General features: G+C 35.1%; 4 protein-coding genes and 1 pseudogene across 4 annotated transcripts in view; all 5 read left to right on the top strand.

Annotated features, from left to right (window-relative positions):
• Positions 1-9,382: 9,382 nt before the first annotated feature.
• Positions 9,383-9,901, top strand: LOC132543583 (calmodulin-like). The gene is made up of 2 exons (XM_060207096.1): positions 9,383-9,593; positions 9,774-9,901. Exons 1-2 carry the CDS (start codon positions 9,383-9,385, stop codon positions 9,899-9,901), a joined length of 339 nt encoding a protein of 112 aa, XP_060063079.1.
• Positions 9,902-13,219: 3,318 nt separating this feature from the next.
• LOC132543582 (calmodulin-like) lies at positions 13,220-25,825 on the top strand (annotated as a pseudogene).
• A 1,890-nt stretch (positions 25,826-27,715) lies between these two features.
• LOC132543580 (uncharacterized) lies at positions 27,716-34,302 on the top strand. Its single transcript, XM_060207095.1, has 5 exons — positions 27,716-27,724; positions 29,304-29,340; positions 31,014-31,154; positions 32,100-32,345; positions 34,271-34,302. Exons 1-5 carry the CDS (start codon positions 27,716-27,718, stop codon positions 34,300-34,302), a joined length of 465 nt encoding a protein of 154 aa, XP_060063078.1.
• A 3,492-nt stretch (positions 34,303-37,794) lies between these two features.
• LOC132543579 (uncharacterized) lies at positions 37,795-113,484 on the top strand. The gene is made up of 16 exons (XM_060207094.1): positions 37,795-37,906; positions 57,381-57,408; positions 61,410-61,553; positions 61,763-62,002; positions 63,331-63,348; positions 78,355-78,486; positions 81,242-81,504; positions 84,054-84,099; positions 85,017-85,196; positions 85,621-85,863; positions 92,725-92,868; positions 93,761-94,003; positions 101,673-101,816; positions 102,121-102,309; positions 112,572-112,718; positions 113,192-113,484. Exons 1-16 carry the CDS (start codon positions 37,904-37,906, stop codon positions 113,482-113,484), a joined length of 2,457 nt encoding a protein of 818 aa, XP_060063077.1. The 5' UTR covers positions 37,795-37,903.
• A 13,897-nt stretch (positions 113,485-127,381) lies between these two features.
• The window catches only part of LOC132543492 (uncharacterized), a 172,206-nt gene continuing 165,111 nt past the window's right edge, over positions 127,382-134,476 (top strand). Inside the window, exons 1-2 of the mRNA XM_060206998.1 lie at positions 127,382-127,466; positions 128,363-128,605. Coding sequence (XP_060062981.1) covers positions 127,397-127,466; positions 128,363-128,605 — 313 coding nt within the window. The 5' untranslated portion in view covers positions 127,382-127,396. The remainder of the gene's footprint in view (positions 127,467-128,362; positions 128,606-134,476) is intronic.

Below are 134,476 nucleotides of genomic sequence, written 5' to 3'. Positions count from 1 at the left end.
CAGGTTTATGAGAAAGCGAACACTTGTTGTTTAGGTGGTGGGTTGTGTGTGATATGGACTAACTTGTCGGCTACAAACACGTTCATTTTAATGACACCATGGTAAGTAATGTAATATTTTACGTTTATAATCTATCGCAGTCTGTCCTTCAGCAAACCAGAAAAATAATTTGTAACTACCAATAATAATTCAAATCGAACCTATTAGTAAAATATTGAAGTTTATATTATTTTTCCACTGATCATTCCAAGGGTTTTATGCGTAAAAGCCAAAATTTATTTGTAAATGAAATCACTTTTATCATTAAATGTACATGTATGTTAAAATTTTGAGTAAATTGCATTTGTTGGCGAGCAAGATATTTTTATGGTGTCGGGATAGTATCCTGGTCCAGAACGTTATCTAAATAAAGTAACAGTGACCGCATATACATAGACTTGTGCCCTGAACGTATACTTCATCTTCTCAAGTTAATTTAAATGCAAAACCGAACATCAGTAACATATTTCGCGAGTTAAATCTTTCAATGTGCATATTTTTTTTATCAATATCGGCCATTTTAGTGTACCTTGAGTTAATCAGTTAGTAAACATGTTTGTTTCATAAATGTGATTCTATTCTTTAAAAAATCAGAACATTGTGATTGGAAGATATTTGGGAGCTTATACCATGAAGCTAGATAGAATTTGATTTTAAAACATTCACATATTATTTCAAAGGCAATGCATATCTAATTATTTAGACTTGAGCTCTTTATGTATTGAAACCATAGTACATAACAAAATAATGATGTTTATAATCATATATATTTGTAAGGTGGTGTGTATAAATGTATTCGTGTGTCAGATAATATCAAGGAATATATACTGTGAAAAAAATACATCTAATGAAATCAATTTCAATTTTCTTGTTTGATTTCCAGGACTCAATATTAGTTGGTCTCGATGACAGTGGTAAGTACGTTGTAACATTAATACCACAAATATTACTATGGTTGTCTACATCAAATCATTCATTAAATGCGAAAGCTAAATACCCATCCATACCCGCTGCTTTTTCGATAAGGTCAATATGTTTAAAATGTACTGCAATTGGTAGTTCAGGTTTATTGCAAATCACTTGCGGCCTTTTTCACCAATACATATAACATTAATACATAACATTGTTCATAAATGATGTGGCCATTTAATTTTTTTTTAATTTTAAATGTCTATTGTTTAAATAAACTTAATTATCAGACCAAAGTTGATTGACATCTCTCTGTTCTGACTTCGGCTTACACAATGTTGATTTTTCATACTTGTGTTCATAAGGACATGTCATTTTGTCTTCACTGCACGCATGCCATTGACTAAACAACATGTTAAGTGATGGATAATTTTTTTTTTGCTTTTTTTTTAACCTTCTTGTCAATCTCTACGATAAATAATGACAAAATACCAACATGTCAACATAATCGTAATCCAAACTCAAATTCAGTAAAACTAGGGCAACATGTTAACAAAATGGAGACTACTGGGAAGGAACAGAGAGAAGAAGACCAGGCGTTCTGAAACAGTAATCGTCTTCTGCTTCGTCGTAAACAACCACCATGTAATTATTGATCAATCTAACTAAGCAATGTCAGGTTCTCATATGAGAACAAGGTATACAACAACAGAACCAACAGGCAAACTAACAAGCACCAAACAAGTATAGTTTCACATAACTCGCATGATGTAAATTTGTTTACACAACTTATCAAAACAGCGAGGAAATTTTAAAATGTTTTGTACAGATCGCTGGGTATTCATTTGGCTTGTCTGTATTTGTGACATTGACCGTATAAAAAACTTTCTTACATATTGTCCAAAGAGTTTTTTATCAAAAGTTGTTACATTAGCATCTAGGATTAAAAAACAAAACCGAAACAAACTGATATACTCGCTGGATATGTGAATTTACATATTAAACGTAAATGGACTGGAATATTATAGATTAAAAAGTTCATTCATTCGTTGCTCTGACCAGGACTTAATTTATAAAGATGAAAGATTCAAAATTTATCATAACAAATGATTACGTTTATAATATGGCTGGTGCTAATTCCCTTTGGCCTCAGTGAATTTTGTTTAGACCAAAATCCTAAATCAGCAATGAAAAGTAATTATTGAAGACTAATTATAGCGAATACCAATATAAAATACGTCATGAAACATGTATGACACCTACATTCACATTGTATGAGAAGATAAACTATTATACAGGTATAATGTATGACAGGGTAAGCAGAAAAAAACCCAATAATCGATAATTATCGTAATGGCCATTGATCGTCAGTTAATTATTGTTCAGATGTAGTGTACTGGCTGTGAAGGAAATGAACGTATTATTTAGAATTCAATGTATAATTTAAATAAGTAATGTTCGATATTGTTATATAACACGACAACCTCGCACTAATTCAATAGATTGATATTAAATATTAATCTGTGTATTGATTAATTTTGAATTTCAACAGCAAGGTTATGTCAAGCAAGGCATACCTTTGTCACATAGATTCACATTAAAACTTCATTACGATGGAGATTGAAATATTATTTCCTGACATGTATGCGTCTGTAGGTGGAACAATGATGAGTTTTTGTTTCAATAATCCATAGAAGTTGATCATTTTTATTTGAAGTGGATATTGCGAATGGAAATCCATTACGTCAGTACAGCATTATAAAAGGTAAAAGGGAGTACGTTGTCAACGCAAAGCAAGAACTACCACTACTACTAAATAAACGATGTTATAAAGCAGCAAGAATGTGTACGAAACTGTAGTTCAGTCAAAACAATGTAAACAATTACAGGAATTTTAAAAGGAAAGTATCGGTTTGGACATTGTTTTTCAATGTCATCTACATTATTTTACCACAATTTCTCGTATCAATATAGATATATCCGTCATTAAATCAAGTGATACAGACAGAAAGAAGGGCTTTTGATCTGTCTACACCAAACTATGGTGATGTGATCATGTGATACAGACAGAAAAAAGGCTTTTGATCTGTCTACACCACACAGTGGTGATGTGATCATGTGATACAGACAGAAAAAAGGCTTTTGATCTGTCTACACCAAACTATGGTGATGTGATCATGTGATACAGACAGAAAGAAAGGCTTTTGATCTGTCTACACCACACAGTGGTGATGTGATCATGTGATACAGACAGAAAAAAGGCTTTTGATCTGTCTACACCAAACTATGGTGATGTGATCATGTGATACAGACAGAAAAAAGGCTTTTGATCTGTCTACACCACACAGTGGTGATGTGATCATGTGATACAGACAGAAAAAAGGCTTTTGATCTGTCTAAACCAAACTATGGTGATGTGATCATGTGATACAGACAGAAAAAAAGGCTTTTGATCTGTCTACACCAAACTATGGTGATGTGATCATGTGATACAGACAGAAAAAAAGGCTTTTGATCTGTCTACACCAAACTATGGTGATGTGATCATGTGATACAGACAGAAAAAAGGCTTTTGATCTGTCTACACCAAACTATGGTGATGTGATCATGTGATACAGACAGAAAAAAAGGCTTTTGATCTGTCTACACCACACAGTGGTGATGTGATCATGTGATACAGACAGAAAAAAAAGGCTTTTGATCTGTCTACACCAAACTATGGTGATGTGATCATGTGATACAGACAGAAAAAAAGGCTTTTGATCTGTCTACACCAAACTATGGTGATGTGATCAAGTGATACAGACAGAAAAAAGGCTTTTGATCTGTCTACACCACACTGTTGTGTTGTGATCATGTGCTACAGAAAGGCTTTTGATCTGTCTACACCACACTGTTATGTTGTGATCATGTGATACAGACAGAAAGAAAGGCTTTTGATCTGTCTACACTACACAGTGGTGATGTGATCATGTGATACAGAAAGGCTTTTGATCTGTCTACACCACACTGTTATGTTGTGATCATGTGATACAGAAAGGCTTTTGATCTGTCTACACCACACTGTTATGTTGTGATCATGTGATACAGAAAGGCTTTTGATCTGTCTACACCACACTGTTATGTTGTGATCATGTGATACAGACAGAAAGAAAGGCTTTTGATCTGTCTACACCACACAGTGGTGATGTGATGTCTACAGAAAAAAAGGCTTTTGATCTGTCTACCAAACTATGGTGATGTTTTGATCATGTGATATCATGTGATACAGACAGAAAGAAAGGCTTTTGATCTGTCTACACCACACTGTTATGTTGTGATCATGTGATACAGACAGAAAGAAAGGCTTTTGATCTGTCTACACCACACTGTTATGTTGTGATCATGTGATACAGACAGAAAGAAAGGCTTTTGATCTGTCTACACTACACAGTGGTGATGTGATCATGTGATACAGACAGAAAAAAGGCTTTTGATCTGTCTAAACCAAACTATGGTGATGTGATCATGTGATACAGATACAGAAGAAAAAAGGCTTTTGATCTGTCTACACCAAACTATGGTGATGTGATCATGTGATACAGACAGAAAAAAAGGCTTTTGATCTGTCTACACCACACAGTGGTGATGTGATCATGTGATACAGACAGAAAAAAGGCTTTTGATCTGTCTACACCACACTGTTATGTTGTGATCATGTGATACAGAAAGGCTTTTGATCTGTCTACACCACACTGTGGTGTTATGATCATGTGATACAGACAGAAAAAAAAGGCTTTTGATCTGTGTACACCACACAGTGGTGATGTGATCATGTGATACAGACAGAAAAAAGGCTTTTGATCTGTCTACACCACACTGTGGTGTTATGATCATGTGATACAGACAGAAAAAAAAGGCTTTTGATCTGTCTACACCACACAGTGGTGATGTGATCATGTGATACAGACAGAAAAAAGGCTTTTGATCTGTCTAAACCAAACTATGGTGATGTGATCAAGTGATACAGACAGAAAAAAGGCTTTTGATCTGTCTAAACCAAACTATGGTGATGTGATCATGTGATACAGACAGAAAAAAAGGCTTTTGATCTGTCTACACCACACTGTGGTGATGTGATCATGTGATACAGACAGAAAAAAAGGCTTTTGATCTGTCTACACCAAACTATGGTGATGTGATCATGTGATACAGACAGAAAAAAGGCTTTTGATCTGTCTACACCACACTGTGGTGTTGTGATCAAGTGATACAGACAGAAAGAAAGACTTTTGATCTGTCTACACCAAACTATGGTGATGTGATCAAGTGATACAGACAGAAAAAGGCTTTTGATCTGTCTACACCACACAGTGGTGATGTGATCATGTGATACAGAAAGGCTTTTGATCTGTCTACACTACACAGTGGTGATGTGATCATGTGATACAGACAGAAAAAAAGGCTTTTGATCTGTCTACACCACACAGTGGTGATGTGATCATGTGATACAGACAGAAAAAAAGGCTTTTGATCTGTCTACACCACACAGTGGTGATGTGATCATGTGATACAGACAGAAAAAAAGGCTTTTGATCTGTCTACACCACACTGTGGTGATGTGATCATGTGATACAGACAGAAAGAAAGGCTTTTGATCTGTCTATACCACACTGTTGTGTTGTGATCATGTGATACAGAAAGGCTTTTGATCTGTCTACACCACACTGTTATGTTGTGATCATGTGGTGTGATCATGTGATACAGATACAGAAAAAAAAGGCTTTTGATCTGTCTACACCACACAGTGGTGATGTGATCATGTGATACAGACAGAAAAAAGGCTTTTGATCTGTCTACACCACACAGTGGTGATGTGATCATGTGATACAGACAGAAAAAAGGCTTTTGATCTGTCTACACCACATAGTTGTGATGTGATCATGTGATACATACAGAAAAAAAGGCTTTTGATCTGTCTACACCAAACTATGGTGATGTGATCATGTGATACAGACAGAAAAAAGGCTTTTGATCTGTCTACACCAAACTATGGTGATGTGATCATGTGATACAGACAGAAAAAAAGGCTTTTGATCTGTCTACGACAAACTATGGTGATGTGATCAAGTGACACAGACAGAAAAAAGAAACTATTGTGATGTGATCAAGTGATACAGACAGAAAAAAAGGCTTTTGATCTGTATACACCAACTCTATGGTGATTATGTGATCATGACGTTGTGAGTTTACTGTAAAATCATTCATTTTCATCGTGGTATTATTTTGCTTCACTATTTCTCCTCAATATTTGAACTCAGTCATGGCGTGCTTTTGTTTTTTACTTGGCTATTCTTATCTTAAATCCCGAGATTGCTGAAAGTTGTATTACGATTTATATAAATTTGATCAAACTGATTTATACAAATCGTTATGTTAAGTGGCAGTACATTCAATTAAGACACAGCCGTCGACATAAATTTTAACTCGGTAAAGTAAAATCAGAGAAACTATCTACGTTGCATAAACTACTATTGTTTTCCTACATTTTTAAAAACAAATTGTTAAATGTGGCCTTCAGGAAAAAAATCGTCAGGGGGTCTATATTTTTAGAATGGAAAGTGGGGTGAAATTTTCTGTGCATGAAGTTTACAATGTACGGAACACCAATAAAGTTTTACCTGGTATTCAGGTTTTTATCTCTTATTACAAAGGTTAGTAGACAAGGCAATGTAACGATAAAAATGTCATTACCATGATACGGTCTAGATTGTTCGGGATATAGCATATATGGTTCATCTGACACCAAAAAGAGTAAAGCATTTTACGTAACTCCATACTATCATGTTGTAGTAGAAATGTATTTCCAGTTATCTCCCTTTGTAAGAGATACATGGAATTGGTCAAGACAAAACCTGGTTTGGATATAGGAAGATATTCTCCAGCTAAGAACTGTAACAAAATAACTTTTGTGTTGTATATCTCCAGGGTGGAATACATTAAGAATAAACAAATTTACCGGTTACTTGTAATGAACATGATATAGTTGATATGTTTGATCAGTATCGCACCAGTTTACGCAATAACGAGATAGATTTTTTCAATCCATGGTAATGAATTAAAGACTACTTTTAAAGTGACTAACGCGGTGAATGTTACATGCAGTGTGTGTATGTGACTTTAAAAAAATGCCGATCGTCAAATATCTATATATTACATTGAGATTCCACACATCCATGTTTGAAAAATGTAACCGCGAGTTCTCGTCCCAGATGATCGTTCAAGTTTGCTCCTTGTAATACATGATATGTATGTACACAGTAACAAATGTAACCAGTGATGTTTGATCATCCTATCCATATACTACACTATTTATCATTGTAATTAATGTTTTGTACAGAATTTGAACACAAATTTAGAGTTAGATACAGTGTAGCAAAACGATGAATTGAACCGCATCACACAGCTGTTTCGTCCTTCTAGGACTCATCAGTGATGCTACATCACACAGCTGTTTTGTCCTTCTAGGACTCCTCAGTGATCCCAAGGGCTTAAATTGGAAGCGAAGGGGCGTCTGAGGTAAAGCTAAGATCTATCTACGGGAGGTGAAGTTGTCACCTGATGCAATAACGTAATACGAACCTAAATCGGCCTTCTGTTTACGCAGATGAAAAACAACATAGATATATTTTTCCAACATAGAGATCCAATAAGTAATCATCAATGTTGGTTACCAAGGTGATCATCAATGTTGGTTACTAAGAAATCATCAATTTTGGTTACCTAGGTGAGCTCCATGTTGGTTACTAAGAAATCATCAATGTTGGTTACCTAGGTTATCATCCATGTTGGTTACCTAAGTGATCATCAATGTTGGTTACCTAGGTGATCATCAATGTTGGTAACCAAATGATCATCAATGTTGGTAACCTAAGTGATTATCAATTTTGGTTACCAAAGTGATCATCAAGGTAGGTTACCTAGGTGATCATCCATGTTGGTTACAAAATGATCAACAATGATGGTTACCTAGGTGACCATCCATGTTGGTTACTAAGAAATCATCAATTTTGGTTACCTAGGTGAGCTCCATGTTGGTTACTAAGAAATCATCAATGTTGGTTACCTAGGTTATCATCCATGTTGGTTACCTAAGTGATCATCAATGTTGGTTACCTAGGTGATCATCAATGTTGGTAACCAAATGATGAAAAACAACATAGATATATTTTTCCAACATAGAGATCCAATAAGTAATCATCAATGTTGGTTACCAAGGTGATCATCAATGTTGGTTACTAAGAAATCATCAATTTTGGTTACCTAGGTGAGCTCCATGTTGGTTACTAAGAAATCATCAATGTTGGTTACCTAGGTTATCATCCATGTTGGTTACCTAAGTGATCATCAATGTTGGTTACCTAGGTGATCATCAATGTTGGTAACCAAATGATCATCAATGTTGGTAACCTAAGTGATTATCAATTTTGGTTACCAAAGTGATCATCAAGGTTGGTTACCTAGGTGATCATCCATGTTGGTTACAAAATGATCATCAATGATGGTTACCTAGGTGACCATCCATGTTGGTTACTAAGAAATTATCAATGTTGGTTACCTAGCTGATCATCCATGTTGGTTACTAAGAAATCATCATTTTTGGTTAGCTAGGTGATCATCCATGTTGGTTACCTAGGTGATCATCCATGTTGGTTACCTAAGTGATCTTCCATGTTGGTTACCTAGGTGATCATCAATGTTGGTTACCTAGGTGATTATCAATGTTGGTTACCTGAGTGATCATCCATGTTGGTTACAAAATGATCATCAATGTTAGTTAACTAGGTGATTATCAATGTTGGTTACCTAAGTGATCATCCATGTTGGTTACAAAATAATCATCCATGTTGGTTACCTAAGTGATCATCCATGTTGGTTACCTAAGTGATCATCCATATTGGTTACCTAGGTGATCATCCATGTTGGTTACAAAATAATCATTAATGTTAACTAGGTGAGCTTCAGTGTTGATTACCTAGGTGAGCTTCAGTGTTGATTACCTAGGTGACCATCAATGTTAGTTACCTCTTTGATCATCAATGTTGGTTCCTTAAGTTGAGTAGATCATCCATGTTGTTTACCTAGGTGATCATTCATAATGGTTACAAAATAATCATCAATGTTGGTTACTTAAGTGATTCTTAATTTTGGTTACCTAGGTGATCATCAAGGATGGTTACTTAAGTAATTATCAATATTGTTACCTGTTTATTTATTTCGGGGTTCCCAACACTTCTTTAGTCTGAAGTTGTGGTTCAGAATGATGCCATATGTATTTGATAAATGGAGATGTAACATTTAGTTTTAATAATTTCAGGAATCTTGGCATCATGATCAATATTTATCATTTTATTCTAACACAGGTAACGGTTATATTGACGTTGAGGAGTTTAAGATGGTTATAGCCAAGAGGTTATCAGACGAAGATACAGAAGAGGACATCAGAGAAGCGTTCAGTGTATTCGACAAGGATGGCAATGGTTACATAACACACAAGGACCTCCAGACTGTTCTCACAAAACTTGGGCTCGATATGGCAGTCGATGAGATCGAGGACATGATAACAGAGGCTGACAATGACGGTAACGGCAAAGTCAGCATAGAAGGTATGTCCACCAAACACAAGGCCCCACTTGTATAAAACATCTCAACTTGAGATTTCCTCAAGTCGAGATTTTCCTCAGCTGATATCTCCCTAAAAACGACTTGTATAAAATTTTCTCAAAGAACAGGAGGAAGTCATCGGCTAGTATGTCCTGAAATTCCTTGCGGAATTTTTATACAAGATCTTTTCAAGGAGATTTTAGCTGAGGAAAATCTCGACTTGAGGAAATCTCAAGTTGAGATGGCGCCTGGTGTTTACGCAGTAGTGTACTTCATGTTGTTTTTGGTGTATGTCCATTCCTGGAACTGACATTCCATACCTATCTTTGGACTTATTGTAATACAGACTGGATAGAGGTGTCATTGACTGTGAATATGTTTTTAAGCAATACTGTTTTAGTGTCAAGTAAAGGAAAGGATCGTTAAAGTTATTTTTCTTGGCTAAAGAAGAAACCATTAAGTATAGAGATTTTTTATACTTTGTAACACGACTTATAAAAACCTGATTATATTTTCATTTGTTGCAGAATTTGTTGAAATTATGCAACGACCGTAAGATGCATCCGAATGAAACATTTACTAAATCTACCATCACTGAAGTCTACACAGGAAGGATTGTAAAAGAGCCGCACGCGTTTCTTTTAGAATTATACAGCTTTGCTACCTTTTATGTGTCAAAGTCTTGTATTTGGATACTCTTTGGACATGTCTTCTAATTTTACGATAGCGAAACAGTTTATAAACAGTAAAATAGATTAATACATGTTAAGTTCATGTATCACCACCAAAATCGAGTATTTGATCTAGTTAATTTTCTTGAAAAGTTTAATTTGTATGTACAACTTGCTTGATGCAAAAACTTAATGTATATTACGATGTGGAATATATCGGCAGTATTACTTATTCATTTATGTATTTATTTATTCTTTTTTCTATTTCGTGTTATTTATCTATTTTATTTTTTGCGGGGTTATTGTCTAGATCATTTGCTCTGCTGATATACTAGACTATTTGTTTTAGTCTAAATGATCACTGTTTCTAGTACCCTAGATTATTTTGGGTTTTCCTTGCCTAGATCATCTGTATTTCCGATACCCGGTAATATTTGGGGTTTTGACATGACCTAGAACATCTGTATTTCCGATACCCGGTAATATTTGGGGTTTTGACATGACCCAGATCATCTGTATTTCCGATACCCTGTAATATTTGGGGTTTTGACATGACCCAGATCATCTGTATTTCCGATACCCTGTAATATTTGGGGTTTTGACATGAACCAGATCATCTGTATTTTCGATACCCGGTAATATTTGGGGTTTTTACATGACCCAGATCATCTGTATTTCCGATACCCGGTAATATTTGGGGTTTTGACATGACCCAGGTCATCTGTATTTCCGATACCCTGTAATATTTGGGGTTTTGACATGACCCAGATCATCTGTATTTTCGATACCCGGTAATATTTGGGGTTTTAACATGACCCAGAACATCTGTATTTCCGATACCCGGTAATATTTGGGGTTTTGACATGAACCAGATCATCTGTATTTTCGATACCCGGTAATATTTGGAGTTTTAACATGACGCAGAACATCTGTATTTGTTATACCCTATGTTATATCTCCAAACTGCTTGCCACAAACAATAAGAATGATCTATTATCGGGCGTGTGATGACTAGCTTTGGTACGTAATATGTATATAAGGTAATCTTATTGAACTAAGATAATAGAATAATCTGGGTAATGATATATAACTGGACAAGTTGAATGTGTTATTCAAAATAACACGCAGCTATGGCACAGAGGGAATGTGTTATATAATGCATCATGTAATTTACGGAACATAGATTTGAGTTATGATATGTGTGTTATTTATTTATGTTATGCTATGTTCCTTGTTTGTATGGAATAAAAAGAGTGTGTTATGGTTCATATCATGTAGTGGATGTGTCGTGTATTGCATTGATAACTTGTAGTTATTGTGATAAAGGATGTGCTTCTGATATGTATTATACAACTTGTAGGTGTGATAGTGAGGAGAGAAAATGTGATATATGTAGTTATATGTAGTTATCGAACCAAAAGAATGCATACAAATAAACATAAAGCATTAAGTACATAAACATGTCACTGACCAGCAAGAACCTCGAAGAATATGTAACACACATATTCCACGTGTAATGTTGTTTACTGTGAACAAGAGAATCCCTAGGGAACCTTGGAACTGTGTCGAAAACAAAGATTATGTAATGATAAGAACAATGTGTTTATTAATGTGTTTATTCAACAGTTAAATATGTTATATTATATAGCAATGTGATATTACACAGAAGAATGGGTTATTTTATATAACAATGTGATATTAAACAGAAAAATGGGTTATCTTACATAAAAATGGGTTATTACACAGAAGAATGGGTTATGTTATATAGCAATGTGATATCACACAGAAGAATGTGTTATGTTATATAACAACGTGTTATCTTAAAGAATCAATGTGATGTTATTCCTTTTATGGATTCGATAGGGAAAATGTTTCAGACAATGGAAGTATTTTGTAATATGTCGGTACCTATCCTAAAATGTTTGATGTTGTTGGAATAAATTGATGTTCATCATTCACTTCCGATAATTTCAAATTTTATTGAAAATGTTGTCTTTCTTGTATCCTTATTAATAATAAAATTATTTTGTCGAGTTCCCGTTCAACTGTTTTACAAAATGACACAGAGTCAACTATAAACGCCGAGGGTCAAATATAATTTACTATAGTATGTATGAGGAAACTTAGGTTTCCTCCAAACATCAAACTATAGACTTGAAAGTGGTCATTAATGGGCAAGTAAAGTAACAATAGATGTGCCTTTGGATGGATAAGAATAAGACAGAACGCTCAGTAACAAATGATTAGTAATCAGAGGTGTTTTTTATACGAATGATGTAAACGGAATAGGACAAAATGTTTGTAATTAGTTTGCATTAAGGGTATTAGAATTGTCTACACCAAAGACTGTGAAACAGACAACTTTCTTTGCGTAATCCTATCACAATACAAAAAAACGCTTTAAACTCTCACATAAATGAAATACTGCTAAACCAATATATATACTAATCTGACCACAACAAACATACACACAGGAAATATGAACGGAAAGAAATTAAAATGACTCCATTTTGACAAGGGTATATCTGCCTTCATTAACGAACAGTGGGTTGAACATTACAAATCAAACACATACAAATTACCTTTATTGGCGCTTATTAAACAGTCAGGTGAGTGAGATCTGACCTCGTGGGTGTATTTAAAGACACATCGGGTGTAACTGGACCTCCTTGTCGTGTTAGCTGTGTTTCGAGTTGTATTTGATTGTGCAGGCAATGTTGACCCAGGACATTACCTATCAAAGAACTTCATGCTTGTTCAATAGAAGAGTTCAGAAACCATTGTTACTACCATACACTTTAGATGGTAATCTTTCAATAAATATTCGGGATACCGCACGCCTTAAGCCTTTTGTATATAGTGTTGGTGGCTATTATGAACGGAATACTGTCAGGGACATTTGCCTAAGAGTATTTTGAAATAGGAAACTCACAAACACGAAAGGAAAATAACATATAATGACATTTGACTATGGTAAGTGTATTTGAAATAACTACAAATAAGACCAATAATAACCCTATTCCACTCTGTTAAAAACGTCACACAGTCCATGTACAGACTTAGCTTACTGAAGATATGGGACATACACCAAAGTAAATTTCTAATGGCACAAAAAGGGAATTTTCTGTGGCAGTCAAAACGAGTAAGATTTATGCTAATTAACAAATATTTCAATTATTTTTTTTATTTTGTAAACCGTGTAAATGACTTTCATTTATTTAACGAAATCTAGCTTCCTTGTTTGTATGTAAGTAAACAGGAAAGTGAGAGTATTGAGTACATTTCTGTTTCACTTAATCATCAGGCAATTTTATTATTGCTATTTTATTTATTTTTTATCTTTTTAATTTCAATTTGAGTGTATTTATCTCTCTTTTAGGATGAGTTAAATGAAGAACAGGTTGCTGGTAAGTGCTATCATTACATTTACACTTTCAGAGTTATTTGTTTTTTATGGACTAAGTACTAGGTACAACGCCAACAAAAATATCTGCACTGCAGATTTAACGTCCACCAGTGGGAGAATAATCGATTTGTTTCGCATCCGTGTGGAATATTCATACAAACACTATTTTTTAGTACTCACAACTGTGTCCAAGTCATCGTGTTGGATATTCAATGCACCTCCTCATTATGCTTTCGAGTGAAATATGTAGTGTTTAATTGTCCATTAAATATGCATCAACATGTTATTAAACATATCACATACACTTAGTAGTAAGAGAACTATAAGGAAACTGGAACAATTGAAAGTACTGTATATGTTTTGTTTTTTTTTTTTTTTTTGGGGGGGGGGGTCGGGGGGGGCGGAGCGGGGGGGGGGGGTGGGGTGGGGGGAGGGGGGAGTTGTGGGGCGGGGGAGGGGGTATATATATCAACCTATATCGCTTTCCTTGTATACAAAAAAAAGAGAATAACCAGTCCGATGAGCTGAACATAAAACGTGAAATGTAAAACCGATATATTATCTTCTAGGATAGCTTGTCAGCGGGCGCCACTTCTAGTGTAGGAAATACCAAAACGTCCTGAATACTTTCTCTTCTATTTATAAATTCGAACCAGTCATTTTAATATCCCATAGGTTCCTGGTTGTCCCAATAATATTTTTGTTTTGTGTATATTTACATGTATATATGATTTCCTAACTTCCATTAAAAGAGCTTGAAGCTGCATTCAGCATCTTCGATACTGACAATGATGGCTGTATCACCACTGATGAGCTTGCCACAGTGATGAGGAGTATGGGAGGCGTAACTACGGAGGAGGAGCTACAGGAAATGATCCAAGAGGCAGACGCCGACGGTAAGAATTGTTCAAAACGATACAGAAACAGACGCCGACGGTAAGAATTGTTCAAAACGATACAGAAACAGACGCCGACGGTAAGAACTGTTCAAAACGATACAGAAACAGACGCCGACGGTAAGAACTGTTCAAAACAATACAGAAACAGACGCCGATGGTAAGAAGTGTTCAAAAACGATACCAGGACAGACGCCGACGGTAAGAACTGTTCAAAACAATACAGAAACAGACGCCGACGGTAAGAAGTGTTCAAAAACGATACCAGGACAGACGCCGACGGTAAGAATTGTTCAAAACGATACAGAAACAGACGCCGACGGTAAGAACTGTTCAAAACAATACAGAAACAGACGCCGATGGTAAGAAGTGTTCAAAAACGATACCAGGACAGACGCCGACGGTAAGAACTGTTCAAAACAATACAGAAACAGACGCCGACGGTAAGAAGTGTTCAAAAACGATACAGGGACAGACGCCGATGGTAAGAACTGTTCAAAACGATACAGGGACAGACGCCGACGGTAAGAACTGTTCAAAACAATACAGGGACAGACGCCGACGGTAAGAACTGTTCAAAACGATACAGGGACAGACGCCGACGGTAAGAACTGTTCAAAACAATACAGGGACAGACGCCGACGGTAAGAAGTGTTCAAAACGGTACAAAAACAGACGCCGACGGTAAGAACTGTTCAAAACGATACCGAAACAGACGCCGACGGTAAGAACTGTTCAAAACAGAACAGAAACAGAAGCTGACGGTAAGAAGTGTTCAAAACAATACCGAAACAGACGCCGACGGTAAGAACTGTTCAAAACAATACAGAAACAGACGCCGACGGTAAGAAGTGTTCAAAACGATACAGAAACAGACGCCAACGGTAAGAAGTGTTCAAAACAATACCGAAACAGACGCCGACGGTAAGAAGTGTTCAAAACGATACCGAAACAGACGCCGACGGTAAGAACAGTTCAAAACAATACCGAAACAGACGCCGACGGTAAGAAGTGTTCATAACGATACAGGGACAGACGCCAACGGTAAGAAGTGTTCAAAACAATACCGAAACAGACGCCGACGGTAAGAAGTGTTCAAAACGATACCGAAACAGACGCCGACGGTAAGAAGTGTTCAAAACGATACCGAAACAGACGCCGACGGTAAGAAGTGTTCATAACGATACAGGGACAGACGCCGACGGTATGAAGTGTTCATAACGATACAGAAAGAGACGCCGACGGTAAGAACTGTTTAAAACAATACCGAAACAGACGCCGACGGTAAGAAGTGTTCAAAACAATATCGAAACAGACGCCGACGGTAAGACCTACTAAAATAATATCGGAGGCAGACCCCGACGATAAAGAATAATCAAAATAAAACAGGAGCAGACATCAACGGTAAGAACTGCCTTAAAAAATTGCGCAAGCGATAGGTGACATAAGCCAATGGCCAGAATTTCAATTAGAAATTAACCAAGTGCAGATGGTAAGAATGACAAGTGTTAGGTAACGACTACAGAAAGCAAAGTATGAGACAAACGGTGACCTACATGACACAGGATATGATCGGCTAAGAAGATACAGATGGTAAGATATTTAAAAAGTGTATGCTAATGGTTAGAAAGGATTAATCATTGTTGTTCTTGTTTACATGATACATGGTAATCACAATAAAGTCATGCACCATCATTGCCTCGGTATAAAGCATATATATGTCTGTGATAAAGGAGATTTTTTTATGAACACTTAAGGCTGATTGAAATCAATAAGTTTAACAGATAAAATCTTCTATCGGTTATAGAAGTTCATAAATCAATATTTCTTTTTTAAATCTTCATATTTCAATTTGGTTTACATCTTACTGAATTCTATTACGTCGGTACGTTCCTGTTTATCATCTCTTTTTTCAAAGACATTCAAGTTCATGGTACCTTTTAATATAAATTTAGACTTATATACTGTAGAGGCAAATAATGAATAAAATTGCATCATACAGCTGTTTCGGTCTTCTAGGACTCGTCATTAATAACAAGGGTCTAAATTTTGAGACCTGAGATATTTTTTCATCCTTTTTTGTTTCTTATAATTTCAGAAGAAAGTCTAATACATGTGTGTATTTTGAATCATGCCCCTTTTCGAATGAATAAAATCGTGCTATGCAGGCTAGGGTATGCAGAAAAGGGAGAATCAGTTAATCATGACAAGAATGAAAACAGATAACAGACACCATCAGGAACATATCTTCCTTTTAGGTAGTGGCGATATCGATTTAGAAGAATTCCTTGCGTTAATGGCTAAGAAAATGAAGGATACTGACTCCGAAGAGGACCTGAAGCAGGCGTTTAAAGTGTTCGACAAGGATAACAACGGCCATATCAGTCAGATCGAGCTCCGAACTGTGATGACTAACCTTGGAGAGAAGATGGACGATGATGAGGTCGATGAAATGATAAGAGAGGCGGACCTTGATGGGGATGGAAAAATCAACTACTCGGGTAATATATACTGTACTTTTATTGATTCTGAAGATGATTTTAATGACATTTAACATGGCAGTGTATTTTGATTTCAAATAAACAATATATCTCAACATGTATCTTAATATGTTAACAAGAATCAAAATGTAAATAAATAGATAAATGATAAAGAAATAAAATAAATAAAAAATAAGGAAAGGAAGAAAAATAACTTTTTCAAAATTATGAAAAAAATACCGCTAAAAATGTAATCTTTACCTCGACGAATGGACACATGTTGGTTGTATATTAATGTAAATAATATTGGTCTTTACGTGACGAATTAATGACTATAATCTAATAAACCATTGATAAATTATGATATTTCCTACAATACACGTACTTCGATACACATTACAAAGCAATGAAAGTTTTAATAAAATTATATAAATTTTTTATTTACATATATATATATATATATATACCTACTTTCATACCAGCTTCTTGTTGGTTCATGTGACATTTAAAACGTATAGGTTTATGTCCTCTGTAACACCACCAAAAATATTGTGTAATTTCACATTAACAGTCACAACCGATCTCGATCTCTCTCACACACACACACCTACACACACACCTACACACACACCTTCACATACACACACTCACATACACCTACACATACACACACACCTACACACACACACACCTACACATACACACCTATTCATACACCTATACATACACACATACACACCTACACACACACCTACACATGCACACATACATACACACACACCTACACACACATACACACACTCACATACACACACACGTATACACACTCACCTACACACACACCTATACATGCACACATACATACACACACACCTACACACACATACACACACCACCACATACACACACCACCACATAGACAATGTTCCTATGGTGTATCTATCCATATCAATGATGTTAAAACTGTATTATTACACCTACACTACACAACTAAGTATTTATACATGATTTATTTATGTCTACTTATATGTCGCTTATCTAAACGCCTACGTCGGCTCATTTTGAATACCGTACCTTTTGTACCAACTTAACAAGAGCTAAGTATGTTTTTATCATACATGTGTGAAATGTACATTCGTCCCTCACCTTTTTTCCTAACAGAATTTGTCGCCATGATGACGAGATCATGAAGAGCTATCGATGGGATTCGACATCATCTGAACCTAGATATTATAGCTTGGATACGGATGAGGATCTTCCACTTTAAATTGTAACAATATGTAACAATTTGAATTATAAGCCGTGAATTTATAATCACCAAAGGGATATTTTCGTGGATGGGGTGGGGTGGTGATGGATGAGGTTGGGTGGGGTGGTAATGGATGGGGTGTGTGGGATGGATAGGATGGGACGGGGTGGGATGGTGATGGGTGTAAGGGGTTTAACGACAAATGTGTATATTTTCTGCTTAATAAATCATTGATATATATACAATGTATTTTCGTGTTTTTCTCTTAAATATTCCCGATGACAAGTGTTCCTACCGTTGTCTTAATTTGCATATGTTATATGATGATGAAGTTTCTGTTCAGACGACCATGCAGGTTGCGCCATATGCACAAGGTCAATGATTCACTGATTTGGTGCGTTGCCACGTGCTCAATCAATAGCAATGGTTACATATTTGTTTCACAAATACACAGAGGATAAAAATAGACTTGAGTAGACAGGTGGCATAAAAACAACAAATAAAAATACCAACACGTCAACAGAATTATAATTCAAATTTAAATTCAAGAAACCTAGGACAAAATATGAACATAACAAGATTTACATGAAGACTCAAGAAAAAGAAACAAGAAGAATGAGACCTAAAGTACGGTAGCTGGGAAAGGACATCGTAAGTTACAGGATAATATTTTTTTATCTCGATCGATCGACTTATTAACTCGATTAATCGACTGAATTATCTCGATCGATCGACTTATTAACTCGATTAATCGACTGAATTATCTCGATCGATCGACTTAATAACTCGATTGATCGACTTAATTATCTCGATCGATCGAGATAAACAATTATTTTCATGTAACTTACGATGTCCTTTCCCAGCTACCGTACTAAAGAGTAAATACATATCAGTATTTATCCGAAATATGAACATAAGAAGATTTACATGAAGACTAAAAAAATGGACAAAAAGAATGAGACCTAAAGAATAAATACATAAAAGTATATTATTTATCCGAAATATGAAGAGAAGACCTAGATCACCTGTCATATCCACAGAACTACAATAAAGGCACAATTTGCTTATCAATGATAATATATTATGAAACATATTTTGTGACAAATAAAAGCAAATATGAAATATAATGAGGACGCTGTTCTGTGAAAGATTGGATTACTGGTTGACAAGATAAGAGCTTCCTACAGACTTCCACATAGCGATTGTTGCTAATTGTGTCAGTCTATAGGGTGACTTATCAAACATTTTGCGAAGGCCACACAGGTTAACAGCACTTTTCATACAAGTTCAAAATTAGATATAGAAGTACAAAACAATAGATTAGCTTGGATCATACTGCTGTTTCGTCCTAGGATTCCTCTATTTCGCAATGGGCCTTAATTTTGAAATGTAAGAGGCGATAGAGGAAAATCGAAAGTGATCGAATTAATACAGTCGAATCTCGTTATCTCGAAGTTGACTGGGTGAATAAATTCCATTTAAGTAATGTTTAGTGTAAAGTTTGGCAGAGACCAAAGAAATCGGGTTAAAAGAGTTCGAAATAATGAAGTTCGACTGTAATCTAATGATTTCAGAATACGTAGTACAAACATGTCTTTCGATACCACGTCACTGATTTACACGAAAAGCGTGATGATTCTGGATTTCCTTTCGTAGCATGAATTTTCCATTTTTTGATAGCAACAACCTTGCTTCCTCGATCTCATCTAAACAGGTTGTAGTTGGCTCAGGGCTCGTTCAACTTATCATAATTTCTTTAATGACATCAGGATTTCTTAAAAAATGTCATTATCATCATTTGCCGAAAGTTTTTTATGCGATTTTGAAATCGAAGAAGGAAGGGCAAAGTATCAAGGTATGAATAACATAGATTGGCACAATTGAAATGTACGAGGATAGTTAGAACATGAAGTGGTTCGAATCTGAATTTATATTTTACTTACGGAACACTTGGTCTTAATCGTCTTGTACTTTTCAAGAGTCCCCTTGTAAGTCTTTGTTTTGTTTACATTATGCCCTAGTATTATTGAAATTGAGGTTGTCCATTTTATTCCATCGTAATTACAAGGAATGTTTTGACCATAATACTGCCGTATTGACAATATGATGATATGTCCCCTTATTGATAAGGTGTTTCCCTGATAATATATTATTGGTACAAACAAGATGTAGCATTGTACTGACATAATATTCCCCATAACTACTGACACGATGTTCTGCCTTACCGACTGTATGTTCCCTGTATTGACAAGATAGTTATAATAATATAATATTATATGTACCGACAAAATTTCCCTACAGACAAACAAAAATTCCCACGTACCAACACGTTTTTCCCATTGCTGAAATTGTATTCTCCCGTAACAATTAAATATCCCTCGTACCAACAAGTCATTCCTTCGTACAGACAAAATATTCAACGTACCAACAAGTTATCCCCACGTACAGACAAAATATTCCACGTACCAACAAGTTATCCCCACGTACAGACAAAATATTCCCACATACAAATAGATATTTCCACGTACAAAAAAGTTATCCCACGTACAGACAAAATATTCAACGTACCAACAAGTTATCCCCACGTACAGACAAAATATTCCACTTACCAACACGTTATCCCCACGAACAGACAAAATATTCCACGTACCAACAAGTTATCCCCACGTACAGACAAAACATTCAACGTACCAACAAGTTATCCCCACGTACAGACAAAATATTCAACGTACCAACAAGTTATCCCCACGTACAGACAAAATATTCCACTTACCAACACGTTATCCCCACGTACAGACAAAATATTCCACGTACCAACAAGTTATCCCCACGTACAGACAAATTATTCCCGCATACAAATAGATATTTCCACGTGCAAAAAAGTTATCCCACGTACAGACAAAATATTCCACGTACCAACACGTTATCCCCACGTACAGACAAAATATTCCACGTACCAACAACTTATCCCCACGTACAGACAAAATATTCCCACATACAAATAGATATTTTCACGTGCAAAAAAGTTATCCCCACGTACAGACAAAATATTCCACGTACCAACAAGTTATCCCCACGTACAGGCAAAAAATGATAAATAATATTCCACGTACCAACACGTTATCCCCACGTACAGACAAACTATTCCACGTACCAACAAGTTATCCCCACGTACAGGCAAAATATTCAACTTACCAACAACTTATCCCCACGTACAGACAAAATATTCCACGTACCAACACGTTATCCCCACGTACAGACAAAATATTCCACGTACAAGAAGATAGTCCCCGTAAAGACAAGATGTCACGTATACAAAACATGTCCCCTCCTTCGTCATTCATCACGACTATATATATTTTGCGTTTCGACAATATTATCCTTTCCATCAGGATTTTTTTTTATTTATTGTGTTACTTATGTCTCAGAAGATTACGAAACATTCAACATATGAACATAACATTTGTAAAAAAAAAACAGCAAAGCGTAGATATCAAATGGTTTGTGAAAGGCAAGCGTCCTTCAAATCGATGCCATGTCCTTGAACTACCCACATTTGATACTAAGGAATTCGAGGTCAACTTTAACACACGAATGACAAGTAAACGTGAATGATTGAACAGAACATTTATATTTGTGAGGGTAAAAGATAGAAAAACACTTACTCGCGTGCAGAACACTTTGTCAATCAAAGAAACATAACAGATTGTCTTTCAAACTGTATTTAATGGAACCGCATTCCATCGGCGTGCATTGTGTATTGTTATGTTCACAACATTGCGAAAGTATTACCGACCTATTGTTTTCATCTGGCACAAACAGCTGGCCTTTCAGTAGGAAAATAATTGCTTTGTGCCCACCTGACAAAGACTGAACTACTTTCCAAATAATGAGTTATCTACCCATGAATGGGTTCTTTTTGTCAGTCTGTCTTGTCATTTGATGCGTCATACACGTGTGTTACAGTGTCTCAGATTTGAAAGACCTACTCACTATTTCTAAACACAGGGATCATATTTAGGCTTTCACAGCTTTCTATGGGGCTATCATTTATCATTGTCTTACTGGTAGAGAAAGTCTATTACAACAGAGACTTGCCGTTACAATACACTATATAGAACACCTTAGGGAGAATGAAACAAAGAATGCGGCGAAACGGACACCGGCATTGAAATATTTGCAATTTATTTTTTTAAATCATGACGTGTTTTGCTTTCGTGTTTACGATTTGTTTTCTTGGAGACCAGGGCAGGTGGAAGAGACCTTTGTCTGAATTAACAAATATCTAAGGTCTAGATACAGAGTAACATGGTAAGTGTTTTACTGGTAAAGATAAATTGAATCACAATGTATGACATTTTATATTACCTTACCTATCTATGCCGTTTTCTGTAGCTGTTATGTTAATGCCTAGTTATGATTTAAGACTCAATGATGTCTTGTTATATCTTTGGGTATATATATGCTTTATAACGTTGTTAGATACGTTTATGCTTTATTATGTTTATCAGACATATTTATGCCTTGCTGTGTTATCAGACTTAATTAGGTTTTATAATTTAACGGATAGATTTATGGTTTTCTATGTTATCAAACTCAATTATACCTTATTATGAATAAGACATATATTATTTACTATGTTAACTGACGTATTGTTGCCTTACTATGTAATCAGACATATTTAATCCTTTTATCAGGTATATCTTTGCCTGGCTATGATATTGGTTATGTCTATTCCTTGTGATGATATCAGCTAAATGTATGCTTTGCTTTGTACTTTAATTGGTGTATTATGTCGTGCCATATTATCAGACTTGATTATGACTTACTATGTTTCAGATATTTATGTCTTTATATGCTATCGGTTATATTTATGCTTTTCTATATTATCTATGTTTATGCCTTGTTATTTTATCAGGTATATTATATCTTGTAAATAAATGGAGATATTATGCCTCGCTAAAGCATTTGACTAGATACATTGCAATGTTATCAGACATTTTTATGCCTTGCTGTGCTATCAGACACATCCATTCTTTGTATCGTATCGGATATGTGTATGTCTCTCCATGTTATCAGACACATCAATGTCTTACTTTTTATCAGACATAAATATGGCTGCCTTGTTATGTTACCTGATATATTTGACGTTTTGCTTTTTATCAGACTTATTCCTTACTTTATTATTTGATATACTTATGTCCTACCATGATACCTGTCAAATTTATGCCTTAATATGTTATTTAATACTTATATGTCGTTGTATGTTACCATCATACATATCTATTGCTGGTACTGTGGTACACTTCACTAGCCTGTAAAAGTGGAGTAGATTCAGTACACAGGCAAAATATTTCTGGGGAACTCTACATCTGAATTGCTTTTATTACTATCTATGTACAGGATATATCCTATACCGTTGTTTTACTTTTTTCGTTCTTGTAAATTTTTAAGTATATATAATCTATTACAGGATGTAACAGCATCACTGACAGAAGTACAAATCGCCGGTAAGTTTTTAACTGTGTAACTAATGATATCTAACACCTTCCGTGGTAGTTGATTATATATCTCTTTTTAATGTCCATTTTTCCTTGGCAAATAACGAAAACTCTTTGCCTTAAACCTCGTTATAAGGCCATCTCATTCAGAATAGAAATGGAAACAGATTGCCTCACAGAGTAGCAAACAAAATCCCTTATATTTACAATCTACGAAATCTGCCTGACAAAATAAGCATCGTCAAATTGTAATGTTTTTAAGGTTTTTAAATTTATCACGAAAATGCTTTACTTTTTTCTTTTTCTTTAACTGTTACCCCTATCAGCATTCGTCAAAACAATTATTAACTTTTTTTTCATCTTTTTTTCAGAACTGAAGGAAATTTTCAGTTTTTACGACAAAAACTGTGATGGCTATGTGGATCTGGAAGAACTTGGACCAATGATGAGGTCTATGGGACTTAATCCGTCGGAGAAGGAAATACTCACCTACACGGATCAGTTTTGCGAAAGTTCGTAAAATAGTGAAGGAGTCTTTAAAATCGATCTGTATTGCATCGCATATGTTTTTATCATTTTAAGAATTATCAGCGCCTGTTTGATATCAGGGAGATCATTGCATTTCTATCTGTTATTGTCTCTCCTTCTCTCTGTCCTTTTAAATCATCCTATTTAACTTTATACAGTACCGCAATGCTGGTATGATTAATAGTGAGAATGACTCATCAGCATTACTATATATCCACAATTCACATAGAAGCCGTTTGCACTGGTACTTTTCACTTCTTTTTCTTGGCTTGGGGTTCTGTTAACACAATGTATATCCATAGATAAAATAATCTTTAGTTTTCTGCACATCATTCCATTACCATTATGATATCTTAGCTGAAGTCTTTGCTATGATGTGAATCAGGGAGATGTCATTCTCGAAATATCGGCGAATATTTACAGACTCTTCAACATCATCCGCTTATCTTGATCTTTTCCCTACAACGAAACCCGCATGAACAGCCTTGCAACAAACTGTATGATACGCGTGATGATTTCAAATTCCCTATTGTGAATATTCCATTTCTGGATAGCAACATTCCTGCATCCCCAGCCTATGGTGTTTACATGTCGAAGTTGATTCGACAGTCACGGGTCTGCTCCTGTTATCATGATTTTTATACAAGATGTCGTCAACAAACAGACAAACCCATAACACAGGGTTTTAAATGATGCAAGTTGATGAATAGTATTGGAAAGTTTACGTACGTTATGAAGTTTGGTGTGTTGGATTCTCGTTAGTTTGCCTGTCCGTTTATATTGTTGTATACTCTTGTTCTCGTTTGAGAACTTAACATTGCTTACTTGGATTGATCAGATATACGGGTAACGTTGACGAAGCAAAAGACGGCTTACTCTTCCCGAACACTTTGTCTTATTCTCCTCTTATTGCAGGAGTCTTCACGTATAAATCTTTCTTTTGTTCATATCTAAACTACTGTTATTGAACATGAGTTTGTATTATGATGATGTAGACATAATGGTATTTTAGTGTTGTTATTAGATCCCATATTAAAAGTTGCTCCACAGACAATAATAAACAATTTATTCTAAGATTAGACGTATCTTATTGCTTAGGCTTATTTCGGCTTTAAAATTGATTCAACGTTATTATAACTTTTACATATTTTTACCGTGTTGCCTTTGAAGAGGATTGTCTTGTAACAAATTTCTTCTGACCGACAAAAACTGACAAAAACTAATATCTCTTTTCTAGGACATGATAAGAATCTCGATTTCCGGGATGCCTTGGAGGTTGTTGTAGACGTGCTGGCATACCCACAGGAGACAGAGGAGAGTCTACGAGAGGCATTTCGAGTACTGGACAGGGATGGCACTGGATATGTCAGCTGTGCCGAACTTACACAAATGATGACGTCACGAGGAGAGAGACTATCCGATGATGATGTTAAGGAAATGATGCTTGAGGCCGATGATGGAGATGGTCACATCAAATATGAAGGTATTTATGCATTCCTTTGAAAATCATGCAAACTGTATCTATAAATTATAGATGTACGGCGGCCAACTAGGGCCAGGACAAATAATTAATTATTATTATTATTATTTTATTTTTATTTTTTTTGTAAATCTAATATAAAGTCAGTCTTCCTAATTATTTTTGTTGTTGCCCTAGTATGCTTCCGTTCTACACAAAACCTTTCCAAATATTGATCACGACCTACCAACTTTCCCATGACAAAGTTTTTTACCGACCAATGTCACTCTCGGTGTTTAAAATTCAATTATTTAAATAAAACGTATTTCTGACTCAGAATTGGTGAAGCTTGGGCAAAACTCTGAACAAAAATATGTTTGAAATGGAGACTCTTAAAAAATTTATAATAAGACCATACACTCCAGAAGGGTAAACTGCCTTTTTCATCGATGATACATCACCAACTTGGGATTGACCAAGAACTACTTAACAAATGTCTGTAATATCTAATGTTGTTGTGGCTTCATCTATTACAACCCTGTAGGATTTGATTGAACATGTACAAAACGATTAAGAGTAAGTATAGATCCCGTTACATTACAACCATTCTAATATCATTCTATCCCGAAGATATTCTACCACTCATCAGCGATGCTCAGAAGGCTAACACTACATGTGTCTGCCAATCACTGTAGCGCCAAACAGTAATTGCTTTGACAAGACCGTTGTATCACTGAACGAACAAGGGTTAAGAAAGATATTCTATAGAACTGTGCTCACTTTTACCGATAACCGTTCTCATTTTCAGACTTTACCAGACTGATACTCGGGAAGAGCTGAGATGTGTTATCTGTATGTGACGGAGTGATGTTCGGACGATATATAAACACTGTTTCTAATAATATGGTAATGACGGACGGGAATTGTCCATATCGTTCTAAAGCGCTCGAACTCCCAAGCGATATCACTGTCGAGGACGCGTATGAAACCAGACCCGGATATCCTGACTGTGCTATTGTGGACACTATCGATACATCATAAAGTCCCCCTTTACCTAATTGATTTGTTCTGCGATCCACCAGGCTCAGAGGGAGCGTGTTACAGTATATTGTGGCTTTGTCTCGTATCAACGTGGCTCGTCCTTCAAACAACAGTGCGTCTCCTAGCTGCGCTGGAATCTTCCAAGTACGGCAGATTTTATTATAGATTTTCCAATGTTACGTGTTTTTTATGTTTTCTTTTAGAATAAACTCTGTTTTCTCTGGAATACAAATGACAATAAAAAGTGAAATTTTATCTAGACTTTGAGTTTAAAGTGTTTTTCCAAGTTAGAATATTAAATAACAATAAAAATATTCTATTTTGAAAACTTTCATATAGCTTCAGACATGAAACCTCTTCTGTACAAGATATTCTGGTTTTTATTCCAGGGACGTTATATGTGCATCAGTGTCGAGATATACGGACATACATACGATTTTATCAATATCTTGACTAGAACTACCGACCATTAATTCAGGTAGTATCTGGTAAACTACATACATTTTGTGACTTTGTGAATTATAACATCTGTCAAACCAATCAGTCTACACTGTATATGTGTTTGAATATAAACAAAGGGTAATATCGGATACTCATTAAATGACGTATCTAATGCTCCCCAAAAACTTTCTGGGGAGTATATAGTACCTGCCTTGTCCGTTCGGCCGTCCTTTCGTGTCCTGATAAATAAGTCTGCCTAAAAACGTGTTCGGAACATAATTTGCCCCAAATCAAGCAAGGATCTTGAAACTAGGCATATGCATTTGTCATACTATTGGGATATGTAGTGTATCAAATTCAGGGCCCCCACTCCTTAATTACAGACATATTGTCCTATGTTTTTGTGTCATAAGCATAGGATTTGCCAGCATTGGAAGTAGGATCATAGAAACATGGCGTATGTACTGGTCATTATAAGATAATGTGCTGTATAAAAAAATCAGTCCATGCGACAAATTATTGTCTAATAAGGTGGTTTTCGGCGAAAATTCATCATTTTCACAGATAATAGTTATCGTTGTATTAATCTACAGCTATTTAGAATAATAACAATAATTATGATGAAACAGGGAGGTCCTTTGAGTTTTCTATATAAGCTATAGTACATATATTACTTCATTGATTATATATATATATATATATATATATATATATATATATATAATAAAAGACTGGGCACGGAGAATTCATCACATTTTCACTATATATATATATTCCTGTTATTCATATCACTTCGGAGACATTTGTCTGTGGGGTTTATTTATGTCACTTCTGATCGTGTGTTTTACCTCCGACAAAATATTTAATCAGGCACAACGCCTTCCACTATAGGAGACACAAATTCCCAAAACCCAGGAAAAATCGATACGTCGCATTGCTTACCGAAAGAAATTCCGCGCGGATTTGTCACCGCCTAAATCATGTTGTCACAACATGTTGTAATCGTACACATAATTCTTTAACCTTTTAGCGCATTCCATGTATCTGGCTAAATTAAGTGTATTATGTTAATAAACTTCATTAAAACAAAGTTCTAATCTTGCAATAATATTTTTGTCATTATTTTTGTCCTTTAAACTGAAAATGAACGTAGAAAGCACAATTACATTTTTTTTTCTTTTGAAGGAATTTGAATGTCACAGGTGATATGAAATTGTGTTGTCGAAGCATTCAAGTTATTTTAATAACGTCCCGTTAAGCTAAACATGCTTTTAAACTAAGGTTCATGATTTTAAGAACATCCGATATATTGCTTTAATTATGTCTTTTGTGTGATTATACACATAAGCTGACATCTTTCATCCTTACCCGGTATCATTAAACGGTAAGGTTCTTTGTTACACAAACACACGCAATATGTTAGTATAGGTTTCATCCTCAACCAGTCGACCGTCGATACGTCTAAATACATTTTTACAACTGTTGCCTATGTCTTGTTAGTTTCAGTTATTGTTAATGCAATATATTCTTTGTTGAATGATTTGAAAATATATTTAACAACTCAAAAATAAGAAAATATATCGGTCTACAGAAAATTATTGTTTATTTCCATGCAGATAACGTGAGTTTTGAAAATAATATATAGTAGATTTAATTTTACGTTATGATCACATTAAGTTGATAAGATATTGATGATCAATGCCCCTAATATCAGCAAAGGTTTTTGTTTTATTTTTTGTTTTATTTTTGTGTTTTTTGTTTTTGTTTTGTCAAATATACCCAAGTTGAATATTGAGCAAGCATTTCGAATCAACTGTTTTAGAAGGGAAGATTGTTGTTGTCAATTAACTACAATGGTAAGTATTGATAAAATGATACTTTAATAGAACAGATTAAGAATAAATCTAAACTGATTTACAATAAGAAACAACTAATGACGATAAACCATCTCTGAATACACATTATCAATAGAATATTGTTATAAATGTTGCTTCAAATAAACAATTATTACGCGTGATATATACGTTGACATATTTGCAGACGGAAGACACACAGGTTCCAGAGTTACAAGTTGTAGGTAAGTTGACTACTCTGATTCATTTAGGATTGATAGTAATTACATTCAGCAGATTTTAACGTTAATAATATAATTATTTAGCTGTGTCAGTTTATCTTACACGAAAAACCAGAATTCATTATCACATTTAAATATTAGAAAATCGTTTATTAAAAACAGTTTCGGTATTAAAATGAATCTCCATTTTATTCATTTGAATGGTAGCAGAATTTAGAGAATACCGATGTACTTGCCTTTGTTCTGAACCTAATATGTACAATTACAAAATCTATTGCACTATATGACAAGTGCACCTTTACATCTTGAATTTGATTTTTCTTTCCATCACTTTGAATGTTCCTCGTTCCGTCCCTGAGCCTCAAACAACTTTAGGCATTTAGCATCACTAACGAGTCCTAGAATTAATGCATTGTTTCTCTGTATTGTATCTCAACTCAAACTTTGTATAACAAGCAGTTTTTCTCTTTTGAATTTTGTTCAATTTTTTAACATCATGCATATAACTTGTTTCTAGTCTCTTCTTAAGCATGATGATTTCATTTTTTTTTTTTTTTTTTTTTTGCGAATTTTCCATTTCTGAATAGTAACATTCCCGTATCCCAATGCACAAGTTCGATATTCAAAGACCTGTTCCCATTACCAAGATTTTGTGTGTAAGAAGCCGTCAACTAACGAACAAACAAAACAAATGGTTTCAAAAGAATCAATTTAATAAAAATTTAAGGAGGTTACGCTGTCGGCACAGTGGCTTCGCTGAGAAATATCTATTTCTTTGTGCGATATGAAGCTAGACGTGTTTGATGCTCAGTAGCTTGCCTGTTAGTTCGGGTGTTGTACACCTTGTTCTTATTTTAGAACTTGGCATTACTTACTTGCATTTACCAAGATTTACATTGCGGGTGAAGTTGATGAAGCAGAAGACGCTTACTCTCCCGGAATATCTGGTCTTATCTTCCTTTCAGGAGTTTCCGTTTGAAACTATTTTTGTTCATGTTTTGCCCTGGTTGTATTGAATATTAGTTTGGACCACGATTCTGTTCACATGTTTGTATTTTATTTTTGCTTTTTTTATTTTTAAAACTTTAAAAGCGGAACAAGCCTAGAGTATCAGGAGCCAGCTTTCTGATATTCTATCAAATTTATTCATACAGGAGACAGCTATCTGATATTCTATCAAACTCATTCATATCAGGAGACAGCTATCAGATATTCTATCAAAATTATTCATCAGCTAAAAGTTTATAGATCTTCTTGCCCGATAAGATGTCCAAACTTCTGGACAAAGTTGGACTTCCATGCCCCAATTTCGACCTCTAACATCAGTAGTAAGTGTCGATATATATAAATCAATCGACATATATTTTTTTTCTATCATGTCGTTTCTATCAAAATAGTTTTAATGACCTGCAAGTGTTTTGCACAATCCCGCAGATACGACGAGATGAAGGAAAATAGGTTCTTGCCAGTTATCGAAGTCGATCGTTTGTTTGATTCTACTGCATCATTAAGTCTTCAAAGCCTTATTAAAAAGTTGAAATATATATATATATACATTTAATAATTCTTGATTTTTATGCATAGAAATGTTTACAGAAATTATTAGCATGTATATAATATTAAGTATGTATTCATATGTAAAGATTGGTATAAAAAAGATATTAAAATGTTTACAGAGATGAAGGAGGTATTTAGCCTTCTAGACAAGGACTGTGATGGGTTGATCCCTGTCGAACACCTCGGCCCCGTTCTAAGATCTATGGGACTAAATCCAACAGAGGAATCGGTCAAGGCAGCAGGGGAGGAATTCAAATCCAGTAGGTCATCTTTATGAGATAAAGTACATTTTGAAAATATAGGAATGTGTCTCATTGGAAGTTAAATCAAATGATAACACGAAACCTGTCGTCATTAGAGTGATCTCCCCTACCGCTTTAAAAAGTATCCTGATTGATTATTGACAATTAATTCTTGCTTGTCATGATCCGTTCATGGTATTTAATTACATTATGTCACGTTTTTTTCTGGTGCATTGACTTATTGCACTCTGATACTTATTTTTTATGTGTAAATATAAATTTCTCGTTTTTTTCTGTAAGAGTAAACACGATCCAGGATGACTAAGGGGTGTAGAAAAGTACTAACACTATCCAGGACGACTAAGTGGGTATAGAACAGTTCTATCACTATCCAGGAAGATTAAGGGATATAGGAAAATTCTATCTTGCATTTCATTGGCACAACAACAAGATCATTTAGATTTTTCATTTCTCGAGGACTCATCGGAGGAACTTGATGTACACGCCTTAATTCTGTAGCCCTATTTGAAAGAATCAAAACGTTTAATCCAGGTTTCGGCAAACCTCGAGGACTTCAAGTCCATTGGTAGTGTCTACCACATGTTATCTTAAGATTGTACAAAGGCACATAAGTGAATGGCATCTTCCGGTATAAATTTAAAGTTAGATCATATAGAAATGCATTTGATGGTTAATGATATTTTTGTCGAAGAGAAGTAAAGATTTTTTTCCCTTTCATGCCATTTATGCAGAAACGGAAGAAAGGAAAACCAATTCCGCAATAACGAAACAACCCGAATTTTGTTCTGTACTTACATTGTAATAACCTCAGATGGTTATATCACCTTCCCAACATTAAGGAGTGTTATAAATTTAATAATGACTGTCTTTCGCTTTTCTTTTCCTGTTTTGTATTTAAACATTAACATTTACAATGCCTCGTTATATTCTTGTTTGATACAGGAGAAAATCGGTCCCTCAATTTTGATGAATGTCTGAAGATAGCAACAGAACTGATGCAAGAGCCTGACGAAACCGAGGAGAGCTTAAGGGAGGCGTTCCAAGCTTTCGACAAAGAAAGAATAGGATGGATGGACAGTGCTGACCTACGACAGATCATGATCAACCTCGGCGAGCGACTCACTGAAGAAGAAGCATCTGAACTGATAGAGGATGCGAACGGCTTGGACGGACATGTTAAGTACGGAGGTAAGAGGTACATGGTGAAGGACGAGGCATGATGCTAAAATGATGCATAAAGGAGGGTTAAACTAGTACACAATATAAGGTTTAAATATTTCAAAGTACAACCATATATATTGATGTAATTTGAATCTTGCAATGTTGCTTTGTTTGAGGTCTGATTGGAAGGGTTACATAATGTAAAGCAAAGATGAGTATAATCTGTTAAACCATATCATTTCGTGAGAATCGCTTTTCATGGATTTTTAATAAATACTACTGCGTGGACACTTTATTTCATTGACAGAACAATCTGAAGAAATCAACTAATACAAATCCTTACATAAAATTGACTCTTGTGCATATGAATTAGTGGATCAAGAGTTCCAACAAAGCTATCGAAAATTAATTCTCCCAACAAATAATGACTTTGCAGTGTAGATAACTCACAAAAATTTAGACACCTTGACCCGCGATCGAAATCATCTGTATTACTCTAATTTCCATTTTGTTTTGTTTTGCTTCCTATTGGATGGAGGAAAATTATTTAAATCAATACATTAAGATTCCGAATTGTAGATTTAATGAGACCTAAAGCTGAATGGAATCACTACCCGATGTTTATTAATTCAGCGAATGCAAACTGTTCCCTATCAAGAAGTTAGCAAACTCGAACAAGAAATATCCTTGTCTATAGCAAAAATCAGATAATAAGAAGAAAAACAATATCAAATGGAACAATAAGAAAAGATAAGCCGATTTAATATATTAACTTATTCTTATATATAGACATTATTTTGTGTTGGATCTCAAATATCATACTCATCTTCAAAGTGAAAATTAGATCTTTCGAAGACGGAAACACGACATTGAAGGGGGTAGGGAGAAGAATTTATGTAGAATGAATTTTCGTAAAATTAAGATTAAATTGTGTCCTTTATCATAAATATCTTATTCTATCTGATTGGCTGCCGAAACCAATCCATTACATTGTATGTAGCTCTTTACCTCTAGACCATAAAAATGCTCTTCTGACTTTTTATGCAGTCTTTTCGCACTTAAACAAGGTAACATAGATAATCAAATCACTTCATCGTCCCAATCAATGTCACCTAATGACAAGAAATGCTAATTATAACTGGCCATCTGTTTAGCTTTTTCTCGTTTCTTCACAACTTGTTATTGTAGAAACTATAAAATTCCAAACAAATCAGATTTTGTTCCATTCCTGATGTGAATAAATCATTGTTTCAGAGGACTACAATTCGGGTAATTCTATCACTTGTGCTGCCTAACGATCGAACCTGATTCCTTTAAGGTTTTAATTGCTTGTTGATGTCGCTTCAAGAACAGATCTGTGGCTATTAATGTCACAGAATTTCTGAAGGAGTTTTTATAACTGTGAACCACTGTTTAGTTTTGCTAATTTTCAACCGTTTTACTTTCTATGTCTTTACTTTTAAACTGTATTTACTAGATATATCCAAGGTAGGCTTTCCTTACGAATAATATTGAGTTTTTTTAATGAAACTTGATTTCGTGGATATATCTAGTCACAAAATCTATGTCAACTTTTAATCTATTCATCATTTATTTCATGGCCATATAAATATGTGGATTTAGAGTGCCCACAAAATAAACGAAAATTAATCCCCCGCGAAAATTTGTTATTTCACAGTAGAGTATGGTTTCCTTTTGTACCAGGTTTAAAGACATTTTCTGTACATATAAGATCAATTGTAATGCCACATTCCAGTTTACGTCACAAAAGATATATTGGGAGATAAACTTTGTGGTACCGGAAACGCGTGTGGATTTTAACATGTTTTATGTTTTTATGAAGGAAGATTTTGATTCCATTTTTTTGTGACTATGATTTTCGCGTTATTCTGTAATCTCGTATTACATTTGTATTTACTATATTCACTTATTGTCTTTTGCTTTTGTTGTAGATTTCATCAAATTAATCTTGAGCGATCGTTAAATGTACTGCAGTAAACCTAGAAGGAAAAACGGAATTTACGTCAGACCTAACCTTACATCAATAACACTAAATGCCATCCTATGTTACTATATGAAATAAAACTTCACTATTGAAGCCTGAGTGATAATTTTGTATGCCTTTGGCCTCATTTTCTGTAACTTTGTCTGAGTTAGGTGTTGTTTGCTGTATATTAACACTGAATGACTTCTCCACGTTCACAAATGAATAGACTGAAAATCTGTACGTCATCTAACTAAGCTACTTACAACGATGACAGCTGTTCGGCTCAGATTATATCGTAAATGCTGGATATTTGTAATAATTTCTAATATACATCAGTAAGGCAAACTAATTTTGAAACATGATACCAATGTCGACAACCTGACAAAGGAAGTATATCGATGTATACAAACTCTCATTCAACCAGCCAATATATGAAACAATAACACCAGTGAGGTACTGTTCTGTTATAATAACAATCCAGGTTTTGTTTTGTTGTTGTTGTTGTTGTTGTTGTTGTTGTAGGTTTTTTTTTTTTTTTTTGGTTTTTTTTCTTATCAGGATGCAATTCATTATATATACTAGAATAATTAATAGAACAAAAACGCTAAAGTCTTATTGCTTATTCATTCAATTAACAAAATGTGACTTTGTATTCTATTGCTGAATTGTTATTTGAGAAATTCATAAGGAGTTACTACATTCAACAAAATTTCTACGTTCTACAGAGTAAAGTTACCTGAGATAGGTATGCTTTCGGTTTCTTTAAACTACCAAAAGGTGTTACTGTATATATAGCCACTACGTGTGATGGCCTTGTACTTAATCTTACTGAAATATTATTTTAATCACGCGTTTATTGTTCTATACATTTATACCTGTCATTGTTACCTTGTATCCTGAACGATAACCATAATTACTCATACACACACACAAGATTGCGTCTCGTTATCAAGGATTATGTAACCATGGTTATAATGGTAGTATATTCAGCGGGTCTGCTGACCAATTCAACTCGCCAATATTGCCCTTAGGCGCGTTCGATTGTGACAATTAGCGGAACGCTTTTGAAAGAGATGAGAGAACCGGAAGCCAAACAAACAGCAGTCTTCGTTAATTATGCATCTTGCACTTGTGACCAGCTAGTTAGCGTCGGCTGCTGACAGCTGTCGTCTAGTTACCGGATGGGATGACATTTCGCGAAGAGAGGGAGCAGCATGTTAAATACAGATACCGAACCACAGAAAACGATTTGGAAGAGTCCTTGTGGCTCTAAAACTTGCACCCATCTATTTTTACCAACAAAATGATGCCCAAAAAAATGTAAATTAAAATAGATTGACACCATTGTTGTGAAAATATCAATTAATTCCTTATATATAATCAAGGTAAATATTATGAGGACTCAATGGGAATACCCCTCCTTGAGAGTATGCTACATGATGTAAAACGTAGGGGCACCGCCCTTGTTAAGATGTAATAGTAGTAACTATCAACCTTTGATGTGACATTAGTGACATTCATCAGAGGAAATGAGGGAAATGAAATCGTCTTTCAGCTACATGAATTGTATAGGCCTTTTCATTATAGCTGTTGCTATTACTGTTGTGATTGTCGTTGATGTTGTTGCTGTCGCTAATGTTGTTCTTGTTGTTACTGCTACTGTAATAGTCGTTCTTGCTGTTGTCGATTGTTGTTGTTAGTTTTGATGCATTTACTGTTGTTGCTGTTGCTGCTTGTTGTTGTCATCATCGTCATTGTTGTTGTTGCTGCTGCTGTTGCTGCTGCTGCTGTTGTCAATATCGTCATTGTTGTTGTTGTTGCTGCTGCTGTTGCTGCTGCTGCTGTTGTCATCATCGTCATTGTTGTTGTTGCTGCTGCTGCTGTTGCTGCTGCTTTTGTCAACATCGTCATTGTTGTTGTTGCTGCTGCTGCTGCTGTTGCTGCTGCTGCTGTTGTCATCATCGCCATTGTTGTTGTTGCTGTTGTTGTTGCTGCTGCTGCTGCTGTTGTTGTCATCATCGTCATTTTTGTTGTTGTTGTTGTTGCAGCTGCTGCTGCTGTTGTTGTCATCATCGTCATTGTTGTTGTTGTTGCTGCTGCTGCTGCTGCTGCTGCTGTTGTTGGCAACTCTTTTTGGATTTCATATAAAATAACTGATACAATTCCTCCGGTAAAAAAATCCATTATTCAATTGACTGCAGTTGTTAACATTAATGAGTGCAGTTAGGTGATTGTGTATCTTGAGATAATAAGTTAGGAGCCAGGTAATTTACACCATCGTTAATACGTGTACATTTATTGATGAATCAATATCAGGCTGAAAAAACAAACACGATTTTTATTTGACTCTCAATAATAAATTCAATGAAACGACATTGAGTAATTTTACGACCATTGAAATAATATCGATTCATTGTAATGTGAACGTTTTCATGTAAATCGGAATAATCGATGATTTCGCTATAGTTGTGATAACGAGGAATAAAAACTCCCCATTAAGACAGGAGGGTGGTGAGTATAAAACAAATAATGCTTTATTTCTATTACTGAACATCCGATCAATTTAATTGCTATGCATATACCGTTTCTATGACAAAAATACAGGTTTTGTTTCTTCAATGAGTAAAGTATTGATACAGGCGTGTTAATATTTATTTAACCAATGAGAAAAGGCCAGGAACGCGAACCAACGATTGGGACGAGTCGAGTGTGTGAACACTATAGTAATTACTTATTTGTCATTATAACACCTGGCTAGGGAAACCATCGAACCGTAACATTCTCCCGACACGTGTGCATTCACTCTGATATCAGCGACAACTTCTCTGTATTATCAATGCTATTTATTTGTGGTAATGACACTCAATAGTATGTAAACAAACACAATTGGTAGAATATGACAATATAATGTATCCATCAATACCGCACGCTTTCAACCAGCTTCCAGTAGCAAATACTGTGTGAATTCAACAGCGCTTGTTCCAATTCATAGCCGACCTTGAGTCACAAACAGATGCATTAAAAAATATGTCCTATATTTGCTATACGAACTCGCCCTCATGTGAAATTGGCATTGGTTGCCCCGGACCCCACTTTGTCAGGCGTCACGGCCATAACAATACCCTGTTAGGAAAGAGTCTTTCGTGGCATTGATTTTAACCATTATAAACAATACAATGTTTTATACGACAGACACCTCACATTTAGTGCTGGGGACAGGGTGCGACATCTGTGAACAGTAACACTGCGGCGGGGCTCGACAATACCATCGATTTCCTTCCGTTCTCTACTATTCGCCAGAGTCGTCTAGTTATTTCATGTCTATAGACGGTTTGCCTGCCTTTATCAGGCACTACCCGACCGCTAGCATTATACACCAGTCATATTTCCATATATATTTACAAACTAATGAAAATTGTAGACCTGACAAATGCACTGTATTATTCATGGTTTAGCGATTTTCGTCGAATAGCAGGACGGCAGTATTCCACGGCTGAGTGAATCTCCAACACACGACAGCCTCGTTTTCATTTTGTGCACGGGACGTTACAAAGCCACTCGAAACCTTAACACGGACGAAAGGAACTCATCAAACGAAATGGTAAGTTAAGAATGCATGAGTAGTTTTTTTTTTTTTAATCTTTTCGCATATCAATCATTTACGTACTGACAAAGGCGAAGCTTCCGATTAGTCAGTGACTTGTTTTGTTGATGGAAATTTGGTGTGAACCTGTTTAGCAAGACTTTTACAACAGTAGGGCTTTTAATACTTAGTTGTCAGATATTTATATTTCTCTCTGTTTTTGTCAGAACACACTTGTCATTTTACTTTTTTCAATACTTGGGAGAACATTTTTGTTATGCGATATAATGCTTTGTACATTTCGATAGGCTACCGAGGAAGTTTTAGTATTTAATGTCATCCGAAATTACAATTTCTCATAAAACTTGCTCACTATGGAAAGGTCGCTTATATAGAGGCTGTGGCCTGCGTGTCAGCTCTGTCGTTATTGTCGAAATTTCCGCCGAAATTGCCTCTTCGCTGTACATGCATAAAAATGTATGTATATCGTGTTAAATTTATCGGATAAAGTAATCTGAGGAACGACTGGTGAATGAAATATCGGGTCGATATGACTTCACAAACGCCACACTTTTGAAACACATTCAGTCTGATATGATGGATGGGAGAAGACTGTAAAAGTATTGACTGTCGTGTTTCCTTTCCAGCGTGCGCATTATCACAGGCGAGTTTGTAGGAGGAGATATAAAGTTAAGTGGTGATGATAATGGACGGGGGTTACATGTGTCCTTTCATTGTGAGTAAACAATATGAAGACATTATATTGAACAACAATGTTTAAAACAAAAACGGTAAACAACACAGAATATGTTTACTGTTTAGTGCGTGTAAGTGCACGTGTGTGTTTCGCCTAAAGAGATCTACAGGATATTCTGCACTTGGGGAGGATATTTATGTATTGGGATAATGGGTTTGAACGATGTATGGTGAAACGTTTTCGAGGATGGGGGGGAGGAGGTTAGAAATGTAATAAGGTGAAGTTAAATTAGCGGAGGGGTTGTGTAGTGCAAGATGACACAAGCTAAGGCAATGAAGGGGCTAAGGGTGTCATTAAGTCAAATAATCTGACAGAGAGGATGCATAGGGGTCAGGACGGCGGTTCGTTAAAAATCTCTGATTAATACAGTCTGTTCGGGAAGCTTCAGGGGAATACAATAAAAATCAAAGTACTGAAAGTACTGAGAGGCTAAACGTATTGAAAAATGTTCACAAATAACCGCAAAGCTATATTACTTTCCCCATACTCCTACACTTTGGAATTCAAAAATTACTAAAATAAGAGAACCAGAGGCTATTTTTCTTAATTTTAAGCGATTTTATATCTTCTTTAATTCTTATTTCAAATTTGACAACAATAATGTGAACAAATCAAAATAGGTAAAAAAAAATAACAAAATACACACAACAATATATTTATCGCCAACAAGCCAAATGATAAATAGCTCTATGGTGAAGTTGACTAAATAAAACCTTTGAAATACCCAAGATGTTGCAATTACTCTCCTATCAATATGAGGATTTAAACAAATCGAAAGGACTTTATACCTACTTCTTTATTTTGAATATATTGCAAAGTAATAGTCTTTACTTATCATGATTATATTTGTAGTTGAGGAAAGTAGATAAGGTGTACACAGCATTTCAGATATATTAAAGTGTACCGTAAATTTGCGGGTATAGTGCGAACTCGGGTATAGTGCGCAGGTACTTTTTGGGGGTCAGATTAAAAAAAAAAGTTTTCTACGGAAAGATTAATTGATTACTGGTTACCGCGATGAAACAGCTGTGGTTTGATCCATTGATAATTATGAAACCACAATCATCGTGACCCTAACTTATTTAATTACCTTAGGTAAACAAATTCACTCAGGTACCTGACTTAACAAGCATGAAAGGCTTGGCTAATTGGATAATTAACGGTTCTTGACGGGTGACAAACACCCTGAGTATGAGGTAAGTAATTACATTAAATGTATCTATATGGCTATCTTCCTTGAAGTTTCATGGTTAGAGTTTTCTTCCAGTAATTATGTCTATAAAGGCATATTTCTATGAGATTAAACCAGACTTCCATATATATATACAAAATTTACAATATTTTCGCTATAGCTACTACTATTTTTGATCTCCAATGCATTAGATAATGTCACCATGACACGCTAAATGAATAAATATGTTATGGAAATATTTCGTTCTAGTTAATTGATAATTATAAACATGAATATTTTGGATTTTTTTAAACGCGCTTTGTTTGAAGGAATATTTTCATTTCAAGGAACTTTGATACACATTAACAATCCTTGAGAAATCAGCACAATCAACCTTCATCAAATAAAACTAAAAGACAACAAAGTCAACATCATGATCATTACAGTATTAAAAATATATTATTCATCAATCATGAGCACCAAATGTACCTTGCCTACGAAGCGCAAACTTTTTATCTTCAAGAACTTGAAAAAGTGTCATGGCGGTGGGTGTGAAAAACCTGAAAAAATTGTCATATCGGCGGGTGTGCGCGTGGGACGAACAGTCCAATTCGGTGACGTCTACTTGCCACAACGACAAGGATTAAAACAAAATTGATGTTCTGTTTGTAAGTTTTGTTTGTTTATATGAGCTATTAGTTGATAATTCAAACCAAGCCCCCAAACTAGCTTATCAACTCGCACGTACAGTGTTCTGTACGCTTACGTCATGTCGAGAATTCCGTAAAATATATTGTTCAAAATTTATCAATAGTTCAACCACACTGTGCTTCTTTTTTGAAATATATAGTAATCGTATTGTTATTAAAAAAATAAACTAATTTCAGCCAATGAGAAGGCCAGGATCGGTAAATTTTGTCTGAAAAGCCGTCGCAATAGGCTACGCGTACTGAGTACGTTTAGCCTAAAAATCAAAATTTGTTAATATCCGGTATGGATACATACAGTATTTAGGTCAGGGTGATTCTCATTTCTCCGCCAATAGTATTTAGAAACAAGTCACACATTGATTTGCGAATTCTGATTGTTTAACAAATACCACAAGTGGAGCAGCACTTGGAGGTGATACAGCGGACATCTCGTCATCAACTTGTGTCTTGTGACGTGGAAAATTATTGTCCTCACAAGTCAGAAGTGATTTCCCTAACACTCAACAGCCGCTCGTTGTCGTAAGGCCTAACAAACAAATATGTTTCCTGTCCCCTGGAGTGACATACAGTACGATAAAAATCTTTTTAATTATCACAGTCTCTGTTTGGATGTATTTGTGGTGATTTTAGCTTAATCTTTTATATTCAGCTATCCTTTTTGTCCATAGAGCATTCTAAAAACTTAAGTTAAAAAAAAATTTTAAGAAGCCTTTGTTGTAAATTGTAAAAATTATATAAAAATTGAAAAAAACTTCTTGAATATGTTTTGGCAAATAATATGCATATATTAATATAAGTTCAATACCGGTTATTCGGACGAATTACTTAACTACAAAACAGTTATTTTTCAATCAAACATATATATACGTTTGATACTTCCGTACCATTGCATTTTAAGCGACTGCAAACTTTGTAAATAATCATGAAATTGACAAATTTCTTTATCAATAAAGGTATATCATAATGGACATACACCCTAGGCCCTTTCTCTCCCATCCACATCTTAAGATATTTAATAATTACGCTCAATATCGATATACGATCCTTAAAAAATAGTCTAAAATCCATCCTTCCTTCCATTCCCACCATAATCTCACTCTTCACCATCTAAATCCCACACCACCTCATCCTTAACACTATAAATACAGTGTAGGACTGGGGAAATAATCCGGAACACCAGAAGAAAGATTCTCCTAATTAAAAATAAAATGGTATAGTCCAGGCCCTGGCAACAGCTTCAGTTTTGACATGTACAATGGTGGTGATGGGGCTTCAATCGATCCCAGCACCTATCATATAGCCCTTCCCCAACCCCAATTATGTTTTCATAACGATTATCACATTGTTAATTGTCGATATTTATTAAGTACATTTAGTTACATAGTGAGTAGACTGTTTGTAAGCTGAGCTCGTTTCCGGTGTAATAATGAAGTGCTAATTGATTTCTATGGAGCAGTATAACATGAAGTTACATATTTATATTTATGTTGTCAGAAGCGGGGAAATTTACAAGCCATTACTTATAAAACCTACTTGTTCAGAATACAAATCCATGATTTAAAAACATTAACAGTTTTAAATCAATCAATTAAAATCTTTCTTTGAATTGTTGATAGAAACACAATACCGTACAGTGAAATTGTTACATACCAAAGCTACATCGACATACTAATTGTTATGACTAAAGTGAAATAAAATGAGGTGGATGAGTCAAACAGTCAGTGATTAGTGTAGAGATGGGCTCTGAATGAGAAACGTTCAGCGACAGAAACCTGAGCCAATTGTAATGGATTCATCTCAATCGATATATAAGCAAGTCCTTCCGTTCTCTCATAAATATTTTATTCACTGTTTTGTTGTTTTGCAAGTGAATGTGATAGAACACCATGAAATAAACACGAAACAGACAAACGGTGTTCGAAAGCGATGTTTGTTGCAGTTAGTGGGTCGGCATTCATTTCCAACATCGCGCCATCAGTCCAGTTATCGTTGATCTCGCCACTGGCTTCATATTGAGAAATAATCTACTGACCAGTGTCCACTGGCTGGACGAACGATGGACATGAATACACTACGGACCTACGAGCCAGACCCAATGACATTTTATTCATTATGACGTCATTTCAGAACGTCATCAATTATTCATGATGTTTGTTCTTGACAAAATGGAAGTGATATTAGTTGATTGACTCGAAATGCTATGGAAATTCACGTTCTGTCTGGTGTAGACTAATTGTCACAACAATACATTGTGGAACAGAATAATGTTTTTCCAGACATTATAAATTCTAAATTTTCCCCTATCATTTGTCCGCACTAAAGATTCTGTTCGCTCTGTACATTCGGGGTTATGTAAGATTCTGTTCGCTCTGTACATTCGGGATTATGTAAGATTCTGGTCGCTCTGTACGCTCTGTACATTCGGGATTATATAAGATTCTGGTCGCTCTGTACATTCGCGATTATGTAAGATTCTGTCCGCTCTGTACATTCGCGATTATGTAAGATTCTGTCCGCTCTGTACATTCGGGATTATGTAAGATTCTGTCCGCTCTGTACATTCGCGATTATGTAAGATTCTGTCCGCTCTGTACATTCGCGATTATGTAAGATTCTGTCCGCTCTGTACATTCGGGATTATGTAAGATTCTGTCCGCTCTGTACATTCGGGATTATGTAAGATTCTGTCCGCTGTGTACATTCGGGATTATGTAAGACTCTGTCCGCTCTGTACATTCGGGATTATGTAAGATTCTGGTCGCTCTGTATGCTCTGTACATTCGGGATTATGTAAGATTCTGGTCGAGAAAATGACCTTCCATTTCCCTTTAACGATGTTAGCTGTGAACAGGCTGCATCTAGGCATATCTAACACAAGCACAGATACTATGATTTGATGTAGTTTTGTTTTACATTGAGCTAAACACTATGTTTTTACACAATACAAGGCATGCGTACGTATATATTTTAAATGCATGTTACCATATCCGGAGTATCTCTTTAAATGCTTACCTCGATGATCAACAAACAATAAAAGTGATACTTGATGCTAGATAGATCTTAATTTCAATTACATAATTTTGGATTCTGCAACTAGACCATAGAACTATTTGACAGATAATGTCTTCCTACAGTTATCGTTCCTGACAATAAAGTGTAAGGAACGACAACTCTACGTACAATTCGATTAATTAGTTTAAATGTCAATAAATAATTTCTTATAATAAATCTATCCAATCTCTGAAATATATTACAGTACAAAAAAAAGAAATTGTTACTTCTATTTTTCGGCAAAGGATTCCCTGTACGTCGGAACTTAAACAGCCGATTTCAGACATGTCTGTTCCGTGAAAACGGGTGTCGTAAAACACCTTATGTGTACGCCATTTCATTTGCATTACAAGTGTTGCGGATGGTATGCATATGGAAAGTAGTGAACAAACCACGGCGTTGTCTAAGATATTGAAGATTTAAAAAAAAAAAACTGAGTCTGCGATACGACTGCCAACTCAGATTTGTGTTATAATAGTTTCGATTTTATGTCTTACTTTCCGTACCAGGGCTACGGATTCACATAAGGCACTAACTCAGATAATGAATTACCTGGAATCCTGGCTAGACACTTGTTAGGTAAGCTTTTAAAAATCAATGTAAGAAAAGCTACAAAACGGAGACATTTTATTATTTTTATGGCTACAGTAAAAATACTTTTACAGGCTTCGAAGCATTTTTTTTACTTTTACAAATAATCGACATATTTATTCAGAATGTTGTTTTTGGTGGGGTCACCAGAGTGAGTGTTTTTAACATGTTTTAAAACAGCTGCTGTTCCTTCGAAGGCTGTGCACAGCCATTTTTGTTAGATTAAACTCTGCCGGTAGGTGGCGCTGCAATAAAAAACAGTAGACAAAGACAAACGAAAAGACAATCGATATTTTGCAACACAGAGTTACAAAATGAGACATCGAGTGTCACTCATTGTAGTTCTTATAGCTACAAATAAGTCTTGTTCTTACCAGATAGGAAGAAAGAGTCACTGTGATTAATATTTTATCCATTTAATTCCGTAATACCGTTAGCTGCCAATAAAATTCTATTGAACTCTGTGTAATACTAAAAAAAAGAAGTAGGATAGACTTTTAAGTACAGCCAATAACTTCTTTTCCCAATTTATATTCTGTGTGATTGAAAAATCAACCCAGAATATAGTAAATAATTAAACTGTTTATTTTTTCAATCCAAATTTACAGGAAATGAAAGACAGATGGCCCTCACTACTTTTATGCACTTCCGTCTCGTTTTATTCAAGCCACTAAGTTGAAACAAGAAAAAACAGTTGGTCAAATCAAATTCCATTTAGGAACATATCCTTAACACATAACCGGCCTGTTATCTAATGCATTCGTTCACGTGATATCTTTGCGTATATGTAACTAGTGGAATATACAATAGTCAAAATCGATTGTGATGTCAAAATATGGACACTGAAATTAAGTCATGAATTGAAAGTGCAACAAAATCGCTACACCCATTTGAATTTGTCCTCCACATTTAAATTTCAGATGATACAAAATGTAACTTTTCTTGGTTATGTAGTTACAAGTATCTTCCATTTTGTTTCATTTTATATGCTATTCTATAAAACTCGTCTCCCAGTTTATTGCGATATCTATCTCTACGTCCACACTGAATATTGTGAGTAGAAAAACGCCCTTTGTTCAAAGTTTTCATGAGAGTTGTGTATGATTTAGGGAGGTTGATATTTTCAAAATCGCTTTGTAAAATATAAAATGTAGTTTTTGGAGTTATCCGGTACAGAAAATCAAATGATTTCTATCACCAAGACCTTCACCTTGCATACTTGTCAAAGGTCAGAGGTCAGATCTGAGAACAGTATTACGCAGACTATTTCTTCACATCAAGGGAGTCATTACCACATAAACGCTTAAGCGTTGTAGAGGCGTTTATGTTGACCAGTTGACCCCGATTTGGCTACCACGTGGTCCAAATAATATCAGGTTCCATTGCGGAGTACATGGTATTGTAAACAGTCGATATTGGTTTGAAATACCCAATTGTCTTTTTTTTGCTCGCGAGATCACATGACGTGACGGCTGAGATCAAGCCACAATGAAAATGACAGAGAGTGAATAAGCGGATTAGGGAATGTACGGAACTTCTTTAGTTTCTATCATTGTATCGCTCGAGGCGTCTCATTGACGCCGTACATAACCAATGTCATGAACCACAATGGGTTTTATACCTGTATCTTCATGTCTTCAATCCTTTGATAAAAAGAAGTGTTGTTTTTACTCCTTTTACAAACTAATTACTATGAAATGCCTATACCGTATTGAAATGTGTGATATGCTTAAGAAATTACAAAATGATATTCTCATTTAAAAATTCTTTTCCTAGAAAAACGGTGACATTATAAATGATTTTGTGTATCCGTGATGAGTTATATTCTCGCTGGCCTGGATGGCCTTCAAAAGAACGTTTCAGACATGTGCTTTATTTAGATTTACAGTACGCGTGTCCGCAGTGAAGCGGAAAACGCTAGCGCTTACAATGTGTCTTTGCGGAATAACTGCTCTTGGTTTCGTTATACTTTCCAACGGTCTCTTAATACATCTTTATGGATATTTTGGTGATTTTTGCTTTCGTTTTACATACTTTGAGTTTAAATTAAACATTTAAACTTTTGTTTATTCTTGATGTATATACATATGTTTATTGTAAGAAAAATGAAATTTTCCAATTCTGATTTTCGCCAAATGTGTACACAAATGCATGTAATTCCACGAAATATGATTAATTATGATTATCCACATCACAGTTGCTCCATAATATGGCAACATTTTCCCAGTGCTATGAAAAAGTTTTCGATGTTTTGTGGCAAATATTTTGTAAATCCGGAAATCCTTTCCCGAACATTTTCATCCGGGTATTGAGTTTTCTGAACTATCGGCGTTCGGTTTAACGTGGGTTGATTGTATCATTGGTTGATTTTTTTTATTTGTAGAGTTAAGATTCAGACAAACCGTCAATATGATGTTGTCTATTTCGCCTAGAAGAGTCGTCAGGATTTTTTTGAGTTGTAATTGACCGAACGTAGCATTTTTTACATTGTGACGTCATATATTTTGTGACGTTACAAAGGAAAAGAGATATAGAGTGGTAACATAAGTAACATATATTAGTCTAATTAATAAAATGTTGTATTCACGAGTGTTTCAAAGGTTTCGGTGAAAACAAAACAAACAAACAAATCGCAGCCTCACCTAATCCATCCCATTTCGGTGGAAACTCGTGAAAGACCCCCTTTATCCAATGTGTTTATCTATTAGCGCTATGAAATATCGTGTCGGTATAAAGATAAGAATTGAATTTATTTATTTATCTGTTTATTTTATGTCTACTGTTTCAAACTTTTTCTAAATAAGTTTTTTTTGTTACTGTCAATATTCCCTATATTACACATCATCTCGTCCTATCATCTGCTGTTTCACATATTGTGACGGCGAGCGTGTCCTTAAAGCAAGCAGAATTTATCAAGGGATTCCTGCACGCATATTACGGTAACATGAAAGTCTCCGTGTCTGAAACTGCCTCCATAATCACCGTCCAATACGCCTGTGATACTAACTTCGTCAAGGACGGGTCCGGATCCGCACGCCATCTCGTAGTTTCATAGAGAAAGATTTCTTTGCAACGTTGAATAGAAAATCTGTTTCTTTTTTAGTTGAGTGGATTGTTTTCATTCCATTCCGAGCTCTCACTTACATCAGTTTGAACCTTACCGATCCGTTAACAACCATTCGATCAGGATCCGTTGACAACCATTCGATCAGGATCCGTTGACAATAATTAGATCAGGATCCGTTGACAATCATTCGATCAGGATCCGTTGACAATCATTCAATCAGGATTCGTTGACAATCATTCGATCAGGATCCGTTGACAATCATTCGATCAGGATCCGTTAACAATCGTTCGATCAGGATCCGTTAACAACCATTTTATCAGGATACGTTGACAACCATCCGATCAGGATCCGTTGACAATCATTCAATGAGGATCCGTTGACAATCATTCGATCAGGATCCGTTGATAATCATTAGATCAGGATCCGTTGACAATCATTCGATCAGGATCCGTTAACAACCATTGGATCAGGATTCGTTAACAACCATTTTACCAGGATCCGTTGACAATTATTCGATCAGGATCCGTTGACAACCATTTCACCAGGATCCGTTGACAATCATTCGATCAGGATCCGTTGACAATCATTCGAGCAGGATCCGTTGACAATCATTCGATCAGGATCCGTTGACAATCATTCGATCAGGATCCGTTGACAATCATTCAATCAGGATCCGTTGACAACCATCCAATCAGGATCCGTTGACAATCATTCAATCAGGATTCGTTGACAATCATTCGATCAGGATCCGTTGACAATCATTCGATCAGGATCCGTTGACAATCATTCGATCAGGATCCGTTAACAATCGTTCGATCAGGATCCGTTAACAACCATTTTATCAGGATACGTTGACAACCATCCGATCAGGATCCGTTGACAATCATTCAATGAGGATCCGTTGACAACCATCCAATCAGGATCCGTTGACAATCATTCAATCAGGATTCGTTGACAATCATTCGATCAGGATCCGTTGACAATCATTCGATCAGGATCCGTTGACAATCATTTCACCAGGATCCGTTGACAATCATTCGATCAGGATCCGTTGACAATCATTCGAGCAGGATCCGTTGACAATCATTCGATCAGGATCCGTTGACAATCATTCAATCAGGATCCGTTGACAACCATCCAATCAGGATCCGTTGACAATCATTCAATCAGGATTCGTTGACAATCATTCGATCAGGATCCGTTGACAATCATTCGATCAGGATCCGTTGACAATCATTCGATCAGGATCCGTTGACAATCATTCGATCAGGATCCGTTGACAACCATTGGATCAGGATTCGTTAACAATCACTCGATCAGGATCCGTTAACAATCATTCGATCAGGATCCGTTAACAATCATTCGATCAGGATCCGTTGACAACCATTTCACCAGGATCCGTTGACAATCATTCGATCAGGATCCGTTGACAATCATTCGAGCAGGATCCGTTGACAATCATTCGATCAGGATCCGTTGACAATCATTCAATCAGGATCCGTTGACAACCATCCAATCAGGATCCGTTGACAATCATTCAATCAGGATTCGTTGACAATCATTCGATCAGGATCCGTTGACAATCATTCGATCAGGATCCGTTGACAATCATTCGATCAGGATCCGTTGACAATCATTCGATCAGGATCCGTTGACAACCATTGGATCAGGATTCGTTAACAATCACTCGATCAGGATCCGTTAACAATCATTCGATCAGGATCCGTTAACAATCATTCGATCAGGATCCGTTGACAACCATTTCACCAGGATCCGTTGACAATCATTCGATCAGGATCCGTACAATCATTCGAGCAGGATCCGTTGACAATCATTCGATCAGGATCCGTTGACAATCATTCAATCAGGATCCGATCCAATCAGGATCCGTTGACAATCATTCAATCAGGATTCGTTGACAATCATTCGATCAATCACAATCATTCGATCAGGATCCGTTAACAACCATTCGATCAGGATCCGTTGACAATCATTCGATCAGGATCCAATAACAATCATTCGATCAGGATCCGTTGACAATCATTCGATCAGGATCCGTTGGTAATCATTCGATCAGGATCCGTTGACAATCATTCGATCAGGATCCGTTGACAATCATTCGATCAGGATCCGTTAACAACCATTCGATCAGGATCCGTTGACAATCATTCGATCAGGATCCGTTAACAACCATTCGATCAGGATCCGTTGACAATCATTCGATCAGGATCCGTTGACAATCAATAGATCGGATACTCCTGTGATATCGAATCGGTCCTCACATACGGTGTGCATGTTTGTCCTGTAAATGGATACTATTAATGCCTAGAATGTTGCTTCTGAATGTCATATAATATTATCACTTCTTAAAAATGCAAACATAAATCATGTTATCGTGTTGTATATCAAGTCCACAAATACGTACAATGCACTATGAAAAGAAATGTCAAACACGATGTTTTGGCTCTGGCACCGGACGTGGAACTTTCCGGAATCGTTCACATTATAGACAGGTACGATCTTAGAACAAGCTGTAAACCATCGTAGACGCTGAAAATATAGACTGAAGATAATATTTAAGCACTAGAGCACGCGTTTAACAGTTGTAAAAACTGAAAAATAGAGATTAAAGACATTTAAAACAATTCCAATAATTATTCTCAGAGTAATTCTCGACTAACGTAGATACTGAAATAACCAGCTATTACTAAATCGTTATGACAACCGTGACATTAAGTCAGCGTTAATTAAGTAATTTCCTGTAGAAAACCCTGACTAAGTATAGTGAATAAGTTAACAAGACGTGATGTACATGTATCATCTTCATTTTGTTTTTGTTTTTTTTTTCTTTCATTTTACAAAATATTTGCATTACAATTACTTATTTACGAGATTAGCATTTTCATGATTGTATTTACCAAAGAACTATATGAACGTGTGATCATCCATCATCCACAGCCTTCAGTTTTGCAGAAATATTGCATTACTTTTGCTTTCTAATCAAACACACGAAACATTTTACTGTGGGAAGGTCTCACTTCGATTCGATTGCCGAGCAGAAAAATCGAACGCGGCCGAGTTTTAATCAAGAAATTGTGTAATGATAGGGTTAAAGATTTTTTAGATAATTTATCTTACTTGAGAACTTTCTGGTTACGATACACGTTCCTGACGTGACTGCACGCGAACTCAGAAACACCGACCCTAAGGAATATCTGAATGAGACATGATGCAACAGTGATACCAGCGCTGTATTGAGTTTGAGGAAAATATACGCAACCCTTCAGACAAATTTATAATTGAAAGTTAAGCGTATTTGATGTAATTTAAAATGATGGGTGAGTGATACGGTGGAGCTAGATACAAACAATTTAGATTTTGTCGAGTGTATTTGGTGATATGTGGTTCTTCGCGGAGCTTTGGGGAATTGTGATCTCAGTGGATCAGTTGAAGGCTATCGTCGACCTACCAACATCGTAACTCAATGAAGAAAGCGCGTTGGTATGTTAATGCATAAGTTATGAGATTTCACATTAAGGGTCGATGCACGTGCTACACGTTCGATGGATCATTGTTAAATTAGTGGACGTAAAAATCAATAGATTTGCGGAAATGTGTAATGTACCTGCTGGAAATCGGTGACCTAGAGCTACAAAGTAGGTTGAATGATTTGTCATTATTCTTACATGTAAATGATTGGCTCGTCAGTATGTTTAGTGCTTTACACTCTGCTAAATTAAGATAGTTTGAATGAAATTTGAAAACAAAATAATCAGTTTGCACCATTCGTTATTGAATCTATCTTGATTGATTTTTTCCGAAGGACTAAATGAAAATGTTTTTCACACAAGCTTGATTCGTCTATCATTAACCGATAGCGCTGTACCATTTGCATTTGACTCCACTCTAGTATAGTAATACCCAAACTCTGTTCGTGTTCTTCTCAATAACAAACCAAAATCAATGAGCGGATCAGATAGTTCAAGACTCAAGATTCTATTTTAATATACATACACGAGGGCGAACTACATTGCATTATAAGAAATCCAATTTAAGCTTCAATTTGGATGTGCCTCTGCACAAACTTCTTTATACATATACAATGACGGTGGTAATACTTTTACGTAATGGGACACGAGCCCAACTTCTCCACATAACCCTCAATCATCCCGAGAGGTATGCAACTTCATGAAATATCAGTTGTGTTCTTTACCGGCTCATGAAATGTCTACGGCGTGGAAATATCGCAAAACTAATACCAAGATCAGTTGATAAGATGATAAATATCAGCATTGAACTGTTTTTGTCATCATTTACAAGCAATAAGAGTGCCAATTGAGAAAAATTTAACACGAAACACTTTGAGCTCTTATCCAGGTGGCATTCACATTGCCCATGAATGTAAAATGAAAACTTGAATGTTCGTAGTTATCGGATGACATTGTAAGCACGACATGAGCGACGCTCATTTAACTTCTAAGAGCCATAACTCTGGTTATTGCGTAACATGAATTTTGGTTTCTGGTACGCCGGACAGGTTTCTTTAAGTAGGGATGGCGGTGGTGGGGAGATGTTTGTCATTATGTGTGCAGTCCCTTTCTGCCTAATACCCCAGTATAAGAGTACTTCCGTGAAAAAATATTCTATTTTTGATAATTATAGGTAAAAAATATGGCAACTTAATAAGGCTTTCTCGCAGTAAGAATAATATGCCCAAAAGGCTATCATTAATTTACGTTGCTTTTTGTAAGATGATAAAAGGGGAGAAATTATCGTCACAGGCAGCTGCTTGTCACGTGAGGGTGTATGTAGTTAGTACAAATAAATGTCAGGCCCGTTGTGACCGACCTAGTCGTACGACCGGACACGTCACCAATGTATATACTAACACACAGCATATAGTAGCATCACGATCTCTTTGCGTGTCTGCAAGGGAACCATGACAAAAATACCACAAGCAACCATGTATCGTTAACAATAATGCTGAATCTTGTGGAATATATACAATTATTACGGCAATTGCATAATGATATGTTGGTGTCGAGACTACCTGCACTCAGAGTCTTTGAATTTATATTTAACATAGTTTAATATATCTAGCCTTGATTAAGTCTTAATAAAAAACGGATTACAAAAAATAAAGTACTTGATTTAGAAGTACAGATATGCACTAGTGCAGTTTGTCTCTAAATTACTATACAAATTAGTTGAGTCCGCACCAAAGGGTCTCGCGAGACCGCGGATCAGAACTACGCACTCTTGTAGACCATTCTAGGACTATCACGTGACCGGAAATCAGAGATACAAATATTTGCACGCACTGTCTAATCTGCACCCAAAGCCGTTCACGTGATACGGATCATAGTCGATCTATGATCCGTGCCTAAGTCTCTCACCTGAAAACAAGCTAATTTGCACGTGATTACTAATCGCTATCCAAGGAATACCGCTGATCGTTCTCTTAGCTCCCATGTGACTCACTACAGAGGAGTCAGGTAAGCAATATAGTCCGTGTTCAATGTTTTCACGTGCCTATCGATCCACGGTCCGCTTGTCGGGAGCAGAGGGAAACCGTAGTACGATCCCCTGCCTATCACGTGACAGCTGATTAGCGATCCCCTAGTCAGGAGCTAGTGAGTGTTGTCAGAACCAGTGAAATCCCTAGCTATGAATAATTCATTCATTTAAATATTGACTCCAAATTCAATGGTAGATGTAATAAGAGTTCCGCAGCAATCGATGTAATGTCTGTACTGCATGTTGAGCTCTGCTCCATATCACTGACTTTGGTAACGGGTGACAGGTGTATCGATAACAGACGACCCAGGGAGACGCTCGCGCGCGCAAGGCAGGTCTGGACGCGACTCGATCACGTCCCTAGCGATTCTCTGTATCTATAGCATACATGCCAAGTTTACAGTTTCCGTAGACATGTGTGCTATATCATTTTCCCAGATAAAAAGCAACGTAAATCCTTGATATGAAATTATCCAAAGCACGCGAATGGATAATACTTTCTATTTTTGTTTTTACTTTTCTTATAATCTAAATCATATTGACATAGATATCACATTTACAAAGTACATCCAATGAAATAACAAAATGTATGTTGGAATGAAAGATTCGAGGAACCCATTTCAAAATGGCGGATTCTGATGCAATATTGGATTGCACTACAGAGTAAATATATATGCAGTTTGTGAATGCAATTCTCCAAAGTGAATTAAGATCAATTATTAGCGATCTATGTAAATAGAAATAACGCATGTGTAGCTAGTCGCCATTCAACTTCTTTAATGTACTATTTTTATTTTAGTAAATCTATCACAAAATTGGCAAATCCAACTTATGATATTCACCACAGTGTTATTTGGAAACACTTTTGTACAAATCCGCGTTTTGTCATATAACTACTGTTTATCAGGAATTTTATTTTGTGTTGACACGCGTAAAAATATGACTTAATGGAACTGTGATTGGTTGAATGTTTTCCTTTATATTGTCATAGCCCATGACGTTATATAAACTGTGACGTCACCAATGAAAGATATATGGAGTGAGAATATCGCAAAATAGTTTTTTTTTTAAGTCTGATAAAATTCTGTCGTATGCATCTAAGATCTTTGATACACGCAATAATAGATTCGTTTCAGTGCTAAATAACACTTTTAAAATTCATCACGCAGTTTTCATATTACCGCGTCAGTGGCTCAATAATATGAAAAATTTTCGATTCATAAATTTCGCTTGAATGGGACCTCTTATATTAGATTTCTACGTACACATAAATTAGTAAAAAAACGTTTCTTACCGCAGAGGTAAGACGCCATTCGCATGCCAGAAAACCTGTCGGTGTGGATGCATAATTTACACCGATGAAGAGAAGTGACCAAAACCACCAAACCACCAAACACGTAGCAGCTATTACATAATTGTACGTGTACTTTGGGGGAAAATGAAGCAGTTCTGTTACGACTTCTGTAGCCCCATCTACTATTGTAACAATTAAGTAGGAATTGAAAAGTCGGTAAAACAACGTCATCTTTTGACGGGATTCCTAAAATTAACACTGTTTGTCTTTTGTACTGAATGATTCCTTACAAAAACCTTATAAATATTTATATTTATGAAAATATTTCAAACAAGACTGCCACCTTATGATCTACTTCTGATTGAGTCAAATCTTTCTTTTATCAATATACAAATGAAAAGTTCCATTGTTACCCATTAATGACCTACATTTTGCTGGTGCCGTGAATGGATAGTGTCAAATCCCTCCTCAAGCTCACCAGTGGACAGGAGACAAAATAATACGTTGAGAGCTCACAGCATATTCATATATCTAATCCAGCAGCGCCATTCGTCCATCAGAAATTCACCAACACAAGAAGTCTGGTTTTGAAGTTTCGACGTGTTTTGCATAGTTTTACACAAGAGATCGATGAACACGTCTCAATTATTTCCAAATCTCGTGCTTGTCGCCTTTTAAATATCTGTATGGGGAATTTGTGTCTGGAAGTGGATCGTTCTAATGGTGCTTAAATACCTCTTGTATCTCTCCACCGTATTTTTTACAATCTGTTTGAAGAATGTTTTTTGTTTTTTTAAAGGAATTTGTAATTGAACCCATTGTTTGATTACCTAATTTCATGTGATGATGATGATGATGATGATGATGATGATGATGAAGTGGTGTGATGATGATGATGATGATGATAATGATGATGATGATGATGATGATAATGATGATAGTGATGATGATGATGATGATGATGATGATGATGATGATGATGATGATGATGATGATGAAGTGGTGTATAGATGATGAAGATGATGATGGTGATGATGATGATGATGATGGTGGTGGTGGTGATGATGATGATGATGATGATGATGATGATGATGATGATGATGATGATGATGATGAATGTGATATATAGATGTCATGATCATGATAATGATGATGATGACAAGATTTTGTCGTCCTTGAAATCTGTCTTATACTTTATTTAAGCTTATTCAGTGTCCATTTATAATTTTTGTTTTATTTAAGGAATCTTGAAAATAGTGCGGTATTTTGTCACACAAAGGTGACACAAGCAATGTTTAACGGACCTTTCTGTTTTTCAGTGAGACAGACATGATATCGTTATTACTCAGTTTTCCCAGTTTTAATAATAATTTTAATAGACCTTCGAAAAGAAATTTCTGGTTTTGATATTGGTTGTATCAGTACTTTTACCGAACAGTGACGTTCATTGTACAGTGTATGTATGGTGATAAAAACTACATAAGTAATAACATATATATAATAAGTGATTGTAATGTCTCCTCCCAAGAGTTGTCATGTTACAATCCATTATGCTGTACTCCATTGTAATTTTAAAACAAAAACAATATCGATATGATCAAGGTAAACTAAAACAAGTTTTAACAACTGAAAACTCAGGTGGTCATAGCCATACCTTTGTATGGCGAATCAGAGGATCGAACCCCTGTCACATCGTGCGTCATCCAAGGTGAAACCATACCGACCTACTATCAATAACAACAGATAGTGTTTTTCAATTTGTTATGACCTCTTTGTGGTCAGAAAATCATTTCTGATGAATATCGTTAGTTTTTTACTATAGTTTTCCTTCTCTATCCAAACATGTAGATTTATATCATGTATTACACGTATCTTCTAAACACAAAGAATAGAAAGAATTAATCTCTGCCAGGAAATTTAAAATAATTTCAAAAATCTTTATTATTTTTTTCATTATGACAAGCATTTCAGTTTCCGTGCTTTGTGTTAGATTTATTAAGTAGCGATGCGAATATCCAACGCTGGTCTGTTCTTCTCTGTTTGTTTTCCTGGGTCTGTGTTTCACGACATAATCTTTCATTATATAAAGTCAGACCTTGTTATCTCGAATACAGCGGGACCATTGGGAAAACCTCGAGATAACCGCGTTTTCGATTAAGTGAGTTCGAATGTTTTGTGTAAAGTAAGGAAGGGACCGACGAAATGCTTCGAATTAAACGGGGTCTTCAAGTTGTGCGAGTTTGAGATAACGAGTCTTGCCTGTATAGGATAAACGAGAAAATCAAGTTTGGTTGGGGACATAACAATCACACAGTTCCAAAATATTCCTATCATAGTTGACATGAATTATGTGCTGAGTTTCATTAACGAATATTTGATGAAGTTTATTTTCAATACAGAGATACCATTGCGTGCAAATTGAGAATATCGATTTTTAAAAATCACGTGTATCTTTATAACAAAATATTCATTTTTAAATTAAAAAAAAATGATAAAATTAAAACGTATATACGTTTATCAAAGTCATAAATTGCTTTGAAAAATGAATTGACAGGTTGATGAATACTAAAGCAGATATGTATCAACGGACTCCAGTCAGTATCATAATGACATATTGTAGTGTGCTCGTAATAACACCTGTTTTAGCTGGTAGCGTTTCAGCCGACCAAACCAATAGCTGTTATATCGATTTTCTATATCCTTGACCAAACTATGATCACATTCGTGATCTTTACCGGAAATTTCTTATTTCCTTGGTTTAAACGGTATTTCGTTTCAATATTGCTGTTTCAATCATGTTTTTGATATTATGTACAAGTGGTCTAGAGAAGAAACTGTATTTCAACACTAGTTCATCGTCCTTTGTATTGAATTAAGGTCGACGAGCGCTATACACATTACTTTGTGGAAGTCTTAAGTTGTTTCCACTTCCTAGCTCCTAGTTCCAATTAAGGAAAACGTAACAGGGAACCAGATACTCGTTCCTTTTAAGCTTAAACTAGGAACTGAAAACCAACTTTCTGCTTCCTTATTTTGTCTTGTGCTTATGTTTATCATGCTTATGAACTGTCCGATGGTTTGTCGCTTCTACGGTTCCCATTTTGAGAACATGAAATTACTTGTATTTGACGTACCTTTTCAATGGTCTGCGTATGGATCTTACTTTCGTACACGATTTGACCAATTTGTTTACAAGCTGTTATGATACATATACCATTTGTTGTGTTTGTTCTTGCCACTTTGACCACTACGACAAACAGTCGCTAAGTATGATATTTTTAAGGTTACAAATGTAAATTGCTTAAAACGGTTCTGTTTTTTTTTTATTTTTCAGGAGCAAACGGAAGCTGACACCTTGGCTGGTATGTATTGTCAAAGATCGGCTCCCAGTTCTCTCACAAGTTCACCTTGATCAGTCAACAAGGCATCATAAAGAAGTGTCCGACATCACCATCACCTAATCAATATTTCTAAAACACAAATAAATAAGCTATAAATTTGTTATGTGAGTTGTCTATTCTGACAAATGTCATTAACTGGAAACTTCCGAACGAAAAACTCCGTTGGAGTACAGTTTACCAGATATTCGGTCTTCCTTTAAGTGGTCAAACTTTCTGCGGAGCTTCCGTACGTCAATGTATAGTGTAAATGTTTTATATTATTTTGGTGAATATTAATGTCTGCGCATTAACAGCAAATTGTTTCATACACTATGATGTCAATTTTATAATGTGCAACAGTATATAAATCCTTTGTCCACGACGTAACTTATTCAATGTGTGTTCTTGCCTTTAAAACTAGATATAATCGGAAATTTATGCCTTGAAAGTTTCGATTGCAGAATGTATGGTTTAACGAATTAATAAACAATCGGATTAACGAACATATGGATTAATGGACAAAAGGATTAATAAGGTTAGGTTGTACACGCTACCTTAAACAGTATTATATAACTGGGGATATCAAGTGTTCATTATGCAATGGCTGATATGCAATAGTCAAGTCTACACATTGCTCATTCATATTTGATGGTAAATCTATATACAAATAGGTAATTTCATATACATTATGTAAAACATGTCGCCCCTGGACGTAATTATATTGATCGCTATCAGCCTGTTGGATGTGGATACATAGAAGAATGTCAGATGTGTTTATGCATGTAACATGTGCAATGCGGACTCAGCCCAGCTGTCTACAGCTTGGTTAACTTAACAATCTTTCATGCAGATTATCTGGAGAAAAATACACTCTTGATGCTCCAGGGGTTACGTTCACTTCGCTCTCTGCGCTCGTAGTACGTCATGGTAGAGTTGATGGTTCAGTGTGTGGCACCTTGTGAACAAGACGAAAAGACTAGCTTGATCCTTTGAAGTACATCAAACGAATCTCGAAGGTCGCATAACGGTAAATCGGAATGGCTTTGAAGTTTGGTGTCGCTCGCTTGTAATCTTCAAAAGGAGCTTATAAGCTTGTGATTGGTCAGTTTTTGTCTTCTAGAACCAATCAAATTACTTCGCTTGTGCCTTCAATTTTGCCATAGCATGTTCCAGGGATGCAGAGAGCCAAAGTGATCAATAATGGAGAGAAAATGACACAGAAATGAAACGGTACACATAATGTTTTTACAATTTTTTTTTCTTGTTCCAAATTTGATTTCCTTTGATTTGGCCAGAACTTCAACATTTGGACAGATTTCCGTTATTTACTGTCAAAATTACAAAGTTAGAATGATTAAATGATACAGACTTTAGAATAACAGTAAATAAAACGACATTCAAGTTTTCCAGGTGATGTAACAGATGCTGACATCATGTGTTTTATCCTTAATAGTGTCTTCTTTACGAATTAGAACCAATCAGTTTAAAGACTCTGGTACGTCTCGGTCACGGGTCAGAGCGAGAAGCCTTCCTCACAGGCGTGAACACCCAGCTAAAGAGGAAAGAGGTGCAGTGCCCCCGTCCTAGAAAATGTTTATATGACGTTAAGCTGGAATACGTTAGCGATAACAGGGCAGGTTGGTCCGTTATCAGGTACCAGGTCGAATGTCATTATAACACGGCTAGGTGGTGGCATTTCAGTGTGATGACACTATAAACTGACTTAGATACTCTGTTGTTGAAGGGATTTGAATGTTGTATAAGTTTTATTGACATATGAACAATCCTGGTTATCATTAAGATACATTAAACACAACAGTTTTATTACATAAACAGCCTTTTAATATTTTGTACATGTCACTTGTGTTATATGCCAAGCAGCAATTATTTATTGCCTTCGTAAGACAAAAATCAGTTGTTGATGTCATGATATGGACAATAACGTTATGTCATGAGTAAAAAATGACGCAAAAAATGTCTGCCTCCATTTCATTTTGTCCTCCATATTTCAACTTTTAATCTTATCAAAATGTTATCTTCTAAGTTTTGTGATAAAAAGTAGATTAGATTTGTTTTCATTCTACTTAATATCTAATGAATCTCGTTTTGAAGTATTAAATTTTGCTCTCAAAGGCTCAAAATATTAATTGCAAGGACTCATTTCATAAAATGCCATATGAAATGAAAACCCATTTCGGATCATCATATACCGATTTATACGTCGGTTTACATGTTAACTAAATAACACGAACCCGGAGTAGGCGACACGCAAACGACCTTTAGGAAAATGGCGTGGATGTCACATCTATGTTGCTTTAACTTGTTCTAACCTGACCGATATAATACGGGGATTTCTGATTTCTGATAATAGCCGGCCATACCGGTAATACTGTCAGATTTTAATGTTAAGGATAATTAGCTTCATTAATCCTATTTTACCGTCAGTCAACAGAAATACTGTATTAATTACCACAGGGCATATCAAATACCCTACAATCACTAGGAGACCAATGTAATATATACCATACTATCGCTAGTGTTTCTGGCGCCAGATCTGGCAGTCATCGATCATCGATGATTAATTACTCTATACGAAAGGTTAAGGTTAAATAAAATAATAAAACGGAGTTACCATGGTAACATTAGCATTAAACAAGTGGCAGGTTTATCAGATTGGATTTCTAAGACTTCTACTTCTTTTAAGGCTTCAAAGTGACTGAAAAAGACACGTAACTCGAAAAAAACACGTCTGGCAATTATTTTTAAAGATCATTTCAAAGTTAAATGATGCTTAAGACTTTCTGATCAATGAGGTTTCATCTTTAAAGCAAACTGTAATATTTCCTGTTTATGTTCAATAAAGTGATGGTGGTATTTCATTCGTCTCTTCCACCAATACTCAATACACACATTAAAGATATAAAAAAATTGTCGTTGATTACATAATACTTTGACAATACAAAGGAACCGTTTTTTATTCTCATACAATACACCCAAAGAAAATCTTATTCTCATTTTTAAACTAATTCTTTAAAAACAGAAAAAAAATAATGCTGCATTGGTTGTGTTGGCAGGTTCTGATTTAAAGGACGATAATTCTCAGCAACACGATAAGCGTATGGACACTCTTTTAGACAAAACTGCTTGATGCAGATTAATTCTATTTTCAATCTGCGTAAATTTAATCTGATACTGTTCATCACAGTCAATTCATACCAGAAATACCTTTCTCATCAGGATGTGTCTTTCGTAAAAGCCCTCTCCAAGACAGTAGATATTTGATATTACACAAAATTGAAAACAATCAGAACTTTTCTAGTGAAATGATGACACATGTATTGCTTAAGGAAGCATATGACATGAAGCTAAATATAACTTACATGTGTAACGTGAACTGTAACCATAAACCCTAAACAAGAACTGTAAGTGTGTAATATAAGTAACACATACAGCGAATATATGGTCACTGGTCAGTGTCTTAAGATATAAACTCTATTTTGTCTTTCTGTCCCAATATGCAGATAATATTTGAAGACACTGACCATGTATTTTCATCCTGTAACATTGATTGATAATCAGACTATCAAAACTGTAACAGTTTTGTTGTTCAATATTATTTTACCTGACGTAAATAGACTTGTTCATTACAACATATACAATCGTTTATTTCATCAATTATGTATATTGTTAAACCTATAATATTTATGTATTTCAGTCAGTAATTCTATCAAATCAACGCACATTCTAAAATTAAAACAGCTGTTTTCCGTCACAGCCGAATACAGCAAAAATAAATGTGGTAGATGTATTCCGACAATGGCGGTGCCAGTTGCAAGATAAAACTTATTAAGTAGCAGGAAATTTAGGACGCAACATAGACACAAATCTGCTAATGGAATATGGAATGACAGAAAACAGTGGTATTGAGGATTTATTAATCAATATTTGATCCAGTAAGCGTTATTGGCCTGCTTGTTTTACAGACTACAAGGAAGCGTTTTCACTGTTCGACAAAGATGGTGACGGAAAGATCACTTCCGATGAATTACAGGTTGTGATGAAATCCCTCGGGAAAAATCCGACCGCGAGTGACATCCGGGACATGATCAATGACGTCGATGAGGACGGTAAGTCACGTGATATGACTTTAAATGGTTAAAAAATGTTAAAAACTCTGCATTTGATCGCAAAAAGTGTTATTGACATATCCCGAATAACGGATTTATCACCATGCGGAAATTCTGCTTTTTAATGCCAAAACCTGTGTATACACCCGCTATATGGGTAACACGTCAAATACCACAGTTTCATTGGATGATAAAATGTATCTTTTTAGCCAATGGTACGATAGAATTCGAGGAGTTTGTACACATGATGAGAAGAAGTAACTCCAAGACTACCTATCAGGATTACGTGGAAGCATTTAAAATGTTTGACGAGGATGGAAACGGTTTGATCACCCTAACAGAACTCAAAAATGTGATGAAACGACTGGGCGAGGACCTGACGGACGATGAACTGGACATGATGATCAAGTCGGCCGACATCGACGGCGACGGCCAGGTCAACATTGACGGTAGGTAGACTACATTAGTCTGGTTTATTGTATGGTATAAACCATCTGATCGCCATACGAGTTAGGTTATAGGTTAAAGGTTAAAGGTCATGCTCTTTTTAACCACCTTTTTTTAGTATGCTTTAAGGGTGCGATTGCAATAGGTTAAAAACCATAGACAATGCTATTTTTTTCGTTTTTGAGCATAATGCTATGCAGTGGTATGCTAATTGTTGTTTAGAAGTCAAATGTTAGTAAATGTTTTGCTTTTGATTTGTGTGTCAAGCAAAATTGACGACAGATTAAAGGTTAAAGGTCATAATATTCTTTCTGATATTATAATATGGTTACGCTGAATTCTATCATCATTTTACGGTTGTGTTTCTTTCTTTTCTTTCTTACTTTCTTTCTTTCTTTCTGTGTTTTTTACTGTGATCACCATTTATAGCAGGTTAAACGTTATTGATCATAATCTGTTGAACTGGTTCATTTTTTCTGGTTAATTTACTGGTTTATCATATGAATTAACATTGCATTCAGATCTAAGTTAATCATAATCGGTGTTAATTCAAATGAATGGAAAATGTGACGTGTTAAAATGAATGTAGTTGGCAAAGAATGCAAATATGGTCAAAATAGTCAAGCAATACACATCATTCTAGATTATTTAAATAAAAACTGACTGACCTACATTTTACCTCAAGAGGAGATATATCAAGATATGACGGGCACTATGGTAACATTAGATATATTATAAGTCTTCGTTTAACCCTGACCTCTGGGTTTCCGAAAGAGAGGAGTAAGAGATGTCCTCATTGCTTCGATGTCGCACAAGTTGCCATTCTTCTTAAGACGTTCAGCAAAGGTTTTACTTCATGCCAATGTGTATTTTTCTCGCGCTGTTTTTTATCATATAATATGTATGTAAAACTACCAGGAGCCTCGACTATCTTAAATATTATGTCTTTTAATGCACTCTGCGTCATTTGCTCTTTCGGAACGCCTGGTCGTATCCTCCTGGCATTTTTCAGGAATCTCCGTATTACTCTTCCTTTTGTTTTTTATTTTGCCCTATTGATACTGATTATAAGTTTGTTTTGATCATGGTTATGTTCACATGTTTGGTATTGCCTCATTGTTTTTTGTTTGTCGTATCTTTGGACTTTGGTTCAGATTTTGCAAGTGTGACTGATATCATATTGACATCTCACTCTTTTCTTTTTCGTTTTTTGTTTTTTTGTTTTTTCTTGCTATTTTTGTCTGTATGTTAACACTGTGGTATAATTTGCCTTTTTGTGCTGACTCTGTGTCGAATCGTTGTGAATTATGAATATCTTTTTACATTATAGAATTTGTGATGATGATGAGTCAAGACCAGCGAACAGAGCAATGTCCATGAATCCGAAACCTCTGGCCAAATCTCCTATGCATTAATCATAACAGACGTTAACTCATCGCATCTGTGGGGTAACGCTCGGCTCAAAAGTCGACAGTGCCTCTCTCGCTCATTATCATACATTGATATGTCCAGTAAAACGGACGTACGGATATGTGTTCGGACGGACGTAAAGACGGATACCAACGTTCTGTATTTACAAATGATAAAGTACTTTTTTGCTCGATGTTTTACAAGAAAAATCTTTTGTAAATATATTCTCTTTGTCATCTGGAGCACAAAACTACGCAAGTTCGTGTATACGGATATCGGCTGTCAATATGAATGCTTTAATGTGTCCCAATGTTTCTCTTCAGTCACCGATAGAGATATAGACCGTATTTAGATGTTTTTTTCTTGGAAACTTTTAATACACTAAGTGTTGCAATTTAAACAGTTATCTCCAAGTCCGTTTTCTTGTCGTCTTACCTGTAGTAATTGTGACTGTAAAGAAGGTTGAACGCGTTGAAAACAAATTGTATTGAAAACGAAACATAATGTGTAAACCAAAAAAATATCTGTCCGTTAAAATTTGTCATTGCTTGTATCTTCAAAACATTCTTTTTGATAAGATTGATAGAATTTTTTTCTATGTACAGTTATACTGCTGTTTATACATTTACAAATATTGTCGGTTGCACATACATATTATAAGTGATTTTTTCTGTTGATCATGTACATCTGTGTATTATTTATTTGTTTATTTTCATCTTATTCATTATTTATCTATAATCGTTTATGTCATCATCCGTATGTTTACGTCGATTTGATTCAAAATTCTGTCTTTTGAGAGAATAAGTTATCGGCATCGAGAATTGTATTTACAGATATATTCCAGTGGTATTTGTTCAACTTTCTTTCAAATTTGGATGTTGTTAAAGTACAATGTATGACGTCATATTATGTCATGTATCTCGTGTCATACTTAGACAACATGTTCTGATATGATATTTTTTTTAAAGGTTTTTTCTTTATTTAAATTATCTTTGGTTTCGTTATTTCAAAGGACTATACGCTTTTCCGTGATAATTAAAGCCGAGATTGATTCTAGTCTAATCTCTTTTGATACAATACATTGTAACACGCAATACCGTGTATCTGTGATTTCCAGCTTATTAGATACGTATTCTTCATTTTTGTGACCATTTTAATGTTTTATCAAATTCTACATATAGATACTATTATGATTTCATATATGTGATGTGTACAAGTTTGTTTCTGTTTTTCAAATTTCTAAAATCTTGAAAATCTTATATTTCACTGTTTATATAGATAATTTATAGTATGTGTATGTTATAGATTGAACGTATTGAAATAAGTTGTGAATATAAAAGAAATGCATTGTGATCGTATGTATCGATTACACGTTTTACATCAGGGTAATTTCTGTTTTAAGGTAGCTTATCAATTAGCTTAATTTGAAAATTGAACCACAGGAATCGATTTAGGCATTAAAAATGGTCATTGTATGAGATATTTAATAATAATCATAAAATACAATGTGTTAATTACAACAGCTACATAACACTGAATAATTGCAATGTAAAATTTCACGTAAAAAACCGTTGTCTGAATTTATAATTTAATTTAATTAAGTGTGGTTGTAAAGCCTACCACAAACGTGTGTATATTTATATAACAGATTTATATATGTTCGTAACTTTCTACACAAAAGTGAAATCATGCACCACCATACGTATTGTTACTGGAAAAGGGATATTTTTAGCTTCGAGAAAATCGACCATGAATTTGTAATGAAATATACTAACATTGAAAATCAAGCATTTGTCAGGCCAGGTGGAAAGTTAATCGTAATCAATCAAGTATATTGTAATATGATGCTAAAGTTGACACTGCAAGTCACAAATCTGTCAAATTATTCGGAATTTCTTAAATAAGAAACGTCAATCTAGATTGAATGATTTAAAATTAAGTTCCTGCTCTTGAGAAAGTAAAATAAAACTGGCAGACGCTACACTGTATCAGGGGAAAAAATTCAGGGTATTGTATCAAAATAACATTTCAAGAAAAATAATAACATTCCATTGTTGTAGCAATAATTTTGTCAATATTTTAATATTGTTTTCTTTATACGAGTCCTGTTTCTTGATATTGATACTGAATATTTTGTGCTATAGCGTCCATTTCCTTTGAGCTTTTAAGATTGTGGTGAGCAGGCCATTAAGTCGCCTGAACAATGGTCGTAAGTCAGACTTTGTTACGTGGTAAATAGCGGTAAGACATGCCGTCTCTTTGTCACGTGATAAATGGCGGAAAGATGCACCGCCTCTTTGTCACGTGATAAATGATGGAAAGATATATCGTCAGTTGGTCACGTGATTAATGGTGGTAAGACACATCGTCAGGTGGTCACGTGATAAATGGTGGTAAGACACCGTCTTTTTGTACGTGATAAATTATGGTAAGAAACGTTGTCTCTTTTTCATATGATTAATGGTGGTTAAGACACACTGTCACGCAATAACTTATGGAAAGACACATTGTCATGTGATAAATGGTTGTGAAATACACAAATTCTTTGTCATGTTATCGATTCTGGTATGGCGAATAGAAAGCGAAAGTTAAAAAGAAATTGGAAGGTTATTTGTAATCGTGATAAATTAGTCTGTATTACAGTATTTAGGTGTTGTTGTGTGCATTTTCATGTCTTTGTCCTCGTTTTAAATATATATACTAAATTGTTTTCTTACCAAGGTTATTAAAATTTTGACATTTACTATCTGTTTCTTGTTTGTTTCTATCATGTTTTGCATTATCAGGTAGCAATCAAAGGGAGACAACCTACATCGACTTTGAATGTGTTTGAAACATGTAACAACAATTAGGAATAATTAGATTGTATCACTTGGAATAACAACAAATGATTATAAACAAGATTTATTCTTTCTTTTCCATCTTAAGTTAACGAATATCTACACGATGAAAATGTAACACAAGTCAGGAAGTTTTGATAAGTTTTATTCCTTAATACTTATCTGACGACATTACTAGGATTTCTTATTATAGATGACCTTTATACCAGTATTTTGAAATTAACAACTTATCTTCTAGTACCTAGCATATATAGATATAAATAAATGATAATATAAAAGGTCAAATATACATAGGTCCCGGAAGTTGAAAGTTAGCATTCTCCTGTAATCGGCGAGTGATTACACAAGATTATATATGGGTAATACTCGGATGTAGTTAACATGTAACACAATATACTCATCATGTATTTGAAAAAAAAAAAACAAAGCTTGAAAAAACAAGTGAAGACGTCGTTACTATAAAATCTAAATTATTAATGAGTATGTGTTTATTTTGTCATAAATTCCAGTCCCATATATAAAATGAAAATAGCAAGAAAGAAAAATAGATTCATACGTACCTGGAGAGTACGAACGGAAATTACAGGAGAAAAAAGTGTCTTTTCTTTCTCTGTCAGTCGAATCTTCTCTCCCGAGATGAATTAATTTGAATCAGAAGTTGTCATGAGATTCGGGGTTTGTGGGGAGTTTCATTAACAAACTTATTTTTTACATTATATCAAAAGACGGTTATTCTAAATTGTAAGGATATTGTGATTCATTTCATACTTGGAAACATTGTTCTCTAGATACAGTAGCATGCAGTCAAAGAAAGTCATATGGTTGTCTAGAAAGCTGTACGAACAATACCAATCAGGTGATAATTCTGCTTCTTCATTTCATTGAATTTATCATTATATGACAGTATTTTTTCTAAAAGCAGTTCCACTGTCAAAAGACGATGAATACACATCATTGACATAAAATGTCACTTGACACAAGTTTCAGATGATCGACAACATCAGCAATACGCATGTTTTAAAGAAGAAGAAAAACACAATGGTGGAACAAATCAAACCCATTTCCTGATTTCTGTCAGCAGGAGATTTCTCCACTTCAACCTTAATGTATATTCGTTATTGGTGAACGCACGACTTCCGGGGAAAACACCACGCGCCATCTACAGGGGATGGCGGGTCCAAAAACCTTCCAATCTTTTGTTAATCAAAACAATGTGCACTGAGGTCTTTAGAAAATCGCTAATTCACACACATGTAATCGTTTTTCGATTACATTTATTTTCATTCCACAGCTCTCTAATTTTCACGTTAATTCCACAACCAATTTCGCATGACAGATTTTGCCAGCAATTTGCTTTGCACAAAACTGATGACCTTGAGTTGATATCGTTCAAAATAAGGCTCGTGGGGAATGCGTGGCGTCTTTACTATAAATGTTTCCGGAAAGTCTTTCATTTTCGCAACAACGGAATTATGTGAATTTTTATGAATATGTGTTTGTGCGCAAAGTAAATGACATTTATGAACATTATTTTTCAAGGGGATGATAAAAACAACATAACTTCAACACGCAAGAATTAAAAAATATGGCCTGAAGATTCGAGTGTTAACTTAAGGCTGAGTTCAACATACATGTTTGTACAAGGAGATATAAAATAAAGTCTTTTACATACAATTACACAATAAAATTGGTTTTAAATATGGGCTTTAAATGTTTAACGTTAAATATATGCTCTATATATATATACTGACCTCCTACTTGTAAAAACAGATTTACCTGTGTTGATTACGACTATCATATGTTAGTATATATCATCTAAGTTTGCCTTAGTTTGTTTGTACAGGTGTTTATCGAGAAAATTGTATTGTCATTCGTTATTAGAAGTTGTAATGAGTACAATAATACTTTCTATAGACGATGTAGAACAGTGTTATGTCCTCCCACATACATGGTTACATGCTATGCCGGATGATGTACGTAATGACCATGATAATCAATTACCGTGTCATTGGACACCTGTGTTAATCAGACATTATAAAATTATCTTCAATGGATACATCAACATTAATAATTCAATATACAATATCAATCGATTGAAACACACGTCAATGAACATACAGAAAAAATACACTTCGCTTTAACGAAAAGATTGGTTTATAGTTGCTTTACGTCCTGTTAACAGCCAGGGTCATTTAAGCACGTGTTAACTTCAGATGGTGGACGAAAGCCCAAGTTCCCGGAGAAAACCACCAACATGCGGTCTGTACGTGGTGACTGCACCACGTAGGTTTCGAACCCACGACCCAGAGGTGGAGGGTTACTCCACTTGGCCACCGCGGCCCTCCGCAAATATTACTTTTGTCTTATAGATGTACGGAATTGTGGTAGAATTGAATTTTGTTTTCATAGTTTTACCCATCATAAAGTGAAGAAGTCCATATTTGAAACTGTAGTTATAATTTTACAACTACACATCATATTTTTATTGAGAAACACATTCAGAAATAATTTTAATTCTACAGTTAGATAAATATAATTGTCATCAACATGAAGCTCTCTATATACAGGAGTATAAGCCTTCTCTGCACATTATTGGGATTTACAAGTAACAGTTTGATCATTTTACTCCACGCAAACTAAAAATAACACACACACGTCTGTCAATAAATGGTTCAATAAAGTATGTGAAACCTACACGACAAACTCCACGTGGAGGTCAAGTAGTATTTCAGCAAATTCAGACGAATTCATACGTCGTTGTATCAAGCAAATTGGCATCATGTGCCGTTCCTGTGTTAAGTATAGACTTTCACAGACGGGACACAGGAAATTAAAATTAGAACAAGGTCAGTGTTATGAATAGGGTTAATGAAGACATGCAAATATTCTGTTCAATACAATACTGTGCAAACAAACCTTCAGGTTAAACTAGACACTGCAGCTTTGGTTGTTTGTAGGGCCTTCTTTTTTCTTATTTCATTTCTTTATTTTTTATTTCTATTATTTTTATTGATATTATGAAAAAAATAAGAACCCAAATAGTAACATAGGGACGAAGAATAAATATAAAACAAAAAAGGAGATCTTAACAGAACAGCTATCAAAGTATGTAATATCTCTGTAACTTAGGTGATTATAAACAGCACAAAGTCAAGGAATATGACTACGAAATGACAAGGTGTTGTGGAGTATATGTGAAAGAAACAAATTGTATATATGAACAAAATATAAAGAAAAGAGATTTTGTTTTGTATTCTGGACTGTATGTAACACATAGCTGCGTGTTTAATACAAAAGATATGTGTATTTGTCCATTGCCTTTTATAATGCTTTGTGTATAGATTTTATTGTTGGTTTTTACACGGCGTTATAAAACAGCCAAATAATAGTGAGATAAAAGATAACAATTCGATGTTTGTGACACTGTCTAATATGTTTGTGATACTGTCTAACATGTTTGTGATACTGTCTGACATGTTTGTGATACTGGCTAATATGTTTGTAATACTGTCTAACATGTTTGTGATACTATAGAACATGTTTGTGATACTGTCTAACATGTTTGTGATACTGTCTAACATGTTTGTGATACTGTCTAATATGTTTGTGATACTGTCTAACATGTTTGTGATACTGTCTAACATATGTTTGTGATACTGTCTGATATATTTGTGAAACTGTCTGACATGTTTGTGATAGTGTCTACCATGTTTGTGATACTGTCTAACATGTTTGTGATACTATAGAACATGTTTGTGATACTGTCTGACATGTTTGTGATACTGTCTAACATGTTTGTGATACTGTCTAACATGTTTGTGATACTGTCTAACATGTTTGTGATACTGTCTAACATGTTTGTGATACTGTCTAACATGTTTGTGATACTGTCTAACATGTTTGTGATACTGTCTACCATGTTTGTGATACTGTCTAACATGTTTGTAATACTGTCTGACATGTTTGTGATACTGGCTAATATGTTTGTGATACTGTCTAACATGTTTGTGATACTGTCTAACATGTTTGTAATACTGTCTAACATGTTTGTAATACTGTCTAACATGTTTGTAATACTGTCTAACATGTTTATAATACTGTCTAACATGTTTGTGATACTGTCTAACATGTTTTTGATACTGTCTACTGTCTGACATGTTTGTGAAACTGTAGAACATGTTTGTAATACTGTCTAATATGTTTGTGATTCTGTCTGACATATTTGTGATACTGTCTAACTTGTTTGTAGTACTGTCTATCATGTTTGTGATACTGTCTAACATGTTTATAATACTGTCTAACATGTTTGTGATACTGTCTAACATGTTTATGATACTGTCTAACATGTTTGTGATACTGTCTAACATGTTTGTGATACTGTCTACTGTCTGACATGTTTGTGATACTGTCTAACATGTTTGTGATACTGTCTACCATGTTTATGATACTGTCTACTGTCTACCATGTTTGTAATACTGGCTAACATGTTTATGATGCTGTCGAACAAGTTTGTGATACTGTCTGACATGTTTATGATACTGTCTAACATGTTTGTGATACTGTCTTACATGTTTGTGATACTGTCTAACATGTTTGTGATACTGTCTAACATGTTTGTGATACTGTCTAACATGTTTGTGATACTGTCTAACATGTTTGTGATACTGTCTAACATGTTTGTGATACTGTCTAACATGTTTGTGATACTGTCTAACATGTTTGTGATACTGTCTACCATGTTTATGATACTGTCTAACATGTTTGTGATACTGTCTAACATGTTTGTGATACTGTCTAACATGTGTGTGATACTGTCTAACATGTTTGTGATACTGTCTACCATGTTTGTGATGCTGTCTAACATGTTTGTGATACTGTCTAACATGTTTGTGATACTGTCTAACATGTTTGTGATACTGTCTAACATGTTTGTGATACTGTCTAACATGTTTGTGATACTGTCTAACATGTTTGTGATACTGTCTAACATGTTTGTGAAACTGTAGAACATGTTTGTAATACTGTCTAACATGTTTGTAATACTGTCTAACATGTTTGTGATACTGTCTAACATGTTTGTGATACTGTCTAACATGTTTGTGATACTGTCTACCATGTTTGTAGTACTGTCTAACATGTTTGTGATACTGTCTAACATGTTTGTAATACTGTCTAACATGTTTGTAATACTGTCTAACATGTTTGTGATACTGTCTACTGTCTGACATGTTTGTGATACTGTCTAACATGTTTGTGATACTGTCTACCATGTTTATGACACTGTCTAACATGTTTGTGATACTGTCTAACATGTTTGTGATACTGTCTAACATGTGTGTGATACTGTCTACCATGTTTGTGATGCTGTCTAACATGTTTGTGATACTGTCTACCATGTTTGTGATACTGTCTGACATGTGTGTGATACTGTCTGACATGTTTGTGATTCTGTCTATCATGTTTGTGATACTGTCTGACATGTTTGGGATACTGTCTGGCATGTTTATGATACTGTCTAACATGTTTGTGATACTGTCTGACATGTTTGTGATACTGTCTGTTTGTGATACTGTCTACATGTTTGTGATACTGCCTGGCATGTTTGTGATACTGTCTAACATGTTTGTGATACTGTCTGACATGATTAGTGATACTGCCTAACATGTTTGTGATACTGTCTCATATGTTTGTGATACTGTCTAACACGTTTGTGATACTGTCTAATATGTTTGTGATACTGTCTAACATGTTTGTGATACTGTCTAACATGTTTATGATGCTGTCTACCATGTTTGTGATGCTGTCTAATATGTTTGTGATACTGTCTAACATGTTTGTGATACTGTCTACTGTCTAACATGTTTGTGATACTGTCTTACATGTTTGTAATACTGTCTAACATGTTTGTAATACTGTCTAACATGTTTGTGATACTGTCTAACATGTGTGTGATACTGTCTAACATGTTTGTGATACTGTCTACCATGTTTGTGATGCTGTCTAACATGTTTGTGATACTGTCTACCATGTTTGTGATACTGTCTGACATGTGTGTGATACTGTCTAACATGTTTGTGATACTGTCTAACATGTTTGTGATACTGTCTAACATGTTTGTGAAACTGTCTAACATGTTTGTGATACTGTCTAACATGTTTGTGATACTGTCTAACATGTTTATGATACTGTCTAACATGTTTGTTATACTGTCTAACATGATTGTGATACTGTCTAACATGTTTGTGATACTGTCTAACATGTTTGTGATACTGTCTGACATGTTTATGATACTGTCTAACATGTTTGAGATACATTTTTCTGATACTGTCTAACATGTTTGTTATACTGTCTAACATGATTGTGATACTGTCTAACATGTTTGTGATACTGTCTAACATGTTTGTGATACTGTCTACTGTCTGACATGTTTGTGATACTGTCTAACATGTTTGTGATACTGTCTACCATGTTTGTAGTACTGTCTGACATGTTTGTGATACTGTCTAACATGTTTGTGATACTGTCTAACATGTTTGTGATACTGTCTACCATGTTTGTGATGCTGTCTAACATGTTTGTGATACTGTCTACCATGTTTGTGATGCTGTCTAACATGTTTGTGATACTGTCTAACATATTTGTGTCTACTGTCTGTTTGTGATACATGTTTGTGATACTGTCTAACATGTTTGTGATACTGTCTAACATGTTTGTGATACTGTCTAACATGTTTGTGATACTGTCTAACATGTTTGTGATACTGTCTAATATGTTTGTGATACTGTCTAATATGTTTGTGATTGTGTTACTGTCTAACATGTTTGTGATACTGTCTAACATGTTTGTGATACTGTCTAACATGTTTGTGATACTGTCTAACATGTTTGTGATACTGTCTGACATGTTTATGATACTGTCTAACATGTTTGTGATACTGTCTTACATGATTGTAATACTGTCTAACATGTTTGAGATACATTTTTCTGATACTGTCTACCATGTTTGTTATACTGTCTAACATGATTGTGATACTGTCTAACATGGTTGTGATACTGTCTAACATGTTTGTGATACTGTCTAACATGTTTGTGATACTGTCTAACATGTTTGTGATACTGTCTAACATGTTTGTGAAACTGTAGAACATGTTTGTGAAACTGTAGAACATGTTTGTGATACTGTCTAACATGTTTGTGATACTGTCTAACATGTTTGTGATACTGTCTAACATGTTTGTGATACTGTCTAACATGTTTGTGATACTGTCTAACATGTTTGTGATACTGTCTAACATGTTTGTGATACTGTCTACCATGTTTGTCTAACATGTTTGTGATACTGTCTGACATGTTTGTGATACTGTCTACCATGTTTGTGATACTGTCTACCATGTTTGTGATACTGTCTACCATGTTTGTGATACTGTCTACCATGTTTGTAGTACTGTCTACCATGTTTGTAGTACTGTCTACCATGTTTGTAGTACTGTCTACCATGTTTGTAGTACTGTCTGACATGTTTGTGATACTGTCTACCATGTTTGTGATACTGTCTACCATGTTTGTAGTACTGTCTGACATGTTTGTTGAAACTGTCTACATGTTAGTTTGTCTGTCAATCATATTGTGAACTGTCTACCATGTTTGTGATAGAAATATCTTGTAAAGGGAAATGTCAATGTTATGAAACGTCACTAACAATGTTTTTTTTATTTATGATTGAATATTGGCGATTTCCCAAAAGTTTGATCGACTAAGGTATAATAAAATCTCTGATGTAATTTCTCACTTAAGATGTCTATATTTCATCATTTCATTCTATGTTCCATTCTTCAAAAAAGTAAATAAATAAAAAAAAAAACATAAAAAAAAAAAAAAATAACACCGCGACAAAAGACGACGACGACGACAACTACAACAACGAAAACGACGACAATAACAGTAACAACGACGGCGACGACGAAGAAAAATACTAACACGTGAACAAAATCATAACCAAAACTCAAATTCGATAAAAAAAAATTAGGGTAAAAAGCGATCAAAATGCAAAAATGGCTTTCGTAAAAAATTAAGAAGATAAAACCAGATGTTCCGAAAAAGTCAGCGGCTTTTGCTTCATCGACGACACCAGCCACATAAGTCTTGGTCAATACCAGTCGGCAATGTCACGTTCCTAAGTGAAAGCACTGTAAACAACAATGAAATTAAAAGGTATACCAGCTAGCATCAAACACATCCATCTACATGTTATTTCAGGAAATAGAATATTTCCCCATGAGATCATTATGACGACCGTAAATGACTATCGCACAGAGTTTTTCATTATATACACTCAACCTTTTCATTTGTATGGCAGTGCTAAAGAGTCTAACCCCATTGATTATTACCACATGGCGATCATCGGATAGGTCGTGTTTCACACATTTGTGGTGGTACATAGGAACAGTGGGGAAGGTCGGTGTACGTGGAATTAAGTATAACAAAAAATAATTGTATCAATAGAGTCAAAGCTTATTGACGATTTGAAGAAAGTTTACATACCTTGCACGTATTCAAACAAACAGTAGTGTAAAATCGATGTGGAAAGAAAAGAGACTTTATTCGAATTATTCTTCAACGCTTTCAGAGTGATTCCATACAGGGGACGTGTGTAAGAAGGACGCAGGAGTAATCATGGTGAGTACACGTAAATCAGGCCTTTCGTTACGTAAAATATCTTTTTCAAGTCATGTTTCAAATCTAATATTTAAGAAAAGAACATTTATTTGATAGGTACGATGTGACGATGTATAGGGACTGCAGATCCAAACATATTACAAGGTTATGAAACAGTGTTTATTCGAAAATGACTGATGTTCAAGTAGATTTTTCATTTTAATTGCAATATGTAAATTCATGTCATTTTTATACAAACATCGCACCCAGCAGTTTATTATCAACTTTTTCTTTATAAATTCAAGTTTTATGCTCACTTTTTTATTTTCAATGGAGATTCTTGCCGATCCATTTCATTTCTCCTTGTGTGTAATAGTTATGAACTGCCGTTTTTTCTGTGATACTATTGTATGTTTATTATCTATTGTACACTTTTATGAATGTAGACAAACAAAGATAGTCTTATCGGTAAACAGCGTCAATATAAAAAGATATTTTCTATAAATTTGATAATTCTACAAGTTCACTGTAAACAGAAGGTCTGCCGGCATCAATCTATATTTTACTAATCGAGCTACAGAGCAATTTACATTTGACACTATATTGTTAGTGAGGTAAATATCGATTTAATATGAATTACACAACAGAAATATTCTATGTTCCGATGACAAGATCAAACACATTACACAACTTTTGAATATTTGTCTGGGGAGACTAATTTAATGTCGATTGTTGTTTTGACTGTTCCGTCCTTGATTTCTCGTAAGTGATGATATCGCAATACCTGCTGTTTTCCTTTGTGATGACTTCTGAGTTCATATTGTTTCCCTTAGTGATGACTTATCAATAAATATTGTTTCCTTAGTGATGACTTCTAAGTTCATATTGTTTCCTTAGTGAAGACCTCTCAGTTCATATTGTTTCCTTAGTGATGACTTCTCAGTTCATAGTGTTTCCTTAGTGATGACTCCACAGTTCATATTGTTTCCCTTAGTGATGACTGCTTAGTTCATATTGTTTCCCTTAGTGATGACCTCTCAGTTCATATTGTTTCCCTTAGTGATGACTGCTTAGTTCATATTGTTTCCTTAGTGATGACCTCTCAGTTCATATTGTTTCCCTTAGTGATGACTTCTCAGTTCATATTGTTTCCCTTAGTGATGACTGCTTAGTTCATATTGTTTCCTTAGTGATGACTCCACAGTTCATATTGTTTCCCTTAGTGATGACCTCTCAGTTCATATTGTTTCCCTTAGTGATGACTGCTTAGTTCATATTGTTTCCTTAGTGATGACTCCACAGTTCCTATTGTTGCCCTTAGTGAAGACTTCTCAGTTCATATTGTTTCTTTAGTGAAGACTTCTCAGTTTATGTTGTTTCCCTTACTGATGACTCTACAGTTCATGTTGTTTCCCTTAGTGATGACCTCTCAGTTCATATTGTTTCCTTAGTGATGACTCCACAGTTCCTATTGTTGCCCTTAGTGATGACTACTCAGTTCATATTGTATCCCTTAGTGATGACTCCTCAGTTCATATTGTTTCTCTCTCAGTTCATATTGTATCCCTTAGTGATGACTCCTCAGTTCATATTGTTTCTCTTATTGATGATTTCACAGTTCATATTGTATCCATTAGTGATGACTGCTTAGTTCATATTGTTTCCTTAGTGATGACTCCTCAGTTCATATTGTTTCTCTTATTGATGACTCCTCAGTTCATATTGTTTCCCTTAGTAAAGACTTCTCAGTTCATATTGTTTCCTTAGTGATGACTTCTCAGTTCATATTGTGTCCCTTAGTGAAGACTTCTCAGTTCATATTGTTGCCCTTAGTGATGACTCCATAGTTCCTATTGTTGCCCTTAGTGATGACTCCACAGTTCCTATTGTTGCCCTTAGTGATGACTGCTTAGTTCATATTGTATTCCTTAGTGATGACCTCTCAGTTCATATTGTTTCCTTAGTGATGACTCCACAGTTCCTATTGTTGCCCATAGTGATGACTGCTTAGTTCATATTGTATCCCTTCGTGATGACTCCTCAGTTCATGTTGTTTCCTTAGTGATGACTGCTCAGTTCATATTGTATCTCTTAGTGATGACCTCTCAGTTCATATTGTTTCCTTAGTGATGACTTCTCAGTTCATATTGTATCCCTTAGTGATAACTTCTCAGTTCATAATGTTTCCCTTAGTGATGACTTCTCAGTTCATATTGTTTCCTTAGTGATGACTGCTCAGTTCATATTGTATCCATTAGTGATAACTCCTCAATAATTTATCCCTTAGTGAAGACTTCTCAGTTCATATTGTTTCCTTAGTGATGACTTCTCAGTTCATATTGTTGCCCTTAATGATGACTCCACAGTTCCTATTGTTGCCCTTAGTGATGACTTCTCAGTTCATATTGTTTCCCTTAGTGATGGCGTTGGGTTGGTATATTTCCCGTTTATCATGCATACTCTCTTTCGAAGAGTCACGAAGGAATGAACAGAAAGTGGAGAGTAACAACTGAAGAAACCAGAGGACAAGATAGTAATGCGTTGTACCTAAAGCGAAAACCGTGGTAGTTGAAATATCAGAAATTGTCATCTGTCGAATAATAATCTTTGGTGCAAGTTAGTACAAGTCATTTAAGAGGGAAACATCAGGAGCGAGAAAAATTGATATCACTACTAAAAGTGGAACATTCGCTAAGTGAATTCTTTTTATTGTTAGTCAGTTATCGGTCTTGAGGGAGAGTGAATATGTAAGCTGCTGATACAGTAGAGTTGTATTCTTTGTATATCTGAAAAACATTACTGCCAAAAGATTGCTATTTACCAATAAAACACACGAGAACTGTGTTATTCTATAAAGACGAGAATATTTTCTCAGACCTGAATTAGCTAGATATGATAACGTGTTACTTTCTGTGACGTATAAGTATTTCCAAAGTGCTGCACTTCAAACTAAGATAAAGTTTATTGATGCTGTCATCCATTTGTTTTCAGACAGAGGCCCTTACGGAAGACCAAATTGCTGGTAAGTAGATTAAGATCATGCAGATTAATTTAATTTTACTGTACTCTTATTAACTTTTGTGGGTGTTTATTTTCCTTGAATTCTTGGATACTAAACGTCATCGAAAGGATAAACAGATGCAATTTATATGAAATTTAATACTTGTGAATTTTGTGAGAAACGTTTATCCACGAAATCTTGTGATAACGGAAATCTATATTTGTAGAAAACTACAAAACGTTCGTCCGCAAAAATATAGGTTTTTACAGTATTCCGAATTAAATTGTTGATATCCATGCTTAGTATATGTTGTTCCGGATTATTTCATTCTCCTTTCCTCCTTTTTTAACGCCCTGCTTGTTGTTGTTTCTAATTACGTTCCTAAGTCATAGTAATATTACCTGATGTTTCTACGATAATATCTTATCGGTATTCAGAATTCAAGGAAGCGTTCAGCCTGTTCGACAAAGATGGCGACGGTACCATAACAACCAAAGAGCTGGGGACAGTGATGAGGTCACTAGGTCAGAACCCGACAGAAGCCGAGTTACAAGACATGATTAACGAGGTGGACGCTGATGGTAACTACATGACATTTAACCTTTGCTAAACGTGCTGACACAAGTATACTTAATACCGTCTTGTCCGTACATGAATAGATATACTCTATATATAAGATCTCTTACTTGAATTAGGCCTTATTCGATATTGGTAGAATGAAATCAGAGGAATCACACTGGGTAAATGGTATATTACAGCCTGTAATATATTAGTGTATCGACTGAACAGAAAATCACAGATGGATTCCGATATTTAATGTCATAACAACGACGGAAAAAGATAACAATCGGATCGATTGATTGATTGATTGATTGATTGATTGATTGATTGGTTGATTGATTGATTGATTGGTTGGTTGGTTAGTTGGTTGGTTGGTTGGTTTGTTGGTTGGTTGGTTGGTTGGTTGGTTGGTTGGTTGATTGATTTGATTGATTGATTGATTGATGTTGAGTAATATTGATTGATTGATTGATTGATTGATTGATTGATTGATTGTCATCAATACATTCATTGTATTGATTGAACATTGGTAGACCTTGTACTATATATATGACGTTAATGAGGAACAAAAACACAGTACATTTGTACTGCTGTGTTAGTACTAGAAATGCCACAATGAGTCACAGAACATGATGGTCAATATTAATCATAATAAATAGATAGACACTATATTATGATGACAATAAAATTCAATACTGAAAAAGTAGCTTGTAATTCATTTGCGATGTAAATTTAAGAGTTATGTCACAATACCCTGTCGGTTCACACAATACATTGTCGGTTAACACAGTACAATGTCGGTAAACACAATACACTGTCGGTTAACACAGTACAATGTCGCTAAACACAATACATTGTCGGTTAACACAGTACAATGTCGGTAAACACAATACACTGTCGTTAAACACAATACACTGTCGGTTAGCACAGTAAACTGTCGGTTAACACAGGAAACTATCGTTAAACATAGTACAATGTCGGTTAACACAGTACACTGTCGCTAAACACAATACACTGTCGGTTAACACAGTAAACTATCGGTAAACACAGTACACTGTCGTTAAACACAGTACAATGTCGCTAAACACAAGAAAATTGTCGTTAAACACAGGAAACTCTCGGTAAACACAATACCCTGTCGGTTAACACAGTACACTGTCGGTTAACACAGTATACTGTCGGTAAACACAGTACAATGTCGGTAAACACAATACACTGTCGGTAAACACAATACACTGTCGGTAAACACAGGAAACTGTCGTTAAACACAGGAAACTGTCGGTAAACACAGTACAATGTCAGTTAACACGGTAAACCTTCGGTGAAATGTTACAAATACACACAACACAAAACGATACAAAATAACAGAAGACCTGATTTACTAAAAGATCTCGTTTGTCTTAATCGTAAACAGGTTTTATTGCCAATGCGTCCTTTGGAAATAGATGAAGGATATCTCTTGAATTAGAAACCTACATTTACAATAGAGTCTCGATCCACCATTGACCATGATCGGCTAAGGAGACCTTCCAATAACCTCGTTCATTCTAGCGGTGTGGCAAGGTTTTTATATACTCTCCAGACCCTTCTAGTACTCAGTTTGATATCATCCTCTTCAAAAAATCGAAGATCCATTTGATTTTATCTTCCTTGGTGAATGCAGTCTGGTTTTAGATTTATTGTAACCTGGCTCAGACGGCCTTAGTTCTCTGCATTTGTACAATAATAGTTTGTGTCGGAATATGTAGGTATGCTGAATGACGTTCTAAAGAAACACAGATTAAAAAAAATAATAAAAAGTTTGGGTATGATTCTAACTATACTGTCAGAATAAACTGATAATTGCACAAAAGTATCACGTTTATTTTAGTTTGATAAAAACTAATAGTTATCATGCTGGTTTTATTTAACAGATCTCTGTGATATAATTTACATACAGTTTAAAGGAACACAGTAAACTACGTAGATCAATACCACAGTTGCAATAGACTTTGACGATATTGAAATCTAACGTTAATACAAAGAAAAAGATTTAGACACGAGAAACCATAAAAAAAATTGGGTCTCCGAGAAGCATTTCAACGTAGACCAAGAAGAAAATGAAACACCGCGTAGGAGAGAAAAATATTCATATGAAGCGATAAAAATGGAGGAGATGATGAAAGAAATTATAGGAAACACCACAACAATGACCGACAACCGAGAGGGGAATATCAACAGATAAGACATCATAAAAACTTATTAAAGAACCATTGGTATTAATAAAGACCATGACGACCATTCCATGTCATCATTCAAAAATAACCATAGACATTACAACATGATAAACGGTAATTGTTTTGAAAAGAGTCTACTTAATCGAAAAAAATCCAACATTTCGATGTAACAGGTCTTTAATACGCCCCCACCCCCATTCGCCTGTCAATCACTCTTTAACACAAATAACCAACATGTAAATTGTTTCTACAGTGTTCACATTGTGACCGCGGTAGCCGAGTGGTTAAAGCTTGTGACCGATAAATCAAAAAACGCTCACCATTCTGAAACACCTGGTCTTATTCTCCTTCTATTCTCCGTGAAAATCTTTTGTTCTTATTTTGCCAGTTTCACCGAATTTCTGTTTGAATTTGGATTCAGGAATTCTTCTGCTCCCCGAGAATGCTTTCGCCGCCTTGTCTTTGTCGTTTTTGTTGAGTTTGTATCAAATGTATACGCTTATTCAACATGATGCTACAAGATCCATTAAGTAATATTTCTGGTTTGTTGTTTTCACAGGTAATGGAGAGATTGATTTTCAGGAATTCTTGACAATGATGGCAAGAAAAATGACGAGCATGGACTCACAGGAAGAACTGAATGAGGCTTTCAAAGTATTCGATAGGGACGGAAATGGACTGATCAGTGCAGCAGAATTACGTCACGTGATGACAAATCTCGGCGAGAAGTTGACAGACGAAGAAGTGGACGAGATGATCCGAGAGGCTGATGTCGATGGAGATGGACACGTTAACTATGAAGGTAAATATAACTTTATGTTCGTATGGCTGTGATACTACTTAGTACGCCCTAGTGAATGCAGAAATTAGAGAATATGTTTTTTAATACATACTTACAAATATTTAGAATGCCTTTGAGTCTAATAAAATAAAAAAGAATTTGTTACATTTTCGCCAATGAAATATAGAGAAATATCCCATTGATAAAAGTGCTATTTTTCAGTAGTAAAACTTATGGGTTTAATATTTCTTGTATCTGTAACGAGTGCTGCGCATATTAAATATTAAACATACTTGTGAAATATAAATGCTATTGTTTAAGACACTATTAAACATATCCTCTATTTCTACAGAACAACGTTTTTTTATCGAACATACTGTCTCTTTTTTTTTCTTTTCTTTCAATGATCTTGTCGATTGTATCGGATTTCTTAATTAATCAAATGCCATGTTTCTTTCCAGAGTTTGTGAAGATGATGACGACAAAGTAGACAATAGTATAATTAAATGTCTAATCCGAAACATGGACGTAGATAAGTCAAACATTTTTTATTACGAAACGGAAGTAAGAGGTTATACTTCCGAAGACAGAAGACAACTATCTGTTGTTCCCCTCTACACGTAACAAATTTTTCTATCAGTCTGTCAGTTTTGCTGAAACTCGGACACTCATTGTAGAGGTTACATTGCATGCAAGAAATAATTATGTGAAACATGTTAATTAATCAAATATTTGGTATACTATTCAAGGTAATACATGTGTAATTGTTGTTCGTGGTAACTTTTAAAACAATCTCGCTATCATAGATATATTTGGAGCGATGCTTAAAATCACCCCTAATTACAAATGTTGTATCCTGGTGTTTAATCATAAAAGTACCGAGGACGTGAAAAACACGGGTATTTAATCTGCGTGTTTGTATTATCCACTAATCCAAATCATATTTGTCAGCAGAAAATGTTCGTGACAATATCTGCAACAGACTCTGAGTTTTGCCACTACTAAATCTAACGGAGTAGCCTCCCTTGACACATAATTACATTCTATTGGAAATTTAATTTTTGTGTGTTATATTAATAAATTGTTTGTGATAATATTGGATGGCATGTTTTCATTTCATTTCATTTAACAAAAAATAATTTTTAAAAAAAACTGAGTAAATATTCATCGTCACAGAAGTTTATGAGAAAGTGTTTAATTCTTTAATTTTAATAATTTTGTGAAATAATTAAAACATGAGCTGTTTAAATTGTTTAAAACCATAACCGATTCTTCCGCTACATTTACTGAAAACTGGAAAAGAAACCCTGATCCAATTTTTGAATAGCTGTGTCCTGATAGATTGGTAGATTGTGATGTAATGAACTCTAATGACAGACTCGATCACAGGACAATACATTCAACAATGATTGATGGACCGAAATTATAATGAAGTATCCTTTTGTATTCAAAACCATGACAAAGTGGCAAACTGAACATGAGACTTATGTCTGGAAGCATTAAAATAATAGATCACTTATCTTGTTTAAATGGTATCTTAGTAAGTATTTATCAAAAATGTCAGTCATAGTATCAACATGATTAAGGCATCCGATTTCATCAAGAATTGGCTTCTTTTGAAACAGTGTACATTAGGATGTTTACCTCCCGCGCTGACTTACGTAAGGACTCTAATCCGTTGGCGATTTAAACCAACATACATATAAACCCGTTTTAGCGATATATGTCTGGGTTTGTCCCATTAGTGTTCACGTGATGTCATATCGTCCGTAGATAACAATGCCACTTTAGTACAGGATGAACTCATCAGGTGCTTTTAAACTGCCCTATCTCTTTGTCGGAAAAGGTTAGAATCACCTTGTCAGATAAATAGTTTAAACATTTATGTCATCAGTGGTTAATAAAATCGTTCTTTCGTGTTGGCGATTTGTCTGGGTCTGTGCTTGTACCTGTTATAGACGCCTGCTCCTAACTCCTTGATATTTTGCCAGAATAACTGGACGTTACGTAAACGCATGCTTATTGTTATTGTATTTTTCGATAAAATTCAATTATTCCTTGGCTTTTTTGTTTCAAAGAAGAAGATAATAGAATAAGTCAATGGTAATTTCTAAGAAGGATTAGAGTTTGTAGAGAGACCAATGAAGATAATCTAGCGTTTAAAATGGTGATGTCTCTTCACAACGTGCAAAGTGTGTAATAAGCCTTGTATCTTCATCTTCAACTCAGAGGATAAATAGAATTCAACGACTAAGATCATTTCCTCGAGGAGTCAACACAGATCTCTTGCCATTTTAACGACTTAGTTAAACACCGATTTTATTAAGGATGGCGATGGTGAGTATAGATAAATACTCTGAATAAGTAATTAGTCTTTTTTATAAATAGATTAATTCTCGTCTTGATTTGGGGTATTTCCTGAACACAGAATTAACACAATTTTTTTAAATAAACATTGACTTCATGTTAAAAATAATAAGATAAATATTCATAGTCTGTTCATATAATTTATTTACATTTTATTTGATGAAATATTGATATAATATATATGAATAATACTAAATTGTAATATGAACGTTTCAACTTGCAGCAAATGCTGATGGATAAATATGATATGACGTTGGTGCAGATAAAAGGTATGTTGGATATGATAATTACAACCTTTAATAGTGTTTTACAACTTATAGCGTTATTTATACCAATAGCAAAAGCATTTCAGTACCTAGTTCTAAAGAATATGTCAAGGAATTGGAGTTATTGTTTTATAAAAGACAAACAAAACAAAACAAGAACATAGCAACTTTGAATCAGATTCAGTGGAGCCAAATAACGAAAAAGACTGCATTTTACAGCTGTTTTGTCCTTCTAGCACTCTTCAGTGATGATAAGGGCCTATCTTTGTAACTCTGTGAGGCGACTTCGGAAAATCCAAACTAATAGAAACAAGATGGGGAGGTGCACTATCCTAATAATTCAGTTAATCATTTTCATTGAGACATTTCTGATTGAAATAACAATATTGTCACTGTTTAAAAAGGAAAAGAGAAGAAAAATCATCAGAAAGGTTTGCAAGCCTGTTCTGGATTATCACAGTGTCAAATTCGCAAAGAAATATTACGTCCTGTACAATCTACTAATCGTAATCTACTAATAGCACAGCATGCATCCCTTCATATTGTTTTTAATATATACATACATACTGTGATCGCAAACAATTTTCTCATCGAGACGTTCCAGTGCAATCGTCGGCTATGATATGTCAAAACTATACCTATTGTGCTTTCAACATACGATATATTCTATAATTCAGATTTTTGTCGAACAGGGCGTTATCAGGGGCTTATGTCGTTGACTATTATGAAAACTAACCCAAAACATGGAGCGCGTTGTTGAATTTGAAAAAGTCGGTATCAGAAAACACAAGGCATTGTATATAAAACAAATAAAGACGTATTATGCTAGCCATCTATTCCTACGCGAATGTTTGACGGCGCAATATTGTATATATTTTGTCTAATTACGCAACACGAAAATTGATCCAAATGTACTGAAGTTGAGTTCATGACATGTTTTTTATCGGTACTTACAGAAATGCGTGACGTTTTTAAGATATTTGACCAAGATGGAGATGGTGTTATCACCGAGCAGGAACTAGGAATAGTCCTAAACTCATTAGGGGAGAGTCTGTCGGACAGTGACCTTCACGATATGATGTTAGAGGTCGATGAAGACGGTATGTATATTCCTCCCTACTTATTAATACACGTCATTTAACAAAGGCATGCTTCTGTTTGTGAGTTCATCTTATGAGACGTTTTATGTAAACATTTTGAGACCGGCACTGTCTTCCTTATATCAACCTTCTCCATTGCCTTTTCGTGTTCATTCCACAGCTCACTAGAAACTTATTTTTTTAGATAAATGTAATTGAGAATATATTTTAATCATTCAATGTTATTGTCGCGAGCACAGAACCACCAAACTTGTAGTAAAAAGTTGAAGTTGGTTTAAGAACAACGTATAGCGAAAATTCGTATCTGGCACAATATTCAACAGATCAACATCTGCTGATAATGGCGAGATATATTAGTAAACATTTAAACAAAAATTTGAACAACTTTATTTGAACTCTGATATTTCATATATAACTTACACAGGAAATGGAGAAATAGATTTCCCGGAGTTTCTTTCCATGATGTCACGGAGGATGAAAGATCGGGGATCCAAGGAGGATCTCCAAGAAGCATTCCGGGTATTTGATCTGGACGGAGACGGCTTCATCACAGCTGATGAACTACGTCACGCCATGACAAGCATGGGTGAAAAGTTGACAGACGAAGAGGTCGAAGAGATGATAATAGATGCGGACGCTGACGGGGACGGCCGAATAAACTACATCGGTAAGATAAGCAAAGCTATGTCTGATGTTTTCTAATGTAATTGAGAACTCATTTTCATAAGACTTTTTCCAAACGTAAATATTTTGAAGTGCATTACATTGTATATTATTTTCTATAAACATTTATATATAGATAGCGACACTTCATGCCATAAATTAGCAGCTGTTTCCAGATATATCTGACATGCATATCTCTTAAGGTATGTTGAAACTCTATTGATACTCCACGGTAAACGTAGATATTCAATTTGCACTGATTTGTTCAGTATGAAGCATATCCGACAAAATTCTAGGTAGTAGTTGATTATACATATTTCAAAATTCACAGCTGACCCATATTATGTTTGAAGTCATATCTATTTCATCAGGCCAAATAGGCATCATAACAAACGTACATCGTTAGTTTGTATTCGTTTCTACTCTGATTTACATTTGATAACTTAAAGGCATGCTTTCCCTTGCGGTGGCTCTGTTAAATTGCGTCCTGTTGAGGTGACGATATGGAATATCTCATCTCTTGTAGGATAGCGTTCTGACATATTTTATCGTTGGGAAATAATGTTGAAGTAGAATTCATCCTTAAGATTTGACGTTGCGATATTTTTTTTTCTGCTACGATACATGATGTTATTTTGCTCTACCCACGCTATGTATTGACGCTTTGTCGTATTTTGTGCTTCGGAAACAGATTTTTGCTTATCATTTTTCTGATGTGTTGACCAAAGTTCTTGTTTTGTTGATTTGGTGGTTTGTCTTTGCGTTTAGTAACATTTTTGAACAATCTTTAGTTAAATGATCCTGGGTGTTCTGTGTGGAAGTGACATAACTTACACTTGTAAAGACTTGGCGGGTGTCTTCAATGAAGTAAAGGACGCTTATTCTACCGAAACATCCAGTCCTATTTTCCCGGTACCTTTTCATGGATCTATTCGTAAAACTTTTGTTTACATGTCCGGACTTTCTTTGTTGGTATTGTCTTCTTGCCTTTCCTAAAACAGCAATCATCAGTATTCCATAGAGGTATCAATTTGAATCAGCTGTGTTAAAACATACATGTGATAAATGTGTTCGATGATAATAAAACTTTTAAGCAAAAGTAAGCATCAAGTGGTTACATAGTTGTATCATTATATCTGGTTTCAGAATTCGTTGAAATGCTAGCTGCTGAAAAGGTTCCCTCGCCAGTACCACCAGAAACTATTTCAAAGGAGCTCAGCACTGTTCCGGAATGACGTATGCAACATAATGCCAGCTTTATGTGAAGTATTATAATCGTCAAGGAAATGTGACGTCGCAGACATATTAATCATGATTCTTCAAAATACACTTCTATGAATGCTTTATGGATTATCTTCAGATCGACTGCCGCCAAAAACGTTTAATTAACCCTTCAATTGTTGGAAATTTTTTGTGACACTTCCAGTCGTTATGCTTTGCAAATAGATTAGTTTACTCTCGGAATGAAAAATTGGGAAGATTTTTTTTCTAAAACAAACTCATCATCAAAATCCAATTGATTCCCAAGCCAGAGGTTCATTTAGATCACTGATGATTTATGTAAATGTTTATTTGTTAGGCTGCAAGCATATCCATTACTTTGGTAAAAATGTTTTACTACCAATAATAAAGGATGAAAGTTAATAATATTTTTTGTAGTAATTCAGTAACAAGATTTAAGTTCAGCAGTGTATTGTATGTTATTCAAAAGGAAGTTGTGTGTCAGCTGAAATTTTGATGTCGAATTAAAAACGGATAAAAAAGGGATTAATAAATTATTATTATATCGAGTTTTTTAAAATTCTAACAGCCCCTCTGTGTGTCCATATCATGCACATGGACAGAAATCATTACTTTGTTGTCAGTAGCTTCAGGAATTGCTAACATTTGTTTATATTGTAAATCTAACAAATATAACTTACTTTTTCTTCTCGTCAAATATTATGACTTATATCGTATCCTGACAACCTAACAATTTGTATTTCTTTAGTGTGTTAGAATGTCGATATTTGATTCGGTTTGCTTGGTTGTCTTGATGTTTCAATTGATATTTCGTAATAAATAATATCTGAATAACACTGGTTTCGGTTCAAATGAAGTATCGAGAGTCAAAGTTGTTTTTATGTATGACGTGGTTTTTACAAAAAACAAAAGACCCGAAGAGATCCGAAGAAATCCGAAGAGCTAATATAATGGCGATGGCATTAAATAAACAGAATCCTAACGTAAACAATTAAAAAGAAACAGAATTGTGTTAAATAGTCCAAAGTACAATAGGAAGACATTTTAATTTCTTTTCTTTCCTTATTGTTTTATTCTTTTTATTTATTTGTTGTTTTTTTTTTTACAAAAGACATATCTTTGAAATGAAATCATTTTCAAGACGATACGTTAGCCAATTAAAAGGGAGAAGGCAATTATTTGAAATACATTCCAACTTTAATTTCTTTATCACTAATATAAGAGGAGATAATTACTTGGAATACCTTTAATCATTCAGTTCGATAGATACGTTTACCTCGTTAAGGTTTTACAAAGGATATTGGATTACTAGCTTGTTATTTACTAGCATATACCAATACAAAGTTTAAATAATTTGGGATTAAAATCCAATTATCTTATTTACACGGAAACTTTTCCCAACAATAGAAACATGTCCCCAGAGAAAACCGGCTTTTCTGCATTCCTGGACAAGTTTGATTGAGCTTTTATAAGTTATATTCAGTGTTAATCATGAAACGTCAAAAATGTTCTTGGAAGCGAAGGTAGTAGTATAAAATTGATACAGAAAACTGTTCCAAAAATAAAAAAAATGATAGAAAGCAATAAGTTTTTAGAGAAAATGGCTGAAGTATATAGCTGATAGATCCTACTTCCAATGATTAGTGCCTGGAATTCCTAGCACTTCAATTTATTTTAACTGATCTTTTTTGATAAGATCGAGAATATACATGTAAGAAAAGATTAGCTCTGTATGATCTACTATAAACATCTAGCAATTAAAATTATTGTTAGCTACAATAGTCTTTGTAAAATAAGATATGAGAACGATAGAATAAACTATTTCCTTTTATAAATGTGTTTCAATACACTGAATTCTTCTATTTGATTGGTTTAATATTTTCTTTCTTGTCCGATAACATGAAAAATCATTTTTAAAAAACCTAAACTAATTGTCTGTATTGAATGATATATGTACATGGGTTTATACTGACAGGTCAACGTGAACGAAAAATAACGAGTTTACCATGGACAAGAGCTTATGTAAAATGTCTAAATTTATAAAACTAACTAACTTCGTTTATTCTTATTTTCGATTACGTCGACCCATGATACAAACCATACATTTGGTAAAAGTCCAAGCGAGGATATGTCTGGAGAAATGACATTTCAAATACGTCATTTCGTTACAGACCTAAGTGGCAATTACATGCAGGTGGGTTCCCGGATCGTGACAAAACTGCCTGTTACTTACCAAAAGTATACAATTGTTTTGATTTAGTCTATGTCAAGACACGTCTATGTAAGTGACGTTATAAAATATCACTACAACTGATTCCATTCGAGGCTTTTGGAATTGTAAATTGATAGAGTCATTTAACAGAATGCTACAATTTGGATAAAGTTCACTGCCTAAAGCCCTGTATGGTAATTTTATTCTTGGCGTTTATAAACATTTAGAAGTTATTTAAATCACCTTTTATGTAACGCTACTCGAATTCTGTAAATAAACTACACTTGACAAACGGAACATAATAATCCGATCCATTAAAGTTCTATTTGTTTGGTACGACTTTGGTGAGCAGTTGATTTTAGTGTTTGTGTGTATAAAGAACAGGCAAATATACAGTTCCTGACGAATTCTATATACTGATCTCACTCTGGCTCCACGTGTCAAACACATTGATAAAAGGTATGACACAACAGGACGCTGCAAGAATGGTAAGTCTCTTGTATTTTTTTCTATTTTTTTACATATATGCTGAAAAACTGACGATCCTTTTTTTGCGACGGATATGGTTTTACTACTGACATCTTGTAGATAGGATCATTCAGTGTGAATATTTGTACCGGTGTGTATGGCTTCGTTTTGAAAATAATATTTTGAGTTGAGCCCCATGATATTATTAAATTAAATAGTTATTAAATATTATTAAATAGCACTCACGAAACATGACAACTGATTTACTTAGTATTATTATCTTTCAAGACAACTGAGAAGCCTGACATGACTTTTTCTATAAACAATTGCTATGTAAGAAAACTGAGAGAACCCATGGTCTGTATAAACAACGAATATACATGACGACACTATGCTCCCTGTAAACTTGACACTAATGTTTGTAAATAGTATGTTGGTGAATATTGACACCTTAATAATGATAAAGTCTCAATCCCAAAATTATTTATAAATACATTTTTTTTATAAATGTGTATTTATAATCGATAACAACATGCATTGTGTCACTGTGTTGGACATTCTCTGTACACTATTTTGTTTTTGTTCCGTATTTTACAAGTCAAGAAAACACTAATACATCAATTCAGTGGGATGGCAGGTCGGCTCAAATATACTTACAACTCATTAGCATTAAAATGAATCAATTATGCAATATATTACATGAAATTAACGAAAGCGGGTTGGGACATTAACAGCTGGTAGACCAAACGACACTAGAATGATATACTATATTTTGTATTTAACAAGTTGTATTTGTTGTCGACAACTTTGGTATATCATTTAACAGTGTACGTGTTTCACTATAGAAAACAAATCAGTTTTCATTGGTATCTTGTTTGTGCGAACTTCAATGATTGTACAAAAGACACATAAATGAATAACATCTTTTAATACAGAGATAGGTATAGTAAAGCGAAATAATGAAGTAAATTGCATCGTGCAGCTGTATCGTCCTTCTAGGACTTGTTAGGGATGCTAACGGCCTAAATGTTGCGGTCTAGGAGGAGACAGAGGAAAATCTAATATGATCGAAATAAAGGTCAAACTTTAGACGAGGAGGCGGATAAATTTCAATATTGATATTTTTTACCACTTAGACTACGTGGATATTGAATGATGATCTAATTAATTATACATATGCCTGCATGCTTAGTTCCCTAAGAAAATACTCACAGACACGCATTGGTATTGATTTAATTAGTTTTAATTTTCGTCATCGAAAAAAAAATAATAATGAGAAAAGTCTCGCTCTGCCTGAATATACTTTTCCCAACTTGATGATATTTTTCAAGATTTATTCAAGATGGCTAGGCCATTATTCATAGTTCCAGAATCAATGCTACGTGTTTGTTGAATAGGTTTAAATTAAGGTACGTTACACGAGATCTTTTATTTACATTGGCCATTGATTCAATAATGACATGAAGTTCAAATAAGGCCAGGATGGATTTCTCGGCTGTTTACAATAGTCAAATTCAAATTTATATCGGGTCTGTAATTTAAAAGGTGTGTATTTCGAATGTTAAATAACGTTGTCTTTTGGACAAACCGTTGTTGACAATGAAATGCCGGTTTAACAGTACATAGGTAAAAATTCGTTGAATGACAGGTCATTACCTCTGTGCTCGTCTACTACATAAAATTAAAAGGAAACTACATCTAGATATATCAGTTGTTAGGGGTTCATTAAAACCTTTAAACACCACCGATAGTTAATCCACTTGAACTTTGAAGTTGTTATTCGAGTAGAAGTGTGTGATTGATAACGACGAAAGAAGTACTTACAAAAATGTTCCCACTAAAACGTAGAATTGTAAAAAGGGTTACAAGAACCCTTACCAATTACCGTGATAGGAAAAACATGTCTCTTTTTCATCTTCCGAAACACTTCGTCTTATTCTCATATTTTCACGTTTTTATTATATATAAATCTTTCTTTCGTTCACACTCTCCACTAGTTTCACAAGATTTTCTTGACGTGGAGGTGTTTATTTGTTGTTTGTGAATACTATTAACAGTTGTTGGGTAGTTCAAAGCATTTTAGATTTCCATCGTTGGAGAATGAGCAATCTTAATATCGACGTCTGTTGTGACGATGACATCTTGATTGTGACTGTGTGTGTTTGTTGGTGAATGGGATACATGGAATGCCCCTTTAAACATCGGGACATATTTGTTTTTCTTAGCTTGTACCTGCTATGTAATTAAATCATGTCTAATATAAATAAATCAATCTATAAATTAAGACGTCAGTATGTGATATGAATGTTTGGGTTAACATGTCCGTTTTCGTCCTTTTCCAGAGTGACACGGAAGAGGAACCTCAAATTCAGCTGACGGAAAGACAGCTTGCAGGTACAGTGTCATAGACAAGTTTCAATATAAAACTACCAGCTATATATGAACACTGAACTGTATAAGTCACCATGACCTGTTTTAGATCAATGTGATCTGATGTTGTATGGTAAGAGGGATCATGGCGGGTTTAATGTTATTTCATTGTTGTCATTTGCGAACGTTACACGAATAACATGGACTGACCAAGGTTTACATGACAGGTGTCGTCGATGTAACACATGGTTTTATTATCCCTGTGCTTTATCAGGAGCCTCCGTATAAATATTTGGATTTGAGTTTGGAGTTTGAGTATGTTGACATGTTGTTATTTGTTTTTTGTTGCTGTAATGTCTGTTTTGTTTTATGTTCATGCAAGATTTCTCTTAGATTGGAACAATTTTGGATAGAACTATGCAAATTCCTACAAGGTAAAAAACAAGTAGAATAACCAAGATATGGTTAAATAAATATGCAGATGCTGCTCCAATAACAAGCATATGACTCACATAATTATATTAGAAACCTCAGAAAAATACAAATGTTTTGGTGAGTTTTTCTTTTTTACAGAATGTAAGGCAGCCTTTGAAATGTTTGATAAGGATGGCGACGGGACGGTGACTACAGAAGAGCTAGCAACTGTGATGCAATCGATGGGTCAGAACCCTACGGAAAATGAAGTGGCCGAGATGATTAGCGAGGTTGATAAGGACGGTACGGTATAAACTTTACAATACTTTTCAATGACCGTCAAAGCGGTGGATGATATTTTAGTTAATTATCTGGTACAATAAGATAATTAATGTGCAAAAGTCCATTTCGTTTTGACTCTAGTAGGACAGTCAACTGCTATTTGTACTGTTTATATAAATCGCATTAATCATATTGAACGTTCAGCCAGACAACGAATGGAGTTCTTCATGATAACACCGAACTGCGGAGAAAACAGTGATGTTTGTCAATATGTTGAGAAATATCGAAAAAATTCGAAATGCATTAAGATTAAGACAAATAATAAATATGGGTTCTTATTGTTTCATTTGATAACACTTAGAATGGGTTTTACTATGAAACAACCATTTCACGACGCTCGGCTATAGAAAAACTTTTTCTGAAATGTCATTCTTTAGCAAAATAGAAGGTTATCCATGCGCCACATACAAATTAATATGTACATAATAAACCTGGAATTAAAATCCTGTTTAAAAGTTCTCGGGTTCGGTGTTTAAATATTCATGGCAATAAACAGATTAATACTTACCGAGGGATATATTATCACACATTCACAGTCGAATGACAATTAAGAACAACTCCGCATAGTGTGATGTCATAGTAACATTGTGACATCATAAAGATAAAGTTCTACACCAGTGAATAGTTCTGATTGGCTATACACTAGGGATGTCAGTTCGATGTAAATTGTTATTCGAATATTTATTTTCAGTTCAGAAAATCGCCACCATAGACTTATCTACTGTTCAATTCTCAATATTTACATGTCTTCTCGTTACCATGGATATTGAATTATTGAATGATTGAATAAAAAGAAATAAAGTATATTGTATAGTATACACAAATATCCTATTTTTTGTTTGTAAATTTTCAGGTAATGGTTCTGTTGATTTCGAGGAATTTATAGGGCTGATGGGAAAGTACATGCAAGGAGTCGATCCCGAAACGGAATTACGGGAATCTTTTAAAGTGTTTGACAAGGATGGAAATGGATTCATTAGTGCCGCGGAACTAAGACATGTCATGACAAATCTGGGGGAAAAACTGACCGACGCAGAGGTCGACGAAATGATTAAAGAAGCTGATTTAGATGGAGATGGTCAGATCAATTACGATGGTAGGTGTAAGGAATGTTAAGTATTTGTGTCCGATATTGAAATCCAAAGCAAACACTTTAAAACAATTTCATTTGTCATTTATACAAACCTCTTTATTATTCAACATATCTCAGCGATTTGGAGGCTGTCTTTTAATCTTTTAATAAAAAGTACCTCGTTGAAAGGAAGAAGTGTAGAGAATTCTGACAAGCTGTTCATAACTCGTCTCGTACTCTGATAGTATGTACAGTACGAATTGACTTCGTATATAAAATCTCTGCGCTAGCTGGCAGAGGGTTGTTTCTTGTGCTGAATTTAAAAATAAGACCAACGAAGAAGGGCCTGCTGAAGTTTTGTAAGTTCCAGGTTGGCAAAATGGTCGTCTTCTAAATTCTGAACTACCCATTTAAATACGTGTCTCTTGCAATTTGAATAACTCATAAACTTGCCATATGAATTATGGCAGTTGGTCCAAAGTTTTGCACATTAAGGCGGAAGTAATACTTTTTCTCTTTCTTGACGAATTTTCGTTGTTTTAGATGCTGGTAAAAATTTTACAGAAGACATAATGAATAGCTAGCACCTTTACTACAAATTTGGTTTGATACAGTAGAGTCGAACAATGAAGTAATCAGCATCATACTGCTGTTTCGTCCTTCTAGGACTTGTCAACGATACTACATCATACAGCTGTTTCGTCCTTCTAGAACTCGTCAGTGATGCTACATCATACAGCTGTTTCGTCCTTCTAGGACTCGTCAGTGATGCTACATTATACAGCTGTTTCGTCCATCTAGGACTTGCCAATGATGTTACATCATACAGCTGTTTCGTCCTTCTAGGACTCGTCAGTGATGCTACATCATACAGCTGTTTCGTCCTTCTAGGACTCGTCAGTGATACTACATCATGCAGCTGTTTCGTCCTTCTAGGACTTGCCAATGATGTTACATCATACAGCTGTTTCGTCCTTCTAGGACTCGTCAGTGATGCTACATCATACAGCTGTTTCGTCCTTCTAGGACTTGCCAATGATTTTACATCATACAGCTGTTTCGTCCTTCTAGGACTCGTCAATGATGCTACATCATACAGTTGTCTCGTCTTTCTAGGACTCTTGACTGATGTTATGGGCCTAATTTTTAAACCTAGGAGGTGACATAAGAAAATCCAAAGTGATCGTTAGAAAGAGTCAAATTCTAGATAGGGAGGTGCATTAGCCCCATAGTTCAGTACACTACTTTAATATATCTGACAATTTAATAATGTTACTGCATGTTTGCGTGGGTATGAAACTACATAGTTGTCTGTTGGTTTCATGTGAAATTCATTATCAAGATTCATATTTGTTTTTATTATTGAAAACCCGCCTTCATTATTATTCTTTTTTTATTTGCAGAATTTGTTAAAATGATGAGCGAATGATCATTATTAAGTTAACATTACCTCAGAAAATTATGACATTGCTATCCGGCGTACAGTGCTACAGACCTTAACGAACCAAGGTCGACAAAAGATCGTGAAAGTGACTCGATGTTCAACATTGTTTCAATTATATACATGTAATTGTGTTTCTAACAAAAACATATGCCTGGAATGGACTGGACTTTCCTGTGTGGTAATAAGTGTACAGTAGTGTGAACCTTAATCAAATGGAATTTATTTTTACTTTAGGAATTCTTCGCCATTGCTGTGATTTTCATAGTTTGCTATTGTATCAGCCTAAATCATGAAGACATATATCGATGACGTACAACACATTTATAAGTTCTAGTTAGCAACGGTATGAATTAAAACCATATTTTTTTGTAAATAATAAAACATATTTTGTAATATACGTTTTTAATTTATTTACCTTTTTAGGGGGGAATGAACATATGTGTTGTATTTTTTTCATTAGATGAATGCAGCAATTAAAATTTTCGCGAAGTGTCGAGTACCTTTAAAATTTACAAAGTGCATTGTGAAAGTTTAACCTTTAACCTTCCATTGGAGAGAAAGGCCGGAAATCTCTGATAGGTGTACTATATGGCAGAATGCCATACATAAACACTCCTGTATACAAATCTTCACACCTTGTGTTACGTAAGCAATGCTATCGTGATGGATGTAGCTAGTCTTTATTATCTGAAAAGCTTGTGTCAACCGATCATTTGTACCACACAAATATAAATAGAATCATTCTTCCATCAATATAATTCATACTTCTCATATCTCGAATTGAAAGCATAGATCAGAAAGTATTTTGACGATGACTTTTATATTCGATATAGAAAACAAGCTGGTGAGTTCTAACAAAATTTTATAGCATTTCCACTTCGAAGACATTGATCGAAGTTGAGAAGTCCATTTTCCCTAAATTTTAGAATCCTAAAAATTAGTTGAATATTGGATGAAAGTCTTTTTTGAAATTGTTGTTTATTTCTAGATCGAATGCAAAACATTATAGGCGTTTACAGATTGATACAGGGTTTGAACCTGTGAACCAAGATAAGAAAACACAACGTAACAATCATATAAAATTCAATAAGGAAAAGCCAACATGACAACAAAATATTATAGTTTTAAAATATCACGGGAGATAACTCCAACACAATGTGCCTGAAGTAAAGACACACTTCGCCATACTAATTGCTTGATATGTTAATACCGTAGGTGGTGATAATTTGCTTTCAATGACAGAGAAACGTCAAATAATGGGTAGATATCGAGTTTTGCATAGCACATGATTACGATAAGAATGCTTCTTTGCTTGTTATTCGTTCCGAAACCTATATTCATGCCAATACTGTTTTTTATTTTTTAGGAAAAGGGAGGGGGATGTTGGATATTCAGTAATACGACTGTACAAAAAACTGAATCACACTTTTCCATGCAAAAGAATTAGATACAGTACAGTAGAGTTAAAATCTAGATAGGGAGGTCAATAGGCTAGTTCATGGGTGACAATAGATCGTGTTATACTATAGCAATACTTATTTCTGGAGCATCAGGGTAATTGTCTAGTAAACTGTTCCAATATGCGTATATTCTGATATGTATACTTTGTCTCCAATGATTAAATTTGTACAAAAGAAACAGAAGTGAACGACACCTTTCAACATAATTTAGAATTAGATATAGGAGTGCCAAATAATGAATTAAACTGCATCACACAACTTTAAAGCGAAGAAATTGGAGTCTAGTTTGAACACTTGTCTATGATGTTGAATTCACTTTGGTGTACCGATTGTGTTATCGGGCATGGAAATTATCTAAACTTGCAGGACATAGTTACTATAGAATAAGGAAATTAAACTGTCAAAACGTACAATAGTTTGAGCAGTATTGTATCGGGTCTAAACCACTAAACAGTCTTCTGTCAATTGAACACGTATCAATTATCACATCTGCCATGTTAATATGCAAAAACGAACCTTGATCGATACAGGAGAATTTTATACTACAGCGTTCTTCAAGAAAAACCTATATCACAAACTTCAACAATGGATATTCGGTCAGGTAGTTTTCAATACTAAGTAATATACTGGTGCAAACAATCATGTTTGACGGCTGTGCTTAATTGGTCAGAAAAAAGCTGATTTGCATGTCGTTGAAATGCGACATGATCGGACATTTTACAGTGCTTCAAAAACAACCCATTCAACATGAGTTATGTTATAATATGTTCAGAACTGTATTATAAACAGAAGCACCTGTTTGATAAAAAAAAGTTATAAACTGCACAATAATAACTTGTATCAAATATTATTTTCTGGATTGCAGTTTGGTCTGAAATTCAACAAATACCAACTGAAAAAGGTAGATTAGCTGTGTGTTATTATTTTAAACTTATATGGAAAACAGATTCTGTTTACAAAATTTATAAATATGGACCTATCTAATATCTAACATTTTTCATTGTGAAGCCTACATAACTTTGATATCAAGTTGACACTTTTTGACAAAGGATGCATTGTTTTATGTACTCGTAAGCTAACAACACTTGGAAAAAATGATCAGGGGTTAGGACCTTAGTCCTGTTTTATTCTGCAATGTCAATCTGACAATGCTTTACAACACTCAGATGTTCCGTCAAATTATACAACGAACTCATCCACACTCAGTTAGCTTGACGATTCGTTAAGATGTAATTTGCTTCAATTTTTCACTATTTAATCTCACATGTGTCACATCTAATTCTGTATGCACAACATTAGCAAAATTCCTTTATCTTTTGTTTTTTAATTTTCAGGTTCGAAAAAAATTTTAGGTACTGTTTTAGTAAGCTTTTTGTGTTAGTGGCAGTAAGGTACAATATAGCTGTGTACCATTCGAGTACATATATACAATAAAAAGTATGTTTTTTTACCAATTCGTGCTGATTTGATTTTAATTTGGTTAATAGCGTTAGAGCGACGTCATTTAAATGGCCTTTTAAGATACCCGACACGTTATTTACCACACGATACGTTTATAGAAAGAAAATTTAAAACCTGTGTAGTGTTCAATACCGATATTGATTTCTATACTCGGAGTTGAAGTTGTATTACTGGTCCTTTAAAACGTGTCCTGCTTATATTGTATGGTCGAAATGAGTTTAGCAGATTGCCAACCGTTCGGAAATCCGGTGTATGATATAAACATAAAGTTTTATTATACTGAAATTTCTAATATTTAAAAACTAGGCTACCCTTCTTTGTGACGTGTAAACGACATGTATAAATTGTCAGAGATGGACCTTATTGATGTTTAGAAATCGTTCACCGTTATCATGATAGGAAGGTTACCTTGCGTATCATAGGTATACGATGACGTTTCAAGTAGGGTGTTTAAATGTGTTGTGAAAGGGAACAGGGTAATATTTTGATATGTATAATCATTTAAGTAAGTAAGCCGTACCGTACGTGTTCGGATTAAATCAGTAAACACAACAGAGCTCTGTGTGCCGACAGTTTTAGAGTTTCCTGTGATCAGAGTGAGAACGAGATCAACACAACACCGTCGCACTCCACCATGGTAAGCCATTTTCTAAACAATCTTATTTTTTGTTTTCTTTTTTTAAATATCTAATGATGTTTATGGATTTTTATTAACACATTTATTCACAGTAAAATATGTATTGGTTTGTTTTACCGATATATGAAATATTACGTTATAAACGACAGGAATGTACAATGCAATGAAAGTTTGTGTCATATTTCGATATTCCGCATACTTCTGTAAAACATTTTATGACATTCTACATTTACAGTTATCGTTGAAACTGACTCGCATAACCCCTGTACTTCTCATTATCTTTATGATAGTCCCTCTCGTGCGTGTAGTGATATGATGCTATGAATGAAAGACACCCGCTCATCTTCATCATTTCACAAACTGAACTTGATATGATATTAAAATATATGTGAAATGTTCAAAACATATTCCTTTCGATAGTTAGTTTTTAGTCCGGCAAACTGAATGTTTTTTTCTTCTAGTGTGTATGTAAACTTTGGAGTAGATAAAAAGCGAAACTGTTTCTTAATGAGTAAGAACTACAAATATAAGGTTTAACTTTCTATTCTACAATTCAACTCGAGTAAATTTTACGTAATGAGTTCAAGTGTAGTAATCTCACCCACCCCATACCTACCCCCACCCCATACCTACCCCCACCCCCGATAACATAAACAAGATAGAAAGTTAATACTTGCACGAAATGAGGCATCGTCTCTTTCTATAGATATTTGATGAAAAGACTCAGAGACAAGGTTTAAAACCAAACTGAAGTTATATCATATTTAGGATGAGCTGTATGCAATTCGAAATATATGCATGACTCAGTTGTTTGAGAGGTGTTCATACATGGATGTATTTGAGACTCCGGGGGAGGGGCGGGGGTTAAAATCGCTGTTGTTATAGTGCGAGTTTATTAGCAACCTGTTTTAAAAAGTTGAATAAGACACTTAGCTCCATATTCCTAGGTATTAACATCATCTCTTTATGCATGTAAAGTAACATCTACTGGTAGAATAAGGTTTATATTACAAGAACATAGTATACATGAACACTGAATTTTATTTTAAATTGTTTGCAGTATATACATTATTATTTATAATCAGCAGGAACATTAGTGAGGTTTTCGTATATCTAACTATTTATCCTATACCAGGCAATCTATCTTATTTATATGACCATGTTTATCTGATGTTACATGACCGTCTGTATGTGTAAATAGGCTAACCTATTCGAAAGTATTCATGATCAGTGTTATCTGTGTATATCTGTGCTGAAATTATACCATTGATTTCCACATACTTACGTTTATCAAGGTTATTGCGTATTTTAAACTGCATGTTTTAACCAGTTTTAAATGTGTGAGGTCAGTATTTTGTCTGGTGTTTGGAGACATCTATGTTCCTATGCCATGTCTAGCAGCCTATATACATGATGTGTTTAAGTGCCGAAGTAGTCAGATATTCATGGTGCCTTAATCTTCATTATGGCTACATGCTATGGCCATCACAGGTGTAAATAAATCACGATAATAGTTCCATACAAAATATTCAACACTTACATTTATAACAAAAGACGACAAATTAATTTGCCTGTTGTATGTATTGTGTAGTATGGCAGTCAGGAAGCAGATGAAGCCTGCTATCCTGAATTATCTCCCTTTGTTACCGCCGCGTCAATGATTGATTATTGCTACCTGTAAACACAGGTGAGACAGCTCCCCACGTAGCACAGTGTCATTGATTTATATGTATATATTAAACAGCTTTATATACTTTCTGTTTACAGAGCCTAAGCGAGACAGGCTTAAGTAACGACGAAATTGAGGGTAAATATACTTTAACAAACATTAACATGAAGATAAAAAATCTAATTTGACTTTCTAGATATTTTTCAGTATGAAATTTATATCAGAGATCTTTATTTAAGTTATTTGAAATCCCATTAGCGATTTGAATGAAAGTTCAGCTAAAATCGAAGGAATTTGCATTCATGTGGCAGGTGTTATACGCAGCACATTTATCAAACTGTAAACAAGTAATCGAAACCAAAATTTAATGTGACGTCACTAACCAAAATAAAGCAGGCATTAACAAAATGGATATTTATCTCGAATCATAAAATATAGCGAAAAAGAAAGACGGATGTTGTTGAATATAAAAGAATAATTCATTAAGATAAAGTGTTATCTCAACTGACTTAAACGGAAAAAAGTTTCAACTTTGAGGAAAATATGTAAAGATGGTATTACATCATTCTGGGCTATTTTTCTATTCCAATAATAAGTAATTCTTTGTCTATATAGTATAGATTACAGAGAAATTTGTTTTACTCCAACACGTTCATTGAAGTGATTTAGAATAATACAGCCTGATATGGTTATCATATGAGTAAATACCAAAGACAAAATATCGTAGTCTAAATTTGTCAGTATTAAAAAAAAAGTATTTAGGGATCTTTTGACTGCGGGATATTCTTATGTGGAACTTTAAGTGACAACGTGTCAAAAGAATTCACTATATATGATACTACAGTAAAATATTGTGCCACATTCTGTTTGAGGCATCATATTCCATACTGTTCTAAAGGGAATACATTATATGTAGCATACAGTACTTACAGAGTGGGACTATACCACATGTATCACACGGTGCTGACAGAGTTAAGAGGATCTTTAAGTCATTTCTATGTATTGATATGTTATTAACGTAGAGTTCCGGGAGGCCTTCAGTCTGTTCGATAAGGATGGAGACGGATCCATTCCGACTGCTGAGTTGGGCACTGTACTCCGAGCTCTTGGTCAGAATCCTTCGGCGTCCGAATTGAAGCAAATGATAAACGAGGTGGACCAAGATGGTCAGTATATATTTTAAGTTTGACCTTCCCGTATTTTCTTCAATGTGGTAACCCCCGTCTCAAAATGACCTTGGATACTCAACGGGGCGTCATTGCGCAATTGAATGCATGAGTTGACAAACCATGAAACACATTACGTCCCTAAATTATTTATTGCTCCATAATTGAGTCTAAATTTTTCGTTTTTCTTTTTCTTATTTTTCTGCACAAATGGCCTTTGTTGTTGCATAAATTGACTTTCTTTGTTCATCAAATTCTCTGTAGAAAATTCTCAAAAATATTTCATTATCGCATGTTATCACAGGAGACGGAACAGTTGATTTCCCAGAGTTCCTAGTGCTGCTTGTACGAAAGATGAAGGAAGCAGGAGGCGAAACGGAAATGAAAGAGGCCTTCCGAGTTTTCGATAGAGACGGAAACGGAATGGTGACAGCAGCCGAAATCCGGAACGCCATGTACAACATAGGGGAGAAACTTACTGACGAGGAAATAGACGAAATGATCAAAGAAGCGGATTTAGATGGCGACGGACAACTGAATTATGAAGGTACAATGTCGTGTTCCTCGATACGCTTATATCATTGGATGAATCGTATTGAACTAATTGCAATATTATCTTTTCTTTCTTGAGAAAAGATGCATCCTGAGATGACAGCATGGAGTAATTCATAATGAAAGCATATCATTTGACATTATATATTCTTTTCTACAAAATGTTTGTTTATGTTTCAGAATTCACGTCGATTCTACGCAAATAACACTATTTTTGAGATGCCTTCCCTAAGTCATCGCTAGATTGTCGAGTCATGGTTATTTGCTACACTCCGGAATAACCATTCCCGTTACCAAGCTATTGTTTAGCTTAACATTCCATTACCCGGTTGCCGTTCATAATGAGACGCAATGATTGTGAAAAATGAACGATCGCTGATCACTAAACCGTTGTGAATATTGTAGCTCTTTTTATCGAGAAAATGGATGTATTATGTTACATATTGTTGTTAAATGTTTTTAAAACAATAAATAATAAAATATTGGTCAGTTTTTTGCCCTCCTGTGTTATTGGTTTTTTTGTTTTTTTGTTTTTGTTTGTTTTTTTTTTTTACAACGATGGTAAGTTCTAATTTCAATTCAAGAAAAAGATAATTTTAGAGGAATTATGGTAATTGAATATAGTCTATATGATGTGTTTTTTTTATATACTTATCACTCTTGCAAAGCTGCCATAAGACAGTTTCGGATTGATCGGATAAAACATGACACATACATCGGCATATTTTTGGTGTACACACATGTACCAGTGTATATTCTAACATCAACCACGGAAGTTTTTACGACTAGTAGTTGTTCAGGTGCATGTAGGTACATCAGCTCTATTGATGTATTACACGACTAGAGAGTCCTCAGGTACATGTAGGTACATAAACTCTATGGATGTATTAGACGACTAGAGAGTCCTCAGGTACATGTAGGTACAACAGCTCTATAGATGTATTACACGACTAGAGAGTCCTCAGGTACATGTAGGTACATCAGCTTTATAGATGTATTACACGACTAGAGAGTCCTCAGGTACATGTAGGTACATCAGCTCTATAGATGTATTACACGACTAGAGAGTCTTCAGGTACATGTAGGTACATAAACTCTATGGATGTATTAGACGACTAGAGAGTCCTCAGGTACATGTAGGTACATCAGCTCTATAGATGTACTACACGACTAGAGAGTCCTCAGGTACATGTAGGTACATCATCTCTATAGATGTATTACACGACTAGAGAGTCCTCAGGTACATGTAGGTACATCAGCTCTATAGATGTACTACACGACTAGGGAGTCCTCAGGTACATGTAGGTACATGTAGGTACATCAGCTTTATAGATGTATTACACGACTAGAGAGTCCTCAGTTACATGTAGGTACATCAGCTCTATAGATGTACTACACGACTAGAGAGTCCTCAGGTACATGTAGGTGCATCAGCTTTATAGATGTATTACACGACTAGAGAGTCCTCAGGTACATGTAGGTACATCAGCTCTATGGATGTATTACACGACTAGAAAATCCTCAGTTACATGTAGGTACATCATCTCTATAGATGTATTACACGACTAGAGAGTCCTCAGGTACATGTAGGTACATCAGCTTTATAGATGTATTACACGACTAGAGAGTCCTCAGGTACATGTATGTACATCAGCTTTATAGATGTATTACACGACTAGAGAGTCCTCAGGTACATGTAGGTACATCAGCTCTATAGATGTACTACACGACTAGAGAGTCCTCAGGTACATGTAGGTACATAAACTCTATGGATGTATTAGACGACTAGAGAGTCCTCAGGTACATGTAGGTACATCAGCTCTATGGATGTATTACACGACTAGAAAATCCTCAGTTACATGTAGGTACATCATCTCTATAGATGTATTACACGACTAGAGAGTCCTCAGGTACATGTAGGTACACCAGCTCTATAGATGTGTTACACGACTAGAGAGTCATCAGGTACATGTAGGTACATCAGCTCTATGGATGTATTACCCGACTAGAAAATCCTCAGTTACATGTAGGTACATCATCTCTATAGATGTATTACACGACTAGAGAGTCCTCAGGTACATGTAGGTGCATCAGCTTTATAGATGTATTACACGACTAGAGAGTCCTCAGGTACATGTAGGTACATCAGCTCTATGGATGTATTACACGACTAGAAAATCCTCAGTTACATGTAGGTACATCATCTCTATAGATGTATTACACGACTAGAGAGTCCTCAGGTACATGTAGGTGCATCAGCTTTATAGATGTATTACACGACTAGAGAGTCCTCAGGTACATGTATGTACATCAGCTTTATAGATGTATTACACGACTAGAGAGTCCTCAGGTACATGTAGGTACATCAGCTCTATAGATGTACTACACGACTAGAGAGTCCTCAGGTACATGTAGGTACATAAACTCTATGGATGTATTAGACGACTAGAGAGTCCTCAGGTACATGTAGGTACATCAGCTCTATGGATGTATTACACGACTAGAAAATCCTCAGTTACATGTAGGTACATCATCTCTATAGATGTATTACACGACTAGAGAGTCCTCAGGTACATGTAGGTACATCAGCTTTATAGATGTATTACACGACTAGAGAGTCATCAGGTACATGTAGGTACATCAGCTCTATGGATGTATTACACGACTAGAAAATCCTCAGTTACATGTAGGTACATCATCTCTATAGATGTATTACACGACTAGAGAGTCCTCAGGTACATGTAGGTACATCATCTCTATAGATGTATTACACGACTAGAGAGTCCTCAGGTACATGTAGGTACATCATCTCTATAGATGTATTACACGACTAGAGAGTCCTCAGGTACATGTAGGTACATCAGCTTTATAGATGTATTACACGACTAGAGAGTCCTCAGGTACATGTAGGTGCATCAGCTTTATAGATGTATTACCTATGTGTTTACAATAATAATAAGCAAACATGCAATCTTGCGATTTTATTTATTTGATTTTGTTATTTTACAGTGGAAAGGCTCGATAAATTCATAAAAATAACACGCTCCCAAAATGTTCCTACATGCGGTGTGTGATAGCCAGAAAGTTCTCTGCTGTGTAACACCATATGGCTGTGTTAAGATACATCGATTTCAATTTGTTGAACTGGTATACCCCTGCTTCAAATTCCTTCAGATTTATTTCTTTCTTTATTTTCACATGTACACATAACCGTTTGTGCTGCTAAAGTATGAATTCGAATTATGCCTAATAACTTATTCACAATTACATCTAGGGCATGCATACTGAATACATAGTGTACTTGATAATGAACTTTTAACAGTATTTCCAGTGCACATAAATTCAATGCATAACAGACATATCATTATACGAGTGCCCATTATATATTCTCCGAGGTTGAATGGCATTTAAACTTTTTGTTGAACTTTATTAAATGGATGTTTTCATCAAAAACAAATTAAACCTAACATGAGAATGATTAGCAATGGAATACAATTCAGTTAATTACCTTCAAATATTTTACCATCTATTATGGGGATTTTATATAAATATAATGTGTCTCAGTAAACTTACCTTTAAATGATGGTTCTTTGACTAAAATGAAGGCAATTCAATGTTTTTATTCATTAAACATTCATTACATGCCGATGACCTCAACAAGAAACTAAGACAGGCGTGTCCTTAGTAGAGCGTGCAGTGTAGCCATGGTTACACCCTATCAACACTACCGTTAAGATACATGACAGGTTATGTCATGAGAAGGCCATTATTATGAAATGTATTTTAAAGCCTTTGTTTTCATATTAATAATCCAAATACTTCAATGCAGCTTTTTATACAAATATAAATATGATTATATAAAATAGCATGTTTGTTCAAGAAAAGGTTTATCGTGTGGTGTATTCTTGAGAAATGGTGGCCAGTTACAGTTGTCTCCCTTTGTAAGAAGACAGCCGAAGCAATTTGTCTGTAAATGGAGTATATGCGCTGGATTTTGAATTACTTTCTTTTGTAACAAAATAATTTTATCAAACTGTGCCGATCAGAGGTCAATTGTACAAAATACAAAATTGCATGGCATTCATGTGATGACATTAAAAGCAATTACCTGCATTAGGACACAATTCAACAAGTCGACGTGGTATATTATCGTTCAAACCAATCGGAGTATTACACCAGTTAAACTTAGTAAAATGAAATTTCAAAAACCGATAAAGAAGTTTTAATGGAAAGCGGCTAGGAATTACATTTACTTATTTCACGACTCGTTTTCCAGTTAGTGCTCAGGTTAAAATCCCGATATGTTAATCAAAGCGTCGCGTATTGATAAAGGAAATTCACATAAAACACTTGCATTATATATTTCACACAAAGCCATTTATAAAAAGCACCAATACTTAGCCATATTTGGCTTACGAGATACTATTACATGTAAAACTTTCTGATGAAATCTGATTGAAAGACCGTTTTATTTGATTGGTAACACCTTTTTGAAAACTTCTTTCAATCTTTAAAAAATTATCTTTACCTTTTAAACGTTAAATTTTGTGAGCTTTCTTCTGCTGCAAGTAAATCTAAAAATCTAATATCCTAAAAATACTTTGTGGATTCTTGAAAATGAAATAATTCTTTATTCAGTATCCGTTTTAAGTTTTGTAATTTCTCTCATTTATCTGTCGAACTCTTACAGAAGCCATTTCTACTTTGCCTGTCTACTACTGTGTGATGATAGATGTGCTCCGGTAAAGCGAAAGACTTGCTTATTACCTTGAATCATGGACAGTTACTATTCTCTTTTTGACAATCCCTTGGATTGTTTCGGTAAACAGTTAAATAGTCAAACTTCGTTATCCCGAACTCGTAAAACTGGAAGACCCCGTTTTATCAAAACATTGTCCCTGTCCAACTTTTCACGAAACATTTGAAATCACTTAAATCAAATGCTCGGTTATCTCGAGGTTTCTCCATAGTTCCGCCGAGTTCGAGATAATTATATTTTCCACTTTCGATTTTGATATGAAATGTTGTGTACGAAACACAAATATAATATCATAGTTTTCATAATCTACTTGTATGACAGCACAATCATTATTCGATCTCAAAACAAAAACGAAGGCAAAACATGAGGAATTTATGAATGAATATAAAGACTTTTGGAACAGAACAATGGTGCTTACAGTCTGAAGATACAAGTGTGTCCTACTTCATGAATGAAACCGGCTTGATGTATATAAATCCGAACTAATCAAGATAATGTTATGTTTCTAAGTGTAAGTACACTTATAATTTTGTTTTATGGTTTTGACACTACCCTAGTTCTTCTCTTTGAGAACGTGATTGTTTTGAATTTTGACCTACGTTAATGTAGATGTTGGCGTTGAGCTAATGAAATTTATCCTTGACGGATATCACTCGTTTGTGAGGGCTCTTGTTGATCAATAGTTTATAAATCGGAATTCCGTTTAGATAAACACAAAGATGTTGATAAAGGGTTTTGTGCTGTCTATATGCCCCCATGAACAACCAGGGCATTTTGAGACGAGGTTTCTAGTACCTGGTGGCTACCTTATAGAACAGTATACAGGAGGCTTGTCGCATGTAATCGAAAGCTGTACGCGTGAAGTTATTTGTCTAAGGATACAACTATTACAACGGGAGTAGAGCCATTTGAATAGAAATCGTCGCACCCCGCATCTCGGATCTTCATATCAATTTGCTTTGTCAAACAAACGCTCTACTGACTAAGCTAGGGCGAACCCCCTACCCCGCTCTTTGTTTAAGGAAGGGAGTACACACCTTGTTTGACTACATGCATTAAGCATGTAGGTTAATAATCCATTGATATGACCGAAGATCTTTATACTCCTTAATTTCCTTCGTATCTCATAATTTAGTCAGTTGAAGAGCTAAAATCAACCAAGTTTACACTATGTGCAATGTATATATATGACTATTTAATTAACATTTACCTGGAGTTTGTGAATGGGATGGCAAAGGATGATACACAAGATTTTCAAGTGAAAACTGAAAATGATTTTTTGGACACATTATACCCAAAATCATTTGTAAACACGACATATGTGATACTGATATCACGGTCTCGATTTCCACCAAAGACGAGATCGATAGTACATCTGTAACAGTGCTTGAACATCTCCATACCATAGTGCTATACAGGACATCGATATAACTAACTCTCTGTAGACTGCATCGGACTGCAATGCGCAGGGGGCCTGGAGAACATCAAACGTAGAGTATGAATCACCGGCGAAGTCTGGTGGAAATGTTAAAGTATCATACATACACAATCGTAGAACTTTGTAAATCTTATTTTTCTGTCTATATGAAAGTACTCTTAATTCTAAAAACGGAGATATTGGTAAATATTTCCTGTTTGAATTATAACGTGTCTCTGTAATAGTTTACCTAAAGATGGCATGCATTGTATAATTAAGTACTTGGTAAGTTAATTGATACAAATGGCTTCAAATATAGTTGTATTGATGGCAATCAATATACTATAATCATTAAATTCAAAGTAAAATAAAACATATAATATAATGTTAAGTAACAAAGATAGAAAGCAAAGAAAACCGCCAAGCAGATTAACATACAAAACCAGAATATTAGCTGTATAGTGCTATGTGTTGATTCTATAAAATTTATTTATATTGACCAGTGGCGTCACGCTATAGTCCTAAGAGTTAAAATCAGCCCTTCCTTCAGCATTCGTTCTGTAGTAGAGAAAGAGCATGTATGTAACTCGACACAAATGATAAACAGAATATTGCATAAAAGATTTTGAAACATAAAGTTCTTTTATTAATGACTAATTAAGCATATGGAATCCTGTCATAGCTAATTGTCAACATCAACACCGAGGGACAACATATATCACAGGGTCAACACCGAGGGACAACATATATCACAGGGTCAACACCGAGGGACAACATATATCACAGGGTCAACACAGAGGGACGACACATATCACAGGGTCAACACCGAGGGACGACATATATCACATGGTCAACACAGAGGGACAACATATATCACAGGGTCAACACAGACGGACAACATATATCACAAGGTCAACAGAGATGAAATACCTATCAACACAGAGGGACAACATATATCACAGGGTCAGCACCGAGGGACAACATATATCATAGGGTCAACACCGAGGGACAACATATATCGCAGGGTCAACACAGAGGGACGACACATATCACAGGGTCAACACCGAGGGACAACATATATCACATGGTCAACACCGAGGGACAACATATATCACAGGGTCAACACAGAGGGACAACATATATCACAGGGTCAACACAGAGGGACGACACATATCACAGGGTCAACACCGAAGGACAACATATATCACAGGGTCAACACAGAGGGACAACATATATCACAGGGTCAACACAGAGGGACAACATATATCACAGGGTCAACACCGAGGGACTACATATATCACAGGGACAACAGAGATGAAATATCACATCATCACAGAAGGACAACATATATCTTAAGGTCAACACAGAGAATATACCATGTCAGGACATATCATAGCGTCCCGGAGGCAACCTAACACAGAGGACATAAAAAGAGGGACAACTTCTATCACTTTTTAAACATACAAAGGACAACATATATCACAGGGTCAACACCGAGGGACAACATATATCACAGGGTCAACACAGAGGGACAGCATATATCACAGGGTCAACACAGATGGACGACACATATCACAGGGTCAACACCGAAGGACAACATATATCACAGGGTCAACACAGAGGGACAACATATATTACAGGGTCAACACCGAGGGACTACATATATCACAGGGACAACAGAGATGAAATATCACATCATCACAGAAGGACAACATATATCTTAAGGTCAACATAGAGAATATACCATGTCAGGACATATCATAGCGTACCGGGGGCAACCTAACACAGAGGACATAAAAAGAGGGACAACTTCTATCACTTTTTAAACATACAGTGCCGTATATGGTGTTACAACGTCAACACACAGGGATTATTTGTAAATATCACAAAGCGATAGCACGCAAGGACATTACATGCCACAATGGGAATCAAGAGGACAAAGTATAGATCTAGCTTCACGTTATATTTGCAGAATTTTTCATGGTCCTATATGCTTCACTCGTAAAAGATACAAGCCGTTATTTTACTATTAATGGGTTTGAACACTTAATGCGCGTTTTATAGAAAGCGCCCGAAATCTATTTCTAAAGTTTTATTGCAAACCTGATGGTATCCTACCAGCAAATATGCATTATGTTTTCTGATGACGCGAACAAGAGGTCAAAGATTGGTAAATACGTAAGATAAAGATGGACTTAGATCTGAAGGAAACGCACCACGTAAAATATCACCTCTCAAACCAAATCTGTTAAATGTCTTATAAAATATTGGAACAATACCTAGAACCTCAGAGAAGACCTAGTACTGAAAAAAGGTAACGTTGCTGTGTATCAGTCAAGATCACTGAAATCTGATTGTTTCCGCCTAGGATGGAAAAGTTAAGTGCAGAACAATACAGAGGTACGTCGAATAGTCCCACTGATTTGTATACATTGACTAGAATCCTTTTTATCAAATACATCACGATTATTATGATGCACAGATAATACCACAAATGTGATGATTTGGACATTTAGTCATTAAAAAACCAAACACATCATAGTTATGACAAAAAATCAGGTAGCCAGGAAACAAGAAAATCAAACCTTTGATATAATTTAATGTGATTTACTTTATTTTAAACATATTTTATTGTCATATTAGAATGTCAAAAGGATTGTTCGGTAAGTTTTATATATAAATGCAATAATGAAATAACAATGGTTACACGATTAAATATTACAATGTGAAATATGACGAGTTTACACAATCATGTTTTTTTAGATATAGCTTAATTAACTATAGATAATACAGTTATGAGAGAGAGATAGAGAGAGAGAGGTGGGGGGGAGTCAGTCTTCTGTCTGGTGAACTATTTAAGTATCATTAATCCCACCTATTGGGCCTTACTCTACACGACCTGGTCCAATGAAACGCGCATCCCAGTAAATTGTACCTTCACGTCCTAAAAACAGGGCCTAAACAAATAGTAACAAGGAACTAGAAGAATTTCAAACATTATCAACTCTATAAAAGTATGAAGTATTCACGAAAAATAATGTGTACATATATGTATATTTTAGAATTCAAATCAAACAGTCAATAATTCTTGATCTGTATTCAAAATACAGAAGTTGTATCTGACCTTACCAAGCTGGCATTCATATCACCTATGAAAAACAATTTTAACCAGTTCAACGCTTACACTTATTCTTTCACTTCAATTTTCATTTTGTTATAAAATAAGTCAGCCTCTGTTTGTTTACATTTCTTGCAATATTCATTTGCCGTTGGCAGTTCATAAACTGGTAATGCACTTATGAGATATACCATAGAAATACTATACAAATGTTGATAAAAAAAAAGATGAAGATTTGAAAAATGAACAATTTACATAGCGTTTAAATGAGAAAAAATATTTCTAGAATTTATACAAAATATATAAAAAGGATAATAGAATGAGACTGATTCGTACATCCAGAAACTCATTTGTACATAACACAAAAATAAATGACATCAAATAAAATAAATATAGAATCTTTCACTCCCTTATTGGGTGAGATAGAGGGATCTCAACCCGTGGGGAAAGATTATTAAGTTGTCAAACACGTGGCTTGCACGAGTTGCAATCTTGATGATAACACATGACTTTCGGTTTTGAGGATATCACAAGATTTCAGTAGCAGAAGAACTGTATGTGACTTCATAAAAGAAGTTCTATTTCGGGTCACGTCAGTGACGTTGCTTAAATTGTTTTCGGAACGTGAAAATAGCTTGTCTCAACCCTAAGGCGTAAAAAATGTTCATCCTCTCTAGGATGAAATAGGGGAATTTCAACCCTCGGGACAAGACAAAGAATCTATCAAAGACGCGGCAAGATTTGTGCTTGACAACTTATCATCCCAATTGGGTTGCGATACCCCATCTCATCCTAAAGGGGGTTAAAGATTCTTTTTATCTCACACATGGGAAAGGCGTGGATATACCAGTCCAGGGTAAAAGAAAACAGTATCAATGATTAACACAATCAGTGCTATTGTTTTTTTTTTAGAATATAAGGAAGCGTTCGAATTGTTTGACAAAGATGGTGACGGTTCAATTGATTCGAAAGAGTTGGCGGCAATGATGTTATCAATGGGACAGACTCCGACGGACGCCGAAGTACGACAGTTCATCGAACAGGTCGACTGTAAAGGTAGGTCTACGGTTTCTGTTATCATAGAAATAGATCCAGGGAATTGAAAACTGTTAAATCAAACATTATATTTCATTTCATTTGTTATATCACACGATTGCCTCTCGCGGTTCATCTTTAAGACTGAAATAAATAGCGCAGTCGGAGTATGAGGAAAAAAGGTTGCGTCAAAAACATGTATATAACATATATTGATGTATTAATTCGTGATGTGTCGGCATGTTGCATGGATCACTGTAATCTGTTTTAAAAGAACCCTAGAAAAAATTATATATCGATAGTTAATAAATTTCACATCTTGTATTTTAAAGCAAAGACTTAATATCTACTTCTTACAGGCACGTCTTTATTGGCGTAGCAATATTGCAAGTTGTCTCCCCGAGAACCTAGTTACCATAACGTATGTCATTTCTTTAAGCCAGTAAGAATTTAATTTTGTATAACTGACTTTCTTTACATATTTTCTTCATAAGGAAACGGTTGTATAGATCTTCCCGAGTTTATAACCTTAATGATGAAGGAGGGAATTGACGCCTACTCTAAGAAACAACTAATGGAGGCGTTCAGAGTGTTTGACAAGGACATGAAAGGGTTCCTAACGGTCAACCAGGTTCGACAGGCACTAACAACATTAGGAGAGGCCCTGACGTTTGACGAGGTTGAGGAATTGATACATAGCGCAGATAAAAATCAGGACGGGAATATCAACTACAAAGGTTTGTTATTCTATGTACTTTTTTATGCCGAAGAAAGTTTGAAATTCTAGATGTTTGCAACAATAACAATTGCTACCGATCAACGTATCGATATTGACTGCTTACGTTACAGCTCATTACTATTCGGTACTTTCCGGTCGTTACTCGACAATTTTCGCCATTATCATTTCTATTAACTATAATGGTGCGTTTCCTTAGATACAATGGTAGAAGGTATAACAAAAAAATCGTAGACTGAGATAAAGGATTTGGTCGGGAAATATGCTCCTTTTAAGGATTAAAGGGGAAATCAGCCAATTTTAACTTTTGGTATTACGTATGAGAGGTTACTAAACGATCAACTGACAAATGATACAGTACAGATGGATTCTGTAATATAAATGCGATACCATAGCAACAAATACCACGGGTGTCAAATTGTATGCGATATTTACATTCTACATTATTTGAATTTCTTTCATTTTTTTCAACTTTCAGAGTTTGTGGAAATGATGAATTCTTAGATGTGCAGACGCTGTGACAGAATTATACGCTTTAAGAAGACTATTTCACTGGGCAAATACATCGCCATTGTCTGTTCCTTTTGAGATGCACTCGGGCGGACAATGCTGAAGCATTCAAAAGACTATCTATGTATATATATACTTCATCGCGCCTTCTCTCAGAAAATGTGTATTACTGTCTCACCATACAAAGGAGGACTAGTAGTGACATTTTGTTAATTGTCCACATCTGAAGAGCAAGAGCAACACAAAGATAAGGATTCATTTTGTGAAGATCTTTTAGAGAACCTTCTTATTATCTGCGAGTTTTCCTATCTTTTTAACATGCACGAGTGAACTTTTGCTGAAAAACTGTCGAACCCAAATTTAACAAGAAGTAATACAAACCGTACAATTCCTTCCACTTTTATAATGTCTATCTTTTTGTAATCAACAATTAAAACTGTCACCTGGTGTTAATTTCATCTTAACATTAACTATGCAATAAGTGGTTTGTTAAATTTTGTTTTACCATGTAATCGACTGATGTTTCTATTACGACTGATGTTTACTTTACGGCTGATGTTTACATTGCGACTTTTGTTTACATGACGACTTTTGTTTACATTACGTCTGATGTTTACATCACGTCTGATGTTTATAGGACGACTTTTGTTTACATTACGTCTGATGTTTACATTGCGACTTTTGTTTACATTACGTCTGATGTTTACATCACGTCTGATGTTTATAGGACGACTTTTGTTTACATCACGTCTGATGTTTATAGGACGACTTTTGTTTACATTACGTCTGATGTTTACATGACGACTTTTGTTTATATCACGACTGATGTTTACATTACGACTTTTGTTTACAGTACGTCTGATGTTTACATTACGTCTGCTGTTTACATTACGTCTGCTGCTTACATTACGACTTTTGTTTAAAAACGACTGATGTTTACATTGCGACTTTTGTTTACATTACGTCTGATGTTTACATTACGTCTGATGTTTACATTACGTCTGGTGTTTACATTACAACTGATGTTTACATTACGTCTGATGTTTACATTACGTCTGTGTTTACATTACAACTGATGTTTACATTACGTCTGATGTTTACATTACGACTTTTGTTTACATGACGACTTTTGTTTATATCACGACTGATGTTTACAGTACGTCTGTGTTTACATTACGACTGATGTTTATATCACGACTGATGTTTACATTACGTCTGCTGTTTACATTACGACTGATGTTTACATCACGTCTGATGTTTACATTACGTCTGCTGTTTACATTACGTCTGCTGTTTACATTACGACTGATGTTTACATCACGACTGATGTTTACATTACGACTTTTGTTTACATTACGTCTGATGTTTACATCACGTCTGATGTTTACATGACGACTTTTGTTTACATCACGACTGATGTTTACATTACGACTTTTGTTTACATTACGTCTGATGTTTACATCACGTCTGATGTTTACATGACGACTTTTGTTTACATTACGTCTGATGTTTACATTACGACTGATGTTTACATGACGACTGTGTTTACATTACGTCTTTTGTTTACATTACGTCTGATGTTTACATCACGACTGATGTTTACATTACGACTTTTGTTTACATTACGTCTGATGTTTACATTACGTCTGATGTTTATAGGACGACTTTTGTTTACATCACGTCTGATGTTTACATTACGTCTGCTGTTTACATTACGTCTGCTGTTTACATTACGTCTGATGTTTACATTACGTCTGATTTTTGTTTACAACTGATGTTTACTTTTCGGCCTTGGTGATGATGAGTTCCTTATATGTTGACTACTCTTTAATTATACAAAAGTCGTTATACTGCTCTAGATTCAATATTTATATATTTATGTTAAGCAATATTAATGATATTTTCTAAATTATCGTTCCTAGTCATTGGAATGTAAATCGAAGTAACATAATATTTAATTCGAAGAATTTTTATTTTAATTCCTGATGAAAACAAACACAAACGCTTACTGAACTTAATGTATTTGAAACCCTCAGCAAAAACGTCGTTCTAACATTATTAGATGTCAACCATGGCCATTACATACAGCTTACCTGTTTGGTACTAGTCATTAGTGTCTGCATTAGTAAACATAATTGATGATGTGTGAAATTCACTGAATAAATCTGTATTATATACATATTGTATACCATCAATGTATAAGCAATACCTTTTCGAACAAACATCGTCTATCCAACAGACATTTTATATCGTTACCAATATGTTATGGAAATTTTAAAAGACGCGTCGCTGTTATAATAGCGAACGTAATTGAGGGGAAATCTACGCATATCGCGTCTTTATCTAAATCTTTTAGTAGCAAAGCTTATGAGCAGGAATTAAAAGGAAAATATACATTGACATTATTATATATCATAACGGTCAACACATTCATTACTCAGTCAGGGCATCTTATTCTATGTGTGTCTTTTCGATCTTATCTCACTGTCTTTCTTTCCGATCTGTGTCTCCTCGGATTTCATCGCTGTCCTCTTTCCATTTCCCCTCCGATATTTTTGTTTACTTTTTGTTAATTCTGATGTGTCCTTGAATTTTTCTTTCTTTTCGTCCCCACTTATGGTTCTCTGCCTTTTTCTTTCGGTGTCTCCTCATATCCGTTTATTGTGTTTTTTCTGTATCATTTTTCTGATCACTGTACCTCTTACATTTTGATGTCTCGTTGGATCTCATTTTTTGCCATTTTTTCCTGTTGACGTACTGTGTATACCATTCTTTTATTATTTCTATGTTCGCTCTCATGCTACTCTTTTCTTTACTGTTCTGTCAATGTCTACTCGGACGTAATTCCTGTGGCCAATGCCTTTGTGTTATCTCTGATGTTACAATTGTCTTTCTTTTAACTTCGGTGTCTCCTCTGACTTTACCATCGTCTTTCCTTTCCTTTACCTCCGATGTCTCCTCTGACTTCACCATCGTCTTTCCTTTCCTTTACCTCCGATGTCTCCTCTGACTTTACCATCGTCTTTCCTTTCCTTTACCTCCGATGTCTCCTCTGACTTTATCATCGTCTTTCCTTTCCTTTACCTCCGATGTCTCCTCTGACTTTACCATCGTTTTTCCTTTCTTTACCTCCGATGTCTCCTCTGACTTTACCATCGTCTTTCCTTTCCTTTACCTCCGATGTCTCCTCTGACTTTACCATCGTCTTTCCTTTATCTCCGATGTCTCCGCTGACTTTACCATCGTCTTTCCTTTCCTTTACCTCCGATGTCTCCTCTGACTTTACCATCGTTTTTCCTTTCTTTACCTCCGATGTCTCCTCTGACTTTACCATCGTCTTTCCTTTCCTTTATCTCCGATGTCTCCTCTGACTTTACCATCGTCTTTCCTTTCCTTTACCTCCGATGTCTCCTCTCTGACTTTACCATTCTTTTCTTTCCTTTACCTCCGATGTCTCCTCTGACTTTACCATCGTCTTTCCTTTCTTTACCTCCGGTGTCTCCTCTGACTTTACCATCGTCTTTCCTTTCCTTTATTTCCGATGTCTCCTCTGACTTCACCATCGTCTTTCCTTTCCTTTACCTCCGATGTCTCCTCTGACTTTACCATCGTCTTTCCTTTCCTTTACCTCCGATGTCTCCTCTGACTTTACCATCGTCTTTCCTTTCCTTTACCTCCGATGTCTCCTCTGACTTTACCATCGTCTTTCCTTTCCTTTACCTCCGATGTCTCCTCTGACCTTACCATCGTCTTTCCTTTCCTTTACCTCCGATGTCACCTCTGACTTTACCATCGTTTTTCCTTTCTTTACCTCCGATGTCTCCTCTGACTTTATCATCGTCTTTCCTTTCCTTTACCTCCGATGTCTCCTCTGACTTTACCATCGTCTTTCCTTTCCTTTACCTCCGATGTCTCCTCTGACTTTACCATCGTCTTTACTTTCCTTTATCTCCGATGTCTCCTCTGACTTTACCATCGTCTTTCCTTTCCTTTACCTCCGATGTCTCCTCTGACTTTACCATCGTCTTTCCTTTCCTTTACCTCCGATGTCTCCTCTGACTTTACCATCGTCTTTACTTTCCTTTATCTCCGATGTCTCCTCTGACTTTACCATCGTCTTTCCTTTCCTTTACCTCCGATGTCTCCTCTGACTTTACCATCGTCTTTCCTTTCCTTTACCTCCGATGTCTCCTCTGACTTTACCATCGTCTTTCCTTTCGTTTCGGTCTCTCTTCAACATAGATTTCTCTGGATGTGACTCCGTTATGTATACTTTGTCTTTCTGTGTTTCCTCTTCACTTCTTCTACTTTCTTTTTATTGCCATAACGTTCTGATATTGGCCTTGTGAACAGACACGGTTTATTCGTTTTTTCACTATCTTTAATTTACCATTTTCAGAATTATGTAAGAAAAACACGTTTGATTGTTTCCTAAAGATATTTGGCAATGCTATTGAGAAGATTAAGAGAACAATGTAATATATATATTTGTATAATCTTATTCAAGACGTTGATTGGATGAAACTAAAACCAAACGGTATCAGTAATGTACACAAAAGGCGTTTTAATATATCCAGCTTTTGAACTATATACTTTATAACTTTCGGGTGCATATAACACGTCTGCGTATTGTTGTGTATAAATGCTACATACTTACATGTATATATACCCCTAGAAAGCTTAATTTACACAAAGGACAGTCGCCTCCTATGTTTTCATTCTTGACTCTGTAAAGGAAAAAAATACACAAATAGCGATCAAATATTTGCTAACAAAAGTGACTTCACTAAAGCGGAAACTTGTACGTGTATAAACTATATATTTAAAGGCCAGGACAGGAAGCAACATACAATAATATAAGTGTTTGTCATTATCCATTGAATCAACTATTCTGACAAATCTACGCGAGTTCTACATCTAAAAATCTGTAGCGCTTTACTAGTCCCGACCCGCCTACTTTTAATAGCTTGGAAAACGTCATGGCCGCCCAGACGGTGAAAGAGCTGGTAAGTCCGGATTTACTTCTATTTTACATAATGTACTTATTTCGGTGAATTATTAATGTTAATTTCATATCCTGATCAATGGATTGTGGTGATGATAGCAATTCTTGTTTTCATTATGTTGACATGATTATGAAAATAGGTGGTACTACACTAGGGTATCAATTATCGTAAGTTTTTATCTACTGTGTACTTGATTTTGCTCTGTTGACATACTCTTGAAAATTAAAAATAATATTAATGCCTTTTATATGTAGAACATGTCTAGCACGAATGAATGCAGTTAGGATAATGAGTCGGAAGTAGTTTCTATTTGTCGAGGAATTAGGCAGAAAAGTTTGGATCAAAACAAGTTTTTATCAAATCTAAGGTACGATTCTGTACAATACTTTACTTATTATATAAGATACATGGAATTATACTGCGTCGTTTCTGTTCAGTTCTAAATATAATCATAGGTGTTCTTTTGTAAAAACCATTTACATACGTGTCGTATTGTAAACACCTACAAGATCGTGATTCACAAGAGCATCATATTTCACTCATTAAAAGTTAAAACTCCCATTTTACATGTACATATAGAAGTTTTATGAGTGTTTTTTTAAGTCCAATAATATCTTTAATGGCTAGCGATACAGCAAAGCCCATACAATCATACCATGACTTAATGATAGACCGGTGAATGTGTTGTGCGCATTCAGCCGTGACGGAGTTGTGTTTCTCTCCGTTTGGTGTTAAATCGGGTAGATACAATAAACAAATTACTTGTCACGTGGATTAGTGCCGAAAGTCTCGTTCATAACATGTTTAGTGTCGATATTTTATAAGTACAATAATAGGAAGAAAAGAAAACAGAAAGGTGAGGGAACTTAGTACTTATATATTTGCAATAGTCTGGCAATTATTACGTTTCTTTCGGGAGAAAGTTTTAAACTAAATGTTTTCTCAACATGGATTGTATTGGGATAAATTGTTCACATAAACGTGAAACCTGAACCTGCGATAGACGTATCGGCATGTAAAGGTTAATCAGTTGTCGGCTTCAAATTTATCTAGGGCTTAAAATTGGTGTCGTGTCCTAAATCTAACTTCAATTCAAGCAATATTAACTACCACACCATTAATGCTTACTAATAAAATGAAAATGTCACACACAAAAAAGAAAAGGTGATGCACGACATTCTCAAACAAGAAAAATAAAATAAAATTTCGACATGTTAACAGCACATTAATTCAAACTCATATTCAAGGAAGCACTGGCAAAATACAAATAAAATGAAAATTTACACAGACATCTTTGTGAAAGTATATGACGATTGAGACCAGGTGTTAAGGAAGGGGTGGTGCTTTCTGCTTCATTAACCTAACCTTGTGTAAGAATCTGTCGACATCTTGCATGGTGATACTGGGAAAATACATTTGAATATCAAATGAATCAAGTTAACACCATACACTTTGGAATGAAGAATATTGCTATCAGGAAAAAGAAAATTCACCATTTGGATATAGGAATCATTATGTGTATTATTTGGAAATTGGAATCATCAAGTGTATCACACAGTTTGTATACAACTGTAAATAATAGTGTTGGTGTAAGATAAATCTCCTAATCTTATCTTGACATTATCATCAAAACTCTCGAGAAAACATTGCCGACGAGAAATTCGATCATTTTGAAGTAATTGTTTTTCATGTTAATTTCAGATGTATTTTTCAAAAAAAAGATATGTTCCAGTTTGGTTTAGTTAGTGTCGTTGAAAGGCGAGCACTCATAGCACGAGAATGAGTATGTTTCTTCAGTTTAGAATGTGGTATGGTAATGCACAAAATGGAGGGAGTTTAAAATTGGTCGTTAGACTTCTTTAAAATCCATATGACATTAATTCCAATGTTCGTTTAAACAGTATCACAATAGGACTGTAACACTGATCATAAGTACTTATCATGGTAGTTAGGAACTTTGACAAAGGTAGAATAACTAGACAACCTAACGATCAAACACTGTCCTTATGGTTGCTGTTTTTTTAATCCAGTACAAAAGAGAGAGGTCCGTATCTTTAGCAATTAATCAACCGTCGGAGTAATTGTTCTACAGAAGTGTGGTCATCTAGTATTTCTTCATTGGCAATATTTGTAGGTAAGGTTTAGCGGATGTCTAAGCTGTAGGCACAGTCACATATTTATATGTATGATTTAATTCTTTTTATTATTTTGTTAAACTCGTTTTCAACTGTACCCCATCCGAACTTGTCAGTGCATTTCTTTCGAATGGGATTTATGTTTTATTCTCGATATTATCACCTAATAGAGGTAGGGGACAATACAATTTAACATACTTGTATTCATTTTTGAAATTATTACTGAAGTTGATCTTTATCAACAGCCTGACATTACCGACTCGCATAAAGCGGAGAAAAGGCAATCAGGACATGTTACTATGATTATCATTATCGTAGTGCACATTTCGGTGATACATTTAAGCCTGTCGTTATAATACATTTCTCCAACGGCAATATCGATCATCTGTCTCAATCGGAAGGATGGCCGATATTTTTTTTCTAAATTTTCTAATTTCATAAGATTTGCTAATAGGGGGGGGGGGGGGGGGGGGGGGTGCGGAGGGGAGATGCCGCTATTTGCTTCATCCGTTTTCGATTTCCACAATCAAATTACATACTTTTCAGAAACCACTAGGTGTCAATCATGTTCGAATTAAGTTATATTCGCTTCCTCTCTTCTGCTACGAAAGCTTCGAGTTAATTCAGCTAATACTGCTTCTCGTGGCCTATGGAAACTAACTTGGAGACATTATAAAATTATTGATAACGTGGTCCAACTGGTCATATAAAAACTGGTGATTTCAGCATTATTTTAAATGTTCAGCTACAACAGTTTTTCATTAAGGGTCATAAGTACCGTGAAACTCTGTCCGTTGATTGGAATGTGAATTTCAAGACACTTACGCCAGAGAAAAGGTGAAACGAGAACAAGGCTAGTTGAATTCACTTTTTGAGTGAGTTAAGTCCATTCGGTCCATGAAGCTTGAAATCGAAAATAAAAAAAACATAAGTCAGCTTTCCTTGATCCTGATGTTAAATCCACACTTCATGATTTACACGACAGGTATGTTATTGTGTCTGCAGATAAGGCCTCCAATAACTTCATCCTTGCCTGCAGACATTACTACATTTCCTGTACACAAAAAAATAGATCTGGGCTTGTTTAATAACGCAAGAAATCCTACCTATACATTATGTAGTCTTTCAAAAGACGAAATACTGGCAAATCATGCCTCGGTTTTACAACAATTTAGATTGCCTATTAATGATACAGACATCCTCCGTTTATACTGGATCCCTAAACTTCACAAGAATCAACATAAAAAAATTATAGCTGGCTCGTCTAACTGTTCAACCAAGCCTTTGTCTATACTACTAACTACCATTCTGTGGCACTGTCAAATCTGGGGTCACTGTCTTATTTTGACACTGTTTCCTCAAGAAGTGGAATTAATAGTACGAGGATTTAAAAGAACTCCATAGAGCTTTTGACCAATCTCCAACACCCTCTTCTAGAAAAAATTCTCCTATGAGAACATACAATTTTTCCACCCTGTTCACCACCATACCCCATTCTCAACTGAAGGAACGCCTTCGTTCTCTTGTTATGAGAGCTTTCTTCTCCAAGAAAAGTGAACGGCGGTTTAAATATATGGTTATGAACTATACTGAAGCGTATTTCCTAAAAAAATTACGTCCAGATATCGAGGACGAAATCATAAAACATGATAGAGTTTCTGCTTGAGAACATCTTTGTCTGGTTTGGTGGTAAGATCTTCCAACAGACTATTGGCATACTTATTGGAACCAACTACGCCCCTCCGTTGGCTGACTTGCTTATCATGATCTTTTCCTACAACGAAACCAAGATAGACAGCTTTCTATTATGTTATATGGTAAACGTGATTATTTAAATTTCCCTATGGTGAATTTTCCATTTCTGGAAAGTAACATCCCTGCATCTGTAACCGTTAGTATTCACATGTCATAGTTGATTCGATATTCAAAGGCCTGTTCCCATTATCACGATTTCCGTGCAAGAAGTCGTCAACTGACTGACATACTCGTAACACAAGGCTTCAAAAGATGGAGGTTGATGAAAATTATGGGAAAGTTTTATGTTCGCCATAGTGATCTCATTGAGAAATATTCTATTTATTTGTGCGACATGAACTTGGACGAATTTGATGCTCGTTAATTTGCCTGTTGTTGTATACCTTGTTCTCATTTGAGAATGTGACAATACTGGATTGGCCAAGGTTTACATGGTAGGTGTCGTCGATGAAACAGAATACACTTATTCTTCCGGAACACCTGCTCTTATTCGCGTTGCACTTTTTCTGGAGTCTCTATGTAAATCTTTCTTTTGTTAATATCTCGCTATAGTTTTATGGAATTGGGGTTTTAATTATGATTATGTTGAGATGTTGATATTTTCTTGGTGTTTTTTGTAGGGGTAAATTAAGCCTGAATAGGAATAGCGATACTATTGTAACCCTAAAGTAGCAACTTTGAATTTATGCCCCCTACTAGCTTTGAAAACCAAGGCCCTTAACATCACTGACGAGGCCTAGAAAGACGAAACGGATGTATAATGTAGCATCACTGATGAGTCCGAGAAGGATGGATAGCTCTAATTTGTATGAGAGTGTTCTTCTCGCTTGTGTGCAATCCTCTCAATGTCATTTAGTATTTGTCACTGAAACATGGCACTATTGTAGAACATGTGTAATGACAAACAATACCCGGCCATTTACCGCCAAATGTAGTAATGGCAAGACAGCACCATTAGCCACTGGTGTGGAGACTAATCCAGAGAGCGTCTCTACTAGATTCATAAGTTTATACTTAAGCCTTGATCACCTGTGTTTTTACGTGGCGTTGCAACTTCGGTAGACTATACCGTCTGATAGGCACAATGAACAAGATACGGAAAAGAACTTCAATGAAACATATATATTAACGAAGAACATTAAATTAAGCGAGTCATAATTGCGGTAGGCCAATTTGCTTTAGACTGAATAGATGTGTTCACATTCATGTGTCAAATATCATTTAAACAGTGTCTCTTATTGTGATTATAGTCGACATCATAACAACTGACATACTGGCAAATCCCATCATCGGGAAGTTTTCAAGAAGTGCCTCCTGCAATTTTATCCGAAAAAAAAGTCACGAAACTCGCCAGAATTTATTTGAATAGTTGACACAAGGTCATCTTCCGTTTTATCGACTGTAAATATATAGATATCTATATTTACAATGTACATCACCACAATATTAGCTAACATCCGGTTATACTGAGCGACAAATCCAGCTTATACGATGGAGTAAATCCAATAATATGAACAGCCAATAAATAGTCACCATGTACCTGCTCCTTCACTGTGTAAGCGAACAAGTGGAAACGGATACCTCAGAAAGCAACAAGGAAGGAGGAAGTGTAGTCATGTGGACAGTGTATCACCTGTCGATGCATGACTTGTTTACAATTGTTTCATTGTTATTACATCATACTGCCACCTTGTAAATATATGTGTGTATGAATACGTTTGGAAACGGCTTTATATAAGTTGTTATACTTGTGCCCAATTCTATTGCTACTTATGTTCAATAAAACATGTTTAAATAAAACAATAGATTCTCTAATGACGTGACCTGCTTGGATTCACCATGTATGTTTACATAGCGGATATCGTAGATGAAGGTTACCCTTCCTATCCATCAGGTCTTTGTAGATAGATACAAACCCTATTTACTTTACAACACTTAAGAAGCAAGGTTTCGATCATTCTTGTTGACCTTGATGGAGGATCCATCCCTCTATCGAGAAAGAGGTTTGGGTGAGTTTTATATATACGTCATGTTCTTAGTCTATCAGTTCTGGAATATTTGGTGAACATAACATCAAACAGTTGTTCCATCCTTCGAAAACTTGTCGATATTAGGTAACCAAATGTATTAGATACAAAGGAAATTTTGCAAAAACAAAAACAAAAAACCTTTGCAAAAAAAGGGAATAAACAAGTCTACTCAGTATGAAGAAGCATGTCAAAATACGACAAAAACCTTTTCAATATTAAAAAGAAAGTTTTTCAAACTAAACTTCGAGCATACGACCAAACATTAGAGCAGGTACGCGTGCTAACTATTTTTTATAATGAGTATTCAAAATAGCATTTGGACATCTCTCGTCTCGTTCGCGTGTAAAGTAATACAGCTGTCAAGTTAAGAAGTTTCTTGAAAACGATTTCACGCATGACTGGAAATGGTGTGTAAACATTAATCTCTCTCACCGAATTATTCCACCCTGTAAGTTTTATATGACTATATGTGAAGACGCCGATACATGCAGACATGTAATGAAAAACGAGTTTTTAATAATAGATTAAAGAGCTTACTGTAGGTAGAGAGTGCGTGTATATTATTGTGTTTCATTTCCGGAGTTTTTTTAGTACGTGTATACATATGGAATGTTATTACAATAACGAAACCGAAATTTTAGGCAGTTTCGACAATAGAAATAAAAACGTCAGCATCCGTATCCAAGTAATTTTAACGGGAAAGATTTACGACTTCCAGACTCCACGAGAACGACAGAGCTGGCTCGGTGTACTAAATCAGATACCGAGACGAAACATACTTAAACAAAAAAAAAATCAAACTATTCATTTTACAACAGCTGTGAAATAAGACTGTCCGCCTTTATTAATCCCTCTTGTTGGCCCGGAGGTAACGCGTAAGGGACATCTTACTGTGAGAGGAAACTGGTTTCCCAGGGAAAACCCACGTTAGTCGGACAGGTGACCCCTTTCCTGTTCACGTCAGTTCCGATAATCGAATCTCGGATGCTAGTTAAAAGGCGATTTCGTTACCACTGCTCCACCCGACCATCTGAATCATATTTGGAAGGGGAAGTGGGTGATGGAAGGGAGATTTCGAACAACCAGAATCCTGAATTCTGTAAAGTTACATATTTTTGCGGGGCTCAAGTTTAGCAGTTGCCATTTAATTTCGAGATAAGTCTTACTTACGAAATCCACTAGAATCATAATCTATCTTTATTTGTTTATCATTATACCCCAAGCAGCATTCACTTCAAATTATAAGGTTATTTGATTAGTGTAAACGTAATGCTATACCGTACCAGAAACATCGTGTACCTGACGAGCGCATGTAAATACAAACATAAATTCTACAACATAAGGCATTTTTGTGTTAACGATGTTAGTACTGTAACTCAATGTATACGTGACTAGGGAAACTTCTAATCAAATTAGTTAACATTAATGTGACTGTTTAATCATACGCACTTTAGGTTGGGTAGTCTCCCTTGAATCGTCTTGTTTCATCAGCATGCACATCACAAAAATCACAAACAATAACAGTATTGAGGAGTGTGATTTGCCATCCATGTAAAACACCAGATTTACTTAAATATAGATGATTCTTCAACATTTTATTTAAAAAAAACTATTATAATTTCATTGCAGACTGAAAAACTGTCGGCTGAACAAATAAAAGGTATGTTGATACTAATTTTATCATCCGTGGTCCTATTTGTTGATGATTGGAATTTAATATGGACAATTTGTTTCCTGAATTTACAATATTTGTGTACAACCTTCACCGTTCTATCTAAAGCCAAACTTTAATCACGATATTGTAATAACACATGATGTACAATGAAACCAATATTCGAGACGTATTCATAAGGTATCTTATCTTTATTATCACAAAACTTCATAACGAATTGATCGCAATAAAAACTTTTCAAATCTGTTCACATATCAAGAAATTTAGATTCCGTTACTGAAATTTCTGATATTTTTCTGTGTTATCATTATTCAATCACGGTGAAGGGTATACTTCGTTTGTGAACGTAAAATTGTTTAGGTATTAAGTAACATACCACAGACTTTTGTCTGAAAATTCTTTTTCATTTATAACGACTGTAATTGCCATAACAAGATAGCTCGATTTTTATATATACAATCCTCACACTTTTGCTGTCTCATTGATACAACAACTCGATTAATATTAAAATAAATTATCCATTATCTACAGTTTTTATAGTGTAATCGGCAAAATCAAAAAAGCTTCATTGACAAAAATAATGACGTCATAACTTCTAGATTGATCATTTATTGAATTTCATTTACATATTCTTTGAATTTAAATTTTTGTGGTTGTAATCAAAGAGTCGCTCATCCATCGAATTTCGAGAATTGTTTTATTTAACAACACTGTCATGAAAATGCACGTGGAAAAATCCGTCAGAAATTGTATATATGATACACGGAATTTGTGTCGGCAGAATTTAAGGAGGCGTTCAGCCTGTTCGACAAAGATGGCGACGGTACCATTACAACGGAAGAATTAGGGACCGTAATGAGATCACTAGGTCAGTCTCCAGACGAACAAGATCTCCAAGATATGATTAACGAGGTCGATGTAGATGGTAAGTATATGTATTGGAGAAACAGTTTATCGTATTCGTTTTGATGGAGTAATACTTTTCGAGTATATTTCTAGATCAGGATCCAATGGCACATTGGTTAGTGCTGTCGCTTTTCACTAGGGCTACCAGGGTTCAGTTCCATTTGCTTCTGAGATATACAAACTATGATAAAATGGTTATATATGTAAGGTTCGCTGGTTTTGAGAAAGCAGTCGTACAAACAAAAATGTATAGACGGTTTTTAAGAGAGTTTCATCTACGAGATTGCGTTAGTATAGATCTGCGACTATCATTTGTTGTTGTTGCTGCTGTTGTCGATCTTCTTGTTGTCATCGTCGTCGTCGTTGCTGTTGTTTTGTGATTGTGTGGCAAACTAACTCTACGCATTGCACGGACATTTCCCGATTGAAATTATTAAAATTGAATATTCTTAAACCCAGTATATGAAGGGAGACAACTGCGATATGTGTATGTTCGTTTGGGCTAAACAATAAAAACCTGGATTTCCCCCCATTTTGACAAGTTTATAAATTCTTGCGCTCAGACTTGTGGTTTGATTCTTTTCTTTCGTGCTGACCGATATTACATTTTCTCCTGGTCGTAAACCCAGCTTAGCATTAAGTTAACATGTATTCGCGTAGGACCAATAAGTCTAACAAATTTGGCCAAACGGAATGCATTTCTCTTTGTAGATACTTTACTTACATAGTTTAATTTAATTATTTATGTAAAGCGCACTTCCTATGATTAGGTCTAGATAAAAAAAGAACATGTACCTGAAAGCTTAAAATATGTTACAGGTTGGTTGTACAAACCAACGTAGAGACAACAAAATCCCGCTCTTCCTGCCGCGTTTCGATTGTCTTTCTTTAACAACAACAAATTGTTTATTCCAGGTAACGGGATCATAGATTTTAATGAGTTCCTCGCAATGATGGCAAAAAAGATGAACGAAACAGACTCCACAGAAGAAATCCGTGAAGCTTTCAAAGTATTCGACAAGGATGGAAATGGACAAATCAGCGCGGCAGAATTACGTCACGTGATGACAAATCTCGGGGAGAAGTTATCAGACGAGGAAGTCGACGAGATGATCCGAGAGGCGGATTTAGACGGCGACGGACAAATTAATTATGAAGGTATTTTAAATCAAAATTTACCTCAAACTCGTTAAAACGGATAAGTTATAATGAAAATGTGTTAGTCCGGATATATTGAATTCCATATATATTGATTACCGGGGAAAATGTGATTCTCTTCGGATTTCCAGGGGTTAAATTTTACCGAAGATCACATATGATTGTCATTCTTTGGATTTCGAGGATGGTTTACGCTAATCTCATTCGGAAGTTTTTTTTTTCGATACACAATGTAACCGCAGTTACCTGAAAGCTTTGGTTTGAACAGTAATAGTTTAGTTCTCTCTGCGTTTCTCCGGACACTTCGGTTTTTGTGACGCGGCTATTTTAATTTGGACAGTTCACCTTTAATATCTAGTGGTCATTCTATATACCAATATAGGCATTCTGTATACCGAACTTTATTGAATCCGTGCAACTCAATTTCAATTCTGTTTATTTTAGCGCCAGAAGATTTTTTTTTTTTATTTTTTATTATTTTTTTTTTTTTATTATTATTATTATTATTCATTTATTTTATTTATTTATTTCGTTTTCTGCGCGAGCGGGAAAGGGGGCGGGGTTGGTTGTAAGACACCTTGTTTTTGTCTATATATAAGGTATAATAAACGCTAGAACACCCAGTTATTGATTTGTTATTGTTTACTATCATCGTCATCGATTTTGAAGGCGGGCAAATATAATATCAAAAATATTTCTTGAGCACAATCCATATAGTACTTTAAAACAGAACCAGCGCTCGTAACAAACATCACTGCAGTTGTAAATTATGCTACTAACAAAATGGGAAACTCTCCAAATCGTTAAATCTAAGTGTGTCGTTAGTTAGCGCACATGAAACAGTCCCGCTATGGCTCCTTTGTCAAACAGATTCTTGTCGAGATGGAGTGGAAGTGCTAAAATATCATAAAATATCAAAAATCTCTGTTAAACAAAGAAACATATAGATGGTGTAGTTGATATTTTGGGTTTTTAAATTTATTTTTTATTTTTAGAAATATCTGTCTAAATGACAGAATTGAGACCGAGAACAGATTTAAGTTTTTTTCTTGGTTAAGAAAAAAATATAAAATTCAGCTAAAGCCAGTAGATTATAAGTACATAAAATTGGAGACTAAAACATTTGTCGCGTGAATTTGGATAGAAGACGCAAGTTCTGGTGTTTTTCCAGTTACTTTTTAGTCAAATTATTGCTGACATGTTTTTATCTGAGCAGTGAGCGATCTTTTCACTGATATTATTCAATCAACTCTTTTATATTTCAGAATTTTCAAAGATGATGGCTATGGAGAAGTAATAATACATCCTATCGTCTCTAAGAATAAATAACTGTATTTCACAGAAACAAATCACCATAAAGGGACTATGTGATTGGATCTTTGAGCGAAAGGACATGCGCGGAAGTTGTGAACATGTTTGACGATGGTTTATTCACGATATCAGTGCGCCCGGATCACGCAGGTTCAATTGAGTTCATTGATTGCAGTTCATGGCAGCATAACTTCATAAAAGATGCAGATGTGGTTATTCGTGATCAGTGCTGTTTTTAGTTCTAAACGTTATCCGTCCTTTTAGTTGACTACGTCCATGTAAATCGCCATATCATTGTAACGTATGCTTTGTAAATGTATTCATTCTGTTCTTACTGTTCGTCACTCTGTTTTTGTGAGTTTCTTATTTTCACTGCTATTGGACATTTAAAATGAAACAGCATCACGTATATTCACAATGTATTTGTTACGTACGTAATGTCCCATCATACGATATAATAGCTGTTTTCAAGAGGAATTTTTCATAAAATCACATGTTTTATAAAATTTCCAAAATGTAGATACATTAAAACATTTCTAAAATTTAGCGTAAGAATGATAAAGTGAAAAAATGTTGACAACATTCCAGAAAACAAAACCGCCTAAGTATGAGAAAATTAGAAATATATTGATATATTGGTGAAAAGACAATATCGTTTGAACAATGAACTTCAATTAATAGTCCAAATAGATTTAGACAGCAGATATACGGAATGTAGTTTACAATTTTTTTTTTTTTCAAATAAGATATTTTTCAAACTCGCGTGTAATTCAACAAAGATTAATGCAAAGTCCTACCAAATTCCTTACGTGGGATTAATTACTTTTCACCTCCATCTGTTAAATCTCAGAAAACTGCAATATGAGAAATTCTGAATTCTTCAGTGTTGACTGTAAAAATAATATCTAGGTCAGGACTGAAGTTTTTTAAGCATTTGTTAAAATACAATCTCCAAACACTGTGACAAAAGAAGCCATGAAGAACCTGGGTTCATCATGGGATTCAAACAAAGAATCTACGACCAGTGATTTCCATGTAAAGTTGGTGAAATATTCATTTCTGTGTTTAAAAACATCGAAGTTTTATTTCAAATTATATATATAAATATCTTTCCTTTTTTGCCTTCTTCTTTATATATATAATATATATAATTATTTATTCATGAAAACTATCATTAAGGTAATCGTCAGGTATTGCCTGCAGGTCGGTGTTTTTTTCTACGGAAACTCCGGCTTTCTTCCGCCGTCAAAGCCAAGCCCGTCCTTAATTAACACTGGCTGTTAATAGGACGTAAAACAACAATAACCCTTGTCTTCTGTGAAAAAGTGTCTTGGAAGTCTTATCCACCGGGTACAGATTTTGAATCGGTATAATTATCTTCATGCAGTGAAACTATAAATGTACACGAGGTAATGGAATGACAATGTTTAATTTAATTACATATGTAATAGATAAAAAGGTGCATGTATACTTGCGTAGACATGTTGATACAAATAACTTTTGGTGAGTGCATTTATAAGAAAATCTACTAATTATCTTTTTATTTCTTATAAAAACGTTGAAAGAATACATAAATTTCATTGTGTCGGCTTTATTTATGTCCTGTTCAATGTTCTAAGACAATCAGTTATGAAAGTACACATAGCATACTACGTAACTTCAGTCCGAACTACGACGGAAAACATTTAAGTTGCTGGGTTAATCGCCCCTGGAACAACCAGGGTCTGGTATCTACATCAAACAACAATATATTAGATGCCCGTGACATGCAATCAACAGCGAAAAAAGGTAGAATGTTTTGCCCAAGGGGAAAAACCGCGACGGTATAGATCTCTCTGTCTGTTCCTCGTCTTCCTAATAAACAAAAGCTGCAACAGGTGGGAGTATTCGAACCACGCACCTCGTATCTATACGTAAGGGTACTAAGCTATCGCCGCAATTTTTATTTAGTTTGTATGCTAATTTTCAACTAATGAATTAATTATCTTATAAAAATGGCGCAGAAACTTGAAAAAAGAAACTTAACAAAATTATATAGGACGACTGAATAATTTGTTTTTGTCTCGTTTATAAGCGTCAATTTGAAGTAGAAAACAGACAATTTCTTTACTATACAATACGGGGACGTACTAAATGCATTAAAAATACGTATAATGTTTTGTCTGTAGATGGATCATACGTTTGACTGCGCCTCATCCATTGCCATTACTAAAATGGATGAATGGAAATAACAAAATATAACACAAATTTCCTCCTAAAACATTAGCCGTCCTTTACTGCTGTTAATGGTTAGTCGGATGGCGCAGTGGTAACGCACTCGCCCTATGCTTCCATGTAGACACCCGGGATCCGATTCCTGGAACGGACTTGAAAAGCATGGGGTCACCTGCCTGACCACGTGGGTTTTCTTCAGGTAATACAGATTCCTCAAACAACACGTCTCCTCACGATCTCATATCCGGGCCATCAACAGTGATGAATATAAGTTGAAATAACTCGTTTGATTTCGCATTTATTGTAAAATGACTAAAGGTTATTTTAAAGAAAAAATTATTCTCTTTACCCATAGAAAAATTCACTTTCTTTTTTGGAGTTTCAGTCTGCCTATTTATCCTGTTTATCATATTTCGTTGAATTCCCAACAACTACAGCCACTGTCAGAAATCACACGATTGTTCCATTCGGCGAACACCATCAAATGCAAATGGCGGAATCCACGCCGTAATAAAGAACGAAGATTTGTGACACTATACTTTTCTATGTTAACTTACTCAAAGATGACTTCCCACTTTTAAGTATAGCGAATTTGGTATTTTATACTCGAGAAGGAAATGCCTTAGTTTCGAAGAATATTTTGACCAAACATTTGTGTCGAGCATCATGATTTTTCCAAATTGATTTTCAAGAACGACAAAGTTTTATCTTTTTTTTATTATTTACATATTTCTGTCTATATTCTGTCTTATTTGAGCAATTCTTTAAAGTTATCCACAGACTTGCGTAGACATATATCAAAACTTAGTGTGCCATAATCTTAACACTCTGTAAACAAATTCTGTTGAAAGAAAATCTGAAATGTTCTGCTGAAATTTTTTGTATTCATTTCGGTATGAACATCATTTCGACAAGACAAATTTAAGCTAAAATGGCAAGGTGCTTCATTGTGTTTGCTTTAATTTACTCTTTTAGCGTTGGTAATGCCCATGGACAGTTATAGGGATTAAGGACACATTCAAAGAATAATGAAGACATCACGGTCTGGTCTGATACAGGCAAATTTACAATGGATTCTTTTCCTTGAGGATGGCAGATCTGTGATTTGTTCCAAACATATTGCTCGGTTTCCAACGGTAGATTTTTAATTTTGATGAACAGTGTTACGAAATACAGTTTCAATGGCCGAAACTTTCAAGATGTTTTTTTGTGTGTCCCAAGTAGGTCAAAAGTTTCGAATGCGTGCAAAAGTATGTCTTTCCTTCCTTGTGTTGTTGTATATAATGTATGTACCTGCAACAGTATTCTCTTTACATTACTTTACATTACCTGGATTTGACATACTATTGTAAGGAGTATCCGATGAAGCGAAAGACGTTCACCCTACTTGAACACCTGTCTTACTTTTAGAAGTTTAGATTTAGAATCGTGCCTTTTGGAACGTTTTTGTTACCATGTTTGTTGTTGTTGTTATTGTTGTTATTTGTCTTTTTTCCTTATTTTTAAACATTTTCTGTTATCCTGTTACTATTATTGGATTTGTACTGTCGTCATCGTCGTCATCGTTGTCGTTGTTGTTTTGTCTTCTTTTTCATTTGTTATTATTATGATTTACCATGAATGGAATTGTCTCCCTTTGTTGTCCACTTTTTGACTCGTTTCCTGTCCACATTGTCAGCCTAAAATCTGTAGGATAAATACATCACATTGCCCGGTTGTGTTATCTTCAAGGGATAGGACACCCATTAAAATACAATATCGATATAATTCCATCACCTCATCAATATTTCTTCAGGACATGTTAAACATCATTCACTCGAAATTGACATATATATGGAAATTGTTGAGTGCTTTGTTTAGCTTCCCATCGAAACTGTAACAGTCCACATCCGATTCAGCTCAAAGTCCATATCGTTTATAGTGTATATATGGATGTTTGTACATTCATATATTTATATAAACATTTCCATACACGTTTGTACATCTCGAAAATCGTTACCCAGTCATTACACAACCATTCAAGCCAAGAAGAGCCTAATAGCATTTCATTGTTTTCTTTGGTCGATTCCGGAACTAAAGCGAAGTGAAGTTTAGCAGGACACGAAATTGTGATTGAGCGGCCCGCCATCACTTTAGTGTACAGTATTACGTACGGAGCCATATGATGTGGTGCATAGTAGCTCATCGGACAGCCAGCCAGTGAAACATGGCGAGACACGCTACATAGATCGATAGGAGACGAAATCATTTTAGTGAAAACTTCCGACGACAACTATATATGTATTTCTAAGTGTCCAGGTGAACTGGACATTGTCCAGAAATAGTGGGCATTTATTTATGGGTCAA

This window comes from Ylistrum balloti, unplaced genomic scaffold (assembly GCF_031769215.1).
Source record: "Ylistrum balloti isolate Yb309-2 unplaced genomic scaffold, AGI_CSIRO_Ybal_v1 Utg369758, whole genome shotgun sequence".
Lineage (NCBI taxonomy): Eukaryota > Metazoa > Mollusca > Bivalvia > Pectinida > Pectinidae > Ylistrum > Ylistrum balloti.
The sequence above is the reverse complement of the archived record's forward strand: the minus strand, read 5'-3'. Positions and strand labels throughout refer to the sequence as shown.

Bases quoted from the DNA above. Each gene is read 5' to 3' on its own strand.
- LOC132543580 (XM_060207095.1), top strand. The intron at 29,341-31,013 runs GTAAGTTGACTA...AAATGTTTACAG, and splicing joins TCCAGAGTTACAAGTTGTAG to AGATGAAGGAGGTATTTAGC. The intron at 31,155-32,099 runs GTAGGTCATCTT...TGTTTGATACAG, and splicing joins AGGGGAGGAATTCAAATCCA to GAGAAAATCGGTCCCTCAAT.
- LOC132543583 (XM_060207096.1), top strand. From the start codon at position 9,383: ATGGTTATAGCCAAGAGGTTATCAGACGAAGATACAGAAGAGGACATC. The intron at 9,594-9,773 runs GTATGTCCACCA...TTTTTATACAAG, and splicing joins CGGCAAAGTCAGCATAGAAG to ATCTTTTCAAGGAGATTTTA.
- LOC132543579 (XM_060207094.1), top strand. The intron at 78,487-81,241 runs GTAACTACATGA...TTGTTTTCACAG, and splicing joins TAACGAGGTGGACGCTGATG to GTAATGGAGAGATTGATTTT. The intron at 94,004-101,672 runs GTAGGTGTAAGG...TTATTAACGTAG, and splicing joins TGGTCAGATCAATTACGATG to AGTTCCGGGAGGCCTTCAGT.